The sequence below is a fragment of the Homalodisca vitripennis genome, chromosome 5 (assembly GCF_021130785.1).
Source record: "Homalodisca vitripennis isolate AUS2020 chromosome 5, UT_GWSS_2.1, whole genome shotgun sequence".
NCBI classification, from domain to species: domain Eukaryota; kingdom Metazoa; phylum Arthropoda; class Insecta; order Hemiptera; family Cicadellidae; genus Homalodisca; species Homalodisca vitripennis.
In genome coordinates, this window is record NC_060211.1 from 73,301,668 (window position 1) to 73,445,846 (window position 144,179).

At 33.9% G+C, this 144,179-nt stretch overlaps 1 protein-coding gene and 1 long non-coding RNA gene across 2 annotated transcripts in view; one reads left to right on the forward strand and one right to left on the reverse strand.

Moving 5' to 3' along the window:
- Positions 1–13,314: 13,314 nt before the first annotated feature.
- Positions 13,315–112,551, reverse strand: LOC124362365 (runt-related transcription factor 1-like). Its single transcript, XM_046816802.1, has 5 exons — positions 111,828–112,551; positions 84,142–84,255; positions 67,148–67,327; positions 15,690–15,821; positions 13,315–15,166 (listed from the first exon to the last, which is right to left on the reverse strand). The coding sequence occupies exons 1-5, from the start codon at positions 112,252–112,254 to the stop codon at positions 14,631–14,633; spliced, it is 1,389 nt and encodes a 462-aa protein (XP_046672758.1). The 5' UTR covers positions 112,255–112,551; the 3' UTR covers positions 13,315–14,630.
- Positions 112,552–139,295: 26,744 nt separating this feature from the next.
- The window catches only part of LOC124363866, a 12,035-nt gene continuing 7,151 nt past the window's right edge, over positions 139,296–144,179 (forward strand). Inside the window, exon 1 of the long non-coding RNA XR_006922561.1 lies at positions 139,296–139,498. This is a non-coding gene — a long non-coding RNA (uncharacterized LOC124363866). The remainder of the gene's footprint in view (positions 139,499–144,179) is intronic.

Consider the following 144,179-nt stretch of genomic DNA (forward strand, 5'->3'; position numbering starts at 1 on the left):
ATCCATAATACGGGCAATTAATTCATCACGAGAATTCACACTTTTGTCTTGTATACAATGTCTTTCATCCATCCCCAGATGCAATAATCCAATGGAGATAGATCTGGTGATCTTGGTGGCCAAGGGTGAGGCCCTCCACGACCAATCCAGTGTCCAGGAAATTGATGATTTAGTAAGCAGAAACGGCACGTGAAAAGTGGGGAGGTGCTCCGTCATGCTGGAAGTACACAATTTTTGTCTGAGATGTAAAGGAACATTCTCTAACAGCTGCGGCAACTCTTCTTGAAGGAAATCAATCAGGAAATCAATCTTGAAGGTCCAATCAGCCGATTGTGCAAAAGGGCCACACCAGACATTGACGCTAAATCGGTGTTGAAAGAGTTCTGTTCCACTACCTCATGTGGATTTTCTTCTGCCCATGAGTGTTCATTGTGCAAGTTATTGACACCATCCCGAGTGAATTGTGCCTCATCCGTAAACAAAATACGCTTGTAGAGTTGATTATTAATATTCAAAAAGTTGCAATACTCCAAGCGAAGCGGACCATCCCCTAGCTGTAGATGTTGAACCTTTTGTTTATGAAACGGATAAAATTTGTTTCGATTAAGTGACCTCCACACCGTTGACTGCGAAACTCCTATCCGCCTAGAAATTACGTCGTGTACTTACACCTGGACTGCGATGAACAGCATTAATAACAATATCATCATCAAGTTGGACAGCTCGTTCATAATTGGTTCTAGTACTTGGTAGTGATCCTGTTTCCCGAAGAGTACGAAAAGTTCCTGAAATTGTTTTGGTATCTGGAATCCTCCTATTAGGGTAACGTAGTTCATATTCTTCTACAGCAGCTCTAGCATTACCATTACAGTAACCCAAAATAAAAACCATATCAGCGTATTACTCTGATGTAAATAAGTAAGGCATTTTTTCGCTGAATAAACAATCGAATTATAACTCACAGAAATATTGCATTTTAATAACACGATTCACAGAACCCGATCTCCTGCTGTAGCTTGCAAAACACCACTAATACACAGTTCTAACGTAACAGTACAGAATACCATTGTTGATCAGCTGTTATTCGTGCGTTACCAACTTAGAAATTAATAAAACAAAAAACTGCATTTCGATGATTAGTAAACAATAATGGGAAAATGTTTGCTTCATTTATTTTCGTACATTTGATGTAAATTTTTAATTAAAAAAATACAACGTAATAAAACATGATATTTTTATTTACAAAACAAATTTATATTTAACAGTTAATCTTGTTTTCTCAATTTATCTCATCATTAAGGAACAAACATTTTGTTTTTGTTTTATTTTAACTAAAATACCGTACGGTATTTCTTTACAGCTAGTAATGTAAATTATACTGAATAAAATCGATTTTTTGGTACTTATTTCTGTTTTTATTTTAGACTTTGATTATATCAATTTTCTCAGAATTAAATTTTCTACAATTATTGTTTGTTGATTTTATGTATTTATTACTAATTTAACAAAGTTATTGTACATCAAACTTAAAAAAACATTTTTTTCGTGCCCCAATTTTTTGCATTTAACCCTGAATCCCTCAAAAAATACTACAGATACAGTTCTGAAACCTAACTTTATTAGCTTTATCAGGTAAAAATACATAAGAATCCACGATATTTCAATACTTAATTAACCTTTCCAAAAGTTCAGTATGGCTTTATTTTACTCTTTACCCAGGAATTCAGGCGAAATCTTTCGCTAGCTGTAACTCGCTAACGAAGCGTTTTCGGACCTATGTTTATATAACATTTTTTCATTATTTTTACTAGTACAATGTGCTGTAGAAGTGGGGGGAGAACTTCATGAATCACCCTGTATATATATATATATATATATATATATATATATATATATATATATACTCTACTGTCCCCTCGTACACTACAAAACTCTCCAGTCCCCTCGTACCCATCCGTATTCCACTCTCTGCTCGAACTTAACGAAACTCACAAGTCTCCTCGTATCCATCGATACTCACGTCTCGTCGTACCCATTGATACTCACGTCTCGTCGTACCCATCGATACTCACGTCTCCTCGAACCCATTGATACACCCTCGCTTAATATTAGATTGTATTCTTGCATTGTATTGACCCGCACAGCGCTGAACACTGTCAAGATATTCTTGTGTACTGAGGCTAGTTTCTCGCGTCGCGCCGCACGGTAGCGGGCCGAGTGCGCGGGAGCACCGAACTACAGGGACGTCAGGTCACTTGAGAGGCGCGGGCGCCTAATCTCCGAGATTACCAGCTATTGATGTCCCAGCCGCCATTCCCGTAATGGATGTAATTACCCTGCACCGGCCAGCTCAGCCGCCTGTCGCCACTCAACTGGCGATGCGTTTACGGAAGCGATTTCACCCGAAACTCGTCTGGAGAGGTGTCCGCCATTTTAAATTTTAAACAATTTTTTCCTCGTACACTCTGTTTGAGTAATTTATCAAACGTTAATTTCAGAGCCATTTAAAGTCGTGAAGTAATAGTTAGTGAGGTTTCTGTACTCCGTTTCACGGAACTATAAAAAATCCGGTTGACGTGAATCGTGTAAATTACAATAACTAGGTTTAGCTTTGAATAAAGGGGTGAATCCGATTGAACTTAATAAAAAATGAAATTAGATAGGCCTAATTCACTGTAAAAAACCAAATTGGTGTATATAAAATACTTGATGGATTATGGGAGGAGTATTATCCCCCTCATTCCCACTGAAATTCATTCGTAGTTACGCTACTGATATTAGGTTTGTTTCAAAATGAGTGCAAATAGATTAAACAAGACGCTACCACCTGACAGTAAATAATCGAGTAGGTATAATGTGTGTGTTTATATACTGACTATAATTATTCAAGGAAATAATTAATTACAATATAGAATTATAATGTACAATATGACATCTAACGGTAGGATTAAAACGTTTATCGCGAAGACTCCGCTTTCGACAAACACTCGCAACATTTAAACACTCTTGCAATTAGGAAAAACTATAAAATTGAAATAATAAAGCCATGTTTTCGTATTTTAAAATAATTGCAGCTATTTTTAATCTTAATGCATAGAAAGAAGTGAAACGCAATGTTTCAAGATGTACATGATCTCTTCTTCAGCTGTAAAATCTTTATCTCTAGGTTTTAGAAACGTTAGTTTCTCTTGTATAAGACATGAAATACATAAAGATGACAAGTATATAATCCAGTATTCCTTAAATAATTAATTATCAGTAATAAGGTATACCACTACGCTAACTCTTGCCAACAGTCACAGCCAAAATGCTACTGATGTTTAGACGTATACAGTTTTCGAACAATTTTACGATACTATTTTATCTTCATCTCAGTTTACGTAAAATTAGTTTAGAAAGTGAGTCGTTGGAAGCTATTTTCATCTTTTGTTCATTTGGTGGTAAAATGAAGAACATTGAAGAAAAGTGTGAAACTTTTGGTTACTTTTTCTAAACGCTCTTATCGTTTAATGTATTAATGATCACTAATATGGACCTCATTTAAATTATCCTATGATGGCTTGATATACGGGAATTAATATATGTACGCTTCTTTTAGGAGAGGAACGTGTACATGGTATTTCAAAAGAAGAAATAGTATTCAATCGATTTGTAGGTCAGCCAATGACGATTCTAAATAGCACAACATGATTCTGGTTGAAGGTGCTTAGTTTTGAGCAATGGATAATTGTTAACAAGCCATAAAACCGCTATTCTAGATTTATATTGTACGCACTACTGTTACAAAACTAGAATTTAACGAAATTTACTAGAATAAATTCATAATATCAATAAATTGCATGCTATAAAAGATTGGCTGTTATAATCGTTGTGGTTGAAAATAATTTAAAATATTTAAAATAAATACTTTTTAAATCCAGACATTTGTGTTTCCAATTTATAGCCGATATTGTTATCATACAATCTTAATATTTATCAAAACTGCTAGTTTTGTTAAAATATTAGAATCGTAGGTTTTTAGAATGTAAAAAGTAATAAGTACTTTATTTAAAACAATATGTGTGCTCGATTTTAAAGGACACCCGGTTAACATGAAAAGTACTTATGCCAAATACTATATAAATGAAAATATTATAAATTTTTGATAATAAAGCATGTCTACACCTCTTTTAGTACAACATTGAGTGTTGATATAAATAAGTAATTTAATACCGACAACCAACCAACAAGCTAATTCCTACATAAAATGAAATTTTAAGAAGTTTTGTTCGCACATAATGAACATTACAATAAATTAATACCTCAGTTTTTTTAATGACGAGGTGGAGGAAAAGTGTATATATAGCCATATTATTTTGGTTGAGGAGCACCACTGTCATTGATTGGAATGTTCTGATTTGAATGTGAACTATTGTTATTAACATTGTGTTTCAAGTTGTTGACCGTTTAGCTAGTGAACGTTAAAATAAACATGTAGCGCTTAATGGCATGTGACATTTTTGTCTATTTACTTTCAGCTAAAAAATAACATCTAATAATTTGTAAACATTTACGTTACAACAAGATGGAATTGTCTCTCATTCAACACCCTTAACCAGAACTTCACCTGTAAGTGGGAAGGGCTGTTTTCTTTAACAGATATTGTTACGTTTACAGATATAGTTACTATAAATTTATCAAATATTGGTGAAAAATCAAACGCTTTTTTTTAGAAAAGGAAACTTTAGAAAATTGAACAATATTTTACATCATAAGTGAATATTAATAAACAAAAAAAGTTCTAATTAAATGTTGTAATTTTAGTTTGCGCACATAATATCTATTTAATTTTTCAACAATGAACGTTTCCGGTCAAAAATAATAACATCTGAAGGATTCAAAATGATGTTTTTAGTGACCTAACACACACACTTAATCTTGAAAATTGACAGTGAGTTCTTGTATAATGTTAAAAAAAGAAACCTCATGTTTTTTAATTTTAAATGGGAAACGTTCAAGACAATATACTACTGTTGCGATTTTGCTCAAATTTAAAAGACAATTTTTCAATTTTCTTATAGTGAAAACAATTCCTGGACGGAAATGATAATTTTAAAAAGACTTGGTTTCTTAAAGGTGCAGAAAATATTTTGGTTGACTGATATATGACCTAATTATAATTAACAAACAGGTAATACTTCTTTAACAGTTGTTTTACATGATATTTCTTTACTTTTTACTTTAGTATGTTGTCATCAATACCAAGTTTCCCTTTGTTTTATTGGCATAGAAGTAAAAATTAAAAATGTCATAAATTTAATACAGTTTATTAGAACTAAAATAGCTTTGTATGTTTACGAGAAGATATAATAGAAGAATTATATATATAATTTTACTGTCAACATTTAGTCACTATAAATATTTAATATTTTAACACAATAAACATGAGATTTTTCTCTAACCGTGGTAAAGTTAATATGAAAAATTGTATAGCTTTTAATTTATTCTTGTTCTAAACGGTCAAACCAATGTAGCTATGACAGCTACTATCCTTGTTAGGATGAACAATGCACATATCAATCATATAATTACTTATACCAAGACATGAATTTATCTGCAATCTTCTATAGCATAAAATAATTTATCAATTAAACATATTATACTTTTTTTACTCTGGCAGAAAACTATTATCACAACCTAGTATTTATACAGCACACATATCATCTTACCCTTGTTTTGCTTCTTTGTATAAAAGCCAGTTGTACTGTCGCCCATTTTGACATAGCATGTGTAATGGACGGTACCTATGCTTCACTATTTTACAACCGTACTTTTAGTCGCAATATGAGTTTTCACTTTTAGACCCACGCAAAAATTACACGTAGACAGCTGGGACTGAGAGTGTGAAACTGCTTCTGTACATCCATTCATTCCAAATATTAACTTTTAAAGCATTTTAAATTTAAAATACGCAAAATATTAAAAGCTAAGAATAAATCTAAAGCAAAAGGCCATGAAGATGGACGCCCTACCATCTCAGAGAGTTCTTAAACTCAGAATTGGTAAATATTCCTTTATCCTTTATATTCCTTTAACACCACAATTTTCAAAATAAATAACTTTTAACTGGGAATTCATTTAAAAAGGTATTGGGAAGGAAAAGTGTGTAAAGAGAAAGTTATAGTTTACAGTTTTGAGAATCTTTTATTTTCGAAGAATACATACGTTTCGTTGTATTTACAAAAACGTTTTCTAGTAAGTAAACAGATTTTACATCTCATGTCTTATGTACAGACTTATATTTAAAACAATATCGGACAATAAATTATTATTTTCACATTTAAACATAATATTTACATTAATGTACATTTATTAAAGTCCTCGCTGTAAAGCAGTGAGAAGGAAAACTACGCGTGTTTAAATGTTTGAAACTTTTTAAACACTAATCTTGGAAGTTTAAAATTTGTTACAAGCAAAACATACATGGCATATACAAAACATTAACAAAACTATGCATTATAAAACTTCATGGCATAAGGTATAAAACAATATAAAAGAGTTGAGTTGTTGATATTACTCTTATTTATCAAGACCAAACAAAGTCGGTATGTTTATTTCATAAGAGGATTGCAAATTGTCAATTGCATAGAATGTTGAGTATTACCTGTCACATTTTAAAACACAATAACAAGTAGTGTAATTAAAAATATAAATACATTGTAATTGCAGTCTCTTCTAACAAAACAGATTCTAAACACAACCTGGAATGATCAATAAAGAAACAGTTTTGCTGGGATTCCTCGTGACTTTCTGACATGCTTCAAAAATTAGATTTATAATTTTGTATTTATTTTATAATTTAAACTACGATAAATAAATGTTTTTAAATATAAGGAACTCATTACTTGCCTTATGAACGATAAGTAATCACTCCAAATTGGGTTTCTTCCACTATTTGGAATATAAATTACGAGTTTATATAATCGTAATATTACCTATTTCCCATCCTACCACTATTTCAGCATATGCATATTGATGGGCAATACTCAAGGTACTGCTGGACAAGTATTACTTATGCATCTCCAGCATCACTGATCAGAGCTCTCAGTTAAGTTGTATAATAGATGTACCCAGCATGGTGGAGCATCCAAGCATTACTGGACCATCAATAATTAGCGATCAATTATGTGCATGTCGGAGCGGAGACGTAAGGGGTGAGGGTCCCGAGGGACCGAGGCGACGTCCCGGGGGCGTCTTAGGCGGTGGTAATGCCGTCGCATATCCGTCCAACCTCCTAGATCATCTTCTACGTTGTGATTTAATCGGGGTACCATAAGGAACAGTTTTCGGACCGTTGTTATTGCTATGAATTTTAAAATACATTAAAGCGTGGGTTGAATGTCTACTAAATACATTTCAAGCTCATATAGACAATTACTTAAACTAGTAAAACAAAGAATAACAGTTTTTTGAATTTGTGATCGTAATTTTCGTAAGTTCATTTGGTTAAAATGTTTAATTTTACCACATTAACTTTCTTTGGTTTTTCCATATTTGTACTTCTAAAATAAAACCAACACAAACTATAACTGTCATTAACAAATTAGCGTTGTATTGCACTTTTTCAAATATATAAACAAAACAATATACAAAAAAATAAACACCAACTAACAAGTTGTTTGAAATCAATTATAATAATTGAAAGACGAACATCTGCTTAAGATGAAAAAGACTTGTCAGGGTGTCAGCAGTAGCCTAATGCTGCACTTATAATCACACTGGTTATATTCAGAACCGTAAACAGCTATGGTGCGTCCCGGACAAAAGAATCAGCTGGGTTCAGCAATTACATGTTCCATGGACAAACTGTGTAAAATTAGTTTTTATTGTCAAAATGGACATTTTTTCATTTTATGATCATATTTCGTTTATTTTGCGTATAACCGTACCTTTTATTTTTTTATAATGGAAGTCATAATTCTAAAACTGTTCCGAAGACTTAAATGGGCATTTTGTTATGAAGGTTTTTTGTTACGTAATGTAACAGAGTAAGAGTTTTGCGAAATTTCAACTCGATTCTTCGAACCATTGTAGATTTATTGCATTAGCCTACCAAATCAAACGTCTGAAGAATTTGTATTGCTAGTACAGGAATATCTTATATAACAATTATATATTATAAACAATCTGAAGTTAAAACATAATTAAGCTAAGTTAAAAGGAAATTAATTTTATCGCTGATTCATATAATTCACGGATTATCAAACTAAAAAAATATTTGGAGCGATTTTCATTCGTGTTACTGCTGTCTCGCAACAAAATACGAACATACGACTCGTCGCACGTCCAGCTAGGATACGCTTATGTTTCACCGTGTGTTAGTGATCTTCAATGTCGCTGGGGAGTCGCATTGCCGAATGAATTGTTCCCCACATAGGACAGGCCATCGCTGACCACGTCAGTAGTCGCACCAGAGCCTGAAGAACATTCTTCTTTACTCTCTTTTTTACCCTCCCTTTCCTTACGTTCTCCTCAAAGACTTATCAATACTTTTCATAGGCGTAATTTGGGGGTGGCAAGGGGTGGCAGTTGCCACCCCAGGAATTGTGGAGCCCGGTATTTTGCCACCCCAGAATTTTGAAGTAAATGTCTAAATAATTTACATATAACTTACTTAAAACTGGAAAATACAAGTCTACCAATAGGGAACCTTTTAACTTTATCAATTCTCCATTAATTTTGCTTAGTTTAGCACAGAAAGATAGCAACGTCTTTTAAAAACTTGTAAATCATAAACTTAAAATGAAATATTGGTGTAGTAGAATTTACGAAATGAAATAAGGAACATTAAATGCGTGAAGAGCGAGAATGAGCAATGTAGGCTGCTTCTCGTCTGCCGTCTGGAAACGGCAACTCTGTAATACACAGTTGGCGAGGGAGATTTGGCAACAGGGCACCTGTTGTAGTATATTGTCTTTACAGCTAGAAGCAGACAACGTCTGTCGTGTCGCCTGCCTACTTTAACCTTACTCCTCAGTAGATGTATTCGATTAGTGCAGTTGCAGTACGATGTGAATTACATTTCAAGTGAACCGTCGTATGATTGCATGGACTAAGAGATGGTAAGTTTAGTTCAGTTATTTCTTATTTCGTAGGTTAAAACTTAGGTGTTGGTCAGTTTCTGGAGTTTCCCCATCTTTGTTTACATCCAACTAGGCCTAATGCTGAAAAATAGAAAATCTTTTTACTGACTAGATTTCAATAAATGGCCCCCAAAAAACATAACCTCAACTTCTAACTTTTATTAGTTCTGCCAGTTAGTTCTGCATTGTTACGGTTATGGTTTTTAGTTGTTTAAACATTTTATAGGTGTAATTGGTTGGTATAGGAGAAGTTTTTGCATATATAAGGGAAGTAGCTTGTTTTATAGTTACGGTATGGAATACTAGGTTTATTTTTGTTTGTTTGGCCACCTAAATGCTTTTACCGATGTCATTTAACCTCACATTTAACGCAACACACTACTTTAAACCTATATATGTAAAAATAAACAAACGATACCATCCAATCACCTGAAATTAAGTAATTTCAGCTTATACCTCTAATTAGGTTATGTTACTGTCATTTTAATAACTCCCGCCTTCCTGTGTTTTGACAGCTGTTTTTGCAATGCCGTGGCTGTCAGGCTGCAGACGTTTGTGTCGAAGAGCCAATGACTAAAAAAGGTCATACAAAATAATTAGTAAACATCCAGATCTTTTATGGTCTTGCAATTATTTAAAATACATGTTTTACAATCAACTCGTAGAGTAAGGCACTAAATGAAACTTTTATCTTTAGGCAAAAAAAGATTATGTGTAATATAAAATACCAGATTAATAGCAAATTTTAAACTATTTCGAAACCTGGTAATGTAGGCAGACTTGGGTTTTCGTGTACGCCTACAGCTTCTTAAGTACAGTTTACAGTATGCAAATAAAAAAGTATGACTGTTTTACTCATTGGCTGTTAGGCTGTGTTTATTCCGATACAAATTTTACACAAAATTTCCCAAAATTACAAAACAAAACTTTGGTAGATAAATCAAAATAAAGTAAAAATGAAGAATAATGGTTTTCCTTAAAAACACGTTTTTGAGATATCTACCATTTTTGTTTTATTAAACTTTTTATTTATATCTCGAGAATGTTTTGACCGATTTAACTCAAACTTGGCATGGTTTTTATCTAATACAATATCCATATTCAGAAGAATTACCAATTTAATTCAATCATTAGTTTCAAAATGATTGCCATTTAAAATTTCTTAACCTAAATTGTATGAAAACCATAAACTTGAAGTCAAATGTCAGGGCATCTTTTTTGTTGCCCTTTCAATCCCCTATCAAATGGTTACGATGTCAAAACAAAGAGATGAGAAATAGTGTCACACACAATAGCGCCCAAAATCAAAAAAAATTGTGCCAAAGCCTATGCATGTTATATTAGACTTGTATTAATTTTAGGTTTAGGACTCTGTGTTCTAGTAGCATTTTGCCATTATTTAAATGTTCTTTTGCTATTCTTAATGGGGGTTTTTTTCAGGCTCAGAAGAACAAAAAAGGGCCAGAGTTCGTTGCTGTCCTACTTTAGCTCAGGCCCAGCAAACAAAAAAGAAACGGTTAGAAGATGAACTACCAGAAGGAGTTGTTTTGGAACATGAACCAGAACCGGCTGTAGTAGACGTTTTAGATTCGTCATCGGCTCAGTTAACAACCACAACTACAAATGAAGATACCACAACTACTCTACAGATGAAGTGCAGAGTCCTAGCTGTTCCTCTAGTTCATCTGACCAATTTGACAATCACTGTAATTAATAAACGTGATCCTGCTCATGGCCCAGGTTTGGCTAAGGCGTTTTTTAGGGAAGGCTCATTCCAACCACGAGAATTAAATTTCCCTAAAACGGATGGTAGGAAATTTAGGCCAGAGTGGTATAAACTGTATCCTTGGCTGGAATACAGTCCTCTAACTGACAAAGCGTTCTGTTTTGCCTGCCGTTCGTTTTACAGCCAGAAGAAAAAAATGCAGAAAATGTATTTACACTCAGTGGGTTTTCCAAATGGAAGAAAGCTGTAAAAAGTATTTGAGAATCATGAAAAGAGTAACTCGCATCGAAGTAGTAACACTAAACTCAGTTCTTTAAGAGAAGCCGACAAAAGTGGCACTGTTATTGAAAAAGTAAATCAAAAGTATTCAGAAGAAGTACAAAGAAAACAGATTGTACTTAGAGGCTTTGTGTGAATCCCTGATATTTTGTGGGAGACAAATCTATTGCTCTAAGAGGTCATGACGAATCTACAGATTCAAAAAAACAGAGGAAACTTTTTGGAGCTGATGAGGCTTCGTATCCAAAGATAATAGTTTAGTAAACAAATTCTTTGTAGAGCATCGCAAAAATTTTCAATATACTTCAGCGACTTTCCAGAATGAGCTTCTGTCCATAATTGGGGAACAAATTAAGTTGCACATTGCCAAAGAAGTTAAAGATGCAAATGTTTTTGCCAATTATAGCTGATGAGACCCAAGACATAGCAAAGCCACGAGCAAGTAGCTATTGTCTTGAGAGACATGTTAATGATAAACTAGAAGTTCATGAGTCGTTTGTGGGGTTTTACCGTGCTAGAAGAACTGATGGCGATACACTGGCAAATGTTACTTAAGGACGTTTTTGATTTCACTGGACTTGAATATTAAACATCTGCGTGCTCAGTGCTATGATGGTGGCTTCGAACATGAGGGGGTCCCTACAAAGGAGTGGCAGCTAGAATTATACAAGAAGCCCCCATGGCAATGTACATTCACTGCAATGCACATATATTGAACTTGTGCATTGTAAGCTGTTGCACAAGCGTGAATTCAATAAGAAACACCTTCTTTGTGCTTCAAAGTCTTTACAACTTCATTGAGAAATCAACTAAAAGACATGCTGTTTTGAAAACATTCAAAAAAGTGCAAAAAAGCTTTAGTGGTGGAACAGCAACATTGAAGTCTTTGAGTGATACCAGATGGGCTTGCCGTGTCGAAGCAGTGCGTTCTTTGTTAGATAATTTTGATGCCACTCTTACGACACTACGAGAGATTTCTGAAACAGACCCTGACAGTGGTGGACAAGCCAATGCTTTGTTGAAAAATATGGAGGACTTCAACTTTGTATTTGACCTTCTATTACTCAGGAGAGTTCTAACACAATGTGACATACTGTCAAAGACCCTTCAGTCAAGCAGTGTGACCTATGAAGTTGTGAAATCTGTAAAAAACAGCACACTTGAAGTTTTGCAATCCTTCAGAACAGATGAGTTTTTCACCAAGTTGTTCAATCACTGCACAGAAATTGCTGACACGTGCGGGTTTAGAGCTGCCGAGTTGCCAAGAAAGGGCAAAATTCCCTCAAAAATCGGGAGGGGTGGGAGTAAAGCTCCATTTGAATCTGTACAACAGTACTACAAAGTTTCAATTCCTCTGGCCAGTTATTGATATCCTAAGCGAGGAGATAGAGGCCAGGCTTCAAGAAAACAACCTAGATGTACTTAACCACTTAAGCAAGAGTTCTAGGTGGAAGTGATATAGACACAGCAGTGTACAGTATGTGTGTAAATACTATAGTTTAGACTATGACATTCTTCTGTCTGAACTAAACTGTTTTAACAGAAACGGAGGAATCAAGAAGCAAAAGTATCCAAGAAAGAGCTGACGTTTTTGTACAAACATCTTTGAAAAAGTGTGTTCCTATGCTTTTTCTTTTGAACTTTTTTCGTTTGTACAATACAATTCCAATGAACTCGCGGCATCGTGCGATTTCAGATGCTTACGGCGGTTAAAGACATATACTAGAAACTCTATTGGCCAGGAGAGGTTGTCTTCGTTAGCCCTTTTGGCTATTGAAAGGAGTGTAGAAATAGACATTTCAAAAGTAATTGATGACTTCAATTCAAAGCCAGAAGAGAAGGCTTCATTTTGTTTAAAAACTAACTTGTGGATGCAGTCTTGGTTACATAGAATAAAGTGAAATTTGTTTGATCATGTTTACTTGATTTTTCCTTTTATAAAAAAACAAACGGGCTGGGCACACATAAAATTAAAATTGGGCACACTTTTGAGTTGTGTGTGAACAATAATTACCTCACTTGTGGACCTTGTGGTTTTAGTTAATAACTCAATTCATTAAAAATTATTGTTTTAGGCTAAGTTGTTAGCAGTAAAATTTTTGTAAAAATAGCTTGAAAAAAGCTTAAAATACTAACAAATTTAAAGCCAGTTTCTTACAATTTTCCGGGGGAGGGCCCGGACCCCCCCTCCACCTGGGGGGTATTCCATACCCCCCAGTAGATCTTGCCACCCCAGTTAAAAAGCTGAAATGACGCCCATGATACTTTTTAAGGCTTTAAAGCAATTGAATATCACAATTAAACAGTCGAGCAATTTTATGTGTTAAAAATGTAGGGTTAATTATATATCTCTCTCAATAGATTGAGTGGTCCCGCTCGTAGAAGCAGAGCCACCTAATTGGCATGTAGAGGGTTGGTGAAATGAGGTTCGGCCCGGGCCCCCTGTAAATCCGGGCCACGGAAAAAATATCCGAGAAAAACCAGTACTACCGCCCTGGTTATATTTAAGATGCAAGTTTAAAATCACTCCAAATCGTATATACGAGTTATGAGTAAAAGCTAAAAATCTTTAGTTTGTTATTACTACAGAAAAGTTTAAATTCCAACTGTCTGTTTCATCAGCTCCAAACAAATTTTAAAATGTGTTTTTCAACCACTCACCAAGAGAAATTTTTATTCATTACCTATGACATGACAATTTCAAATTATGGATAAGTCAATAGTAATAGGCAAATACTATGATATGTCCAGGCTTGTGCGGCATTGTGTTCATTTAATCGTTCTGACAACGGGAAACTTAAGTTTAAATTAAATTTTCCTGGCTTAGCACTTATCTACTCTAATATGTATAGAAATATTTTAAATTAACAAGATTGAAGTTGACATCACATTTGAAACGCTCACACAGATTATTCTATATTTTACATCGAAATCTTCAACGCATTAAATTACATATATCACAAATCGTAAAATAGTCGAACGTACATAGGATGACGTATTATTACAGTATTTACAAGACAACGTGTTTAAAATTAAACAAATATTACTACAAGTCTACGAAGATTCCCTTGGAGGGAATTTCTAATTGTCCGTACAAGGTGGGAAGTTCGGAAAAACATTTCGGTGGTAACTTTAGTCGTACACTAAAATAACATCCACTCTTTAAATAAAGTTAATTGATATGTGAAAAATCAAGTCGACTTTGCTTTCTACAGACTTCTGCTGTCTTTTGGTAGAGAGTAGTTGAGCCTTTCTATCTCTTCGAATCTCGGAGTCTCTTTCATCGAATGCTTTTTACGTTCTTAGAATTTTCATTGGACAATTAGTTGAGCTGATCAATGGAATGTAGTTTTGAGTCAAGAATCGTCCAGGTCTGGGATGTCATAAAGATACCCGCACTGGAGTGCTGAATTTGCTAAACCGTATCGATCTCGAAAACTCTTGAATTTTGTGCTATAACTAACAACATCAAGTTCTCGTGTTGAACTGTCCTCTGCTGTGGTTTAATAGGGCCTCCACACGGAAGGGTCGTTTTGTTGCCGGTTGACGTCTTCGCTGGGCAGCTGGTTGTGCTGAAGGATGCCGATCTCGATGGCCCTAGAGCCGCCACTGCTGATGGTCAGGTTGTTACCGACGAGTGTGGAGAGGTCTTCGTTGTATTCGGACCGCGCCGCCGCGCTCTCGTTGTGATGGAGGTGTAGGTGTATCTGGTTCTGGTTGACGGTGGAGTACAGTGAAGGGTGGTAGAACATGACGGGGGGCGGCGGTGGGGGCGGGTGGTATCCCTGGGTGGCCGGTGCGGGGGACGCGCTGTTGTAGTAATTGTAGTTCTGGGGCGCGGGGGCGGTGCAGGAGCCCCCCCAGTAGCCCCCGGCCCCCGAATACCCGGAGTCGTACCGGTGGGTGGCGGGTTGTAGCGCGGTCACTGTGCCGCCCCCGCCGCCTCCGCCGCCCCCACATTCCAGTGTATCTGGGCTGGAACTCTTCAGGTTGAACATGGAATAATCCACGTGTGAGCTGACTGGAGTGTCTGGCAGAACTGGAACATTCAAATCTTGTTAGTAACTCTAAAGAAATAAAACCAAACAAGTAGATATCATCCGAAGGACAGTTTTTAAGGGTTTTCTTAGATCAACCTCTAAAAATAGTATTCTGGATATTCAACAAACAAACTAGGTGACCCTACAAGATTGAATGAATTTATCATATCTAAAGGTAATCATATCAAAATTCAGATACGTAAATTAATACGTAATTGGAACGGATTTAGAAATGTCAATTTATCCATAAATACATAATACAAAGTACATTGTAAAAGAAAAGTGTTTGATTAAGACGCGAGAATAAACAATATTGTCACTCACAATAAGTTAAAAACATTACAATTAGATGAATTTGAAAGTTGTTCTTCCAATTTAGGATTAAGTAACAACGTCATTCAATTTTGTAGTTATGATTTACATTCGAATCTTTTAAGTAGATTTATGATAAAAAGTGGCAACAAGAAATGAAATTTGATAATGAGAAAGAGTCATCTCCTGACTTGGAGCAGCCGAACTTACCTGTTGGTAAGTGAGAAGACATGGATGGCTCGATGGGTGTGAGCTCGGAGGAGTAGCCGGTGGCAGGGTATCCAGAGCCAGGAGAATATCCGGTGTTGTAGCTAGAGGGCCATTCCATTCCTGCGCTACTTTCTGGAACAAGGAGAATTCTTATTCAAACTGAAGTATTTTTGAGTTTCGAACTATCTCAGCAAGGAGTCCCAGGATTTATTTTACAGCCAAATGTTGTATTATCCAGACATTACTTCGAAAGTGGCACCTAATTGTAGTGGGTTGAAGATAGTCCAACACGCTGTGGGGGAAAACTGTAGAGCATTTTAAATACATAGTAATATAGGAATATTATTAATATTTTAATGTGTGATTTGACTTAATCTAGGATTAATATTATGATTATTAATAAGTTTAATTTGATGAACGGAGTTGTTCGGCTAATTAGCTTTTTGTATTAATCTTTGTTAATTCCGACGCATTTAAAAAAGCGTAACATAGCTTTGATTATGTTACATTTGTAAAAGGAAATATACAGTAAAGAGAAAAATATGTTACATTTGTATATTTTTATGTTAGCATATGGCACATATTCCGTCACGATTTAAAATATAAAAATATATCCAAATGGATTTTAATCAATTGAACCATAATTTTTTTTACATTTATTTACTGTATGTATTACGAACGGATTCAATCAGTCCAATTAGTTTCCAAATAATTTATTTTCAAAATCATCCAACGAGTGATAAATACATACATGTTAATTTTTTTTTATCTTTCACAGTGTTCTATGTTCTAGGTGTAAACGGCAGTATTACTTTTGAAATTTCCAAAGTTATTTGAACAGCATCAGTATCTCATTTCATCAAAAGTACCATTTCAACATTTAAATGAAAAAGAAAGAATGAAAGGACAGATCCGAGAATAGCAAAACCGTCTAATCCCGCCTAGATATTAGCGGCTAGCGGTCGACTGCAATTATGACGTGTCCAACCGGTGACGAATAAAGAGCAATCAGTGCACTGCCCATCACGTGACCGCAGCGCAGAGCATGACGGGGCAGACTTTTTGGCGGGAGCAATACTATAAGTGCGCGGGAAACAACGGCGCGGTGGACCGAGCCGAGCAATTAGCAGTAATAACGCGGTAATAGACCAGGTGTGAATAAGTTAAAGGGAATCAAAGCGGCCGGTGTCATACTCGTAGTCGTGTGTCATCGTTAGTACAACTGCGGCTTAACCCGCGTGCCTTTCGTCCGTTTGTGTCATGAATTTGTAGTGAGCTTGTGTGCCGCGTTGGGTTGGTTGTTTAGAACGAGAGCTTGTGCGGTGTGCGATAGCCGGAATAACGAATTGGTCAAATCAGAGTCGGTGTTAGAAGGGTTTATGGCACGATTTTATCAAGTCTATTATTTTTTAAATTTACATAGGGATTGAACTAATATAGCCTACACAACTCGAGTCTTTCGTTAATTTAGGTTTTATAATAATTTAAATCTTATTGTACTTGTAATTATAAATTTGCAGCCTATACTTGTTTTATATAGAAATAATATGTAATATGTAGAACTGAAAATATAGGTCATAGGAACTAGAGAAGAAAACGATACTAATGGGACTGAGTTTTTGAAATCAGGAGTAACATTTTTTGAAATGGACTGACATCTTAGCGTAATACTTTGTTGTAACAGCTAATTACATAGTAATTAGAGATAATAATATTTGATTGGAGACATTCAGTTCAGTGTTACCAAACCGTTTCCCCCTTTTTTATATGACTATTCTCACTATTTTTCATTAACGGCACTGAAAGTGCAAAACATTTATTAGATTATTATCCTGAAAAATTTTACAATTTATATTTTTAAATAGTTGATATTTTATAACCTAATTCTTTTTTTCTTACAATTACATTTGATGATACAGCATGTAGACATGTTATCGAAAGTATCCATTGGTATAAAAATTGAAAATAAAATAGTTTGCTCTTCACAGGCCTGGCAAGTTTCGTTTGTTTGTTACATACGTTTGATTGTTTATTTGTTTGCATTAAGCTTTTTTCTCCTCAATGTTCGTATGCTTTTGATGATTGCAATTGAAATTTAAATAATTTTTTTAACTATTTTTAACTTTATTTGTTAGACTTTGCACCATTTTTAAAACTGGTATGTTATTAACTCTACAATAAATATGGTTTGAAAAATCCTAATAAATCTATAGATTTCTAATAATAAACATTATTAGAACATTATTATTTTTTTATTTTTTATTTATTTTTTTTTTAGTTGGCTGTATAAACATTAGGCATCAACAGTTTTTGTTGATAAAAACGGTACTTTCTTTAAGGAAGTAACAAAAATAAGAAATATTTAAGGTACTTAGATAATTTCAGAGCACTTTTATTTAAAGAACAATCCCACAACAATCCATTCACCTACACATATGGGTTAAGTGGTGTTTACGATTACCAAAGAGGTGTTTGGAATTGGGTACGGACCGTTTTCCCTTTAAAAAGTATAGTGCAATCAATTAAAAATGCAGTTGACTGAAAAAAAAACGTCTTGTAAAACGTTTGTAAGACATACAACAATTCAGCATTAGATGCGAATACAGAGCTACTATACCGCAGCAAGCGTGACTGAAGATCTACTACTACTAATACGTAGCAGCAAGCATGCTTGAATTCACAACCATCGTTAAATGGAGTCCAGTGACGCTGCGAGTCATTTGTATGGACCACCGGTCACTAGTGTAGAGGTCTGCAGACCTGTTAACGGACACGCAACCACCGCCTGTCGCATATAGTCGTATTAATTGGCTTGGCTCATCGTACGCTTCGTCCGCACCTTTCACTAGATAGATTCTCACAATGTTTGGGGTGCAACCTTCAGATCTACTACTACCAATACGTAGCAGCAAGTGCTTGAATTCACAACCATCGTTAAATCGAGTCCAGTCACGCTGTGAGTCTTTGTATGGATCCACGGGTCACTAGTGTAGAGGTCTGCAGACCTGTTAACGGACACGCAACCATCGTCTGCCGCAAATAGTCGTACTAATTGGCTTGGCTCATCGTACGCTTCGTCCGCACCTTTCACTAGATAGATTCTCACAATGTTTGGTGCAACCTTCAGATCTACTACTACTAATACGCAGCAGCAAGCATGCTTGAATTCACAACCATCGTTAAATCGAGTCCAGTGACGCTGTGAGTCTTTGTATGGATCACGGGTCACTAGTGTAGAGGTCTGCAGATCTGTTAACGGACACGCAACCATCGTCTGCCGCAAATAGTCGTACTAATTGGCTTGGCTGATCGTACGCTTCGTCCGCACCTTCCACCAGATTGATTCTCACTATGTTTGGTGCAACCTTCGAATCCGCTACGCAGATTTCAAGACAGTAAAGAACATTATGATACGATATAATTATAATACGATACCGTTTTAATTTGATAAAATTACTTATAGTTTTGGGTTTAAAATGTTGGCTTTGTTTTTGGACTAGCAAGTTTAACTTATATACTTCCACAGTCTATAATTAAAGTTAGAGAGCAATACATTTTTACCATAAACATCGTTGTTAACATTTATACTTATGTACAGTACACTCAGCATTACCCAGTATTATAGTTTCTAAACGTTCTAACTGTACTAAAATATTTAAAAAAATCCTATTTATGATTATTTAAAGTTGTATGTAATAAAACACAATTAAATTAAATGTAATAAATAAAAAGTAAAAAATTTTGTTTGGTCTTGATTCGAATCTATCATTTCTAACAAACAGCTAACATTTTAAACGAGCAGTTCAATCACTTTATAAATAAAAAGACTATGTGAATAAAAAATATTGAGATTAAGATAGGCAGAACCTTTGAAAGTATAATTCATTAATATTACAACGTTAAATTCTGTTGGACTCCCTCACAACGTAATGCACAAACAGAATATTATTTCTGTTGTTCACATAATGAAACCTTTTATATTAAAACTTGATAATGAACGCTGATTTTTTTCAATATTTAAATTAAAAAATCTATAGCTCATAATAGTTGCCGGGGATTAAGATGATCTTCCGTGATTAGACAGTATTATCGAGTGGCTAAACCAATCTCTACTTCATGACTGCTGGTTATAGGATTGTTCTTATTCAGGGAAAGGAGCAGCGAATTGATCCAAAGTTTCATATTTTGACAAATTAATGTTATACTATGTTGGAACTCTATTTACCCTTCAAAATTTTTCATCATCATGAAAAATGTAAGATCCTTGTAATGTTATCAAAGCCTTATAATCTACTTAATTTTGATGATGATACTGATTGGGATGACAATTTGTCATGTTACGACGATAGGCCAATTGAAAATTTCGATGTGATATTCAGATCACAAAGACCACCTTACTGGCCGATCATCCCAAATCACAGACCCTTTGTCAGAAAAACTGGTGTAGCTCGTTGTCCAACAAACGTTTTTGCTCGATGGGTCAGATGGATCACGGACACGGTGGTGTCCGGTGTCACCCCATCCTCTCCCCTTCACTTGGGGGCTAGGCCTGAGGAGATACTCCAGACATCGGAAATCTAAGGGTGTAATAAATCAAAATCAAAGGTGTAAGTTATTGACAAAGAAATATGCCGAGCCAGTCTGGATCATTTCGCTCAAAAATTTTAAATATGCATTTTCACGGTATATTACCTAAGATGAGTCCTTCTAAAGTTTTGTATATTTATTTACAATCCTTTATATTATCCAGTAAACAGTGATCTTTTAGATATAACGTTGCTCATGTAAGGGTCAAGATGTATTATCAGACTAGAGGCCCCAGAATAAGGGTTAGAAGACCTTTCCCCCGGCCGATAATGTTATAAAAATACAAAACTTCGTATATTCTCGAATTTAACGAACATATTTAATCACTCTGTCACTAACCCTTAAATGCCCTTAACTCCATTATTAGCAACTCAAGAACTCCCTTGTAGATCCTCCACTTATAGGGTTTATAAGGGTTTATGTTATATAACAACTCTTCATAGTTTGGAAAAAATGCTCTAGTACAGTTGAAAAGTTTAATTCGTAATTTTGGGGTACCTCCTTAGTTGGGCTATACAAAATTTTACGTAGATTTTGTATACAAAATCAGCCTATTGCAATTTTATTCATGGTAGCACTTACGGAAACCTTTCTACATGATATAACCGAATATAAAGTGTTTTGTAATACATATTATAGTAATGTTTCTTATATATGTTTTGCTGTAAGCAATTTTTTGTACCTTGTGCCGGGTTTCTAGATATCAATTACATGTAAATCCCATAAGAAATTTTCGATCACTAACAACTGGCGATAACGCCGACAAAATTCAAAATTGGTGAAAAACTTTTCTTATACGAGACGTAAATGTATCGACTAAACCCATTGGTTGGTAAGCTTGATATGCCATTAGGATCGAAAATGATGGTCGTTCAAATAAAAAAATAAATATTTAAAAAGTTGGTTTTTATTGGGCTATAGAAAAGTTGTGTGAGTCCGAAGATGTACTCATTGAGTACGAAAGGCCTCACAAAAATAAAAAAACTTTATGTAATTGGAGAGTTTGTTTGAATTAATATATAGAAAAGTTGTTTTAGTACAAAATTCTGTATATCTAAATTAAACTATATTCATATTTGAGCGGTCACAAAACCTACTGAGCAGGAATGACTATTTTGAAAACTACATGCGATTTGGTACACTAATGTTTGGAGTTTGGAGGGAAAAATCATTTTAATTGATTGTAAATACAGTTTATATTATATAAACGTAATAAATTACCGTAAATTTAATCCTACTTCTCGAATTTACCACTTGTTGTAAATATACTAAGCTTTGTCCGAAAATAGAGAGAAAATGTTATTTTAAGCTCCTCAAATCCTGAAGGAGCACTTTTGATATTGCGGAGAACATCTCAGTAATAAAGTTGCATTCCAACAACTCAATGTTTTAAATTTGAAGTGGATTTAAACATTTTTCTTAGAGAGCTTTTTCACATTTTTCAGAATATCTATAATAAGAATAGTTTAACACTCGCGATGAAATTTGTGTTCCTAGTAATATTGTTATGAGAGTATCACATCTATTAGCGTTCTATTTTTGACTTGTGTTGGTGGTATCCTAATATTGGAGAATTCACTGTGATTGCAGGTTCGCCAACTGCATTCCCTCCACAGCCAATTATCTCTCACCACTCGCCACTTCCCCGCACCGCCATGCTCACCGATTAATATTACGCAAACTGCTGTCGTTGGGTTTGACAGATATTCTACTTTGGTTTTGCAAAACGGAGAGAAGAAACTTTTTAAGTACGATCTTCAGCCTGGTTTTAGTGTTTTAAATTTGAAAGAGAAGAGGTGATTTATCATGCATTTCTGTAAGAACTGAGTAACATTATTTTAGTTCATTAACATGACCAGCTGTAATGGAACGACCTTGAGTTTTTCACATAGAATAACATTACCACATGCATTTTTATCCCCTCATTTTTTATCATAACATTATAAAAGACGTCTCATTAGAAATATATAATTAATACGCATCGCAAAAAATATGAAATATCTCAAACACCTAAAAAATATCGAAAAAAAGTCAAACGCATTTATAAAGCATCAATTATTTAAAAAGAGACATCCCCTATGATTCTACGTTTAAAACATAAAGTAGTACAAGTGCATGAGGTTTAACATAGTTTTTATACTGTTAAAATAAAAACGATTGCCAGTATTATCGGTTCTTAACATTAATTCGTAGGTGGATTTATTACATACTGTTTTGTTATAACAGTAAATTTAATATTATTTACATTTTATTTAACGCAGCTTCCAAAAATATTTAAACCTCATTTGTAACATATAATTTATTGATTTCAAATTTATAAATTAATTTTTTTAATCAAATTTCTAGTCAGTTGCATGCAAAACTATTTGGTTTAATCAACAACAAACATTTGGAAACAGTGCTATTTCGAATAATCTAAAAATGACATCCAAAATTTCATTTAATTGAGATCTTCAAAATGATTTTTACTGGACTCATGCTTAAAAAGTTGGTATTTCACATTTCTTATTTATAGAAGCAGCGGTTCACAATTTACAATTTTATGTACATAAAAGCTAGTACACCCGGTTCTAAAGTGCCCTAAAGGCTTAGTTGACAGTACCTTCAATGAACTTAGGAAATAATAAATATTTTATATGATTTTCTTTTTTTTAAAGTCACAATTTTTTTAAAATAAATACTTAATCTATTATGGATTATATTACTTAGAAATAAATATTTCAGTTAAATGAATAAAATAATTTTAGTGCCTTTCAGAGAACAGAATACTTAACGGTTGAGTAATTAGAGATTCAGGATTACTTACAAAATGTACCTCATGGATCCGCCGGGAAGTACAGTTACAGCTATACAGTGCATCCGAGAGATTGTGACATTAATTACATCTAACCCTTTTGAGACTTTGAGTCTTTTCTTTGTAATTATGCAAAATTATCCGCCATTTTGCTGCTGGTTAGCGGCGCGGCGCGGCTAGCGACGCGAGGCGGCTAGCTGCCCAATTCTGTCAGATACAGCCACTGTCATAGTGCGGCAATCAAGTTTCCACTTACAAATCCTCGAGTGGTTATTTAGATGAGGGACGGCAATTTTAGCGACGTCTTATTTCAGGACAACAGAAACAAACTAAAACGGGACTATATTAAATAACGGTAGATTATGTATATTGCAATTTGTTTGATGGGCTAACAGTTCTAGAATTAAAATAATTATGAAAGTATTTTATACATGTAAATGTACTGTCTCCTTGGCAGTATTTTTAATACATTAGAACGAAAAGAACTAGAATATTTTGCCTTAATGGTCGGCTGTTGTAAAAACGACCTTGATTTCCCCCCAAAAACAATTTTAACAGCTCGTAAATTTTTCACCCTTATTTTTGGTTGTAGCGTTATAGAAGATGTCTCATTTTTAAAATATAATTAATACTAATCCAAACGCGTAAAAGTGTATACCCTTTAAATGAGTAAACTAAGTAGGGCCTACAAAATGTTTTTCTCAAACATTTTTTTTTTGAAATTTTCGGAATGACATATAAAGATATAAAAAATATAAAGAAGCATTTGGATAGATATTAATTACATCTTTAGAATGAGACATCTCCAATAAGAGGAATAATAAGGTCATAAAAGGTGCTAGAGGTTTATTAGTTTTCTTAAGGGACAATTACCGTTCTAACAATACAATTGCAATAGGATGATTTTTATTTATGACATTTATTTGGTTTACTCTAAATATCTTTACAGTTACTTTTTTACTAATTTGACTGATATATTCAAAAATACAAAAAAAAATATTCACTAACACTAGTAAACGAAATAGGATTTCCCAGACATAAATCAATGAAAAAATACAGGTTAGTTTTCACCTGAAGAAGAGATCAGATTGCAGATCTCGAAACGTACTGTTACTGATTTTTTTATATCCCTGAACGAAAATATCCGGAAGAATCCTATTTCCTCATCAACCATTCCATTGTCAAAACAAACTTAAAGCACTAAAACTCATTCAAAATTAACACCTTTTCAATGACATTTACGAGTATCAACTTCAAACAACGAGGTAAATATGTTATAAGAAACCATTTGCAGGCAAATATTCGGCATCTTTTTAAAATAGTATTTTATTTTAAGAAGAATATATCTCAAAGGATTTATTATTTTATTTTATTACATTATGTTTTGTTTCTCTTCAACACTCCTCGTATTCATAATTAAAAAAGTGGAAATAAACAAAAGAAGAGATTAAAATCACAATCAGTAATTCCACTACACAAAATATAAAGCAATTAATCCAACATAACCGGAGTCAATAATACAGTGTCATGCCTTGCAGCTAGTATCGAATAAATCATTTCTAATTAATCAGCGTAATGTCAAATAAATAAATGTGAGAACGTCCCTGGTATAATTAACGATATAAAACTAAACTCACGTGTCTGCCCACTGTCCCGTAATCATCGGCAAGTTTTAATGACGTCACGCTGTAATAAGCCGATATTATTCGTCACCATTCGTCCCTGCGATAAATAATGGCGCTAGATGAGTTTTAGCGGAATATTATCAACGTATAGTCGCACATATTAAACTGTTCACTAATATCGCAGCCACTAGTTAGGCTGGGGCCATTCTCTCTTTATTCGCTTCTTTTTATTTTGTTGTAACACCATTACGTACATAAAAGTACAGTTTTAAGTCTCAGTAGTTATTTTAGTACTGACTATATGTACTGATATTTTCATGCCAAATACCAATCTGTACATTTATATCCAATTATAATTATCAACCAATCGGGCCATTTTCAAGACAACTAATCAAACTGTGACTTTTTGGTTCCTGCCTATCATAATGTATATATTTCTTGAAAATGAATACATTAGATAAGCCTCCGGCTATTGGTATACTCATATACAGGGTGTAAATTAATTCCTGATACACCTGGATCTATTCCAACGGATTTAGATATGTAAAACCTTCCCAGACTTATTAAATTACTTCTTTAGATTTTTTTGAAGGTAACAAACATTTCATTCCCCTTTTCTAACAGGGGTATAAGGAAGTAACTTTAACATTTGAAATTGCAACCCCTATCTTGAGACAAGTCATTTTAAAGGTATATTCTATGAAAACACAATGACAAGAAGAAAACATCTCTACGACGATCCTAGCAACAGTTATGGGCAAATAAACCCTTACATTGTACATTACATTATTGCCATGTAGACACCTCTTACCAAAACTATGCACACCAGAAACATTAGATACTGCGTACAGAAATAAGGAGGGCCTCTCAAAGTCTTACTAAAATGTTTCACGCATGCATTGTGTTGATGTCCGCAATACATTGGCATTGACCCTACAGATAAAAAAAATCTCAGGGGTATGTGTATTTTTGCGTTAATTGCCCATAAATCTCCTTTTGCAAATCTCAAATTTGGGTTTTAGCTTAACTGGCTTTGATGATTTTTACAAAGTTTTCCCACTTATACTTATCTTCCTGATTGGGGTTATAGTAACTATTAGAACAGTAACCGTAACTCCATAATCAAATTATAATACAGATTGAACTTTTGAGACATTTTGTTTATTTATTAAACTGCATGCTAAACAGGTTTCATGATCATTTCAGTTTACTTGTTTATAATTAAATTGCATGGATAGGATCATATTTAAGCAGCTCTTCGTATTCCGACGATGAACTATGGCTGGATTTTAAAACAAATAATTAAATTAGTACTCCTATAAAAATTACAAATTGTTAAAGTCTGTTAAAAAAGTCCCAGTTCAACGTTACATGTAATAAAAAGCATAACTTTTGCACTCTTAAAGTGTTGACCCTGAACCAAGACATAAACTGCATTAATGACCTTGAGGTATCAATTCCAAGAAATCCGTTTCGATTACCCTGCAACCCCAGTTGATGACAGATTAGGCGATAGTGCAGTTAGCCGTTATCAGTGGTGGTGCGGTAATCAGCTGATAACGTGACGGCTGGCGGTAGATCGCTGCACGGCGCTGTGAGCCCACCGCGGCTCAATCGCTCGCTACCTGTAATATGATCGCAATAATGATGGGGTGCACCATGAATGGAGCCGGCCGGTCGTGATTGTGAAATATCAGTCCATTATCAATGAGATCACATTCCTGTGCCCTCGGTGGCTCGGTGGAGGTGGAACTATCGCTATGAGAACTACGTCCGACAGTACTTTAGGTAATGAGCCGTTGTTGGGGTAATGGAACATGAGATGGTGCGTGGCCTCATTGCGACGGATGTCGGGCCAGATTGGATTTGATCCAGAAGCGGTTGATTTTAGATCCTGTCAGAGAAACGCGAGTGAAAGCCAGGATGATTGATCTGATTGGGCGGAGGGTTTGAAAATTTGGAAATTATAATTTGAAAGAGTTCTTCGATTTTTAGTATGAACACATTATTCGAATCAACCTATTAGAACGTTACAAATATTTTATAAAATGAATGAAAATATCAGTGCTAAATACTTTCCATGAAAAATGTAGTTGCTGTGAACTGATTAGTCGCTTAGTGTCGGTATCTAAACCTGGCGAAGGAATAAATAATGGACTAATCAAATAACGACACAATAAGTCAGAAGTAAGTTAAAGTAAGTTATAGCGTCATCTGGATAGGTACATGAACAATATTTGGTGTTGACAATGATTGAAAACAATAACAGTTAGTAAACAGTTTTAAGTTAAAACTGATGACTCAATTTGATCCGGAAATAATAAATGAAAAAATTCTCTAAATACAAAGAATAAAATTCAAATTATTCATAAGGAACCTCAACTTTACGCTAGAAGCTTATGTTCTACTAATCAAGCTTCGATTATCATCCTTTCACTATCGCTATAGGAAAAATTGAAATTTTCAGGTTGTAACTAAAGGACAGGTGGAAAGTTCACCAAGTTAAATAATAACAAACTACAGGAAAGCCTAGAGAGCTATTTAAATTCCACCAACAATGACGGAACCAATTAGATAAATCTACTATTTACATAGGTTGAGTTTCCAAGAGTTTTCTTCACTAAGACTAGCCTTACACAATCACAGAGAATACGTTGGGCGGACTTGGTTTTCTGGTTGCAGAGACAACGTCTTATATATGTATATATTACAGATTACAGTTACAAATCAGTTTGAAAATGATTAATTCCTAGGGAAGACCACTAATAAAAGAAAATTCATCATTTTACAGTCACTTATTGCCATTTTACAATTTACCATTGAGTTTTAAAAGAAAAAATCCAAAACTATTGCACTTTGGAAACGTGAACGACAATATTCACTCGCTTTTGTTTTTTCCCATACCAATTAATATATACATTGTCCAAAAATGGTTAAGTTCATAACAGTTAAAGAATTACCAGCAACTTAAAAAACTGTAAATACAGAACTGATAAAGAAACGAGAAAAGCGATAACGAGAAAGCATATTTTTGTGGAAAAGCTACGAAATAGATCCATTTTAAGTAATTTTACACCCATAAGTAGAATAAGTAAACGAAAAATATGTGAGATCCCCCCTTTAGTAGTTGATTCTGAGCATTATTCATGTGTAATACTTCCCCCCCCTTATTATTCATGTGACTCAGAGCCCCTTGGCGATAATTTGACACGATTATAACCGTGAATTTCTGAGATATCGCTAAGGAATGATTGATTCCCTCAATAATAGACCACTTTTGTTGTAAGCCACTCCCAACTCGCACAGCCTAAAATAATGTCTTAACCGGGAATAAAATTGCTTCGTTACTGATGCATATACAAAGGTAAAATTGGGGTTATACATTCAATATCTGATGAGAAATACATCAAAGAGTGCTTTAAAAAATGTAGATCTCGAACAGTCTTTGTTTGGCAGGCTCTTGAGCACAGAAGGGTACAGACGAGTATCGGCAAGGAGCAACCGGGTAACTGCTAAGAATGCGAGTCGAGGGGCCAGGTCAAGATCACTTTCAGGAGTAACTTTAGAGGGAAACCCGACAAGTGTTGACACCAGGTGGACAGCATCCTGTGCCGGGTAGGTGGTCCCTCGCCACTTCATCAACACTTCCTTCGTGCTCGCCCGGCCCCAGCCCACCCTAGCTAGCCCTTCAGACGTCAGATTTTGAATATAGTTCGGGGTCGCCAACATAACTTTAGTTTTAGCTCATTAAATTGCGATGACAAAGTTCAAAATATCAAGAGAATGTTTTGTTAATTAATCCAACAAATACACTTGATCGTTTTAACCGAACTTATCATCTTCAAGAAAGGAAAAATCACACAGCCGATCACATTGTTGATGAAGCGACACGTCACCTTCACGATCACTAGGAATTCCACACAATATTATTCTCCTGCATTTTGTCAATTTATAAATACTTTTAAAGTATATAACGTGACCTTTCTTGTAATTTGGCATTGCCCAATGCCCTTGTAAGCTATGCTGACAACTCAGCTTGTCGTATTAGAAGAACATACATATATTATTAGATTAGTTTTATCAAATCTTAGAATTATTGAAACTAGTCGATCTAAACTTTTGTAGCAGGGGAAATGTAATTTTTTCTGGGGGTATGAAAGACAGGATACAAAAATACATTAAAAGAACTTTTAACTCCAAACATATATAGGGAATAAATAACACTAGTTTATGAGCACAGAAATATGCACGTTTTAGTCATCTCGTACATTTTGTAAAAGGTGTGTAATTATAAAAAGATGCGAGATTCCAGAATAACTGTGAACAATGCTACTAATTATATTGTTTACTATGGCGTCTACTCAAGAAAAACGATCTTATTATTTCTTTACAATCAATATATTGTATTTTAAGAATTTATTTTTAGTTTTGCAGTTTTTTATGCAATTGTTGCTACTCACTCCATACCAGGATTCAGTTCAATTAAAAATTGGAGATTATAAGTTAACTCGGTTGCTTATTAATGATTTAACATACTTCACAACGTTTATAAAGCGCATGCTTGTTGGGTATACCATAAATTCAGAGGATAATTTTGACAATTTCTTCGGTTCATTGCGCTCGGCGTTAAGCCTCGTTAGGTTAATACTTATCATTCTTTACAACATACATTGTTACGGCTGGTTCCTATACCTCTTTTATTATTTAAAAAAAAATACAAAATAATCTAAATTTATTATTTTACTCACCAAATAACAGTAAAATTATCATTTGTGTAATGTTTAGACTGATAGTCGAAAGTTTAACCTTTTTAAGTAAATACGTGGGTATAGGTTTTAAACGTTCCTCCAACAAAGCTACCTTTTACATACTGTTTTTGAAGTCGCTAATAATATTAAATTGTAGTTTTATTGTTTACCCTTTCCTCTCTTCCTAGAAAGAATAAAAATATAGACCTGTTATTATTTGCTAATAAAACAATTAAATGTGAGTTTTCAATTTTTGTATTCCTCTGAGAGTGATATTTTTATTTTTGATATAATGTCCATGAGGCTCTTTACACCGCAACCCCCCCCCCCGCCCCAAAATCAGAATATTGTTATTTATTTGCTGGTTTAAAATTGCATGCTAATAATTTTTAAACTCTAAACTTTTCTTCTTACCTCGAAAGAAATAAAGAAATACAATTCTAGTTAAGTGACTGAATCGTTATACGTCCCAAAGTTCAATTAAAGGTACGTAGCACAAGGTGAAATCCATAATGGGTAGGATTGTAACAAAGAGAAAAGGAAGTATTGATAGTTCCCAATTAGTTCCTGAGACAAATGCGTCTCCGAGATGGATAAGTTTGACAGCTGCAGTGAAGGCGCGCGAGTCTGACAGATGGGGTCGATGATGGGACATTATGCGCGAGTTAGGTTGCGGCCAGAGGTGTTATGATGAATGGCGGGCGGGGATCCATCAACACCCACAGACAACGGACTTACCGGACCCGGGATTATGATGCGGGCTACGTCTCACGCGGTGCCGAGTCCGAGGTCTGAGGATTGACTCAGTAACATGGGAAATCCTGTGTTTCGGTAGCGGACAGGGCCAAGGCTACGGGTGATACATCAGGTTGCCAATCCCAGCAGAAAATTATCAGTTTTGGGTGTGGCTATTACAGGGCAGGGGGCATAGAATCAATCGCGAGCGCACTTTAGAAGATGCGTATACATCCACTTTATTATTTTAAGGTCTCTACATAAATCAGGAAATTTCCTTTAACCACTAAATCACAGGTGATTAACAACAATGACATTTTGCAGGTCAAAGTAATTTGAAGTTCAATGTTTACACCACCGTCACGGGTCGGTCCTTGAGTAAATGATGAAATATCTTAAAATAAACTTAAGTAAATAAAAAAATGTCTATGTGGTCTTATATAACGTAGATAAATCTGCAGTGTCTTATAATTTAACGACCCTAACACATAGCTGTATGTTGCTATTTTTCTGTAGCTGTATTATTTCAAGAAAAGTCATCGAGCTATGCCTAAAAAGTAATTCAAAATAGTGGAAGTTGAAAGATATTTATTTATGTTTCACAATTGGAGTTTTATAAGAAAATATTTTAAAACTATTACGGATTGGAGATTTTGGCAGCAAATATTGTATGGATACGAAATCCGTTGTGTTATTCTCACTTGCCTAAATCAGTATTAGATTTTTGGAAAAGCGTATGAACAAAAAGAAAATGGATTATTTGATATCTTGAAACTGAATCGACCGTCATTATGTCATACAACTTTATTGTTCTCATTTTAATAAGGTATTTGAAAGTATAACAACCAACTTGAACTGTTCTGTAAGTTTTCAAATACTTTTAAAATGAAAATAAGTACGGTACTTAGGTGTCAAAGGCAATGTATACTCATGCTATAGGCCTATGTATTTCCCGATCAGTGTACATTGCAAGTATGATAATATTTAAGCACCTAAATTACAACAACAAACAGTTCTCACACTTGAGCCCATTGTCATGCAGCCAACATACACCGGCTGCGAGGCCAGACTGACTCACCTCACGTCAGCGCTACAGCGGGGAAACCAGTGTCAGTTAGTTGTAGGCAGGTACTCAGGGTCAAGGTTGACCTGTTGCTATAAAAGTGATAATTGTTTCAGGATACTTGTCTTGCCGTATGATTTGTACTCACATCTGATGTAACATTTACTGTACTGTACAATCAGGTGGGTTTGTACGTTCTTGTGGAACCCTAAATCTTTCTATCATTATAGAGTCTTGGAAACCATAGTATTTTGTTAGCGACTGTTTGTATTACGCTGGAGGTCATTTAATTGATTATTTATTTTCTAATTGCGTTATTTACTATTTTTAACTATCTTTTTATTGTAGTTACGTAAAACAAAAACTCTTTCCCAAACTCATTATTAACTACTATTTTTCTTAGAATCCAAATTTTTCAATAAATATTTTTTATTCTTAAACAATTTAGACAGATTCTATATAAGCACGTTCGTCGTGTGGTTATGACAGGTTCTTCTAAGAATTCTATTGTTGCGTCTGCACTGTATGCTAGTAAAGTGCCACAAAGATGCCTCATAGTACAAAGAAGAATTCAAAACTTCTTTGGGGTTAAAAGGTAAAAGGGTACCAAAGTTGTAATAATGTGGAAAAAATTTTGGTAAAAACTTTTGTTACACGTTGTAGGGTACTTTGATACCACTTTGTTTCTGCTAATACTCATAGTACGATATTTAAATTTATTTTACATCCTGATGATATATTATATAAAAAATTATGTTTTTACTATTATCTTCTTATATTACATATTTTAACACATAAATAACAAAGGAACCTAGCTGATAAAGTGAACCTGTCCACAGCCGGCACCGTCACCTTTCGGTTACGCTTTTCACATTACTTGCGAAGGTTGTCAAATCATTTACAGTTTGAGTTAAAAATATAATTATAGCCCTTTAAGAAGAAAATAGATACAGTATTTGTTCATTGTATTAAGCATTGTGCCATGTAATTATTCATTTGGGCTCTCTGAAATCAGATATATTTTTTAAATTTTATTAACAGTCATACAATATTTTTATTTATTTTTTATTTTAAAAAGTCTTTGCAGATATAAGTAAAATTCCTACATATACTAAGGTAATCTTACTCTTGTCTTGAAGCAGTTTCCATTTGGGTTGATTACATAATTGCTCAAAATTACTAAATTATATTATTCGATTCCTCGTGGGGTGTAAAACAAATTATTTCCTACGTTTATCTACATAGAGGTTACCAGGGAATGGCTGTTACTATAAAATAAATACACCAATCAAAACTCGATTGGCCGCCTCACTAAAGATGCCAACTCAGTTCTCAGTGACTCATACTACTCCTATCTGTTCCATTGTGTTCTTGCTGACTGACACCTTTCTTCTGCTTTCATTGCTTTCCAGCCCTCTCTGTGTTAATATAAAGAGAACCAAGCCTGCCGATCATAAGTTGACATCAGATTTCAGAAAACTATGCTTTCAGCAGAACGAAAGCATATGGTTAATGTCACAGCGCTCATCTTACGATTTGCTATTGGTCAGCATTTATAACACGGGTTGATCAATTAGTGCATCAATAACATCACCCTATTTAATTTGTCTAGTAACAGAAATACACTAAATGTCACATACATTTATAACGTTTATATTACATAGAACCTCAAGTAAGGCAACACTTATTTAACATCTACTAATGTGAGAGGTGAAGTCTTTGTAGGTGTGAAAAGTGACGAAAATAGCATTTACACGCTATTTTTACAAATTAAATGGTTATTTTAAGCATTTAAGAGGACATGTAATTAGTTATTCGGATTGTTGCTTATTTGGTTATTTCTGGACTGGAATTCAGGTAAATGAGCAACACACTAAACAACACTAAACATGAACATAAACACAAAAATCTGTTTTTAATTAATGGGTTTAATTTACATGGTGAAAACGTTTGAAAGCCGAAGCCTAAAACCAGCGGGTTTGGGTTAGGTCCGGGTTTCCTACCCTGGTATGTCATGAAGTGTGCAAAACTACTTATTAGAATTTAAACAAACAATACTGAATAAAAATAGTTATGCTGATATAAAAAGAATACAATATAAACAGCGATATATATTCTATTTCTGCTACCTAAGTATGAAATGCAAGTAAATTATAGGTTTCACCAGGAGGGTTTACTTGTGGCTGGCCTACCCTAAAGTTAAATCTACACTGGGTATAACAAAAACCGACGTGTCACTGAAATCTCCCAGGGCAATCATTACGGACAGCAGAACTGCAATTATCGCTAACAGTAAATGTAGAGGATATTGGGGGTAAAAGGGTGGATGGATAGGTCAAGTAGGAGGATCATTGTTGGAGTGGGTGAAGCTTACTTTGTGTTAAAGGCTGTTGTCAGCCCAAACATGAGGAAGTAATATCTTTATCCATTTTGACGGGAGTAGGCTGGCACGGCTAGAATACCCTTCTTTTAACACCACATTACTGAGACATGATATCTCTACACGCCCAATGTTTTTATCCGTCCTGAATATCCTGTCACATCGGAAGCAACCGCAAAGGTCCTTTTAGGATCAAGTAGAATGAGGGATTTCCTCAGCTTCTTGTCCTACGTGAAAAAGATTGGGTTTTAAATTAATTTATACTTCAATACCTTGGTATATTTGTTAGTTTGTGAACGCAAGTAAATGTTAAGGCACTCTAGTCTCTGTTACTGTTGGAGATTGCTAGAATTTTCTTCATGTACGAAAAATAACACAAGAAAAATGTAGAAATGAAGCATACATTATCATAAATCATAAATGTTATTCTGATTCTTTAACAAATCACTAGTTTACATGTATGAAGTTTAAAACAATGTACTCAATGACGAAGTAAGTGATTTTTGTAATTGCTAAACAACACAGTTCCAAGAAAGTACTTACTATTCAATTACAACATACACTAAGCTATATTTGCATTTTGTCGATTTAAAAATACATAAAGGTAAATTCTAACAACAAAAAAGGTTATTCACGTCCGATTACGTGTGTAGTTATTGTATAAGATTGTATTAATGATAAAGATATCGTTATGGAATCCTGTGGGTATGAATGGCTTACGGGGGAAAAACTTACTCGTTAAGGAAATTCGCTTGAGTCAAGAGGAAAGGATGAAAGCAGTGAGAGCGGACAGGGAGAGCGGGTGGAGGAGGGGGGAGAGAGCTGCCGAGCGACCTTGCCGAGGATTGCTACCGGGTGTTAACATGACGGCGTGCAATTCCACCGTGTAATTGGCCCTCACTTTAGCTGATCCGGGGATTGTCGGCGAACACTCATTAAAGATAAATAAACAGATGCGAGTGAGTGGCGTGCGGTGGGCTCCGAGCCGCACATCAGATATACATCGGGCTCAGCGTCTGTCAGGCGTCAGCGCACTTCAAAACTGCAATTACACCGGACACATCTTCGTGCCAATCAGCTAACACGCTGGCCGGCCCCGGCAACCAATCGCTAATGTCTCATGGAATATGCAGCGGCGCTCGCTGATCGTATTCGTTGACGTCACGCTTTATTTGACACACCTGCATCTGCTAGATAGTTCACCTGAAAATCACCTTGGGAAAACGTAGAATCCATACTATTTTACTGTTCTCAGATCTAAGTATTTTTTATCAGTACTAAACTTGTAACAGACAACAGATTAGCAGAATTGAGGCAGACAAGTCAGTGCTCGGACTGCTATCTGCGGAGTCAGACGTCAGGTAGCCCATGTTACCAGTTCGGTGGCGCAGCCCTAGCGTCGGACCTCAGAAGTAGCTGAAATAATCCCCAAGACCTAACCACACCACCTTATAGATTATAGATAATTAGTCTCCTGTGTAAATCAAAGGTACTACCCATATCGTACTATAACATTTCTACTTCATATAATGACGTCCTCACAAAAATCCTTACTCCAAAAGGAGGGACGAATCTCAACGACGAAAAGAATTCAGTCCTAATTATTTGTGTTTAAAACATTCCTGGAAGTATTGCCATAAATCTCTAAGTCAGGCACTCAGTTTATGTGTAATTTTGAGACTACGTTTGCTTAAGATGCACACAACAAACGTGATCTACTGAGTTGTGGCAAACATTTATGATCTCAGACTGAGTAGTTCTTGGTTTGTTTAGGCCTCACGAGAATTACGCCGGGAATATCAGAACTGCAGGCGCTGATTGGTTCCGATAGTTCGTTATTCTATCCAAAGTGTGGGACAGGGGAGGATTAAATAGGATCAAGAGACTAATTTCCTCCGTTTCACTGTTTTTTTTTTTAAATTTTTCCTCACCTATTTATATTAGTGAGGGGGGCAAATCTTGGAGTAAAACGTGATTATAAGGCAAGAAACTTATTATTCTCGGTGTGAATTTCAAAAGCTAACCATAGATGTATGAAACCTAATATTTTCATTCCGTGATGAGATTACATTTTTTACACCTCCGGGCAAGTTTCGTAAGCAAAACCCTCGTCAACCTCATCACCCCGGCATCTCATGCATGAAATGATATCTGTGAAGAGGAATAATTGGGACGTAATAAAGAGGAAATGGACAAAAATTCTTTAATTCCCCGTTCCCCGCACCTTTCCGTATTTACCGTCATCAGTGTCCGAACAATTGAAATAGTTTGACGGACCGCAGGAGTACAAGTGGTGATGAGAGTTTCCGGCGGAGATCCGTCGATGGTGATGATGCGGTCGAGTCAATGAGCGCCCCTCAATGGAAGCAAGATTGGATACGGTGGTCGCCGCCATTTTGTTGCGATTCACAAAACGTTCGGTTGTGTCTTTATATGGGAGATTAATTAAGAGCGTTGTGTACATTACCTGTGGCTTCCGGTGCTGTTCATTCACCACGGACTACGGTCCCGCCCCTGACCGCAAGCAAGGGAGTGGGTTCATTCATTCATTCGTGATTGTCATCCGAGCGGACGTTTGGGCAATCAAATTAGAAAGTGACACCGACACCTTCGGTGCTGCTCGGCACAAAGAAGGTAATTTCTGACTGGGCGCAGAGTGTAATCTTATGTATAATAATAATGCAACAGAGAACGTGATTCGCTCGGAGAGTCGTTTTGGTGTGTGGAGATCTTCATCGGTGGAACTGTGATATTTGATTTTGTCATTTCAATTAATTTTAAAATATTGCAATGTCAAGAAAGGGTTGAAGATAAGCTTGAAGAAATCTGGAGAACATCGTGTATCAGCCAGTAACATTCTAATAAAATGAAAATATTTATTAAAAAGCAAACATACATCTAATTTAGTTTTAAATTTCTACGGAAGAGTTAAAATAAACTACATTGGACTATACTGAAGTGTCAAAACAAGCAATGGTAAAGTTTAAGTCACAATGGTATCACTGCCAGCGAAACAATACTAGGTGTAACATCCTAGTGAAGATTAACATTTAAGCTAATTAATGCTGTATTTGTTTATTTATAAGACAGTGGCGAGGACAGACTAAAATCAATAATTGTGTCAAAAGTACACACAAAAATAAAGTAAACAATATTTTGAAGTCTAGAACTCAATTCTAGTCCTTGATTGTAAAAGGGTAAAATTTTCTATTAGCGATGTTCCTAAATATTTCACTTTCTCTAAAGTAATATTATTTCATTTCGGTTCTGGCACAATAAATGAAGAAATAATGTGACCCAGCGGCATTCAACGAATGCAACGGAGCAGCCTGTGAAAGGAAACGGAAGGAAGTGTTTAGGGAGTGGAAACAATCGGTCAGTGCTCAGGTCTCGGCCGCGGACCTCCGCCTCAGCCTTCTGGCAGATTTTTGGGTCGCCTTCGTCACTTTGACTCACCGATAGGTTAGTCATCCTAGCGGCTCTGGGACAAGGCAATCATTGTTAGAACTGCTTGTTTGGTGTGCTGGAGGGGAGTGGCAATAGCCCAAACTAAACAGAAAATTTACACTTTTTAGCGTCTCTGCGGAAAGTGTCTACAACTAAAGAAAAAGAAATATAGAATAAAGAGGGATAAAGAATTTGAAACGAGAAAATTCGGTTTAATAAATATTTTGTTTGAAACTGTCATGGCAGTTGAATATTGACCAAGAAAACTGTATAACGCTTGAACAAAGAATACATACAAATTTACTATAACCTGTAATACTTCTGAAGACTTCAAGGGTTTTTGGAAGTTTTTGATTGAAAAATATTCAAAAGGAAATAAAGGATTCGAAACTGAATGCAACTGACAAAGCCTTGTGATATGTAACACCAATGGATCACAGAAAGTGATACAATATACCATGGCATCTTAGATGTCGAAAGGCCTAGTGTAGTAAAATTAAAATTATTGGACAATTATTGTGAGTTGTATTTTATAGAAAATAATAGCAAACACTTTTTCAATAAGAAGAATTCCTCCTTCAATGAAATTTCAATTCAATAAATTATTAAGTTAACAAACAAAAGGAAGAAATTTAGAGCAGAAGAAAAGACAGTGGTTGAAACAATTAAATAGTGTCAGACGAAGAAACGTTTTACTATGCTTCTTCACACATCACAGAAGTAGGATTAGGAAAGTATGAAACCGTAATTTGAGGACTTCGAAACTATCAAAGTAGCCTACACGTCGATTCTCGGAGGGAATAGGTCGAAGTGTGGTGACGCAGTCCTCGGACTCGGCTCTGTGGGGATCTCCCATTGACACACGTCACTGCCGTGATCCGCGCCAGACACGGCGGTAATATTGGTAATTACATGTTGTAGGCATACGGCAATATCGTTCTCACTGTCCAAACTCCGTGATTCAGGGCGGAAAATCACGCTGTCATGTTTCCGACTATCCGAGAGTAGGATGAGAAGTTCCACCTTCTTTAAAGTGATCCAGCTGCTTCATATAAGATATTTTAAGGCTGATGAATCGGTTTCAGATTGGAATATTTTTTTAAATTTTACAGGCAATATTGATCCAGCCTTTTTAAAATACCAATTCTCTTCTTAGGTAATTTTATTATATATTTTTGGTCTCCAAGAAGTAAGGCATTTAAAAGACTATTTATAATCAATCACAAAGGAAAAGTATTGCAGATAATAATCGTTTCTGGCATAAAAGAAACATGTTTTTATTTATGAAACATTTAATGTTCGTAAGAAAAAAGTTTATAAATCATGTTATTTAAAAATTTATATGATTAAAAATACACAATTCCCTTTAGATATAAATGAATAAAAATGTGTCATTCACTGAAGTCATAATTCAAGCACATACTATACATTTATTTACTATACATTACTGCATATATTTCACATATTTATTTTCAGATGATTTTCTTTTTGTCTTATTAAAAATTCCCTAAATTTCTTACTTAAATGTGTGTAATTCCCCGTAAAGTAATCAATAAACGGTTTCCACTATTTTATTCCCATGAGTTAAACAGAGCTCAGTGTACATCACCCATTCTGTCCTTATTATTTGCTGTTTATATCCTTCGATTTTTAAAATAGGTAATTACCATACTCTGATAGTAAGTAAAAAATATAAATGAACTCTTACTTTTTTCGTTGCTAACAGTATGAAAAGGTTCTATGAGGTCTAGTATGAACTGAAATTGAGTTAATTTTGTCAAAACTCCATGAGTTGATATACTTACTTTGTAGACATGTTATTGTTGTATAGATTAAGTAAAACAATAATCTATACTCCATATCCAATTACTTTATAGAGATGTTTAATAAACCAAATGTAAAGTTTGAAATAGAAAGTTTACACATAAATAAAATACAAATAACAAATGATATTAGAGATTTCTACAATATTTCAGAATAAAATAAAAATACATTAAGGAAGATCACAGGTAAAATGAATAACGTTTACAAAAAGATAACTCATTCAAGTTTGAATTTACACCATTTTAAAAATAATTGTGAACTAGATTTCACTTGAGTGTCTTATCAAAAGTGGGGTTTAAAAGATTTAAATTGGCAATAAGCCAAATAGCAATTAAAAAAATCATTTGCTTGTTTGACAGGATGTGAATATTGGATATTAAACAGGCAAAATACTGCACTGATGTAGAATAATATATATAATAATACTATTTTTACAAACGAAATAAAATCGGGAATAAATTTTCCAGAAATAGTTATTTATTATGATAATAAACTTAGATATCAGTGGATGCAAGCAATAAAAAGAATCATTCATATCATTATATTGAGGAAATCTATGGCAATGCTGTCAATAAATAACTCGCAGTTCTTCTACTAAGAGCCAAATCATTGTTACTGGTTAGTAAATTTATGTGCAAAAATTATGGTTGGCCCGACCTAAAGCCATTAATGTCACTAACACTTAATCAGCGGAGACCACCCACCTGGTCGAAGCTGTTATTCGATATTCTATTAAATTATGCTTTGAACTTACTTTTTAATACCATAGATAGCCTATTGATAATGTCATGATTACTATTGTAACATAGGTTGCAATAGCGTGGACCACTGGTAAGAAAGAAGTATGTACGAGTATTTTCATTGCTCAAAACTGAGTACGTGTATGTGGCAGAATCTTCATTCAAAATCTTGTAAATTTTTTAATTAATGCAATTTTTGTTATGCTTTTCTTTTCCGGGAATTTCGAAACCTAAATTTACTTTTATTTATGGAGCCATAATAGTTTGCAAGTAGTGCTCTAGATGCGTGCGAAGTGGAATTGGAAGAAAGTTACAGGGAGTAAAAAAGCTAAGAACAGTTTTTCTAAACTGTGAGGGAAGCTAATTTACGCTTATATACGATTTAAACTAGTGTATACTGTATAATACAATGTAAAATATACATACCAACAATTAAATGTCAATAATTAGTGAGAATTTATTTTCCGTGAGTACATTTTAAAATGAGATTCTATTATCTTTGCTTAGCTAAATTTCAATTCGATGAATATAAAAAAGCTCTTGAAATCGCTTCTTAATCTAGTCTAAGCTGGAAGCACGAGTTTAAACCTTTTGGCTGGTGTGACGTTTTTTTCGTTTTATGCCTTTGGGCAAAAGTGTTCTTTACAGAGGAACCTTTTTCAACAATGTTTATACCATTTTCGTTTTCGTAACGTAGACATTCAATACTTTAAATTGCTACAGAGAAGACCGTTTGTGAAAAAATAGTTACAGTTCACATGCAGCATAGAGAGGGTAAAGTAATCTACTATAAAGGATTGAAAAGTACAATTCTAGCATTAAGATTTTGATTTTTGATAAAGCGCAAATTGAGTAGAAACCGGCACGAGTGATGCAAGTAAACACTCCGATTTTCCAACAAAAAAAACGTTATTTGCAGAACGTCACTTATAAGAAGCAATGTGCATTCTTGGAGATTAGGCTGCCAGTTAGCCTATCCTAAGGAGAATGGAATAAAGAATAGATTTTTCCTACCCTGTGTTATTTCCTTCTTTTCCATTCAGTGGATCTACTAAAAGTACCTCTTCATCACATCATAACTTATATTCCCAGTACTTTGGAAATCATTATACATAAACGTTTTTAATGATGTCCACAGCAATTTTTGAAAGAAAATTTCTTCCAACATTAATAAATCGTTCTTTTCTAATCATTTAATCAATCGAAATAAGCTTCTAATGACATTTATAAAGGCCGAATACAGCCACCATCAGAAAATTAGACTATTTTAGAGTTCGATCTAATAACACTGTAACAGTAAGAAATTAAGATTAATTGCATAAAATAAAAATTACAAATGTGTCCTTGTGTCCTTGAACTAGACTGAAAAGCCAACTGCACAAAGGTCCATGACACCCAAATAGGTTTCACCCCCACTTTTTCAGTTTTCGCGAAATCCACCTGTTGGAAATAACTTTTTTCAAATTTTCAGACGTGAGCTTTACTGACTGCCTGGTATATTCAATAGATTCAGAGCAACAAGTTAGGTTTAGGGCCAACATCAACACTTTCAAGCGCGGCGAGAGCTGAGTGAGAGAGTAAGAGATGGATTGAGACATATCCGAGGCGTGCGTCTCGCGGCTATTGTCTCCATCTGATTATCTCTATGTCTGCTCATTCATCAAGTCCTCGTGTTCAGTTCGTACTCTCACGCCTGTTGCTGTCTCTCTCTTCTCAATGAGAACGACACAATGAGAAACGGTTACTTTTCCATCGCCAGTAACGCAAAAGTCGTTACAGGAATATTCGTTACGAAGAATTTCTGCGCTCGTGGATTAGACCGGATATTTGTACCAAGGTGTATAGAAATTTTACAGCAGGACCTTAATCATAATTTATCATGCTTGTTAGATGTACACCTGGCGACTAATAATGATAATTTTGTTGAAAAATAAGGTTCAAAATTTATTAAAAATGGGTATTCTTACCAAACCTCGTAAGTGTTAAATCGTATCGAAATTGAGTTATCACAGTGTGTTGGAGTTTCTTTCAGTAAAACACAATTAATATTCAGGAAACAATATATCAGAAGGAACAATTCTAAAAGGTAAAATAAATTAATATATTTAAATTATAGATTAAAAAAATAAACTATTCCATTTCGTAAGTGAAAACAGGGTAATCAATCTGACTAAAATTCCATTAGATGCATGCAAAACTCAAACCTTATCTAAAAACACATACAATATTGTATGGCTCTCTCAGGCATTTATGATAAGGCGCTGTATAATTTTGTAACGTTATAAGCATTCTCTCGATGGTTTTTCATTCATGGCCATCAGTCGAAGGTGGCACTAAAGGTATTGAAATAGAAACGATCGAAAATTTACAATACTATCAAAACTTAATTAATCAATCATACAGTTTTTATCTTGCGTTATTACTGTTTCATTAAATATCACAAACAAATTTTAAAATTTTTGGACGTGTGAGACATGCACGTTGATTTTGTTCCTAGAGACGTTTGTTGAGGATTCCCACAATAACAAAAAACAGTAACAAACTATAATATACAAATATTATATAGTAACAACAGTAATATCTAGTATAAACATACTGGACTCAAGATTGGCATAAGTAATCACTCTCGTGATCCGGAATGAACACATCACACGATTTTTCAGACTGTGCAATATTTCAAACAGCTGAGTTGACATATATCAGTCATAAAATAAAGAACAAAAATATCCCATCCAAGAACATTAGGCCTATATCAAAGTAAAATTTAAATGTACAAAAACACTCTTGTGTTTTTCTGATTTCCTGAACGCATTACTGGTTATTTCGAAATTAAATGACCACAGTAAGTTTCTAAAAACTGTAAGTTGTATTAAAACTGCCATTAATTTATATTCAGGTAGAATACCTTAGAATAATAACACATTTTAAATTCGTCTATTGAAAAACATGTTTAGTTTTAGGAAAAATATATACAATAGTGCTATACCTTTCAATAAAATTGACTTTTTACATGAATATAATCGTTGAGTCACAATTAATTTAATACTATAATTACAGCAGAGTAGTAACACACCAGTTAAGTTTGATGAGAAACTTAATGTAACAAAATTGTTATGTATTAAAATATTTACTGTTACTAATTTACTGTTATTATACAAATTATTTATTTTGTACATTGATAAGATCGTTATTGCTATAGCCTACCTGTATAATTACTGGGAGGAAAACCTGTTTGATTGATAGTCTCGCAACAACAGTGCAAGAAAATAAACCATAACATTTCCGTACGACAAAAAAACCACACTTAACTCTCTATTTAAAATTCATGTAGATCCATTCATGCGTTTGAAATTTGTTAAGTTAATCTTAGTAACTTTAATTCAAAGAGAGCATTTAATGTAATGGAAAATTACAGAAAACAATAAGAATTAATTTCTTTAATGTTATTGTTTACTGAATACGTATATTTCCCATTCTCAGCATTTCTATTTGTTTTAATATTGCTATAAATGCATTTAATTTAAAATTTTAGCATATATTTCCAAATGTTACTTCAAAAATAATTACAAAATAATATAGAATGGGAAATAAAAACATTACATTAAGAATTTGACTATTGACCATAATCATTAATAAAAAAACTCATTGACTAAACTATATTTCATTATATTTTATCCGTTTGTGTATGTTTATAAACATCATTGATTTCTAAATTTCGTGTTTATTGGCTGAACGTTAACCGAGGAGGTTTGGAGAGAAAATTCATTTCAGTCTGTTTGTCCATTCAACTGTCTTATCTGCTTAATGTAAAAAACGAACTAATTTGAAATTTTGCATGAAGATCTCTATGGAGGTAGTATTGATGCTGCATCTCACTCCACTGTATTTAGTAAACATTGTTATAAGAAGTGTGTCTTGTAGATAATCATGAAGATGGAAACTAGGAACTCGCAGAGTAAATATAACTATAAACAAACGAATCCAATCGCATGACATTTTAACTTGAAACATAACAAGTGTAGCTATAAACTTGAAATTTTGTATGCAGCCTTAGCACAGTACGTGTGCGTTCTCTAACCATGCAGATATAAATTTCCTATATGTCCTTAGAAGGAATTGGCAAACCGCAGTCAACAAGGGCATGAATAGATTAACGGTTTAACATAGATTCCGAACCACACATGTATTGTGAAGACTCTACAAATAAACCACCATCTCCGCTCCACACAGTCTAGAGATAGAGTTGACACACAGGTGCAGATGCAGGCACAATGAAGGGGTTGCAGTTGTTTGCTCCAGCCAGCATCGGTCGCAGTCGTCCCGAGTCTACCGAGCCTCTGCTACAACAACCGCACTCCCCTGCACCGGCACAGGCACCGCACCGCACTAACTCTGTACACAAATACGCACTAATGGTTCTGCTTCTATTGTACCCCAGTCTATGGTCACTGGTCAGCCTTTAGCTCTGTCCATCTCGCTTTACTGTCTTTGATGACAATCAGAAGAGCTACTGTGTGTACTTCATCGATCGAGAACTGTCTAACAATGCTATTCGCAAAACTGATGCAATTAAAGGTCACCAGATCACCAGTATATTTTCGATTTATTAATTAAAACAGTATCGCCTTGGATTTAATAAAAACAGACTACTTATATTACTTGATAATATTTGTTTGATTATTTTTTAATTTGGCTCATGAAGTTAATAACCTGGTGCTCTCTGACAGTTATATTTCTATCTCTGATAGTTGGGAACGGTATATACTGACTAGCCCACTTTAAATTATAAAATTCATACAGCTCTCGTATAACTTTGAATTCCTAAAAAGTGTTAATTTAGTGAATGCTATTTGTTTTTTGCAACATTATACAACTGACTAGCTACTTTACATTATAATAAAACTTTGAGTTCTTTAACAAACTTTTAGCTTCTATTTTGATTTTGAAAATGAATATACGTATTCCTCTTATCATTAATTCTTTATTGTTTGCTGGGATCTATTGTAATATTCAATTTTGGTTTTCTCATTATCGTGGTCATTGACTATGCGTTACAGTTTTATGAACTTCTGTGGATGCATTGTTCCACTTGAACTTAGTTGTTTTGTGGTATTTTATCGAATATAATTTAACCCTTCATTTGACCCAATAGCACTTTATTCTGTTAAAAAATGACTATAAGTTCAACGATAAATTCACCAGAATTACTCGTTTGATTACACTCAGGGCTGAAAAGATATAACTGAAACTACTCGCATTACAATAGTTTCGATACGAGACGCAGACTGTTCTAATTCAATCATAGGATATAAATCGTAGTTTGAATATTCCTGGCAGAGGACACACTTTAATTGAGTCCTCAGGATTTTTAAATTCTGAGTCATTGGTGATAAAATCTTCTGATCAGCCGTCCTAATTTGCTGAATTGATTATATAACCTGTTCTTCAGACAGTTGCATAAATCCAGCGACTGAGTCAGCGCTGTTGGCAGGATACGGCACAAAGCCGACAACGATAGTAGTAAATTAAGGAGTCGGCTGTGATAGCGACCGGCGTCACCGCCAGATGATAACATCCCTGACTCTTTCTTTCGTGGAAAATTTTCCATAACTGGCAAGTCATCGTCTGCAATAAATAATACTCTCATGAGCATTCATTTAGATGATTGGTGACGTGAGATACTCTTAAAAATTATCCACTCCAAAGACTCTTACAGTAATATGGCCGGTCGTCATCTACTACCAGAAACCTAAATCTGAGTTTAAATTGGCTACTAAATACCACGTGTGGAACGGGATTCGAAACTTAGTTCCAGGGTTATAAGTCGAGACGTTAGTCACTTACTAATTACCCACGATGCTTACTACTGGCCTTCCAGTAAACCTGCGCTGGGTAGAACAAAACCGATGTGTCACTTTGATCTGGGTAACCCTATGGATGTCCAGGAACTGCACATCAGTAACAGAAAATGTCGCAAATCTTGGTTTTTAAAAGTTCCTTGTCTTCACTGTACATCACTATTACTTGCATGTTTGTACTATAGGTTTAGAAATTAAAACGTCAGCTAAAATATTAATTTCTCTTAGTAAAACTTACTTTAAGACATATATTTATCGGTTGTCCATATGCTTGTTGAGGGTTAAAACCAACAATTCCTCGAGGAGAAAAAATCACTATGAATTTTTGAGATAAACTCAAACAACAGACTGTGTCAAGTTTATTTAATCCACAAACCTCGCGTTTACCGAGTGCCCCGGGCTCTAGGCCGCCTTCGCGACGGAGGAGATCCTCACGCGACGGTACGTGTGATTGGGGGGTGTGTTTCCACTTGGCCCGGGTCCCCTACGCCTGCCGCTCATTAACCAGAGGATGGCCCTCATTACAGACATGCGCCCGTCCTTCTTCTGCAGCCTGTAATCTAATAAGCGGCGGCTTCCTTTGGTAAATCCTTCAATTGTCAGGTAAATTTACGCCCTGTAGATTGCTTTGATGGATACCCTTGTCCATTTTTTACCTCCTATTTCGATTACTAAAGCTCCTGTTTGTGTCAAGGATTACTCTGGATTTATGTTATTCGGCCCGCAATTACAAAACTAGAGATAGAGTCTTAAATGTCTAGTTTGAGACCACACTGCTACATATTTGAAATGGACCTTTGACAAATTGTAATTCAAGTCAGTTTTGAGTAGTGTAGGTTTATAATTTAGCGACATTTTAAACTCGTTTTGAAAAATGTATTCAAATGTTTGTAAAACTCTCATCTCAATATAGGATTACGGAATAATTAGGGGATTTTACGTAGTATTAAAAAAATTTTGCCAATAAAAGTTAACAGCCAATTAAGGTCAGTGTTTTCTTTTTACGGTCTTGACGGTGTTAAAAAGGAAATTTTACTGTAAACATAAACTTTCGGAAGTAATACAAGCAGAACAAAATTAAAATTCTAAATAGAAAGTAAAATATCATACAAACATAAGAGTGCTCTATAAATTCTGTAAAGAGTGATCGAAAATACAGTATTATGGGATATCAAACATTAGTAGAAGATTTTGGGTCATTTTTTGGGTCACCAGAAAATGGAAATTTACTCATACAGTAAATAAACAGATAACAAATCGGGAAGACCTTGGATTTCCACATAAGACATTCACAAAGGATGCTCTTGGCATGTTTTCGAAAAACATTTAAACGTTTCTGGTAACTCGGGGTAGAGAAGATGTGGGCTGCAAGCTTCTGCTGCAGTGCCACGGTAGCTCTATGTCTGGTAACGAGGACAGAAGCCCGGAGGCACGTCGGCCCCAGGAAAACTGCTCTCATCACTCCTGCCAGCCGTGCAGAACGTGGCCAGCCTTCCACGCTGCCGACCCGTTTTTATTCTCTATAAGATACACATCACTGATCATTCAATATGGAATGGCATTCGACAATGGATGTGCCCTCTCTACGTGTAACCTACAGTGTACCGTAATACTCATCACAAATACTTCTGGGGGTTTTCAGGCATTCGCTTCATTGCAGTTCTTGAGAATTCCAAACAAACCATTCCTTATCACTCCCCTTCAGGCGGGCAAGAGTTACGTTTTTCAGAATTCTTATGATTAATAGTTGGTTATTAATCACCTACGTGAGTATAATTATAATAATTATATAGTTCTCTGAAAACATCTGAATGCACTTGACTTATCAATACAATGGATAATACTTTCTGTAATGGAACCGAGAAATATTCAGAAGTTTCTTTATTTCATTTTGGTTCATTCAAGTCGAAAAGAGACCAATTCACAATCTTCCAGGTTAGTAATTCAATCTGTTGAGAGCGTACTAAATAATTCAAAAGGACGTTCAAGTAAGTATAAAAGAAAAACATTAAGGAAAAATCGTACACTTCATAAGATATGTGGTGGCTTGTGAGGTGCTGCCTCGTCTGAACAAGACCATCACTAACAGTGATAGAGTTAGGAAGGGTCTGTTTCAACTACGTGACGAGTGAAGACCTAGGATTGTGTGGGTGAAAGATGAGATCGCTATGGAAAATACAGTACAAGTGCACTAAGTAATGACCTACGTTCAACAGACTCGGTGCAGGAATGTAATCCTGGAACCTACCTTTTCGAAAGTGATTTGTCTGGACGTGAGAAAGGTTTGAAGGGAGCAATTTAGTTTCCATTTGGCTTCAATCAGGCAGTAGGCCCGGCCCTGCTCAGCAAAGTAGCGCACTCCTGTTATCGGCGGTCTATCATTACTGCGAGCCCCCTCCGTCCGCAGACACTCCTCTGGCAAACCTCAGCTTCTGTCTTCCTATCACTTATGAGCGCAGACCGTCCCATTGGCACCTCACTGGCTGCTTCTACTCTACTCTAGTAAACCTCAGCTTCTGTCCTCCTATCACTTATGGGCGCAGACCGTCCCATTGGCACCTCACAGGCTGCTTCTACTCTACCCTAGTAAACCTCAGCTTATGTCTACCTATCACTTATGGACCCAGTCCGTCCCATTGGCACCTCACTGGCTGCTTCTACCCTACTCTAGTAAACCTTAGCTTCTGTATTCCTATCACTTATGGACCCAGTCCGTCCCATTGGCACCTCACTGGCTGCTTGTACTCTACTCTAGTAAACCTCAGCTTCTGTCTTGCTATCACTTATGGACCCAGTCCGTCCCATTGGCACCTCACAGGCTGCTTCTACTCTACTCTAGTAAACCTTAGCTTCTGTCTTCTTATCACTTATGGGCACAGACCGTCCCTTTGGCACCTCACAGGCTGCTTTTACTCAACTCTAGTAAACCTCAGCCCTCAGCTTATGTCTTTCTGTTACTTATTGACTCGGGCTGTCCCATTGGCACCTCACAGGCTGCTTCTACTCTACTCTAGTAAACCTCAGCTTCTGTCCTCCTATCACTTATGGGCGCAGACCGTCCCATTGGCACCTCACAGGCTGCTTCTACTCTACCCTAGTAAACCTCAGCTTATGTCTTCCTATCACTTATGGACCCAGTCCGTCCCATTGGCACCTCACTGGCTGCTTCTACCCTACTCTAGTAAACCTTAGCTTCTGTATTCCTATCACTTATGGACCCAGTCCGTCCCATTGGCACCTCACTGGCTGCTTGTACTCTACTCTAGTAAACCTCAGCTTCTGTCTTGCTATCACTTATGGACCCAGTCCGTCCCATTGGCACCTCACAGGCTGCTTCTACTCTACTCTAGTAAACCTTAGCTTCTGTCTTCTTATCACTTATGGGCACAGACCGTCCCTTTGGCACCTCACAGGCTGCTTTTACTCAACTCTAGTAAACCTCAGCCCTCAGCTTATGTCTTTCTGTTACTTATTGACTCGGGCTGTCCCATTGGCACCTCACAGGCTGCTTCTACTCTACTCTAGTAAACCTCAGCTTCTGTCTTCCTGTTACTTATTGACTCGGGCCGCCCCATTTTCACCTCACATGCTGCTTCTACTCTGTTCTAGCGAATCTTAACTTCTATCTGACTTATGGACTCAGACTGTTCTATTGGCACCTTGCAGGCTGCTCCTAATCTGCTATGACAAAACTTAACGTCTTCTGTCTTTATTGTTTCACTGTCTCGCAGGCTGCTCTTTCAAAATATGTTTCTTTCTTCCGTAAGAATAATAGCTACGGGATAAAGCCTATAAGTTGATGCCCCATATATTCTGTCGTACCTGAGCTTTGTTTAATCCTACCACTGATAATATTACCAATGATTATTCAAGTCACTTTGTAAGCTACACACCAGTTTCTGCGTTGATGGGACAGTTCTTTTATAGCTTCCATTAAATGATTTTATGACCAACTTTAAGTGGATGGATTTTCCAGCTTAGATGTAATTGCTATTGCCTTATTTATTATTACGAAGTCATGTAATCACACAACATTTTCAGGTTAGATTATTTAGAATTCCATCAAATTTATATATTTCTGAAAAAAATCCTCGTTACATTCCAAAGAAACACCAAATCTAGAGGTGTATGTTTAAAGTTTTCACACTGAGCAGTTGCCCTACGAGCCGTTAATGACGAATCGTCTTAGAACTAATGATGCGGCCGGATGGGCAGGATGTGTGAAATTACAGGCGATCGCAATCCGCCGGTGATTTCTCATCAGCGAATAACAACACGGTGAGATTTATGTATCGGTGAGCCGGAAGCTGGGTCAATCAGGGATCTGATGGTTGATTACAATAGTATTGGGTGTAAGTGGTAGGTGCCACTGTCAAACGAGCGGGCCAGCGTACGTGTCTGACTGGCCCGGCTTCGGTGCCGAAGCGGCGAGGCTGCGCCCGACAAACTCATTACGGCCTCTGACAGACCATTAGAACCGGGAGCCGTGGCCTTTCTGTACTTGCCAATTATTGCCCGGATCGGATTGTCAGTTTTCGGACTACAGTAGCTGGGACTGAAGAAGTGATCACAGTGCCAGTACGATGTGGCCTCTCGGTACTCGCCAATTATTGCCCGGATCGGATTGTCAGTTTTCGGACTACAGTAGCTGGGACTGAAGAAGTGATCACTGTGCCAGTACGATGTGGCCTCTCGGTACTCGCCAATTATTGCCCGGATCGGATTGTCAGTTTTCGGACTACAGTAGCTGGGACTGAAGAAGTGATCACAGTGCCAGTACGATGTGGCCTCTCTCGGTACTCGCCAATTATTGCCCGGATCGGATTGTCAGTTTTCAGACTGTAGGTGGCTGGGACTGAGGAAGCGATCACAGTTACCAGTTGATGTGGCCTCTCGGTACTCGCCAATTATTGCCCGGATCGGATTGTCAGTTTTCGGACTACAGTAGCTGGACTGAAGAAGTGATCACTGTGCCAGTACAGCCAATTATTGCCCGGATCGGATCAGTTTTCGGCCTCTCGGTACTCGCCAATTATTGCCCGGATCGGATTGTCAGTTTTCGGACTACAGTAGCTGGGACTGAAGAAGTGATCACTGTGCCAGTACGATGTGGCCTCTCGGTACTCGCCAATTATTGCCCGGATCGGATTGTCAGTTTTCGGACTACAGTAGCTGGGACTGAAGAAGTGATCACTGTGCCAGTACGATGTGGCCTCTCGGTACTCGCCAATTATTGCCCGGATCGGATTGTCAGTTTTCGGACTACAGTAGCTGGGACTGAAGAAGTGATCGCAGTTGCCAGTACGATCTTCGCCAATTTCGTTCATTGATGAGAACCTGACCACTATTCTTCTCAAATATTGGATTCTACTGGAAGTGGTTACGGGAATTATTATTGAAACAATTCTTGTCCAGGGTTAAACCAAATTCTTAACGGGATACTGAGACTATGTATTAAAATATTTCCCTGAGGTACCTATTCAACCAAATATGTACTAATATTGAGTACCAGGTCAGTGTTGACTTTTTTTATTTAAAACTTAGGAGTATGTAATCTATTATATATTTAAAATTAACTCACCTAATAACTAAGAGTTAAGAATGTCCCAGAATAATTAACTGTTAAGAATAAACCGAGATAATTAAATAAACAAACGAGAGATACATTTAGTATTTTATCATATGTTATATCATTGACTACAATTATTTTAAATTTTGAGAACTACAACAAATATATTTTAAATTCTAGACCTTTTGTCAAAATGAATTTGGCATGTTAACCATAATACTTTGTTGATTTTTTAATTTTTCGTGTAAGTTTAATGACAAAAAATTGTCTATGCAGCAGTTTATAATTATTTGTCAAATTTGTTTCTTAGCCTTAAAGTGTTTCTTGTTCACCCTTCTTGTCCATCCTTATTCTCCCAATCTTAAGACAAATTCTAATAAAATTCTAAACATTTTACTCTTTCTGATTTATGCCTTGAGAAAATCTATACAGTATACTTATCATACGCTTCATCTCTACTCAGTTTATTATTTTTTAAAGAAATAAAATATTTGATGTGCTGTTCTCTTCTGGTATCTGAAAACCTATGAGCAAAGTTGGTCGATGTAGGCAAGGGAAGTTAGCCGGGTTTAATTAGTATTTAGAATAAACTTAGTTAGTTTATTCTTGTATTTTTATTCATTAATATCGTAGTTACTGAAACAGGCAGGATGTAATTCTTTTGTTCATCAGAATATACCTAAACAAAACATGGTATGCGGATGGCTGGTGACTGTTCATGCATAAATTTCCCATTTCTTATTTCTCACGGTTTTTGTTTTGAATTTCACAATTTATTATTTAAAAATATATTGATACACTATTACATATTTGTAGTACAATTCAAATTAATCTTATTGCACTTAGCAATTGTGGACCAGATGAAAAAAATGAGGACAATTCTTCATCTTCTTTTTCTGAATGGGTGCTGGAGAAACTGGGCAGATCTCGTTTGTAGTCTAGGTGTCTCTGATGTAGAATAGATGCAGGATTGGCTTTAAACGTCTTTGTAGCCAACGCTTTTTGGATTTCTTCACACAGATGTGAACTCCAGATTCCAGGAGTCAAGTATGTGACAGTGTCGGATTTCAGATGGAGTACTGAGTGGAAAATCAAATGGAGTTAAACTCAAAATTCGCATATAGCCTAACAGGTGAAACTTACTACTTTTCAGGTGCAGAATGTGTTCCTGTGTTTAAAGGACGCAACGCTATGCGTTGCAAGCACTCATTTGAGTATATACGCGAGTTTTCTACATATAAATAAGTTTATACTATTGCATTGATGTCAGTTGTAAGTTAAATGTATACAATTTCAAGTTACTAGCTCTTCACAAAGCAAGTTTAAAATTAATTTAATCGATAATAAACATACTTAACAGACAAGAAACCGAGTTGAGACGTTCGCTTTAGACCTATCCTTCATGGGATTGACAACCCATTTTAACCAGAAATCTCAGTAAACAATTGACAGTAAGAAATGGAGGGCATATGTGCTATTTAGCCTGTTCTAGAGACAAAATTGCAAGTTAAGTAAAAAATATTCAGGCTTTATGTAAAACCGATTCATAAAAGCGATGAATTCACCACATGTGTTATTGACTACTAGAAAATTTACTAAGTCCAGCCTTCAAAGAATACTCTGTTTGTGAATTTTATTATTCTGCGTTTTCCAAGTTGCCATCATGGTTACTCATAAGATAAAAATAAATATTTTAGAATTCTATTTTTTTTTCTTACTTAACAATACATATATTTATATTATTATTGCATTATCATTCATATATGGGTCATGTTCAAAATATGAAGTCTCTAAGTCTTCACGAAGTAGGTTTAAAACCGATTAAAAAATGTGTGCATAAAAGACACGTAAATAAGAAAGCAAACAACTTTTCATGTTCTAAAACATATTACGTTTGAATATACAATTAGTTAAAAATCAAAAAGTAATATCAAATAAAAATATAAACTCCAGTAATATTACTGGTGTCGGTATTCATAACTACTAGAGTCTGAGGATTGCTAGTATTTCGGTACATGTACCTATTATAGCTAATTGACAGTGTAACTCTATTAGTATGTCTGTGCAGTGTTTAGGTATAATACGGTCTATACAAACTTGAATCAACCCTTCCCACCATAGCTACGTTACGTGTAGAAACAGCCCTATTTGGGTCTGCTAACCAACACTATACACCAGCCAGTGTGTTACATCCACAATATACAATGTAACTAAATTAAATACTCACTATTATAATAATAATTTTTCTTAAGTGTCGAGGACATTTTTAGGGAGCCTTTGTACAGACGCATTCTTGACTCAACTACGTTGTTTAAATTCACGATTGCAGAAGTTTAAAAAGGCAGTACGTCCCTTGGTCCAAAATTTATAACACTCTTTCAACGATGATTCTTATTTATATTTCATCTTATACACATGTGCCTGATTGGACCAGCACTGATTTGTTGCTTCTGACATTTCTTTGTACTCACATTGTTTCATGCTATCCATATCTCCTATCTTCTTCGTTCGAGCAAGTTCTTCCAGTCCTTTTCCCTATTTTCCTCTGACTAACTTTCCAGTAAAAATTCTTTTGCCTGAACTTGTTTATATTTGTAACGTCAGTTTCTATTACCCAGCCACTTTCAGTCCTACTTTTGTTGCATTAATCCATTTAATTGTTTTCGTTTTCACCTTATTTAAAATTTTATAGAACTATAATTCGCTTTGTTAACCTATAGTGATGTACTCGTAAAAGTTGTCATTCCTTACCCATGTTAGAATTTAATCCAGGGTATTTTTTACTTCCATATTACATCCAATTATATACCCATAATTTTTTCCATCTCTTGTGGTTCGATATAGGAGTTTTTAACGCTCTTCCTTTTTTTTAACTTGTTCTAGGTCAAATTTATTGTATAGAACCAGTCTTAGTTCCGTAAAGACATTATAGTTTAATTCTGTTACAGTGTCTTAATTTTGCATATTTTCATAGGGAATTATTAAATTATAAATGTTTTGTGCTAGTCTAACCGTGGCTATTTTTGGACTCAGAGCCTAACTTTTCAAATCCCGATACTTATATAGTTTTTGAATATATTGAAATTTTTGTATTTTATAGTAAAATAGTTTACTAATCTTGAATAGCCATTATAACCGGTTTAGATTTATATTTGACATTGTGGTATTTACAATAAGGATTGTTTAATTGCTATTGTTCGCATAAAATAAAAAAAAAAATGTTAAATATACAAAGTTTATCACTCTTAGCACTTTATTAAGTTAGTTTTATTATATCCGGAAAGTTATTTAATTTCACTATTTTCTGTTTCTGTTTCTAATAGTTTACCCGCAACTACACAGAGCCATTTCTATTAATAGAATATCTTCAATGGTGTTACCATAGCTGTCTTTTAAACTCACTACAAAATCATACGTAAATTTGTCTGTTGACGATGTCAACACTTAGGCTACTTTGAGATTCAATTATTCATGTACATAGGCTATATAGGATACATCTTAGGTTATAATTTATACAAATTATAATAAATTATGATATGTGTGGTACAATAATACAGTCATAACGAACGGTTAGATATTATTTCCAATATAAGTGAGGTGAATCCCACTAAAGCTAAAATTGAGGTGTATCTTAAAGACGATGTAAAATTCCTGTAAAATTTTTTATATTACAAGGTAGGAGTACGCCACAACTTGTGTCGCGTAACAGACTTCCCTGACGTTCAGTGAAAAATTCCAAATCTATAGCCCATTTCATTAATGACAGATAGAAACATAGGTAAACATTAAGTTTCATGGGATATGAGAATTTACAGTTGAAGTCTTTCTCGAAATATATTGCCACATGATACAGTCATATTTATGTTCATTAAGGTGGGTTACATAGCAGTTAAAATAAAAACCATCTTTACGCCAAGTCCCCAGGGCATTGCTGGACTACAGTCCCTAGGCGGTCCTTCAGTCATCTAGACTTACCGTCCATCCTCTAGACTCCGCCGACCACGTACAACTTTTTCATTGTTCACCAATTTGTTATCTCCTTGACTCCATTAACTACACTTTAACACTGTTCCATTCTCTCCCAGCACCAAGTGTATGCTGAACTACACTAATGCTTTGCTCTCCAGCAGTCATTGGGACATTTGTTTCAGAAGCTGCTCTGAAGGGAACCACCCCGTCTTCCACGGTTCAGTTCAGTTCAGTCAGTTGCCATCATGATGGTTAAAGCTTTATGTAAATTGTAATATTTTAATATATTGGTTTAATAAAATAATATAATTAATAATCTGAATTAATAATTAAGTTAAGTTGTTCTTTTAGCACGTTTTTAACCCTTTATTCAAGCTGTTTTTATTTTACTTCATATTAATTGATGTATTGGCTTATTAGTTTGTGGACTGCTTCAGGCAATGTTGTGGTCTGTTTGTGAAGTTAAGAAGAGTGTGGTGATATCAAAAAGGAAGTGTTTATGATTAGGACTAAGATTAGGGTTAGCTATGTTGGAGATTGAATGAGGAGTTTAGTCTGATCAGAAGCCAGTCACAAAGTGGTCTGTATAATCATTGCGGTGTATTACATTTTATTACAAATCCTGCTACAGAAGCTAAAGTTTAATTCAAATTTAGCGAGCTGTCTCTAAAAAAATATAGGACATAAATTCGACTACAATAAAATCAAGTTTAATACTACAAAAAATGTGTAATTGGTGTAACAGAATCTATGCATTCCTAATTTGTAGAAATAGGCTTCCTTAAACGCATCCTCCGATTAGAATATATTATAGCAGTATTAAAGGAAAGAAGTTATTTTGAAATAACTATGAATAAAAAACAGCAGTGGTTTGTCCTAAATTAGTTAAGTCTGTAAACAAACAACTTTAACACTTTCATTAATGCAAGTAAAATTTGTTCAGTGCTCAGTAGGTAAGACCGCAAATTTTCTATACATTGTTAGAACGTGACACACTGGGTTATGTCAAATTGGTTCCGGTCCACTATTGGTGTTTGTGTGAAGAGAATTTATTGCATAATGAAGATAAATGTTTAGTTTGGTAGCTATTTCAATTACATAGTCACAGCCCTCAAAGGTACCTTCCTTAGAGACAGGAGCAATGAAAAATTATTACTTCACAAGGAATATAAATATTTGCAGTAATAATTTATGGCAATTATGGTAACCAAAACTACTGAAGATAATTTGAATGTATATGAATATTTCAAGGAATGTATTTTAGCTTACTATATGTATTATATAAGGAAATGTTATTATTCTAATGAAATAAGACTAAATAATATGAAATATTTATATAAAACATGTCAATACCTTGCCTGTTGCCGTTTTTTCCCAAAGTACTACTTTAATACCGATTAATATTTTTTAACATTTTCTTCAAGGGGTATGGGTATGTATTGATCCTTACATAGTATAAATTGTAGCTCAAGTAATATTGATCATTAATTTACACTTACTTACCATTTATAGTGAAATTACGCTTCATTGGTTTAAAAAATATTATATCTTTCTTGTATCAAGCTCTAAATATCTAAGAAAGAAATAATAAATATTATATCTAAAGTAGTGTAGGAAATGATTAGAATAGTAGAAAGACCGCTGACAGTGCAGTGTCAGCATCTGCGTGTGCTGGAAGACAGTCTAGGTCAACCCGTAGACTCAAACCTAGACTGTTAGATGATCCTTGTAGGTCTATTATTATCTGTAGCTTTTCCCCAATTCTGTAAATGATGTAGATAATTTTATCTTTTAATAAGAAGTGTCTGCCTGCTTCAGGTCTTACAGAATTTTAATACTTTCTAAATTGAAAAGTAAAATAAACAATGTTTTTTTATGCTTTAAACTTTGGTGTCATAAATTTCTTTCTTTTCCTGAATCATCTGGTTTGGATGTGGCATCTATTGTTATTACATTCTCCTTTCCGACGCGTTAAAAATATGAAATTTAAAAGCAATAAAAACTGTAAGCAGAGGTTTGTTTTAAATCGGCAATGCTCGTAATATTTACTTAAGTTTGTTTCAAACCTAATAATGTTAGCCAATACAAACATATTTCAATTGTTATTTTGACTTTTAAAAATTACATCTCATGATTTCCTAGTAATACTAGAATGTACTGTCTTCCATAAAAATAAAGCGGTAGATCTGGTTTGTGGATATTACGCGTGAACACTTAGTAAGTAGAGCATTGAATTTCATTGGTCAGAAACTTTCAATACCTATATGCATGTTTGATCTTTATACGAGATCTCGTACAATGTACAACGCTGTATTCAAACCAGTTTGTGTTACTTTTAACAAAACGGTAGCTAAATAGTGCAACATACGGTTCACATGGCTTCCCCCTAAACGGATTTCTTAGTACTCCATGAAAGTGCACTCTTTCAAAGAAACAAAAATAAAAAATATTTGTTGAAATTGCAAAAGAATTAGCCGAAACAAAATTTAATATGACTTAAGATGAATGAGTAACTTCCTTTTTGGAGTTTTTAGAAGTGAAATCACAATATCTATTACTGATAGGATGAAAACGCATATATTGATTTATTGTACTTCTTGTTTAAAATTCCTAATGCATGTTGATTGTTTACATGCCCATTTCAGGTTATAATTTACTAAAATTAATTTATAGGCATGGTAACACCCTATTAATAAATTGTAAATGTTATGAAAGTTTCTTATCATATAAAAATTTGCTGTCAAAACACAGTACCACATAGCATTAAAATATCTGTCGAATTTTTAAGATAAATTTTGAACTGCAATAAGCGATTCTTAATTTAATTGCTATACCTAAGTAGACCCTAGTCAAATTCTAACGGAATTTCAGATGAGCTTAAAATTTTAATAGAATACTTGTAACGTTTCCTGTACAACTAAAAACCTCCAAGAGTGAGGAGTAAAGAATTTTTAATTATATAATTCAAAATAGAAAATTAATTTATAACCCCACTCAGACCTTTCGTAGTCGCTTTACCGTGGTTTGAAATCTTTTTCAGATATAAAAACATTGAAAATCGTAAATAAATTATTTCCAACAATCCTCAATTTATGTCAGCTAGTCTTTACCTTTAAAACCTGTAAAGATAATAGTATTAATAAATTAGTTACTGTAGTAATAGTTCGTTCCACGTTAATGCTGTTAAATGTTCAAATTAATGTTTTCTTTACTATCTCAGAAATCGAGCGTGAGACTTCTCGGCTAAAGAGTCTTTCATGAGGGCTATGGTGGAAGTTCTTTTGCGGTTACATTGATTGCAGCTTCTTTCAAATAATAGTACATGTAACCTTCTTGAATTAGAAAGGACAACATATTAGTTAAATATAATGGACCCATTTGATGAATTCAGACGATTTTTAACGATGATGGAGCAATGAAAAAGAAATATTCGATCTTTTCTTTTCTCCTGTTATACATTTCTATTCATTTTCACAATGTCAACCAAAGGTGAAAGACGGTTGCCGCAAGGTTTAAGGCGCCAGATTTTTGAGTTCGTAGTAGCCTTTAGAAAATGGACATAGAGGGGCTAAAGAAGATCGGCTTCTTCCTTGTTGTTTTAGGTGTACATGACGTGTGTCCACCACTATGGATCGGACCGACCAGACCCGGTGTTGCGCAGTGCAGGGACTGTACCGGAGACCCGGCGGCGGCGGCGGCACAGCAAGCCGGTAGCTGAAGACACCATCATCATCGCACGCTCACGTACCGCGATGGCAATTTGAAAACGAGAAGTGAAACAAAAGAAGGCAGCCAGCGAGTAGAGCGGGAGCGGACTGTGAGATTGTCCAACAAGGTGATGGGCCGCTTCAGCGCCATCTTCACACCTTGGCACCTGTAATTATCTCCCTGGATGTTCCCACGGCGTGCCTTACTGCTACTGGTTCCTCCTCCCCCTCCCCCACCCGAGCCGACTAATTACAATCTTCCTTGTAATCATTCCTACCTACTACATTACGAAGATGAACAATTTATGGCAATTCTGGAAGTTAAATACTTCTAGCATCCGGTTTTGTTCGTTTTTAATTTCTACGCCGCGTTGTCCTGTCCCCACGAGATAGCCGGGGTCTGCGAGATGTCCTGGGAACTCGAGCTCTTGGTCTAGTACATCATCTTTGTTTGACCACTTTGATTCTAGGGTGGCGTCGGAAATTATGAAATATTGAGTCTATATAGGTGAAAAAAGGCAAGGAGGTGGATACACTGGATATTTTGATTATAACTACGGGTGGTTTGTATATACTTATTACAGTGCTTTAAAGATGAGAAACAAAATTGTATGAAAGTTTAAAAAATGCTATGTTAATTTCAAAGCTGGTCAGAGTAGGCCTAATAATAACGTTTTTGCCAATATGGAACCTACCTGCAATTCGTATAAATGTTTTGCTAAATTATAAATTGTTGAGATTACAGTATTAGAACTGTAGATCTGTTCGTCTTACTAGATCGTAAATTAGAGCTATGGTTCAAAACAATTAACCCACCTCAGTAAAGAATACATTAAAAATTATTTCAATTATCACAGTTAGGTTACAATAAAATATAATAAGCAAGATTTACTTGTGCAATAAATACAGTCACCTACTTGCCAACCTCGTCGTGGCGAGGCTATCTTCTCGCTTTCATTACAATATGTTTTACTTTTTTTGACTTACTGATATACATGGCACCGTTTCAAAAAAAAAAAACTTAGTTCAGCTGTTTGTGACTATTATATCAAACATAGATGAATATATCATAACATAGATAATCATGGAACATAGCTGATAACGGTATATTATGACAGAATGCATATATGAAAATATTAATAACAAGTTATTGATAGTGGATCTAGTTGGAAAATAACAATGTACTACTCTATACTCTAATATCAGCAAAACTAAAATTACTAACAATGTAGACTTAATACAACAACATATATGTGTGTGTGAGAGGAAAACTCTAACAACAACAATAAAAACATAGACTTATATGGCAACCAAAATATTACCAAAGAAAACAGCCCCGGCATAAGTAAATTGATTATGCTGTAAGAAAGGAACTAAATGTAAATAATATAACAATATTATAAATACAACAATAATAAAAACTATTTGCACAAAGCGGATGTCGTGCACAATAACAAGATCAACAAAGATTACTATAACAAGTCACTTAATAGCGATATGACAACACTGCAACATTCTTCTTAAAAAAACTTCCATGGATGAGCCAAAGAAATCAATGGCAGAACATAACTCATTTCCAGTCCCATTAACCTTGAGATGGTGCAGCAGTACTGGTAGATTGGCCGAAAGTGGCGCCTGTCGAGCATTACGAGGGACGTGGAAGTCGATTGGGTGGAGTATCTCTGGGCAGTCAATCAGGCCGTTTAGAAGCTTGAACAGAAATGCTGTGTCCATCATAGTTCTCAAGGCTAGGAAGCCGCAACAGAAGCTGCATCGCCTGAAGGTCAACATCCATATATTGGCCTCACACCGACCATTCTGCAGAACCTCCACTGCACTTCATCAAAAGAAGAGATCTGTCTCTCCTGATAGAGAGTGACCAAACCACTGAAGAGAACTCCAAAATGGGTCGGACAAGAGACACATAGAGAGTCCTGAATGAGGACAAGGAGAAGCCCTGTCGACCAGTCTGACTAACTAGCTCAGGTGTTCTCGTGGCCTTGTTTATTATGTTGAAATGTGCACGCCAAAGTCTAAAGTGGACTTAAGAAGCAATCAAAGATCACGAATACCATCGATCGTATGCAGAGAAGCGCCCAAAGCATATAGTTAAAATGGAGACATTCTATAGTTCTTACTTAAAGGTTGGTAAAAAATATTTTTTTACACATGTTTACGATACTTTTTTTATATAAGAGACGGTATCAATTTAATTTTTACACAATGGAATTGTAAACAAACAAGAAGAATCCAGAACAGGTTTAAAACCAAAACATATGAATACAGTTCATTTAAGAAGTGAAGAAGTAATGATAAAGTAATATTAGGTCCACTTTGAGGCAAAGACGCCGAATAATGGTTTGTTTTTAAGTAAATAATGACCGCAAAATTAAAGTACCCATTTTTAGTTAGTCATTTATTGTGACGTGATAATTCCACATGTTATATTGTACTATTCCAGTATATTCAAATAGTTATTTATTTACATAATTTTACAAATAAGATAAACAACACAGTATTCTTTTCGTTCTTTAAGAATACAGTTTTAGAATTTAGAATTATATTAAAAGAAATGTTTGATTTCAAATTAGCGGTTGCGTATTTTAGCTATAAATTGCTAACAAAACAACAATATGCTAACAAAGGAAACTGGAGTGCGTAATTGGTTTATTACCATTCGTGATAATGAATATTGGTGCGTAAGATATATTAATAAATTAAAGTAAAAAATAACATACATAGTATTAATGGTTAATATCATTCATAGTGTGAATGTTTAATGATGGTATTTCATTACGTATAAAAGATAGTTTTTGTTTTCTCTTGTTTTAAATTGATTTTATCACAGTCTTTTCCGACACTGTGACATATTTATATGGTATAATGGGAAATTTCTGTTTCGTTTATATCATATGATAAAAAAAACTTTCTTACCTTACTCTTAATGTAGGTACCCCAGAACCACAACCGTGCCAAGATAATTCCTACATTAAGATTCCTCAATGCCCTATACACTCCCCCATTCAATGGACCGACGCCACAAACCGATTGTAATAACTTGCGGGTTGATTTACCCGGGTCGACTGACCAACACAGAAGTACGTGTTGAAAAAGTGAAAGCTCTCGACTCGGTCATTGCAACGACAACAGTTGGTATTGCAGTTGCGTCAGCTGGGAACAATATCAGCTGATACATCTGCAACTCTAACACTGTGTAAGTGATTGTGTAAGTGTATATGGAGAACATAACCTAACACTCGCCTAGATCGGCCAATGTGAGAGAGAAGCAATGCACCATGGTAACTGGCCATGTGATGTGATGGGACATGGGAGCGAAGACGACATTCGCCATCCTTGGATGTATGTCGCTGTTAAATGAGCCAACAATCGGTTTTCCATTTTCTGACCGCACACGTGCAGTCTTTCGTCACCAAATGGATCTTACAAATACACAGAAGGCGCATAATGGCACGATTTAAACTCGAAGAACAATGAAATGTTGCCCAATGGAACAAAAAATTGAAAGATCTGTCCAGAAAAATATTTAATTTATTCAAGGATTAAAAGTAAAAAAAGTAAAGCAAGTGTTGTGGCATAAATTAGCTCTTAAAATGATAACAACTGAAAAGTATTTACATGATATTGTTGCTACTACTGTTTTGAAGTTCTTAAAAACGAAGGGGTTTCTCGGTATCTTAAAGGCAATTTTAAATGTTTATTACTAATTTTTATCGCGTTTCCAAATTATAAACTAGTAACTATAAAAAATACAATTTTATACTTCGTAATATATACAATAAAGGGGTTTGATGTTTAATTTTTCACACGAAAATATTTCTATTTTCTTTTATTTGTTATTTTATTTTGATGACAGCAGGTCTCCTTACTTTAAATGTTCTGAATTTACTATTTCTAGTCTTTATTACTGAATATTCGTTATACAAATAAACGTGAATTGAAATTGTTTGCTATGGTTAACATTTTAATTCATTAAGTATGTAGTAATTTCTTTAATTAATTTAAGAAAATTCCAAATCTCTCTTCACTGTATGTTTACTTGGCGTTGATTTACTTACAGGTAGCAACGGAATAGTGACACTGGGATTTCCCGCATAATTTAAGACAATTTTATAAAAAAATATTCAAGAACACTTTTGAATGTGTAATAATTAATTAATGAGACAATTAATGTCATTTTAAATACTCATAACATATTTCTTATGGGATAAAGCATAAAAACATTGGTTTTGATTTTCAAAACATTGTTTGAGTATACATGAATGAAGCGAACTTGTGTTGTTAGTTGTTACAATCAACAAGTTGTAAGATGACATATTATAAAATCGGTGTGATCATTTATGACAAGATGTAAAATTGTTGTTCATAAGTCATCATATCATAATCATAAAGACAAAGTTAGCACAACATTTAGTGATTAAATTTTCATTAATAAAAATAAAAAGTTATAAATTAGATTATTTACATTGGAAAACAAACAGTGTTTTATTCATTAGTTATTAATTTCTTTTAGTGTCTCAGATTCAGTACACTAACTCAGAATAAAGAATAATAAATTGAATCATTTCCTTAAATAGTTCTAAAAAACTAAGTAAAAGAAGTTAATTAAATAAAAATTAGTGAACCACATTACAATAATAAATAAAAGTAAAATTCAGAACCATAAGTTAGAAACATTATCAGAGCTTCCAGTGTCGACTCTGTTCTCAAGTCCCAAAACAAACAGGCTGATTTCCGGTGAAGTTTGCACAACTAATTCCATAAATCGGGGTTGACAGACGGTGCCCGTGTTTAATTGAAAGTAGAGGTTGGAAAGATAAGCAAGAAGTGTGCGGTGCGCACCGCCGGTGGCGCCGTTGTCGCCTGCAACTTCTGCACCGAAAAGTCAGTTTGATATTAATTGCACGAGGGCAGGGGGTGGGGCCCAACCCTCCCAATTAGGGCTAACACTCGCCGATAGTGTAATTATATAGCGCGATGTGCAATCAGAGCTACCGCATAGCATCATTACTGGACGGCATAGCGGCATAGTCGCAGAAAACTGGCAACAGTGGCAACATGGCCGGCTGCATCCAATATACAGGCACAACTCCGACCATCATGACCACTAATTATCACTGGTCATATCGGAGCCGTCCATAAAGTAGGCTATCTTCTAGGAAACTGTAAATGTGGTATCGCTCCTGCTTAAATATAACAGCGCAACTTTCACCCTCTCTCCAAATCTGATTGAAATTAATTTAGGAAATTAGTTACATCTACCTTTTTATCGCTAAAAAAAACATTCTTATATTACAAATGAAGATTTTTCCATGTTTTATTAAATATTTTAAATTAAAATGTTTCAGTAAAAACACAAGATTTAACCTGAAGTTATCTGGACACTTGATGAGAATTTTGTTACAAAAATAGAAAAAATATAAAAAATCATGAAATTAAATATAGTACCTTATGCAAGACAATAATAAGTACAGATCAAGAACAAATTGATAAATTATTAACTTACATGTGACAGGTTAAAACTAAGCATTTTGATACAGCTTCAAACCGTAAAAATGAACACAAGTAACTTAATTTATTTTATAAGTAGTACAGCTAAAGAATATACTACTGCGATTTTAGTTCTAAACAGTTTTATTTAAGAGTGGTTCTTATGAAAATATTCTAAACACTTTAATTTCAAATTTGAGGCTGATCTTAAACATTACTAAGCAATGTAATTTGAGCATAAACTTCCTTAACAAAAGGCATTATTAAATCAGGAGAGCCGTTATTCATTCTCAAAACATTGCGCATTAAATTGATTGGTTTAAACAGATACAAACATTTAAAGGATATTTTGCAGATTTTTAAAGAGAGAAGGAATGGATACAAAATCAAAATGTAAAACTATCCGAAACCTAAAACCGAAAGCTTGAGTTTAGACAGTGAGAACCAATATTTTTTTTAAATTAAATGTAGGTGTTTGAATTAATAATGTTTGTTTCCAAATATATTTTAAAAATACATTTAAGTCATAAATAAAAAAGACACGAAGTAATTTTATTACAAACTATTTTATTTTGAACCATTTTTGTATTGGAATGATCGGTATGTGGCTTGGTACGTTTAGTTACGCTTAGGTAAATTTTGATTGTTGACAGTACCACAAAACTTTTCTGAAAGACGTTTGATGCGTTTCAGTAATAAGCTTTTAAATAGATTATTTTGATTCATAATAGTCCATTTACTGTGCACGGCCAATCGGTTTTTGTGACATACGTTATTTCTGAAGTCCACATTAACACTGTGATAAAATAAAAATAAAAGCATATTTTAAACAGCACTCTTAGTTCTGGCATCCTTCTTTGGTCCTCTCATCCTGCTATAATGTAACCCGGCGTACTCCACACAGTTATTGAATTTTTTATATTTAATACGATGGAATAAAATCAATGGTGAGGTTCCCATATTAATATAACATGAAAATACAATACATAGACATGATTATGAAAATGTGGACTGCTGATTTAGTTTCACATCGACATTAAAATATTTGTATTCCACCACTCCTTAATACTACTAATATTAAATATGTGTTTAAACATAAATAATTTGTTATTGAAAGCTTATGCTACACCCAAGGAAATAACATTTTGATATTAAAATTCTCACAGCAGAATGTAAACTCCGATTAACGGTCTAACGAAGTCGTTCTTGTAATTACTGATTTTAACTGGCTCAATTTTAAGAGCGCTTATGTTTCTGAGTGGCGTGTCCTGGATGCTAAATAACGCTTGTTTGTCCCGTCGTTTTTATGAACTGGCCAGCAGGCCAGAACCCGGCAACGGTAGGGTTGGGACGGGGTGACGTCACACTGTGAGGGAGAGGGGGAGGGGCAAGGCTGTCCAAGACAGGCCGTGACGTCACTTGATTACGCGCACAACTCGTGCCCAATTAATTAATAACAATGTCACCTGCAGACAGCACGACTACGACTTGGTAATCAGGAGCCCTGCGGACCCCGCAATGTCCACTGACAGTCCGGGGAGGCGCGGTGTACGTCCGGGGGGTGGTGGTAACCAGGTGTCGAGTGGCATTCATTGACGGGGAGCTAAATACATTTCATTCCGGAAAAAGTAATATATCTATTTCTAAACAATTTGAGTTTGACGAATTACATTTTTTTAATACTAAACAATGTTTTTTTGTAACAGCCTTTACAGGTATTAAAGGTAGATAGAATAAAATGGAAGATTTGTAATTAATCCACGAGGACTGAAAAGATGTGAAACAACATTTTAGGACATCTTATAATGACGCGTGAAAAGATACAATTTAAACTACAGTAAAATATATCTGCAGCAATAATACATGTAGTTAACACCTTCATTGCGGCCTCATACTGGGTCAGGCCAACTATACTCGTCGCTCTTCAGCGCCGTAAGACGTCTGCCGCAGACAACATGGTATGATGTAAATTTTTATTCAGTATGTAAATGAAAAATTACTAGAGGTAATGACACGTCTGCTATTTATTCTTGAAGTTTATCTCTTTAAGACAAATTTATCGAAAATAATGTCATACACTCAGATTATAATTAATTAACAAATATAGTATCTTACGTTAATATAAAGACATGTTATCCTCTTCAGTTTTATTATATGGTGTAGTGTAAAATTCAAACATTTATCTCAAATATGGCTACAAAATTGCCAACAAACTCGTGACGACTTTAAAAACCTGTAATTATTTATGGAGTTTCACAAAGATTTCTATAATAATTGGCAATTTATTACAAAACCATCAATGTTTGCAAAGTGGTATGAAAATTTCAGTTAGGATACCCAGTTTGTAACCAACCCACCAACGGATTCAAGATCCCTAAATATGATTTTAGTTACGTTTGTATATTTGCGTTTTCATACATTTTTGAAAGTGAAGTGTGACTGATAGCTGTGTAATAGTTTGAATTGTCATGTGCTTTTTCAGAATTGTAGGACAGGCAAACCACGTGTTCTATATATTTTGCCAACAATTGCATTCGGTAAAAATATTTGTTTTGCAAACAGATACATTTTTGTCATAAGTGAAAACTTTATTTCGATTACCGTTAGTTCCTCTAATACGTTGGTTAAGTACATAGTAGTAATCTTTTGAAAAAAAAAAAAAATTAGATTTCAGTTCAATTAAATAACATGTTTTCAGAAAAAACTAAATAGTGTTTTACTCGTGGATGTTTTATTAGTGCTTTCCCTCAATATACAATACTGGTACTGTCAGAATTTGTCACTATTTTAATAATAAACCAGTATTTTCTTGTCTATAAAAAAATACCAGAGTACTTCCACAGTTAATAACGTATTTGATCAGGAAACTATAAAGAAAGAGTATCACGGGGTAAGTGCACATACCTGATGGTAGCGGCGTTGTCTGGCCGGCACCCAGCTTGAACCCCGCGTTGTTGTTATTGTTGTTGTTGCTGTGATTGTTGTTGTTGAGGCCCTCACTCTTGACCCGTTGCCGGTAATCGCTGAGTTCTCGCAGGTGGCTGCCGAACGGCGACGTCTCCAGGTACGGTCTCTGGCCCAAACCTATTGCACGGAATGGTTGAGATTTATCTGCGAGTGAACCGCTACATTAGATCTACTGTCACATCCACTAAATAAGGCGGCGAGGGAAAGTGCACTGCAGCCACCATGTATGAGATAAAGCGGTGTAAGGTCGACAACAGTTAACTTACACATGCTCCAACAGTTGGTATGTGCTCTTCAGCTAGCAACTAGTGTTACTTTGTAATACATAAACACTCAGGATTTTTTATGATAGTAACATCTAGAAATTACAATGGACACAAGACAACAACAAAATGTCCTAGGATCACGTTTAATATCGCCTCGTCACGCGCCTGTTTGTGCTTTCCTTCAAATATTCATAAAGCAGTTAAAGTTATGGTGCTACAATTTGGCATACAGATATGCTATAACTTTATAGTTTAGGAAATGACGACCATTTTAAAATGTTTTGCGGTATGTTACAACAATTTACAATTGCGGGAAAAACTCTCATAGTGATAAAAACTATCTCAAGCAAGACAAAACTTTTCGTGTTTGATCTTATACGATAGGGCTTTAAATAACGGAGAAACCCCATTATTACTGTTGGAAAAAAGTAAACAATATTAATAATTCGGTTAAAGATGGGTATACGAAAGCAGTAACATTAAATTACTCTGTTACTTATAATTTTATCCAGTTTTTGTGAAATTCAGTTCATCAATTTTAACAGCCACAACTTTTTAGAAAAAAGACAAAAATATTTTATAGCTGTAAGTTAAGTTATTGTAGAATGCCTATTGATTTAGGTAGACATTGCAAAATGGAACATTTAAAGTTCGAACCTCTCAGAGTCTTTCGTGTGGTCTTTTTCGGGGGCAGACCGTAGCTAAACAAGTGACATAAAACACAATCGTAGGAAAGCCTTTCTTATTTTGAGTCTACTATAGTTTTTTAAGTGTAGGTCTATATGTATTTGCACAGCTCTATAAGGGCTGTATTATGCGAACCTTTCCTTCAAAATATTATGGTCAGACAACATTGCACTTTTCCTCCCGCGTTACTTAATTTTTGCGACGACAGGTACAGAGCGGTCGAGAGTATGATTAACTCAACATTTCTCTACGAAAAATGACCAAAATATTTGTATTTTTAAACTAAAATCACGTGGTTCAATCAACATCATAACACATGTATACGTTTGAAAACACGATTAATAATTTGTAATATTTGATGATTATATTTGCACTTGTTAAACTGAACAACGCCTGAATAATACACTTTTTCCGTTAAGTATAAAAGAATGACAGAAATATATATCCGTCACACCGTTACCTCACACTGCATCCACCGCACTGTATATAATATTACTCTATCTTAACCATAAACCTTACTCAAACTAAGATAAAAAATAAAATGTCAATGAGGAGTTGAGTACAGAAAAAATTATTTATACATATTTATTAAGTAAATTAATAAAATGGACATCTATATTCAAATAGCAGTCCACAAAATGAATGAACTTAAAAATCCAACATAATATTTTTATTGACATCCATATATAAAAACAGCAGGAGTATAAGGTTTTGAATTTTTTTAATATAAGGTAATTTATTCCAACTCATATTTATTGGAATCGCCTTTTTGGTGCTTTTATAAATGGTCAGTATGACAATAAGTTGTTTTTTAGAATAACATTAAGAGTCTCCCTGTAAAAATAAATTATGCTTTTTTCCCAAAAATACAAAGCACACCACTTTTAAACACTCTCTGTACTATAATATTACAAATTAACATCTGCCTTAGAGTTCTTACATATGGATCAAAAGAAAGAATAAATATGATGAAATATGTAATGAATAATTTATTATATTACATTATTTCCCCATTGCAAAGGTGACATGAACAATATTTACAGTATTAAAGGAAGTAATTCACGGGCAACTGAATTGTCAGTATTGATAGAATGTGATAAAATTTGTAATTTTCAAAAGTTCCTTAATCCTCCTCCTTTGTTCAACACCTCTTTCTCCACATGTGGTCAATAAATGTACCGGTCTTTACAATACAAGGAGCAGTGAACGCCGCCGGCCACACCACATTGGCGCGTAGCATGCATGCTTTGCTGAGGTTGCACGAAATATATAGCTCAAGTCTATAGCTCATTTCATTACGCTACATGTCACTATGCATTGTGATGTCAAAATGTTATAACTGTACACGTAAGTTTGTAAGTTTGCTTACACGTTTATTTATTCTGCGATTTTCTCGTTGCCATCATGGGTTACCCATAAGACCAATGAAAAAAGTTCAGTAACACTTAGCCAAGTCCCACGAGTGATTATATGACCGAATTTTATGTTATTTATATAGAAGGGTAGCTTCATGCAACGTAGACTTCTAGAATAGACATAACATACGTTTAGAAGTCAGTAAATTCTCAAGGTATCGTGCGGACAGACTGGCAGAAATTAAACTTTTTGACACTCAGCAAGTGAACTGTGAATCCAAAAGTTGCAGATCGAACTTTAAAATGTTTGTTTGTATTAAGTATGAGTATGCACATTTTTTATTATATCTTGTGATAATTTTAAAGTATTTTTTCATATGCGGTGGTGAAACTAATAATTTAATTTAAACTGTTTTAACGAGAACGGTCTGTAAATATGATTGGAGATAAACAGTAAAAATAGGTTTGAAATAAAACTTGTAGGCCACAATTTAACCTTTTTAATAATATACGTCAAACTAAAATTTGCATAGGTCGTATAAAAATAAGTTTCTCGGCTTGATGCCGTGGGTGGAGCAGCGTTTAAATACAAGTACTTAGTAAAGCAATAAGACGATACGAGCTTTTATTCAGAGCCTGTTCCCTGATGATACCGGGTGGCTTTCCACTATCTATCTACCACCTTTTTTGTAACCACCATATTTGAAACTGGCAAACGGGAGAAAAAGATACGTCCAAGAAGTATTGGTGGCTAATTTAATACTAAAATAAAACAATATAGTATACGGAATGTGAAGAAAAAGTAGGGAAACTTGTGTCTGTTATGTAAACCACCCGATTTTTTCGAGAGAACTTCTTGATCTGTGGTCTACAGATCTTTGATCCACAGCGACCATATCTTTGCAGCCTTTGTCTAGAACCAGGCATACACAGATGTGGAAGCTTAGCAGATACCATTACTGTTTTTGGTAGTCTGGAAGTTCCCAGACACGGTTGGAGATATAAACACGGCTTCATCTTCTTACTGTTCCAAATCGTCGTAGATTGTTTTTCTAAAGTTATGTATAATTCATCAAAATAAAAGTTTGTTCTAAATGTTTTTAAGGTATAATTTCTGTTAAGGAACACATTGGATTGTAATTTTGAAGTATATGACTCGATAATTATATGTACTTGCATTGAAAACACACCAGATCTTTTCAAAAAACGTCTTTGACAAGTTATACGATGATCAAATGGGAATTTTGATCTGACTTATTCTCATACTGACTTTGTTCCGAGAAAATCCTTATTTGACCAAATAGTTGAATTGCATGTCTGGGCCTCATACGTTTTTTTAGAAATTAGAATTTTTGAGATTATTTTTCATTTCCATCACTTTAAAAGTAATGTGTAAGTGTGTGTGTGTGTGTGTGTGTGTGTGTGTGTGTGTGTGTGTGTGTGTGTGTGTGTGTGTGTGTGTGTGTGTGTGTGTGTGTGTGTGTGTGTGTGTGTGTGTGTGTGCGCGTGTGTGTGCGGGAGTCTCACTTAAATACTACACTCAAATATTCAATCATTACCTACTGGCTTTTCACCGTAGTGTATGCGTAAGGCTGCGGCTCTCTTAACTGAGAGGTCACGGCTTCGATTCACAGAGGGTAAATTTAATTTTTTAAACGAGTTTGCGTTGTTTTCCTTTTGAAAATGTTTAGTATAACTGATCATAACGCCACACGAGTAGAGAAATCTTGTAAAAAGAATAAATGTAGTAAATAGAGTACATACAAATCACTATCGTCATTGTTCAGTAATCACATTCACTCATGAAAGAAGTTTTCTTGACCACCAACTTAGATTGAAATTATAATTGAAAAATCTGTGCTCTATAAATCGGTCGTTGTAGATAAAGACGCTTGAATGGAAGATTTCATAATGAGTGGTAAACAAAACTGAGAGGAACAGCGATACAAAGGCACGCAAATGCCCGACTGGTTGAGTTAAACCAGACAACCGATCAGTTGCTAATTATTGACCTTACCTTGTCAGTAATGATTGCAAGGGAACTGATGTTTGATTGCTTTGAGGCACTCAGGACCAAAGACTGGACAGTAACAGTGGCAAACGTCATTGGCATTGATGACTCGGTCATTACACGAGACTGCTACTGCCTTCTGACACAAGATATTGGCTGCCTCCTTGATTGGCGGGGCACGTCTCCCAGCTTTAATATGACTATGTGATCGGAGGTGGTGTTATTGCATCATGGTTAGGGCTGCAGAGATCTTATCGCAGTGGCAATGTGTTCTCTCATTTGATGAACCGATTTGGTCTAATCGGTGGAGTGTTTAGTATAATTGAATGATATCATTCCAAAAGTTACATAATTGGTGTCATTACGTGTATTTCTACATTAGCATTAATTGGTTTGAAGGTTTTCATCACACGCGAATAAAACATCGTTTTCATAAGTTTATCGTATCAAACAACTTCGATATTTCACAAGCTGAGCATATTTTGATATCTATAATATCTACTAATATCTTAATGCATTTGAATTATTTTATTCAAGAAAAAATCAATTATATTAACGCACATGGGGTAATGAAAATACTTGCTTTTATGTTAAATTTAAATTAAAGTACGCTTTAAAAACGAATTAACAGTAGAATCCAAAGATATAATATAGATTCAATTAATTTTATATTCTATGGGAACCACATATATAAATTTGGGGAATGTTCAATGCTGAGAAGATCGTGCCCCCATAAATGTATCGATGTTAGTGTAATTTGTGTGCGTCTCTCTATTTTTTTCCAATTTTAATTTAAGATCAAGCGTGTTTGGTAATAGTACTACAATTGCAAATGTAAGTTTACTTACGCGCGCGCTCTCTTACACGCACACAAACAAAATGGATCTATTATTTTTGTAAACCATTACTTTTGGTATTAGGTACTTTACCAAAAAGCACCTACTAATTTAGTTTGCTTTAGGTTAGTTGTTTTAATATGAAAATTTATTTGAGTAGGTAGCAAGACTCTTAGTGCATTTACATGAACTGTATATCTATCAATGGGCTTACATGAAGTTGGCGTTTTCTTGACTTTTGCGTGAATCAACGCCAGTACACAATTTAACTATAGGAATTCCTTCATATTAAGAATTTAAATGTCTGATGAAGAGATGGAACTGTAGTTTCAAAATACACTTATTAATTTTTTTACACATGTAAAATGTCGAAGATGAACAAATATATCTTTAAAAATAAAATCGATACAAGTAATTTTTTTAAGATGGTTGTCAATAATCTCTTATTTCTGATAAATATATTCTTTTATATTTTCCAACTATCATACAGAGTCTACTGAGAGGAAGTAACTGGACCTAATAATGAGCTGCGCGTAAGTTAACGCAATTTTACAAAATAAATAAAGGTCCTGTTGCCCACATTTTATTCTGTTTTGGACTTAATCTTTTCGATTTTGAAATCGGAATTGGAAGGTCAGATGGGAACAGTTATTGTTATAAATATCAAACTACGGTTAAATATCCGTCACCGCAGACGGGGCTCGAAATGTGGTGACATTGGCAGACCTGGAATGCCGTAGACTAGCGGATGTTCCGCTTTCTGCCTGAGGCCGTGCTACTCGCTGTGACGGCGGGGTCCTCCTCTTGACTGCGAGCCTCACACTCCGTGTAGCACAGCCTTTGCTACTTTACTACGGAAACAATTAATGGGAGAGGTAGTGACGGTCGTGCATCATTCGTCCCCGGTGTAATGACTATTGTAGACAACAAACACTGAGGTTCTCCACCGGCCTTCAATCCGACAGTACCCTTGTACGGAAGGAACGTAGCAGCAGAAACGATGAGTTGTGTTACTCTTATAGTGCCAACTTGACGGATAGTTAAACTTTTTAATTTTTGACAAATTTACTTAGTTGTCTGAATCAATATTTTAATTTCTCTAAAAAGCATATAAGGAAAGTATAACAACTCTGTAACAACGTGATCAATTCTAAATGTTGATTTAATGTGAAATTTGTATAATAACACTGTATATAGCAGGGGTTATTTGTTTTTGGATTTTGGCTTTGACCCATACGTACATATTATTTTCAGCAATGCCTTTCTCAAGAGTATATTCAAGATTACATAAATACTGGAATACATTGGAAAAAATAACATATATCTATGTATAAATTAAAATGTATTTAATGTAAGGGGCTTTAATCTTATTCTACTTATTGAAATCACATTATTTTAATTGACAACCGTGGCACGACACACTTCGTGAAGCTTGGTGGCAAATACTTTGGAACCCTATTATCTGTACTACTAGAAACATAATAGCCAATCAGCTTTTGTTCAGTACAACTTTAATTAGAAAAATAAGATTTGAGTTGCAATTTTTTAAGTATCTGAAAAAGTCAATGAAACCAGGTTTACAAGGGAGCCGAAAGCTCGATTTTTGTTTGTTTGTTTAGTGTTATGTAAAATCAGGGGATAAATTAAAGTAACGGTTGGTGTAAATTTCAATATGCTACAAAAAACAAAAAAATATGAATATTTCTAAATTTTACATTTGTATTATTAGGAATAAATTTTTTAATTTTGCCTTAGTAGTAATTTAGTACTGCGAGTCCAACTTACGACATTTTGACCTCAGTGTGGAGATATTTCTGTTACTGAAAGGGAAGTTTCATCATCTCTTGACTGAAGTTGGCTCTCCACAACGAGGCCAGAGTTTACGAGTATAAATGAAAACAGTCCAAAAATTGAAAATAAATTGTCTCCCCATATTTTCCATTAGTGTTATATTTTCCTTCGTGTCCTTTATAAAATTCAGTTCATCAATGTGGAAAAGATGCTGCAGAGTAGCGGAAAATTAGAATACTTTGCAGGAGCAACGAATAGGAAGCGTCAAGCAATACAATCCTAAAAACAATTTAAATAATGACTCCGGGTCGAAAAGTCGTCTCGTCCGGATGACATTTGCTCGTTAGTTCGCCAAATTGTTGTACGAACTTTCCCCGCTCTCGAACACTTCCGGCAGCGTTGTCCAGGACGGCTAAGCGCTGATATCGCGGGGTAATGGAAGTCGTGAGCCTGAGACGGGCGGTCCGTATATCTGGTGAAACAGCCACTCCTTCATTAGATCAGCCACCGCGCACCGCTCGCTCTCATCGCCTCGCAGCTACTGATGATGGACAGATTTGTAATTCGAATTATTTGAGTGTACTTCAGTTATTTTATGAGCTGGAAGTCAGTTTGTGGTCCATTAACATGATTTCGGACTCACATATTGGAATTAGGATGTAGAACTCTATAGCACTCTTTTTAAAATCAGCCAAACTTTGTTCAGAGTATACAATAAAATTGTCTTTTAAAATATTTGCAGCATGGGTAAAACACTTTCTGAACTTACATACATTATACCGTATGAGTGTATTTTGTGAATATTTTTACGTTTTATTAGAATGATCGCACCAGAAAAGAGACATTTTCTGTAACATACTGACAATAGCAAAAACATCTTTTATATAAAGGTAAGTGTACTAAAACAGTATAATGCGCTAGGAGTTGGGCGAAAATACACGAAAACTATACGACTCTACTTGTGAATCAGAAACTACCTACACTGCCTATTACAGAGATAACAAGTGTAATAGTGAAGGCAGTGGTTGCGCCGGGAGCAAGCGTGAAGTCTGTCAGTAAACCGCTAGAACACGTAGTTTACTGACATTCTAAATCGTGACAATTGTGAGTAGTTACACGTTTATACTACTAAGTTTACAAATACAATATAATGCGTTAGGAATTGGAGGAAACGAAACTAAAAGTTTACCCTCCTAACAGACAGAGGGACAGCACCAACGTAGAGGGCCAACCCGAAGTTGCCAGCGAACTGCTAGCACAAACAAGGCAATATGGCTCTTGACGGGTTTTTTCAATAAGCTACGTCAATTGTGAATCAAAAAATTATAAAGCTGATGAGAAAAGTTTTAATACCAAGGGTGCAGAAAGCCGATGTGAAGATTATGAATACCAGGGTACAAAAAGCGGACGAGAATAGTATGAATACCAAGGGCACAGAAAGCCGATGAGAAGATTATGAATATCAGAGGTACAGAAAGCATCCAACATTGACCCGAACTTGTGGTGTACATATCTTATAATTATGAACTACAATAGAAATGACAAGTTAAGGTAAAACCCTAAAACAATTTAGCTGCCAAATCTTCACAATTGAAATTTAAATGCTTGTACTGCCGTATGAAAACTACAATTGCTTGACAGTATCAATAACATACAACATAACATACTTCAGATTAAAAAAGGTTTTAATTTATTTAAATATAGAAATAAGCTATACAGAGGAATATAATTACGATAGTATATTATCTTAAGGACTATATTTAAAATATTATTAATTAAGGCATATATTTAATCCCTCGTTGAGTAAAACCACCCTGCCACCAAATACTCCTTCAATTTCAGATTCAATTCCGATTTGGTGAAGACACACTTTAGACTATCAGGAAGCATCTAAATTCCTGTTACCCACATTATGAGGCAGTCAAAGCCGACTGATGCTGTATATGTCGGATGTTCACACGTTAACGGTTGCCCGGATGTTGCGCTCAAGAAGGATAGAAGAAAATTGTTCCCTCCTCCCTTAGTGTTCCCGTGTACCGCTGGCTCATCAATGACTGTAAAGTAAGTGTGCAAATAATGGTACCTTTATACAAAACTTCGCAAAATTGATAGAAACCCTGTCAATTGAAACAACAAATAGGGCTGAAAAGAGTGATCTAGCCAAATCGGCTGGTGTTACACATGTGGTTGTAATGGCTTAGTATGGCCTGGTACACTATGTGCCTGCACTCACCGGCTCGCTCTGTTTACCCTTTCCTCTCCCTCTTTGCTCATATTTACTCTTAATTACTTTATGACCAGAGTTTCCAGTTACATGACAGCTTTTCATCCGCCAACAGTATTTGTTTGGAACACAAACAGAACTAAGCCTTATAAATGAAGATAATGGATTTGGAATATGTCGTTAGTGTGCATAAAAATCCGTCCTTGCTAAACCGAACCCATTAATCTGTGCCAGTGAGCCGCTTAACGGCGCTTACAATCCGATTCTGTGCCATAAAACCGTCCGAGGGAGCAAGCTTTCATTTTGATGATATGACCTACCGTTGTTAAAATTTGAATTCAGTCAACCACCCTAATGATTGTCTTTACTGCGAAAGCCCTAATGGTAGGATTCAACGTATTCAACACTTATTAGAGTGGTATTATGCAAATAACCCAAATGTTACTATGGTTGTAACATGAAAGGTTAATATAATGCGATCTTATTCACATTTCAAAACACTTTATCCAAATTTAGGGCAGCATCAAAAATATCAAAACATATCCTGCTGTAAGGAACCAATGAATGTTTCTTTTTGGCAACCATTAAAAGCACATATTTGTTCTTCAAAACGGTAAAAATGAATCAAACCTATGTACCAGATGTATGGATCAAAACGACTAAATTCAATTAATCGCTGGTTTTTCGAAGACAAATGATAAAAATGTTTTAATGTCTTGAAAAGGTATTTTGAATCCTTTTGTAACTCTTCCCATCAACCAATTTTCGGAGTTGACTAACTTAGCAAATGTAATTAATCTGACATAAAACTAATTTGGGTTTTAATATTTAAAAAGCTTTTTCGAAATTTATAATCGCATTTGAGTAAAGTAAAAAGTTCACTGTTACTCCTCTTTCCCCAAAATGAAGCAACAGTTCAAAAAATTTGTATTAAACCTGAAAAACGTAGTAAACCACAACTGTCAATGTACTATCTTTCAATAAACTACGGAACTTGTCATAACTAATTTCAAAAAATTGCAAAGAATGGAGGAAGCTGGTATGGCATATGGGAGATAGTCCATCTAAATGTGAGTACCCACAATAACCAAGACGTGGGACAAGAAGGTAAAGTCAGTAGGTGAAGATGTGGTTTGTTGTGTGGTCAATATTGTACCCCCTCCCCCTCTACCACTACTGTGGCATGTCACGTGGTTAGAGAATAGACTTGCAGTTTTTGAGTTACTCAAGTTAGTTTATTTGGTTATTATAACAGTAAAACCCATCAGTAATAATAGTTTTCTGTACACATTCTAATAATTGTATTTTAGTAAGTTTCATTCTAAAGACGAATACTTTTCGTACTTCAGAAACAATATTTTGAAATTCAGTTTCTTTGGTGTTAAACTGTGCAGAGAATTATTTTTTAATGATTAAACATTGATTGAAAATCTTCGCATTTTAAACAATGGTTCTTGATTTATTGCATAGTAGAAATTGTGTTTCATAATATTTGAAGTAACGTTGTATATTATAGAGTTTGTGAGCTAAATCATTAATTAATTATTTTCAAATTTACGGAATACTTATATTTGAAATATATAATTTTGTTTCTTATTTATGCTGTAATATTTCATTATGGTATAAAAATAAATATCGTATGTGTACAATATAAAAAGTATATACCCTTACGTAATTCTTAGGCCCCCCTTAGTCACTGTAATCGTTACATCATGGGATACGTTTAGGACACATGGCAAAAAAACTCTAATAAACCATGTTATAGAATTTGAAGCCAAAAGTAAATTATGTAAAACATAAATATGATGTAAATTTAAAGCAAAAATTTAATTTTTGCTTATATTGGAATTTTATACTCATAAAAAATTTAATCAAATAATTATAATAACTATGAGTTAAACTAATTTTTCGGCCGTTGCCAAAATGGAGAATACTTTTTCACTTTTGATTCAATGTGGGGGGTGGGGGGTGGGATAACAGGGAATTTTACGTTTGGCTTTTACTCTACATTGACTATACATTTCACAAACCTTGTAGAGTCTTTTAAAACCAAATCCGTTTAATGTCAACATAAATTACGTTAGCTAAGTTAGCCCACTCAGATGGGACAAATTAGAAAAAATTCAAAACACCTCTTCAAGATATTAAAGCATTTTGAACAATTTATCCACGAAGAAATCTACGATAAATCGAATTTTGTAATTTTATCCCATGAACAAGGTGTCTAATAGTAACCTTTAGGTAACAATTTTAGCATTGTTAAAGAAATAATATGTGTTTTTAGTGGTAGCAAGTTTTATATTTTCTCAAAGGGAAACATTCATTGGTAACATAATGCAGGACACGTCTTGCATGTTCTTGCTCTAAATATTATCATAGAGTGCCTAGATGCCTAGAATGGTAACATCTGCTAATTTCACAAACTCTTTCTATGTCGCGAATTTTCTCTATATAATAATACCTTCCCATATAAGGGATGTACAAGTTTATTTAGTTTATACAAAAATCTGATCACCGCCTGGCTGTTAGAGGTAGCTTATTACACAGAGCTGCTAATCTGCCATGAGTATGTTGAATGTGTCAAATCGCTGACAGATACTATCCACACTAGCACCGTGCTAGAGCTGGTCTTCCCTCGTCTATGCGAGTATTAAAGTATCTGCAAAGCCAAACTTTTTCACCCCATAAATTATTATAACAAATTTTAATTGAATATATTTTGAAGTGACATTTTTAGGCTATGTAAAATTAATATAATTCCGGTGTTTTATTATTTAGAATTTTGTATATTGTGTTTTATAAACTTGTTTTTATATTTTAATATATTTTTGATTTAATTATTTTCATATAGTAACTGGTCTAAAATCCTTTAAACCTAAAAAAAGGAAGAAACGTATTTCTACAGGGCTAGTCAATTACGGCAATTGATGTAATTATGAGTGGTTACTATTATTATGTTGCAGTCTTAGTTTAAGGTTTTTAATTTAACCAATACTGTACATACATTTCTAAATTTATTTATATAATTTTTCAGTTGCTAAGACTTTTTTCTTTCTCTCTCTTTATGTATGATGTAGTAAGCGCACGATGTTTTAATAGAACCCAGAGTACCACGTACATGGATTCGTCCCATGTGGCTCTTATTGTTATTGTATTTGTGATTATAAAGAAATAAATATTTCCGGATTCTGAAATAGATGATTTGCTTCTTTCTATCATCCTTTTAAGCAATACTGTCTTTATAACGTTCCCGATTAGTTAGATTATAGGTTTAGGCTGAAAACTTGTGACAGAGGTGGATCGAACGTCTGGCGACCCAATTAGAACCTAAGAGCAGAGCGAGTCCCGTGCGTGCCTCGGACAATAGCTCTACCGCGGGCCAGGCGGTTTTGTACAAATTGATATTCTAATTCAATAATGATCCTAAACAGGGAGTATTAGCTCAGGACATGCGAGCTTGTCAGACATATGCCTGGCACCTTGCTTCCGCCATACCGCTATTATAATTATAATTATAGTTATTTGTCCATTATGCTCCAAATAGATGGAAAAGCATATACACTCTCTTCACTATGAATGTTTGTCAGTTCTGTGCCATTATTAGTTTCATATATCCGTATTTAAAGTAATGAATTACACATAAAACGTTATTTGAAACGTTATTAGCTGAGCGTCAGCGAAGCCCTTGTGGAAGCTGGCAAAACAACATTTCTGTCTCTACGCACGATATCTCGAAAAAAAAAAACTAACCTATAGACTTGAATTTTACTTGAAGCTTCATATACGTTAGTAAGCCTGACATCTCAAGAATGGTGCAAGCTGAAGATTTGAAATTTTGATGCAATTTCAGCGAAACCAGTTACGAGACATATGGTTTAGTTTACCCAGACCATTTTGTGTACAGACGAAGTGTAAAAAAAGTTAATAGTGAAAAAGAGCTACACCGTTTAATTTTAGGTGTTTGATAGTTTAAATATGTAAATGATTGGTAACAATATATCAGACTAGCTTGGTGTTTATTAAATCATGTAATTTGTGGAGTTTTAATTTGTTTTTCCTACTTCTACTTTATTATACATTTACTTCTTAGTCATTTAATTTTTTTTTAATTAAGTGGACTATCGTTAGTTAGGTGGGATAGTATGTCATATTATTATTATTATTATTATTTTATTTAAGGTACGTCTGTACCTAAATACTTTACTTTGATATACTAAGCAGGTTATTGTCTTCTTTTTACATGCTTTTATTAATACTCGTGTAACTCGTGTGTATTATTAAAAACTAATTTATAAATGTATAATTTACCGTTATAAATATTAGAAACTAATGTAAGATATTAATATATTTTAAAATTTATATTTATAAATATGTACTTACAATTTAAATTAAAGAACATATATAATTATGTAAACTAATCCAAATTTCATTTACATATTGTGGTGACAGTTTATGCAAACCCTTTTCGGAGGCAGTTGATTATTTAATTAATAAATTCATTTTCCCTCTACAACCAGATTTACAATTTTGCTGCTCGCTGTTTATTGTGATTGAATTAGAAGGATAGTGATAATATCGCGTAGGCTGAACTGAGTAGTGAGAGTAAATTATACAAACGATACTATTTATCTGTTATATTATTTACTACCTATACATTAAATTTACTAATAAATTTTTACTTAAAATTAAATTTTGTAAAAGTGCTTTACTCTTTCTTATTTGTTATCTTGTTGATTGTAAATGTTAACATGTTTTGTGAATATGGATAGACCGTTGATAAATCAATATATAAATAAACGATGAGCACGAAATACAAATAAATACGGACCTATTAATATTTAGTTACCCCTTCATACCTAAACAGTGGAAACACAACGGATGTACGTATTCTACCCTAATTCTATTATATAGTACTACATGTTAGTTAGTTATCGTACAGAGTTGTAGCATCTAAAACCATAGTTATGTGGTTTAAAGTTTATAGATTGTTTTTTTCTGGTTTCTGTATCTGTAACTCTTATATTTTACGAATAGTTTAACACAAAGACACTAATTCAATCAGTCGAATATTCATGGGAGTGGTAGATTTATATTTTTTAGTTTCAGCGAATCCCAAGGCCGACACAAAGACCCTGTGACATATGTGAACGGTTTAGCGTAATACGGATATCGTAATATTGTATTAGCCGTGATTAATTTTAACCGTAAATGAAGTGATTCGACAAGAAACACCTTTCTACTTTTTTAAACTATTTTAATTGGAATATCATAACACCGTTATAATACAGAAGCCGAGAGTCATTTTACATAGTACTAACACATCCTGGTTTTCTTGAAATCGATTGAGGAATTCCCCTAAGAAATAACTCTATCGTCAGCCGCGCTAGTATTGATGGAGGTCGAAATGGGAAGATACCAAAAGAGCTAAAACATTTTTTTCTCCAGATAATATATTTTCTAGATTTACAATTTTAAAACAATGATTAAGACACGTAATTACGTAAATAGTGTGAAATCAGCTACTCAAATACAATGGCGACTATAGTTATCTGAAAATGATGCAACTATTATGTTTTATTCTATAGATATATAGTGAGATAAATATTTTTGATTTATATTTCAAATAATTTTTATACCCTCCCATTTGTATCTTTGCCAAAACTAGCGTGGAATGTTTTCTTTTTTTAGCAAAAATTCCCTCTTTGGATTTCGTAAAAAAACACGTTATATGCTTACAAAGCGTAAATTAGCTCTTAGCTCATATACCATTATGCATTAATCTGTTGCAATATTCAGCCTGCGTGATTGATTCACACATCTAATTTAAGAATGTATAGGTATCAGATCTATACGTGAATACGCTTCCCAAAGTGTGCCACCTTATGTAAAATTTGCTATATAAAACTATTGAAATTAAATAATTATTCGTTCGGCTTTCAGATCAAGTTAAGAAGAAGATAAAAGCAGATCTTCATGAACCTGTCCTCATGAACCACTAAAAGGTAACTAGTGTAAAGGAAATGTTTCATCATATATCATGCATTTTTTCGTAGTCTTCCAGACATCCTAATATGTAATTTCTTTCCTAAACGTTTAGAAATTTGATGAAAATGTACGAAAATTAAGTTTTTTATGTATAAGCGTTTGTTTTTTTTAAGGTCGAAAAATATATAACACTATAACTTAATCCGTTAGCAGTGTGAACTTCCAAATAATTGTAAAGTCAGATAAATACCAAACAAAGTGAAGTTATAGTACATACATATTTTTATTCAATTTATAGAACGTAATTTGTAGAATAAATTGTTTGTGTATACAATTCACTTAACTTTTCATTGAAATTTTGTGTCCACATACAATTCACTTAACATTATTCATTGAAATTATTGGTTATTGGTGCACATTATAAAGCACCATGGTGCTTTTTGACGCTTAAAATAATTTTAAAACGCGTTTTATTTATATTTTGTCCTGGTGCAGTGCAGAATCGTCACCTTGTGATATCAGACTTGCATTTTACAGTAACGGTAGAAAAAAAAAAACATTAACTTTCTATTTTGTTAATTTATCATCCGTTTTACTTCCATTGCTGTTTTACCAATGTACGTTAGCTATTTTTTTAATTTAGTACACATACCACGTTCAAATACATTTGTTTTACGCAAAGACACTTATTATTTTGTTATTTATTTTTAAGCTTAGTTCAAAGTTGCAAATCGAATGTCAATATTTGTTATTAAGAACTCGACAGGGTATTCTTAAAATTGTGTCGTTGTGTGCCTAAACGTGCAGTAACTTTTAGTAAAAGGAACCTCCAAGAAAGAAGAAGTATTTATATTGATTTTATGGATAAACTTGATGTCAAAGAGAAATCAAAAACTAAATAAACACTTTTGTATTGAAATAAGCACATGTCATATGAGATGTTAACTTGTGGTACACATGTTGTGAAGTGACTTTGGGAAGTCTTTCTTTACGTTTTGTCAACCTATTCGATATCTCATTGTATCGGTTTATTTGTATATTTTATGTCACTTTGATATACTATATATAAACGAATTTATTTCTCTGTATATATGTTTTTACGTTGTGACAGTAAACAACAATTAACCTAATTTGTACCTGTCGACCAACATTTAACATAAGATTACGCTACTGTCCCCTTCACTGAAAACGCCACTTACTCTAAAACAGTTGTGAAACAGGTTTACTTCTGCAACAAAGTAAAGACGTCGCATGCAACCGTTACGTGGTCGACCAACAGGGTAATTTGCAATTTATACTTTTTAGAACGCAATCAAAGAAGCCACTTGACGAAAAATTGAGCTAAGTACATTAGATTTACGTAAGAGAAAAAGACGGAAAGAAAGCTGGTGTCGCCAATGGGACAATTTGGTCTCAATAAGCAAGCGCAGAGCGGCGCACAGGCTGGCCGAACACCTTTCACTAAATTGAAGAGACGTAATTTTGCTTGCGAGAAGAGAGAAGATGAAGTAGTGAGGAACTACTACTCTCCACGGTAGCTGTCGGGAAGTTCACACGGACCACTTTTAGAACGTGCCACACGGGGTGATCTAGTAGGAGTCTAGGAGTGTTATATATTTTTTGGCCATCGCGTCATACAAGACGACGATTAGTACAGATTTCCAAGTCTTTTCAAAACAAATGTTAAAATTTACCCTTCACATTAATACTCAACCGATAGTACCCGTGTGAAGTATTGAAAGAGCGAGTAACTTAACCTAGCTGTTAGATACTCACTGGTCTTGGACCTGGGTTCCCGGGGGCCGTCCACGGTCACCTTGATGGCTTTGGTGTAGGTGGCGATTTGGGGCGGGTTCGAGGACACGGTGATTGTTATACTGAAGCTCTTTCCTGAAACACAACAATATTTTGTCAATGTCAGTTTTAGTCCACTGTGTATCATCTTTTTGTAAAAAAATAGTATATAATATATTGTGTTTCACAATTTAATTATTTGTGAAATCGAAAAAGAAATTTTCCCATAAATAAATGGGTTGTCAGCTGCATTGGTTTTGATAGAGGTAGGAAATGGCAGACATTATTAAAATTACTTATGGTAAAATGTAACCCACTAATAATTATATATACACAGTTAAAAATATATGTATTAACGTTAGTCATATGTACATAATATTTATTTCAGACAGGTACTCTGTGTTTTCCTCGTTAGCCGACGATAATTTAACTTTTATTTAAGTGGCTTACGTTTGGTTTTACGAGTAAGCAATCGTATAAAATAACTGTGAATAATTTTAAACAGTTTATCAATCAATAGGCCACTTTTAATCTGGGCATTTCCTTCTGTTTTTATCAAATCAAAACTACCATGATTAACGATTAATCTCTCCCTTAAAAAGCATTTCTCCATTCATAATAACTAGGCTGTGTATTTAAACAATTGGTTCTCACCTAATGGCATCTATTTTCGTGAGGGCATTCCAAAGTTTATAATTCATAACAACGTCCTTATCTATGGATGCCTTTACATTAAAACACAATTTTTAAGTACTTACTTCAAGATGAAGGGATTCCAAAATACACTGCCAATCTTTCTATGAAAAGATCATGATCATCATTGCTCTATAAATAATCAAACACAATGCTCTTATACATCAGAGTTAGAAGGAAAGCTTAACCAGTACTTAACACGTAGAGTGCATGGGAATCTATGTGAAATATAACACTTAAGGCATATTAATTTTTACAATATATTTATTTTATTAATAGGCTAAATTTAATTTTATGTAACCATCTTGAATTAATGAAAGACACAATCGTTGTTTTAATTGTTTGTATTATAAAAAAAGTATACATGAATAAATACTTCCGCTTTTATAATATCGGCTAAAACATTACATACATTATACATTACATACAACTATACATTTAATATAATTAAATATAAATGCAGTAAAAAATTTTAAATAGTAATTAAATTAAAACATATTTAGCACATAATATCTTATGAAAGACATAAACTCAAGTTCGTATGTCTACCCAAACCGAACATTACCGACGCACGTTCAAGACCAAATTTTACTTTTTAGAATATTAATTTGTCGAAGCTAAAGCCTTTTAACTCAAATACTATGGGCTCTGATAATGCTATATTTGTACCTGAACGCGTAGCTGAATATTTACTGTGTAATACACAAAAAAAATATGACCAGGTAGTTTGCATTTCGGTGAAGCTGAATAAATTTGCACGTTATTATATAAACATAGATTTTTTCAATCAAAAACGTCTGAGAACGCATTAGTGCTTTATTAATAACAGAGGAAACTCCAGCGTGATTCGAGTGGTGAAGCACGCTTTCCACCCTTCAATATTACAGAGCCATAATCTAAAAACCATCTTACATTGAGAACCTAAAAACATAAATCTGTAAAATCCAATCCAATAATTTCAGTCGGCTTTACGTCTAAGTTAACCACTTCCAAATTGGATTAGCTAATTTTCCGTCTATGTAATATATTATAATAAATATTTTATAAGAATATGAATTATTGATTAAACCTTAAAGATGAACAATAAACCCACCTAAGATTAACTGTATATCACACTTCCATCAAACACAGGCAAAGTGTTGAATACAAAACAGGACACTATAAAACTGCAAAACAATGTCGATTCTCATATACTCGATTTAAAGTAATAGGTTAGGAAGTAACGCAAGTATCAATGTAATTTTTGCAAAACAGATGCCAGATGGTATATTGTACAGATTTAAACAAAATTTAGCTACTTTGGATATCGTTTTAAACTGAACTATTGCTGTACCCAATCAATAGATTCAGATTCAAAAATTTCAGACCAATCTGATGATTGGTGTAGAAGTTTGATTTAACGAATTTTATTTTGAACACATGTTAGAGTAAAAAATCGTAGGCAGTGAGCTGATTTACTGTTTTAATAGGATACGGAATCCGCGTGAATAAGGTTTCTACCCGTGCAACAAGAAAACACGAAAGTGTCTCATCAAAATAACAGGCTGATCAAAAAGTTAATCAGCTATAACATGTTATCTTCCAAATCCACTAAGCGTGCCAAGGGCGGCCTTGGGCTACACGCAGGTCCGAGACAAGCGAGGTCAGATTGGGAGAGACATTACGGTAGATCCAGCAGCATCAACGGGAGGAACAAAAAAGGTGCTAAAACTGGACAGTCTGTGTAATAGGGCGTTTTACCTCATCGTTGACGTCAAAACCACGAGTGGGAGGTGACTGATCACTGCTCATCGGATTGGCTTACACCCACACTTTAAATTATAACGCATAGTCTAACTGTCCACAATCCTCTCTACTGCAGAACGCAAATATTGACAAGGCATGAGTTGAGTACGGCAGACCACATAATTATTGCTTAACAGTCTTCGCTGAAGTTTCATGCAACATTATAACTCGAGATGTCCTGCGTACAGATAGACAATGAGGCTAAAATAAACTTTGCCAGTTACACCTTAGTTATTACAGAGGTTAAATTTCACATTGAATAGAATTCTGGTTTACAGACTAATATTACTTTCTCTTCAGTCTTTTTTTTGGCCAACTAAACTTGTAAACAACACAAGATAAATTATAAAAGATTATTTTCATCTTTAGCATTACTGGTCTTGGGAACACTTTGAAACAAGGTCAGTTTTCTATTACAGACGGTTTTAATATAAGTTCAAAGAAGCAAGTATGCTCATAGACTTTAACAAGTTAACAAATTTATTTACAAAATGACTGTATATTTAATTACTGAAACATATATAATGAATATCTTATGGAGAAAAATAACTGAATACAGCTGAGAACGTAATCTTATTAATTTTATTTCAGTAAATAAGCTTGAAATTGGATTTTGTCTGTAAGAAAAACATAAAATATTGTAACTAAATTATACTGCATTAAAAAGGCCAAAATATGAACACCAACATTTAAAAAAGTAACTACAAAATCAAAAAATGCTGTTCCAACAAATCTTATAGCGGCTATGGGAAAAAAGTTCAGGGACAGGATATAACATTTAAAAAAACCATTCTATGACCAAATTCCATATCGACTCCAAATTCCATGGGTCGATATGCATCACCATCAAATCCATTCTTGGATATGTACAAATAGAAATCAACGTGAAGTCTAGAGATGATATCGATCTTGAGATATAAGAAGGATAGTTAGATTACATTAATGTTCAGCCAATTCTCACAAAGGGACTTCAGGAAGCCCATTCAGGAAACTCAATGTTAGCTATGCATAAATTATGTTATATGAAATTTCAAGTCCATAACTCAATTCGTTCTAGGATATCCGGCGGCACACAGGCAAATAGACAAACAGGGAGACAGACAGAACATATATTTTGCCCTAACTCTCAGTGATTGCGAAACAAACTATTCAGTTTCAAACTTATGTCTCAGTTAATTCTTGTGATATCAGTCTGAGTCCTCCTGAGCTTTGTTAACGCTGTCAAATTCAATAGAGAAGAATTCTACCTTGTCTATTTATGCAAATAAACTGATGCACTGCACTATGGACGGGCCTGAAAAAAAAAAACGCAACGAAAGTTTGAACAACCAATCCAGCAAAGTAACGTTACTATTTATGTTACTATAGCGCATGTTAAATTGTCATTTAATCGTAATAAATTTGTTTAAAATTCTTTTCTTAGATTTTCTTGCTTCCATCTTGGTTACACTTAAGACTAATATGAAAATGTTCGTTAACGCTCGGCCAACTCTCATGGAGTAACATAAACCATCATCGATCTTCATTATGCCTATATAGAGATGAAGCTTCATACAAACCTTAAATTGTAAGTCGGTTCCTTCTCGAGTATTACAGATGTACAGACAGATTTGTTTAGTCTCTGGAGTGATACGATTAGCTAACGCTCAGCCAATGAAAAGTTGTGAAGAATCAAGTAAAAAATTAGTAAATTTTTCCTAAGATATCCAATTCACGATAACAAAATTTCCGGCCCATGATTTTTATTCAATAAATATTGAGCTCAGATAAGTTATCACCTTAACCACTGATCAACAAATCTAATTTTAATACTACATTTGGTTAAATAATTAAAGGATTTCTTAAAATGAATATATAATTTGCGTTTTAGTAGTATAGTACTAAAATCATTATTACATAAAATGTTCTCTTCATCCCCATTTCATACTGTAGTTAAGAACAGTTGTACAATATTTGTGTTTCAGTAGTATCATTAACGCTATGAAATATTAAGATCACTTCTCATTGCATTTATGTAACTAAGAACAGCTCTAAATTTGTGTTTTAGTAGAATTATAAACACTATAACATAAAATTCGCTCTTCATCCCTTTGCATTATTGTAAATAAGAACAGCTGTACATTTGGGTTTTCATTACTATAATAAATTCTATATCATAAAATGCTTTCTTCATCCCATTGAAATACTGTTCCTAAGAGCAGTTGTACATTTGTGTTTTAGTAGTGTCATAAACACCATAACATAAAATTCTCTCTTCATCCCTTTGCATTATTGTAAATAAGAACAGCTGTACATTTGGGTTTTCATTACTATAATAAATTCTATATCATAAAATGCTTTCTTCATCCCATTGAAATACTGTTCCTAAGAGCAGTTGTACATTTGTGTTTTAGTAGTGTCATAAACACCATAACATAAAATACTCTATTCATCCCATTGCATTACTGCACCTAAGAACAGTACATTTGTGTTTTAGTTGTATCAAAAATACTATAACATAAACTGCTCTCTCCATCTCATTTGCATTAGTGTAACTAGGAACTCGTCCTGTAAACTTAATAACAATTAATTCTACAACAAATAAGTTGACAAACGTATGTTTTTACGGACGCGAGTAACAAACAGAATGCTGGGGGCGGGTTGCAAATTACAGTATCGTCGACTGTGTCCCTGTGATTTGGGCAATTTACGTACAAACTGTACACATCTAACAGCTGTATCATCCAAAATATTGAATCGCACATTCAAAGTAATTAAAATCCAAATTACTATATTTAAATTGTAAGTTTTCAAACGTAGTACCATTTTACATTTAATACATGTTTTTAAGCAGATAATCTAGAAAATATTATTTGTAAAATGCAAAAAGTATTAGAGACGAAAGTTTAAAAAATCAAGTTAAAACAAAAATTGATATTAAGGAGGAGATTTAAAAAACCCATCATCTAGAATTTTGTATAGAAAAAATTGCAGTTTGCGTATTTTGGAATAATTGTTAGTGTTTATTTTAAATTTGAAGGTTTGGGTCAGAAATGCAAATAAACGATAAGGTTTGAATGTATTAATTCTTTATATTCAAAGAAAGATTGTTTTACCAATACGCTATGAGTAATAAGATATGAAGTAAAGGTAATGTTGTTAGAGTAAGCAATAAACTTCTTGATGACCACCTTAACAAAATAAACATAAATCGTTAATGTAGTTTGGTAACATGTTTTAATATTTCCGAAAAAGCAATATAATATGTAAAATACGAAGTACGAAATAAATTCAACAGGCAAAACGTGTAAAAAAATCCTCCAACGAACTATTAAAACTCGATAATCACAATCAAATGTATAGAATTGAGAATGTAGGAAATGGGTTGACTGACCGTATGCAGAATTTCACAGACAGGATTTAATCATTCGTAATCGTTATCTGAAGTGTATAGCTTTAGACCGTGCGGCAACTCCTTTCCCAAATGAGAGTTCCCAAATGCAAACTATAAATTAACTATGATTTTTTTCTCAGGAGGTATTCTTGTAAACTTCAAGCTTGTAGCACACAGTTCGCTTTGTTATACTATGAACGCAAGACCAACTAAACTGCAGTACAGACTTCACTTACGCTCAGCAAAAATAAAAAAAAAAATATGAAAAGTATATCCAAGCAGTGTATAAACTTTCAATTCTTACCACAAAACACAGAAAGGTGTAAGATTTGAAAAAAGTCGTGTATTTAATGGACAGTGGTTTTTAATAAACTTTCCGCTAGATCAAGTTTACTCACATCTATTTAAACAATTTAATCTTGAAACCCATTTTTATAGAAAACTTCCAAAATTATTTTCAAAACATGTAAACATAAAGAATGGTTGCAAAGTCCATTTACGAATTGAACTCTAAATGATTCGGCGACCGGTGTGTGAAAAGTACAGCGGCTGATTTTTGTTTAGCCAAACCGCTTGATGTTATGGCACCACTATATTATGTGGTCTGGTGTTTTGTGGTTTAGTGCATTACATTTTTGTAGCGATTAATCTGGCTGGTTTCCCAACCACGGCCAATAACACCAATCGGGGCTGGAAATCTTTAAATAAATATATAGAATATTACATAGACGTATCTCGTACATTCCTGTGAAATGTAATAACGCAAATGTAAGTAAAACTTTTTATCACAGAACACGCATTTGAGAAGTACCATTTAAAAGGTTAAGTTTATTGAAACCAAATAAATATAGGTATATATACATATATATATACACACAAAAATATATATATATATATTTCACTGCATATATATACATGTGTTCTATGTATTTAAAACTAATAAGATTGTTTCTTTACTATAGAGACAGATATAATAGTTTTATAACTAATATGTTAAATAATACAAGCGTGCGATGAAATATCATAGGAGACGCAGATTAACTCTATCTTAAACAAATTGTTTACTATACGACACATAAAATGTATTTAATATATTTTCACATCAATTAAAAGTATGTAATTCAGTGCCTACATGTTTTGGTTTTAAATAAAAAGAAAGCACAAAGATTTTAAAATACAAAATACGATTGGAAGTATTTACAGTGAATATTTTAGTGGGTTATGTCATATACAATCCAAAAACTTGCAAATACTTTTGATTTGTATGTAGTATAAAACAACACCGATATATATTATCAGTGTTGCTTGAATATACATAAATAATATTATAATCAAAAATAAATTTTATACAAATTCAATTACATATTAAATGTACCCATCTTATTTAGTTTTAATCTTGTGGAAGACAATACAATGTTCTAAACAAAAAGTATACAAACTTTGAAAAAGGTATACACTTATTACCAACTTAGAACATATTAACATAATTATTCAACCTACTTTATATGTTTATTGTAAAATGTATTCATAAAAAGTTGTACTAAGTTATACGAATTTTTGAAATTTGTTAAATAAATATTTAAAATGTATAAAGTGTGTAAATTGAAAATGGTATAAGAAAGACAATGCTAAACATAATTGAATCACACTTAATAGTTCAAAATTCAATTGATTACGAAAATTTCTTTCTAGCAGTAGAACTTGTATAAAAGAGTTTCACAGCTAAGTAGTTAATTTACATGTTCAAGCAGACGGATTGAAACCTGGAAACCATCCACAGTAGGTGAGATTGGAGGTTTTACGTCCCTCTACGTCGTCGTGGCGGAGGTACTAGTGCCACCAGATCTACCTACTTGATCTCTATTAGCTCTAACTGATCTGAGTTATTTATATTTGGTTATTATAATAGATTTTAATTTATAAATTTTTGTCCATTTGCATGTTTCAATATCATACCTGGTAATCGAGGATTTAGTGAAAAATTACAAAAATGGTCTATTAAACTTCATTTATAGAAAACAAGTTTTTTAATTGAATAAACATTTTTAAATATATCTAATTTTACAAGACATAAATTGATTAATTAAATACAACTTTAACTACTGGACTCTTATCGATATTACGAGGTTCTGCTGACCCAATATCCTGGGATATTGAAGGCCATTATAAAGCTGAACTGTCTATCGAAATAAACAAATTTTTCAGGTGACCATGCTTTTTCAATATCTAAATGGTGTTGTTGGTTGCAATCTGTCAAAGTTTCCGAATATAAGATTAGATGCAGGAAGCTCATTTGTTGCACTTACTAAATTAAACAAGGACTGTCACTTGGTTACTGTACAGGCTTAGTTAAATAAATAAAAAGCGTTGATTTTGGATACGTGTTGATTATTTTACCGTTACACATTTGGCAAGTAAAAAATCATTTGGATCTTAACGTTCGGAACTCTTGTGGGCAGAAAACTATTGGCAGTTAGTTATCTGGGATTCGTCAATGGACGCATTTTTGAGAGTTTTCCGGGGCAAGAAGGTTCTCCACAAGTGGTTTTGACCATTTCAGTTGTAATGGATAAGATTGAAACAAGACTGTACTTATATGCCTATATAGATAAATATCAATTCACAAAAGAACATTATAATTACAAAAGTTTAATTTTATGAAACCGGGCGTTTTGATTTTTGAAGTAAATATATAAACAAGATTAATGGAGACAAAATTCCAAAATAACACGGATGATTATATTGAACGTTCGGTAAGTCTTCCTGAATAAGTGTATAGCCGTGAATCATTTTTATTGCGAAAATTGTCTCAACAAGATCAGATGATAATAGTTCTGAAATATATTTCTTATATTGTCAAATAATATTAAGTTGGGAAACCAGAATCTGTATTGAAATCACTTGTAAAAATTAACAAACAGCAATAATTATGTATTGGATGAATCCTTGGCCTATATTTTCCCAAAATATATAAGTAATTTTGTTATTATGATTGTATTACGCCAAAATGTAAAATCTATTATATACTAATGTAGTGGAAAACTGTATTTTATCTGCATATCGACATTACTACAAGTCATACTAAAATATTTGAATCTCCATTAAAAATTCCATTAGTGATAAATTTACATCTATTTAAGTAAATCTGATAATTAGACTGCATGGAATCTACAAGTCAAATCCCGCATTGAACTACACCCTGTAAAGGGTAAAGTAATGTTATTTCGTGACAAACCCTACTGCGCTGAACGATGTGCTGGGGGGGGGGGTTTAGGGGGTGATGTCGAACTGCCCGAGGGCGGACGAATGCACCGGGGATGCAGGATGCACTGTTGCATATTTCACGCGGCGACCGCACTCCATTGTTCGCGTATATTTTGCAATCGTTCCGCGGCCACGCAATATTTATGGGACACAGTCGGGCAGATTGCGTTTGTCCTATTTATCAGTCGGATCATCATCATCGTCATCATGATCATTCCGGCGATGAGAGGGCTTGAATTATGGACACCCTTAAATATGGACTACTGCGCGGTCGGTCCGTGTCCTCCGGGTGACAAAATTGGTTTCTGGTTACCTATTTATCTATTAACACTCGCTAAACTGCTTTCACATGCATGAACAGCTGTTTGTAATAATCAATACATTTATGAATTTACTTATTTTGTGTGCTTAAGATGTTTACGTTCTCGTGGCTGTTAGACATAACATTACGTTGAAAAGTTATTATCATTAATTTCGATATGTTGAAGATGGAGCTTATATTGGCTACTGTTAACTTAATTACATTTAAACACGTAAAACCAATATTTGATACTTTTATTAATTTTTTTATACTTTTATTTTTGTGAGGCCTTTCGATAGACAAGGCTATCTTCGTCAAAATTTTGTGATGTGTTTGACGAAGATAGCCTTGCTATCAAAAGGCTTCACAAAAATAATATTAAATATTGGTTTTACGTGTTTAAATGCAATTAAATTAATTTTTATGCCTCCAATATACTGAACGTAAATGATAAGATACTGAATGTGCATTTTTGAATGGAATATATAAAATAATGAAATGCACATTTTTGGTGAATTTCACTTTGTTTAACATTGCATTTTCGTAAATTTATAATCTGCAAACTGTGTTACCACATTGTGTTGTGGTAGGATCTAAGGCTTTGTTGTTTTAAATATACTTTTGCATCATTTAAACGCATCGATTGTATCGATTATAAAATACTTGGAAATATGGAATCATACCGTTAACATAATCACACCTATCAATGATTTCAGGTGAAAGATAATGTACTAAATCAGTTTAAACAATCATATTTTTTCAACTATAAAATAAAGTATACAAAATTTAGCTTTCGGGGATTACATTTTATGCTACCCTCTTGGCTTATTTACAGTTATATTGTTTTATTCAATTTACTAAAGCGGATTATTGTTTTATTACTTTACGTCAAACGTCATATATACATGTGAAAAGAAATTAAAATACTGTAATTTGAAAATAATTTAAGAGATGATAATATTCGGACAGATAACGTTTAAAAAAGACGGTAAACTATAGAAAAGTAATTCTTTTTTATTCTATTTAAAGTATAACATTTTTCTAGGTGGAGTTGGAGGTTATGGTCACGATAATACGAGTAGATAACCTATTTCATTACTGGCAAAACATATTTGTAGCTAACATTTCTATTAGTATAGCCTGGCGACTATTTTAAAACAAAGTTTTATAATGTTAAGCTTATTTCTATATGTACAAGTAATTGGCTGAGCTTTGGCGAACCCTATCACTCGTGGAGCTGGAAAAATGTCATTTATTTCTGTCTGCCTGTATGATATCTCGAAAATGAACTAACCTATACCTATTTATTTGAACATTGCTATAAAACCAAAGTAACTAAACAGAAATGTAAATGTACCATTCGGCAAAATATCTTGAAAAACAAATTTAATCTGCAAAGATTTATTTCTGCATGAAACTTTATTTCTACGTAGTAAAGAATGAGTTCTGTTATGGAGCATTCCAAGCCATGGGTTAGGTTGAGCGTCATTGATGTCAATCATTCAGTAGGATAACCCAATTTTTTTATGTTTGCCGGGGGGGTGTATAAATTTATTTTCTGTACGGTTATGTGTGTCTCTGTCTATGGGACATATAGAGAATGAATTGCGTTTGAAAGTCTGTATGCAACCTTAGGAAAGCCTGTTAAGCGATTCGTAGTGTGGCGTACCATTACTTTGTTTAGGACGGACAACCATCTTGTAATATTATAGACTTGATCTATCAATACATTTTGAAAATTTTAAAAATATCAGTATAGTTGAATTAAGTAACTTAATTAAAAACCCATCGGCGTTCTTTGTAAGTCTGGTTAAATGATTGGCACAAATGTCTGTATTTTTAAACATTATCAAAATTTTTTTATTTTAGGAAAATCGAAAAATGACTAAATTATTGTTGTACTTTTCCGAATTTAATTATGTTAAATTTGAAAAAAATTCGTCGATATAATTTGTTTTGAATAACAACCCAGTAAACATCCGCATAGCTCAAAATAAATGTACTTCAACATAGATTATTTTCAACAAATTATGATAATCAATAGTACGTGAAATGAACGGATAGGATCACCTGAGAGTTAATAACCAAAGAAGACAAACCCCCTTTGCTGAGGTTATGAAGGATATGTAATATGGATTTAATAATTATTGAAACTGTTTATATGAAATAATGAAATTACTTCATAGTATTATTTTCTAAACTGTTTATCAAAGACATAAAATCGACACAACGTCGAGTAACACGAGTGTAAGAATGGATTTGAATGAGTCAATAACTGGTAGGACTTTCCTGTTATGATTAATTATTCTTCTCGTGAAGTTTGAGCTTTATAGGCTGACATGTTTTTGTTATCAACACATAGAATGTTGATGTAAGAGAGATTTGGGTAACCGATCACTCATTCCTGTAGTACTAACACTGTACATTGAAATGAAAAGATAGAGGTCTCGAAACTCAGTGAACCAGAAACTATTAAGCAACCGGATACTAAAGGTAAGAAACAAAGTGATGGCTTGTCTGCGCATTACAGTTGTTATTTCAGTGGGTCTCAATTGAGCGTGAAAACAATTAGTGAGATTAATATTTCGTTACAATTCCGTCGGATCAGCTCAACAAAAGCCCAGGCTGGTTAAAATGTTACAATCGTAAACTGCAATCTTCCATCGCTTATATAAAAATAATGTACTTTCCTTATATGTCCTTCCTTATTTTCAAAGGTTCTTAAAGATCCCAAAAGCTAATAAAATTGATTAAGATTATCATTTTAATTAAGTTACAACTTCTCGTAAAGAAAAAGAAAGATTATGTATTACCTGTTCACTGGAAGAAAACCTGCTGATATAATATTGTATAATTTCTTAACCTGCCAAAAAGAAAAACTTTATTCTCCATATCTAATTAATCAACAGATTTATGGTACATTAATTCAATGTTCATACAAATCACGAGAGTTAACGTTTACAAGAGTTGAAAAAATAAAATGTAACTCATTACAAAATTGTTTAACATGCATATTAATGTAAAATAAATTTCAAATACATTTGAACCTCTCTAACTTTTTTGACTGTTATACATTTAAATTTTAATACTCAGTATTGCTTAAGTAAGTATACATTGTAATGTCATCAATCAAACAACCACAGGGGTTGAAATAGGGGTGCAATGCATATATTTTTAGTTTTAGTTTAGTTTATAACTATAATTAGTTTTTCAACCCTCCGACATCCTACAACTATGAAATTTGAAACACACGTGTTTATGCTCTCAGCAGAGAAATAACAGATTTTTCATGAACATCAACCAATAAAATAGTAGGTTATATATAAATGATGGCCGGAAGTAGACGCTTTTTTACTGCAATAGACTTTTACGACCAATTTATATTTTTTTTTCATCATTGACCTTTAATTTATCCACTATTTTTATGGTGATTTTATTTACATTTGAACAGCTCGTTAATTATAAGTAACTGTGAAAACTTCCTTCATGTAATGTTTAAATGTCCTACAGGCATGCGATACCTGATTCAAGTTCAGTGTTGTTTACAGATTAGTTAAATAGATATAACAGGTCAATAAACTCTGTAGGTGAATTTCTAGATTGTATGAAACAATGGAATGACGCATAAACGCTAGTGATTCATAGCTCGAGTCAAGGAGAGCAAGTATACCCAGAAGGCTATGGGCCGCTACTGCACTACATGGTCTGTTAGGTTCTAAATATGGTTGACACAAGTTGTAACAAGACTATATTGTATAGGAAAGAAAGTTCATATTGATTTGAAAGAAACTTGTATATTCTTTTTAAATTTTACTAAAAACACTTTAACAAACATTATTTATTATCAGTTGCAACTGGAGAGCCCCAAATCTAGGGGAAAAGGTAAATAAAACTCCTCTGATAAGATATAATTTTGCAAATATGTTTTGTGACAAATCTTGTATATTTTTGTTTTCAATATAAATTATTAAAATAAACTGGATATGTGTTTTGTGAATGATAAAAGGTTAGAAAACTTTTCTCAAAGAACCGAAATAGATACTAATGACAGTTTGCTTTCACAGAAACATTAATTCGGTACATAAGAAACAAAGGATTGTATGAAAAATTGAAAGAAGTTCATATTTTCACGTCAACTCACCAGGATTATGACATTGCCTTTATTGTTAGATCTTCACTGTGAAATTGTAAACGTGTATCGCCAAATGTTAAAAATCTGGTCTAGCATTCCTACATCGAGCAACTGGGTGTTTGGAGATTTGTAAATGCTAATAATAACATAGTTAATCTTATATGACAGTCCAGGGCATACCCATTCAACGAGCGATTTTGCAAAGGTTTCCGGTTGTTATTTACAACCTTGAACATAAACTTTCCTCAAAGTTTTTGGAGAATTTCTTTAATTCAGGGGTGTTTGTATTATTGTTGCTAGGAATAGTTTTATTGCAGTATATAATACCTGACGGCAGGAAACAACGTCGAAAGCCGCTCTACTGTCCGGAGCCTCCATTCCTCGCTTACGCAAGGCGGTCTATGATAGTTGTGAAATTAGTCAGTCTTCTGCCGTAACCTGCCAATATTGGAGCACACGTTTCCATGAAATTGTCGTTACGGAGTTTACGCAAAGGGAAACAGACTGCGCGCAGTGGAAAACTACTAGCCCAGTCCATGAAGAATATCTGTCGTGACTAATTCTGGGAAAATTGGATTTTTTCCCAGGTCGTAGCCCTATCAAATCCCCACTTTACTCCGTCAACCAGTTTGATTTGAATTGTAAATCTTTACTAAATTATTATTCATATATAGGTGATAGGTGATTATTAGACATATCGAGTCGATTACTGATTTATTCCTTAGTAAGTTTCATTTCAATGGTATTAAACATATTTTCCCAAATGATAAAACTTATGGTGTAAAATGTCACAAAACGAATACAATTAAGTTTTCTGTTGTTTCTAAATAGTTAGCATCGAGTATTATTCGCACTACTAAACATGCATACACGATAAAACCTTCACTCTAGATAACCACAATGCGAAATTGCATGATAAACTATCTTTTACTATGAACATTTCGCTTTATTTTTTTTCTTTCTTTACTCTATGACTTGCACCACAATAGGCCTGCACTCTAACACATAAGCAAATCTTATTAAATTCAAAATTACGTGGTATTTAAATTTTTCTCTGCGGGTAAAGGTATCTGGAGAATCACAGCACGTTCTGATACGACTAACACAACAAAATTGCAATTTTATAGTCCTTAATGACGAATATTATTTTATACATTATATCATTAGATGGACATCAATAAGTTTTATACATTGGTGATGCTCGTATCTGGAGGACAACATGTGTACGTTATGGACCTACAAGAAACAATGTATTAAAATTTTTGGTTGCTTAGCTACTCATCTTTCTAAGACTGACTTTGTCAATATACCAAGAGCACCATGTGAATAACACTCTATCCGGAATTGCAAAAAGGACTTCCACTTACAGAACCACTTCCCGCCATTTCTTACAGCATTCGCACACGTGTGTCTAAAACGAATAACTCTTTTTATGGCGCGACACTGGCAAAAAGCGAGCCAGCCGGGCCGTCCTTGATACGGAGCGAGCCCCTGCTGTAACGGTGGTACAGAGGTCACCAGCGTGGCACTCCGGGCCTGTCGGCGAGGCGCGGCGCCGCAGTAATCACTTAATGACACGTGTACGGAGTCGGGCATACTCTGACAATGTGCCCGGGCCCCAGACGCGAGGCTCACACATGGTCCACACATGGGGAGACCTTCCGGGCGCGCGATTTGACGACCTGACAGTGAGTGAGTGAGTAAGTGCAAAAACGTATATCAGGTGACTCACTCGCTGACCCCCTTCCGCTGACAGTGACTGTCACATGAGTCGCTGACGGCTCCCTCTGCACCGCCACAGAGAAAGTGCTGAAAAAGTTGCCCACCTGTCACAAGTAGGCAACTGAATTCTCAGGTTCACCTCACATTCGCGGTAGTATTAAATAACGGTATAAATTAATTAACATTTTGCTGTGATTTTTTGTTTGGTAATCCTAAAGGTTTCAAATGGTTTAAAAGGAATGTAGATAAATACCAAAAACATTTGATGCATCAAGCCTGCCTCGGAAGTAACCAACAATTTGCTCCTCATACCAGAATGTTCTCGAGGTAAATAACATAGTGTAAACATAACATATGTTCATATTTTCTGTATGCTTTTTCTTTAAATAACAAAGGTGTGAAAGGTTTGCTGTAGACATATCTATGTCTAAAGTGACATACATGCTTTTTTCAATTACTACAAAAATGTAATTATAGATTAAATAGAAATTTTAGTATTTCTCCAGAAAATAAAAATACTACTCTCTGGTTCATCATTAAATTTAAGAAAAAGGTCAACCATTAGTTATGTTACCTTTGCTATTCAACCAATCTTAGATCCTATAAATGGCACATTTTTCGACTAAGTTGCTACCTTCAATTGAATTTCATGTGGTTCCACAAAATTGGACTGAAGATGAATGAGAAAACTCATTTTTGTGATGTACATCAGTGGTGCGGTACGTTCTCCCAAATTGTCTAGAAAATATTAAATTTCCCTGCTAGAAACGTAAAATAGATGAGAAAGTAAGCACGACGGAAAACTACTTAATTCTTCTTTCTAAAATGTCCAAAGTTACAAACATAACTAAATACTAGTGGCTAAATGGCGTACCTTGATTGCAGGTTACTCCCCACGAGTGTTGTACAACTTTTTGGGTACATACTGAATTAAGGTTAAACTATTATGAATAACATGACGTACATTCTTTTTTGAATTTTCGGTTACATTGCCACTTACTATTTCCGGACGAGTCATACATTTCTTTGGGATGCTAGTAATCCTCTGCTATTATGTGTGTAGTTGTGAACGTTATAGCGGATTAGAGGACACACACTATTTGCTAAATCTAAATGCCCTAACAGATTTCCTTGAAATTTCGCCATCTTGAAACAGTAACGAAATGCTAGAAGACTTTACTTTACTGAGTCAAGAATATTTGCTATTTTTTCTAGATTACTTCATGCATTCACAGATATTTGGACTCAATTGCTAGTGTTGGTTAAGTGACTCTTAAAAAGAAATAATCTCTGATCGTCTTCTTGTTGGGTTGGTTGGAAACATTGTATTCTCCCACCTTCGCGAGTATGCATCAGGAGGTTTTAGAGTAATGGGGCGTAATTGGTATTTGACATTGTACCCAAGAATCTTCTACTGGTTAGATTTAGTGGTGTTTGGAGAAGAGAACATTAGTTCTTAACTATAGTTTGTGCTCTTTATGTTAGCTGGCAGTTTTTGTCATAATGCATGTATATATTCTTAGGCTTATAGGGCTGGTGCCATTAATACGTTTTAGTTAGACTGAAGGTAACTCTTCATATCAAGAACAAAGCATCTGAAGACTTTGTATTAATAACGTTTCAACGTAATTTAACGGAAAATTTTAGACGATAGTCGCTTTTAGTTTTTATGAACCCTCCTGTAATAATTTTGAATTTATTCTTCGTAAACATGGGTCAGAAATGCTTTGTTATTTCAGAAACCAATATAAATAACAGACTAAAATTTGTCCCAATTATTGATCTTGTAGTTTAAAATGAAGAGAAAATTAATATTTTATTATACAACGTTTCAAGATTGCAGAGGTTTGAAATTTTTTAAATTAATACAGTAAAAACTAATAAGGTTATGAATGTATTTAAAGAATGATAAAAGTTGCAAATATTACAATCTAAATATTTCAAAACCTAGATTATGGAAATCAGTCAGTAAATCATATAGGTATAGAATTTAAGTGTTGTCATACATAGTAACATGTTCATAATAAAAATTATAACGGCATTTATTTTATTTCTTCCGGCGTTCATATGCACAGCCTTTATTTGATAAAAGTGTCCGTCTGTCTCATCTGGAATAAAATTCATGAATTTCCATACTCTAAAGTTTTGTTACTGACTTAAGGTTAGGAGCAGTACTAAACAGGCTATAAATGCATAAATGTTACTTCAAAATAGTGAGATAAACCGATACAAAAGAATGTAAAAAACTTGAAATGTTAGATTTGTTTTATTAAGTAATTACTCCAACAGAGTAAGTTCATCACATGTGTTGGTAACTAAAAATGTGATACGACTAACATTCGTACAATAATCAGTTGGTTTACAGATTTGTCTTTTGCACTTTTCTCGTTGCCATCATTGTTACCCATAAAACCAACTATTAGAATTGATTTTTGACCTTTATTTTTGACATTTTAATCCAAAATTGTAAATAGAGTCCTCCCTTGAGGAAAAACCAATGAACTACTTTTCAAATCTCTAGGACCTCACTAACAAGAGGTATCACTGGTTTTGGATAACGAAAAGATTTTAAGAAGAACCTCTCAAAATAAACATATAATAACAAACATTACATGTTATTGTACTAACTGAGGGAGATGACGCTGTCACAACAAACCGATCAACATCTGTAGCTATTATTGTACTCGCAGAAACAAGCGGCAGCGACTCGGCGCACAGCAGATCGTGTTCTCCCCCGCCGCCGACGACAAGAACGACACGGCGATCAGATGGGCGGAACTAACCGCAGCGGCAAAGAAATGACCTTAGACGAGAGACAAAACAATCGCTGAAATGATATACAATAAGTAAAAGAAGTGTGACTTTGAAAACGTGTGTAAACACTTTAAGTAAATCATTATGTAATATAGTTGTTGTTCTCGAGCGAAATACATACCCCTTCCTGTACAGTTGGAAGAAGTACGTTTTATGTATGTTTGTCTTCTTGAAATATGAAATGAAAGAAGCATTGTTAGTGTTAATGTTTATTTTTACACTATTAATAAATTGGATGAGTAGTACTAAGTTGCTGCAATTAGCCTCCGATTGAATTAATAATGTTGATTTTTTTAAGCACTTTTTGTCATAGTTCTAAGATGTTGTTTCAGAAGAGAAGAAAATATGTTTATAGTTAAATGGAGAATAAGTGCTTAAGTAGTATTTAAGCGTATCTTGTAATTATTCTTACAGAAAAAAAACTGATAAATGTGTAAGATTTTTACTTTATTTTTTAACATATGAGGGTTGTGTACAAATGTAACATTTATTTTAAAAAGTCAATTCCTTTAGAAAATATTCCTTGTCATAAATATTATGCGATTTTCTTCTATTATACCTATACACTGGTATAATAAATTATTGCATAGGAGATAAACAAATTTCCAAATTTACATAATAATTTAAATCCTTGTACAGTGATCATGAGAAGATTTATATTTTTGTCTTCAGGGAAGTAAAAAATATAATGTACTGCAATAAAAACTCAGTTGATTAAAATGTATAACATCATTTCATGAGAAATACTAAGGTACGAATAGTTGTCATGTTAATACAATAGTCGATATGCATTTAATAGTTTCCGTTTCGTGTTTATTGCCATTAACTATTTAAAAAAAACACTTGGGGTATATGAAAGTGCATCAATTAAGATTATCGAAGTTAATAGTGACAATGAAAATAACCGAGCATTTTTTTCCGTAAGACACGTATAAATTGTCAACAATTCATATTATATCTGTCGTGACAAGTTCCTAACTTTAAATAATGGGTGTGAATAAAGTAAACTTTACCAGCAGAGTCTAAAGAAAGCCAAATTTCAGGAGCTGCTATTGTTATGATTTTATAGGTTACATATTTAGCCTAACGTTAACAGTCTAAATAATGTCTCTGAGCGATAGCGAATCCTATCAAGTGAGAAGTCCAGGTTTCATCTATGTCTCTCTGCTGTCTTTCCGCTCGACACTTCCAAACGTTCTGACCTATACAGCCAACATCGAGTTCGATAATTATACATGTCACTCCGTAGGATTTGGGTGAGCAATAGTGAATATTTTTATGTTGGTTTTACCTTCTTATGTGTAACCATAATGGCAACGAGAACATTGGATAATAAACTAACTTATAAATAAATTGAATACAGTAATATGACATTTTAACATGTGACGTAGAAAAACATACAGCTATAGACAACATTTAGCGTGCAACTCTGTTAGCAAATCTTGTTACGTGATACGTGGTGTGGCGTACTACTAGTTTGTAAATACGTAATTTAAGGTATATTTAATCTGTGTACCCTTCGAAGATATTTTTATTTTTAACCCATACGTAATAATATGCTAAAAATAAAGAAGTGAGGCTGCTGTGAAGTTTAAATTACCTAGTTCGAAGTAGATCAGCAGCCCTTTTCTTCGATTGCTAGAGTGTGGCAAGGCCCAGAAAGGACGTTAGTGGAGCGGGTCTGGATAGTTTGACAGCGCGAATCTGTTCAGGCGATAAACGGGCGTTATGGTACAGTTGGTTCTCTAGTGTTACAGAACAAGAGAATATTCAAGGTCTTCTCCCATCCGTTGGTGGTGGCAATATGGACGAAGGGTCCACTTTTAGTCACTGCACAAGTCAAGCGCGAATACAAGAATTTCAATGTCAAAGCAGGCCTTCAAAACTGTGTCTACCAAAAATAGATCCTTTTTGGACAGGATATATAGTGATCTTTCAATCTTTCAGTTACAAATTGGGATTCATTAAATTTAAAATTTAAAAGCTACGATTGCCACATAGCATTTTACGTCTATTTCTACATTTACTTACTGAAGTTATGCTTCGATTATAGTCAAGATAAATGATGAAAAGTAGATTACTTTCATTTACTTCTATTATATTTTGTCTTAATGAAGTCGTTAAGGATTTTTTTAAGGAACCCCGTGTAACAGACCGAACATTTGAAAATGAATGGAAGAAATTTATTTTTAATACAAATTAATATTTGCTATATTCCATTTATATGTCTACTTTGACCTAATTAGACCACAGACTAATGGTTTTTGGCTCATCTCGAACTTAAAGATTCCTAAAATTATTACATCAACACCGGTGTAAAGGTTTAATTTTGCGAGGAAACCGCTTAGTCTACTGTTCTACGATAATCCGTTCTCTCACAATAGATTCAAGACATACGATATAATACGAAACAACGCTCTTTATAAAACGTTATCAACATATCACCGTACCATTGACTCTTGCTTGCAAAATGCATAGGACAAATATATGAGTATCGATATTGTTGTAAAAATATCTATTTTGCAATAATTTATTAATAAAACCTCTTGCTTGAATAAATTTCTACAGTTTATTTGCTTTAGAATTAAAATGATATATAATTTTAATAGTCAATATATTATTATAAATTAATTTATATGTTACTAAATAACAAACTCTGCACTTTACTGGTTCGGTATTGAAAACTACAGTTTTGTTTTGATGTCGGAAGGGAATTTCCTATGAATGTTTAGCAACCTGAATTACTTATAGTTTAGTGTGTGAAAGTTTGCCAGCTTCTTCCACTTCAGATAAAAAATCGTTAGCGAAGTCTGACTCACACCAGCCAAAACATGTCTTTGTCCGCCCGTTGAATATCTCAAGTGCTAGAATGATTTAAATTAACACATTCATATATCACAACGTGTTGCTGCAGAAAGACTCAATTTGTTCGCATAAACTGGGAATAGCCCAGTATAGTTCTGTAGAAAGTGTCCATAAAATAGACACAATGTGAATTACAAAGTAATAAATGTAAGAACAATATCAGATTTATATATTTTGATTGCTCTTATGAGAAAACGACAATGTCGCGGAAAGGACTAAATACTACTCAACTAATACACTAAAACTACGTTAAGGACTAAAGGTATTAGTTTTATATGTTTTAACATTTTTCTTTTGATTATCATATGATTTTTTTAGTAACTTGTCAACATATGTAATAAAACTACCTTGTTGGATAGGTTAGTAGGACTTAAGTTACTTTTTGGCGGGTTCGTCGATACTTCGATGTATGGGCTTATTAAATATACTTATGTGTTTTTAAATAGTACAAAGATTTAGTACGCCGTACGGTTTCAAGATGTGTTTTAGTTTTGAAAAACAATGCACATTTCTTTAACTTTCACGTGCAAGAAACGTGATTTACAGGCGTTTTTAAGTTTCGGTGTAAAATATAAATGACAGTAAAATATAAAACTTGAGCGTATTGTTGAGAATAAATGACAAAACCTCAATATATTAAATAAAAGAAATTATACAATGAACGTAACAAATACTGTTACATATTTATTTATTCTTAGGTATTGTTTTCTAAAAAATACACAAAGAATAATGTTTTTTTGGAAACAACTAACTTTTTCCTAGCGAAATTAATTCAAGAGTTTTTATTTAAAACCCAGTTCTTAAATTAATTTCTTTACCGTATAATCATCTATTCTAATATTCTTCACTGCGAAAATATAGAACTCGTACAAGTATAAAATTAGTGTTTACAAAACTAAAATTAAAATTTATTAAACTTAATAATAATAAAATTTAACTTTCAGTAAGATTTAACTTAAACTAATTAACTGTTATAATAATTAAGGATAATATATTCTACACATCCTTAAAATGCCAAATACTCTTTATGTTGTTTGTAAAATTAAAGAAACTGGTCGAATAGTTTTTAAACCACAGATTTCTTTTCTCTACATTAGGCGAGATAGTCATAGGTACCAACTCACGGAAATTTCCCCGGCTTTATGTCACTATTTAAATAAACGTTAAGAATATATTGTTATAGTTTTGGGAATTAGACATCTGTTTTAATAATGGATAGTAACAAAAGATTAAATTCGTTGACTGCAATAAATTAATGTTAATTTTTCCCAAGACTTAACAAGATTATAATTTAATATTCTGTTCCGGATAACGTTATATAACACATAGAAATAGAGTTCTATATTTGTCTATATGTGTTTACTTATTTGTTTATTTACTTGCAGGATTATTTTGCATAAGATTCGGTCTTTAAATTGGATTCGAACACTTTTCCATTTTAAAATCTTAATGTGACTTATTTTTCTCTAAATGGTTCTGGAAAGACTATATCTAAAATAATAACGTGAATTCGTAACATGATTAAGCTGCATAACCAGTACATGTGTATTGTATACTACATGAACATGTTGTATAACACAATTAAATAACTGTAAGAATTTTCAAATTTATTCAACCACAGTTTGGGCATATTCGTAATCAGATATAGTTTTCAGAATTTACTGATAATTTTAAAAATATAACAAAGTTATGGTCTTTAGGTCAATCAAATCACAACTTTTTGGCCATTTTTACTACATGTATTTATGGAGTGTTTCACTACTATAGAAACATAAATGAGAGCAATTCTTGGACTCGCAATGGAATAATGCTTGGTTACTCTTTGTTGGATGTATTGTATATTACTTGCTATACATATGTTCTTAGAAATGCACTGAAATATTTTGATGTATAATTATTTAATGTTATATCATTATTGTATGTTATTTTATAAAAATAATTATCTTATTGTAATATACGAGTAATTGGTGGTACCTAAAAATCATAACTCCTTTTGGCAGTTATATTTCCAAATATTGTACCGAATTTAGCTACAATTGTCACAAAAAGTTATAAAAACATTAAAGTAGCCTAAAATGTAAAAAATTATTAGTTGCCTTTTTGTAAGAATGAAATTTAAACAATTTAAAAATGCTATATCAACATTTTTTATACTCACGTTTGAATGGGTTTATGTTGTACACAGTAGAAAAAAATGACTTTCTCTGCTATTATCTACGTTATACTAACAAAGTAAATACAGTATTTTTGTACATTGTAGCAAAGTAACTACTTTGATTAGATTACTTTGTGTTATTTATTATTTATTCATGTTATCTATCATGAACTAACGGCTAATTTACCTATTGCATTTTTGTATGATTTGTGGAATAGAGAGTGTATAGTTATCGATTAAAATATCTAATACATTACAAAATACTCTATGATAATATATACTTCCTATGCATTGATAAAAAGTTTATCTAAATTAACTGTATAATGTTCTAATCTATCTATACAAAATAATTGATTAACGATATCAATTGCATAACTGTTGTATTCTGCAAAGTTACTATTAGATTCAAAAACTCATAATAGCTCCTAGTAAAATAGTAATGTGTATACCTAAAGTTTCTCCTTATTAAATCCGCAAACTAAATTTTTCAGGCATTAATTCTCTTTTACATTTTCCTGGAATTAGCAATTTCAACCAACACTCAAAATTTAAACGTGTTCGTATTTAACAGTTAATTAACGAAAAACCACATTTAGGATAATATTAACACAATCTTAAATATAAAACTAATAATTTGATTGCCCCCTTTCTGAACATTACATTATTAATAATCTATAAAGTAAATAAACGAGTATGTTGTCATATATAATGAATCTGGTAACGATTCAAAAGACAGAAAATAAATATTTTTACAAATTTTTAGTGAACTGAAAATTTTTCTCCAAGATAAAACGATTTTTAAATATTAATGCACAAAAATAATTAATGCTAAATTTTGGTATTTAAAGCCAGTTTATTTACCTGTTCAAAATGGAATATTTTCCAAAGCTTCTCAAGAAAAAGTCATATCCAATAAAAATATTACAAATAACATATTTTATGAAGGAAATAATAGATGAATAAATTATATATATACATTATTTAGAAAAAATATGGTATTTAGAATTAATTTTAATACCGTTACACTATTATTGAATTCTTCCTTCAAATAAAAGAATCAGGTATTTATTGTACTAATTCTAGGCCTAACAGTTTTTAATATTAATATAAAACAATTTCTTATTGAGCCTTTATTAATCTCCTATTTACTAATAATCTGTGCCTTAAATACCCATACTCTAAAAATTATATATAAAATATTTAATACGTTTGTTTACTTGCGACAAGTTTTATATATATGTATATACTATATGTAATATATATTTGTGTGTATCTATATATATATATATATATATATATATATATATAATATATATATATATAATAGTTTTGAAATTATTGCATGCTACGTACGGTGAGCTAAAACATGAAAAAAGTTGGTCGCTTTTGAAAAACTACGTAATATCTTTTAGAAATTTAGAAATGCTTCAGACATTCGATAACGTAACATTACATGTATGTTTTATTTAAAATTTTTGCACACACAAACAACATTTGTCTTTTTTGATATTTTGCTGCAGTTTAAATCTGAGAGACTTGGATGCTATGTACATTACAGTCGTGTTTTTCAGGGAATGTTTAATTTCTGCCTCACACACCACAATAGCGAATTGAACTACGGACGAAGGCTATTAGTTCCTATACTAAATTTAGAATGACTGAGGGCAGATCTTTTACTACAATCATTAAAGAAGCTCCGACAATAAATGAGGCACAATCGTTCAGCTGGGAAGTATATTAGCTCAATTTAGATCAAAGCAGAATGCACTGATCGGGTGCAGTTTAAAAGAGGGTTTCAACCAATGACCAACAGAATGAAGAAAAATATGTATTATGTAGTTAATCGCAAACCAAATATATATATTTTTCAATGACATATAGAATATTATATAGTTATAAATAGTTTCGGAATAATAAAGTTGTAAGATAACCAACGCTCATTATGATACTGATTTTTACCATCGCTAATCGATTTTCTTAAGCCCTCGAATAAAATTACTGCATCTTCTACATTTCTAAAGAATATATTGCACTTGTAACTGAAAAGAAATTAATTTTATTAAGCATTCCTTCTTTCATATGTAGTTTTAGTGAAACACGCATAGATGATATATGGTTCAAGCTACAACACTTATGGAAAATGTTTTCAAAATCTATTTGTTCTAAACATATAGATTTTGTATTGCCAAGGTAAAAGTCCACCACACCACGTGTCACGTACAGGCCTCACTAGGGCTTCTTGCAAAACGCTAATATATAAAGCTAATATCTCTACATGTCCTGCGTATAGATAGATTGGCATGCAATCATGCAGAAAATAAATTTTTACATCCTCCCAGCAGACAAAAAATAAATTGTGTTAGCCTACTGAGACAACAGTACCGCTAAGCCTAATTCCTTGTTCCTGTGTTATACCTTTTATAACCTATAACAATGGCAAATGTCCGAAATCCTGTTATCCTTTTTATTTTCGGTTCAATTTATACATAAGTTATATAAATTAGTTATTAAATAAGTTATTTTAGCGCGATTTCAATACATGTGGACTCAGTGTTAGAGGGTTGGGTTGATAACCGAAGTGTCGCCGCTTCTATTCTGCCGCTAGAATATTATCCGGTACCTTTCTTCGTCTGATATGCTCGTACTTATGGTAACGCTTTTGAAACGGGCAAGAGTACAATTTTGCTTAGTACAAAAATCACTGGGACTAAACTTAGAACAGTCGTTAGGAATATTCCCTTTTCTGATGACTAATGCTTTCTATTAAACTATTTAATCTAATTTCTAATCACCAAATGCCCAACGTAACTAATTTTTGTGTATATAATAAATAAATGTTACAATATATTTATTGGTTTTCTTATGTATAAATTCGATGTTATTAAGATCTATTTGGCGTTTTTGCTATTAACGGTAGCCTATAACATGTTAACTCATCTCTTTTGATAAAATTGATAACGAGAACCTCCAACGTTTTTAGGTTTTTTACATTTAAGATTCATACAAATATTTTGAATATATAGGCTTTATCTTCTAAACAATCTAGTTGTACAACAAATTATTTTATGTCGCAAAAATTCTTTACATATGTTACAGATAATAGTAATTTTTTCAGAAACCCAAATATTATTATTTGTATTACTATATTCGAAAGATGATTGTCCCTCGTCCAACCAGTTATACACATTCTATGGATATTTTCGATCGAAAACGTATGTTATAACACTACTTCAGCACTGTTTTTTTTTCTGTTTTAACAAATGGCCGGCTTTTAACTCGTTCCGCAAAGCCTCAAGGTATATTGTACACTTTATTAGCACTTTGGTTTTCATTCAGTAAACGCTGTTACAATACACAAAATTTTACATACGCCTTTTAATGTTGTATAATTATGTGCCCATTTACGTAAACACTTCATATAAATTTTACTCAGAAAATCAACTAGAGCGTCTTAGTTTTGCTGGAAATTTTTACTGTTTTTATCAATATGAGACTCCGTTCTATAGCCTATAGCATTTAAATATTTTTGACATTAAAATAATACATGTTATATTGTTTCTTTCTTATTCAATGTACAATTTAATTAGAGTTGTATATAAGTCTTGATTTTATATAAACATATATTTTCTGACGTGATTTATTTTATTTGATTAGGCGAAGTACGATTGTAATTCTAATATAATGTAAAGAAATATTCTGCCTTTCAATTTATTTTTACTAAAATCGTGTACGTGTAAACGTACAATAAACCTTAAAACATAAATAAATAAAAAAAACTGTTGTACTAGTAGAACTTTTTGATGACATTTGAATATGCCTTTAAAATAGAAGAACGCTAAAACTACTATTTACTGCCCAACACAAAGATGATGTCTTCTTATGCATTTTGGAAAACATCTCAGGTGCAAGAGTATAGAGCATTTGCAGCGGGTACAGCGTCTCGTATGTGGCCTCAGATAAAATAAAAGCCAAGGAAAATAATGCGTCTTGCCGTCAAATTTTATAATGAATTTGAATTTAGATTTGCAGCAAATTAATGTCCTTATACAATTTTGGCAGCAAATTTTTGCGACTGGTAATGATCAAGAATTCAATAACAATAATCAATTGTCATTGTCAAATGTTTTATCAGCAGTTTGAAAGCGTCTTACATTAGACAAAGTTCAACATACTCCAATAAAATTACAGAACTATTAAATAAAGCAATAAAATCATTAAGGCTTATCTGGCGTACAGGGTGGTCAGCGGTGTGGTTCCCTAGGGAACTCCTTATCAAGCATTACATTATCGTGTTGATAAGGGGCGCGCTCACACGCACTCCACCGCAATTAGCCTTGATAACAATTCCTATTTACAAGTTTAGTTTACTACGTTGTTTTGGTTTCCTTGCTTTTTGATTAGCTGCTATGTTCAAGATAATACTCACCGCATGTTTTTTAAAGATAATTGAAACCTAACAATTTGAGAAAGTTTTATGTTTGACTTGTAAAATATAGAATTGATGTATTCATTGTTATGCTATCATTTTACCATATTTTTTAGTTTGTTACTAAAGGAAGTTTACCTCGTCCACTCCTCCCGACGAACCTTAGGTCGTTAAACTTGGCAACTTGTCCCTTCATGACTGCAGTACAGTTCCTCAACTCGGCGCAGAAGTTCTCGTCGTTCCCTGCACGCACGGTGACCAAAGTCCCGTCCATGACATCCCCCAGCGCCACCACCTTGAAGGCGACCGGAAGCGTCTTGTTGGACCTCCAGTGCGAAGGCAGTGCAGAGCACATGAAGTACGGACTCCCCGTCCTCACCAACTCCCCCGGGTGTTCCGCCTGGATCTCGCACCAGGCGCGCTCCGTCCACCACAGGTCGTGGTCACCCGCACACGCCTCCCCCGCGTCGGCCGACCTCCGCCCCCGTGGCTTCTTGCCCGCTCCCGTCCCCCCGTAGCCGTGGCCGCCCGATGGGTCTGAGGTCATGATCCCTGGCAGATGCATGGAGCTTCCAACCTCGCGCTCCTCTCACTGCTTCCACCGATGTCACTAAGTCTTCAGCAAGATCTCCACTAAAGTTTCACAGTCCTGTTTAACATTTCTAACACCTCATATGAAGACTTTTCCACCAATATGCTATAACGAAACTTTCAAATGACACACAATAAAGTTTTAAAATTGCACCAGAAATGTATGAACTGTCCCCCGGCACGGAAGTGTCGTGATCAGCTGATACCACTTGTTGCGACTCACGTCACGTGATTCCCGTACGCGCACACACCGCCTCTCCCGCTGCCTGTGAGATTCCGACTGCCGGCTCGGTTGCGGCTCTGCTCCCGTGGTCACCTCCCCCCCCGCCCCCGCCACTGGCTTACCGCCTCCTGTCATAATTTCATGGGCGATCTCTGCTGCTGCTCCCTCCCCCTGCTCTTTTCCTCATCGCGCTTCATTGCCTCTGATCTTACATCTTGCCCGATTGGCCCGGCTGTATCGCAGAACGCATGCGCGCACACCGGTGTGTTATTATTTTTTGTGAAGTGTTATTATGTTTTTCTCACACTATTCGAAAACAGTATCCATGTAGAAAATTGGTACCGGAAACCTGTCGTTGGTGAGGGCGAGCTAAAAAAACACCTAAATGTTTTTCGAAATCAAAAATATACAGAGAACTGTTCAGTTGTGGAGTTTCATTATTATGAAGTAACAAGTGACAGGAACAACAACAAATAACTCCTTCAAATTCCAAATCAAACCATTTCGTCTTTGGTATTGGAAATAAATATTAATGACTTCCGGCACTCGCTTACTTTAAACCATTAATTAACTTTGTCTTAAAATGTTAATTAAATGAAATAGGGTCTATTTTAATAATAAAGGTTTCTGTTCACCACACTTTCAAAATACTATTAGATATTTGAGCAGAGTAAATATGATTTTTAACTAAAACGAACCTAAATAATACGAAACATTGCTATGTGACCTATACTGATAGTTTTTGACATCTATGTAATATTATAGAGCGTAATTCTGAAAATTCTTAGTTGCGTTTTCGTGTTTTTAATAAAATAAATGTATGATAGCTAAAATAATTTAATAATTGCACAATTATAACATTCTTAATCTGGATTTGAGTTATTATTTTGTAAGTAAAGGTTCATGACTTCTTTTAAATCTACGTTTGTATGATCAATTTAACTTAAATGACAGGTTAAGTAAGTTAGTAAACTCCTGGTATTCCAATTTACATATTATATTCTGAAGCTTACCTGTAATATTTACTGTTTTATCACTCTGAAAAACTTCAATCCTAAGAAAAACAGTTACCCAATTCAATTTAGAACCAAAATTTAAAAACCACTCATTTCATTATTTTTTTACTTTAATTCACAAAAAAGTTAATTTTATATATTAAAACAAGACTTATATCAAGAATCAGTATACAATCCCTCTATTCTAGAGCCACAAATTTTGGAATAATAGAAGAGTATTAACAATGTACTGACTGTATATTAATAATAGGAAAAAAATGGACAGGACTATAAAGAGTTTTAGTTATTGTGCAAAGTGGCATTGTATGTTCCATGATTGTTCAATGTTCTTATTTAACCATAAGAGGAACCGTAAGCGATGTAGAAAGCAGATACTTACCGACACATGCATCGTCAATAGTCCTTAGGAATACTGCAAAGGAAGGCACAACGTGATAATGAGTTTCAAATTCTAGGCCTAAAGAATGAAGACTCATGTTATGTAATTTTGTTACTCTGGAAATAGCGGTTCAGTCAAACCATTTATGAGAGATGCCAAATCCTAGTTCACCTGTTCGGCTGTGTGTAATAAATGTTTATAGATGGGCCGGTACTAGAAAAATACCGATAAAAATAGCATAATTGTAGTCTCATATTTGACATCGATCCCAGTTTTATGACTAAGAATATAGAGAACACTAAATGACTTTTGTTTGTTACCGATATAGCAAATCTGGGCTTTAGAAGCGGCCTGGCAAACTTTTCAGACCATCCTTAGGTATGATAAAAAATGTAAGATATGAACATACACAAATTCTTTATACGACTACATAAATTGCGACTACGAGGTAAGATACAGACATAGGAAATAGAAACAGTATGCTAATTATTACTATAGAAACTGGTGTTAAATCAACGCCTGCTAACCATGTACAGAGTGTTAAGTTGCGACATTCAGTGTCTTATATAAAGCTTGTCTTAATGTTTGAAGCTAAGAAAAATATAATATGATGTAATAATAGTTTCATATTTTAAACCCTTTTGATGACCTTCCGTTTCGACCTATTATTTAGTATTCATTGCTTCCATTCTTTAAAGTGGCTGACGATCTATTAATTTCTTAGGAAACGTTTCTCTATCGATTTCAAGATGAACTAGGTTGTGTTCTTATACAATACAAATTGGCTCTTAGCTCCTGAACCACCATTTTAGAATAATTAGTGGAAAAATAAAATGCATGTAAGGTTCTTTCTTATAACCACGACATACAACATACGTTTTATCTTGACGTTAATAAACCCCACAGAAATTCAAATATTTCTTGCATATAGTAAAACTATTATAATCACTAACTAAGGATTTTTTTCCTTTTAACTGGGATTTCCAAAAGAAAAACAAAATGTGTTTTTTTTTTATTAAACCAATAAAACTTTTCATAAAATCTCTTCTTTTTAGTTATTACGGTATGAAAAAATTGTATGGCCACCACTGTGAAACCTGATATGATATTTTTCTGGAACTTTTTTAAAATCGGTATTCATTAGTCTACTCTACTTAGACTTAGACGGACTCTACTTTGTGGAACATTACTTACTTTTATTGACATGTCAAATCAAATTGTGCAGTTTGATAGAATAATTTGTAGAATCCTTGTATATACTGGTGTATAATTATGGTATGAGGGATTATGAGGGGTTCATTCTATATTTCAATGAGAAATGCTACTATACGCGCAAAATTTAAAATAAGGGATAGTACCTGAACCTCTGAGCGCCTCACCATGAACCATGAAATATGTACCTGATCGTAAGCCTACTTAAATAGGAAAAAACCATAGTGAACCATAAAATTAAATAATAAGTGCTTTAAATAAGTAGACTATGGACTTAGATTATAAAAATTGTGTGCGAAGCCGCGTGTAACAGCTATTATATTATAAATTTGAAATTACTTTATTTGTTTGTTACGCTTAAACTAATCAACCCTCTGTGCTGAGATTTTACACAGATATTCTTAGATTCCTCGGTTAGGATATAGACCTATTGTTATTGTTTTCGAAAATCCTTCTGGGCTACGCTCCACTGTTCTCTAAGGTAGCGTAAATCCCATCTTGTCCTCTAAAGTTGTAAAATATTAATTGAAAGGGCCTGGTAAATGTAATCAACTGTTATGTTTAAACATTTATTACGACAGGACAAACATACGTTTAGTTAATGTATGCACTATTTTCAATTTGTTTACATTAATAGTGTGAAAGCATAGAGTTGCCTAAGCTTAATAGTAACAGCACTTTTTATATAAAACTTTTGTGCAATTGCTGTTGAGCACAGAGTAAGTAAATATCCAGATAAGAATGTTAAAAAATTTGAGTAAAACTTTCAACTGTATATTTTAGTAACTATAAAGTATGTAGGCCTTCTATTTTTTCAGTACTGATATGCAGATATTAAAGACAAGGTTACTATCTAGCATGTATTATAAATTTAAAGAATGTTATAAGACTGGATATTTTTGACAGAATTATGCTTTTCGGATCTGTGTATGTATATACAGGGTGTTAATAAACTCCTGCACGGGCTTCCTACTTCCGTTAAAGTGTAATGTAAGATGTACATCAAGTAAAGTCTAAAGGACAGATTTCCTTCTGACTTCTTGACTACATTACACAAAAAGGTAGTTACTTCAAAAAGTAGATTTATAGGTGTAGTAATAATGTATAAAGTTTTATTGCTTTATAGGTAATTGTTCGAAAATTATCAAATCCGTGCGGGACTTTATTAACACTCTTTATTTTTTTCTTGATCAGGAAACAAGGCAAAATCAACTGTGGAAAAACAACTAAGACTGGAGTAAATTACAATGGCCATAAGTATACACCTTTTGAAACATTTTCTTAATCGTAGCAAGAAGGCAAACACTTAACATTGGCATCGGAAATATAATTCACTTTAACCAGAGTTTTCACACATATGCAAAGTGTACGAAATGTCGTGTGAAGTTGCGGGTAACTGAAGTGGAATCACAAAGCAAAACACCAGACACTGAATTCAATTTTTTTTATTACATGAAATCGTCGAAGGACATTGTGTCCATGTATCACTGCATCGTATCACATCATAAATGCTTTCACTAAGAAAGCTAAGAACATTGACTTTATAATTTTTTTCACAATGGCCTTGTGTTACTGAAACCATTGGAACTATTCAGTCAAATACATGTAATATTACATGCTATACAATGCACAGAAATTGCGGACGGAGTCGCAGGTGATGGCTATGATACTTTACATAGGACCTAATACTATACTATTATTATTTACATACATCGTTAACCTCGTAAGTATAATTTGGATTTTTTAAATAGTTTTTAATACAATTTTTTATGTATTTTGTGTATGTAACAATATTTATGCAGGGTTTAATAATACACAGCTCGTAATGAAGGGAGGTAAGCTTAATTTGAATAAACAAATTTATAAACGGAACTTAGTAAAAAAAAAATATATATATATATTTTTGAAGTTTCTTATTAATCGAATCGAAAAGGATAAAATTATTCCAAGTTTTGGACTACAGTAATTATTTCCAGGCATGTCTTGCGCTTCAGCCACTGGTGGAAGGACAAGATTGGCAGATCTGATCTTTCTGTCGCTTCTGAACAGTCTTGCGGACTCTCAACCTCTTCTATAGCTGGCTATAACCACTCAGATTCTAATCCTTGAGATTCCCAATTCCCTGTAGGGCAGTCCAATGCCTTGTCTTTTCTGATCTGGAACTAAATCTGCATGGAGTATTTTACGTGATACGACGCAATTAGTAACATCCTACACTTTTCTAGGAGTGTTCACTTCTGGCTGGTTTATACCTTCCAGTTGAACCTACACTAGGTACAGAAAAACCGCGTGCCCACTAAACTCTGGGCAACCTTATGGATGTTCAGGAGCGGCACATCACTAACCGCAAATTTCGAGGTTTTTCGATAGGTTTATTCTGCGGGAGATGACTGCTGGAGTTGGTGGGACTTGTGCAAGAAGTGTCAAAGGTTCTTGCTGGCCTAGACGTAAGGGCGTGCCAACCTCTGCCTGCTTTGACTGGAGAGACTGGTTCAGAGCTGGCTTCCTTTTTTCCGGAGAGGCATGACTAAGATGAACACCCTACATTCTTACTCATGGATCTTGGACAGGAGGCGGCCCTTCCCCTTAACCTTACCCATTCAGAATATCCTGTCACTCTGGAAGCAGCGCAAAGATCTTTTTAAGACTATGTGCAATTTCTACGCTTCTTGTCTCTGAAAATAAAAGAAACATCCTACGCATATTCTTATTTTTATCCTCCTTACTACAAATATTATATGTATCATTGTTTTATACTATATGTTGAGTATGTAGCTTTCTTTAAACATCGAGCTCAAATGTGCTTACAAAGTTGCTTGTGTATTATCACTATATTAATTGCGTTACTATGTAAGGCCGTCTTGCATAATTCTTAGGTTGTAAATAGTAGTTGTAACTTAGAAATAAACAAGAATCAATAATTGAGGGAGAGAATTTCCAAATAGTCTTAAAAAATACGTTTGCTACCGAAGGTTGCAGGAGAGTTGTGTAGTACGTGCCAGCAGTTACACACTGCACCACTTGGTAGTCAAAGTGTTAATATTACTGTAGTAGTCTCCACATATAAAACGCGAGAGATGGGATGCAACAACTGGGACTTCCGTTTTAATCCAGCATGCTTCACTGACTGCAGTCAAAAACATTTTTTGGGATCATACCTTCGAACCAAATTTTTTTTCTTACTGCATCCATGCTTATTAAATCCTGATACTTGGAGGTCTCATGAACGAGAGCCTAAGCACATAATGTGACTATAGTAGGAAGGGTTGACTCAAAGAATGTTTATTTCATCTTCTGTTTAGTGCAGCGTCTGAAATTTGACGCAGTCACAGACGTAACATCTAGAGTCAGTGTCCGTCTAAAGAGTTCCAAAGAACAGTCGAAACGAACTCAAATCGAACTCTGCGTCGTTTTGACACCAGAGACACATAGACTACAACAATTATAATCTAGATAAAGAGGTTTTTTTTTATTGTGAAATCAACATTCAGCACAAAATGCTGCACAAAATATAAGTTGAAATTGAGCTGAGGGTTTAAAAAGAAAGTTATATTTTTGCGTTTGATAAAGACCGTTTGGGAACAAGTCAAGGTAAGACTATTCACAATATCATTTTCAACATCACATCGTTCTAAAACTGACAGAAGGTAGTATTTCTGATTTATCACTCTGTATAAAAACAAACACACTCTGAGATGTTTCGCCAAGATGTTTCAGAAACTATCTGAATTTTACGCGCATTTCTTATGGACATTTTTGTTTCTTAAGAGTAGTCTCTAAGGGCGAATTTTAATACAATTCACCCCAATGACTTTTCAATATATTTTCAATAAATGAAAATCCCAAGCGATTGCTCAAATTAATAATGGAATTGTTGGAGGACACTTCAGTTTCGCACAGCATTTAACTTTGTTGCAAAATACAGAAACTTATGAAGCATACGTACACCTTGTATTTTTGACTGCTAATTATCATTAGCGTCATAAGTAAAAGTCATATAAAGTCTTATATATATATATAGTCATATATAGTCTCATATAAGGACTCGCTTGTACTTATCATCATCCCAGCTCAATCCATACCACTGCTCTAAAACTAAAGGTGTCGTTTATCCATTAAAAACTACATCATATAAAGAACAACGATATAGATTTATGTCTCTTTTTGTATATGAACACAATTTCTTCCACAACTGTTAAAGCGATTTCACCCATTTTTCTGAATTTACTGTGATCACGACCCCCTGAACTCAAACCCACCGCGATCCGAGAATTTATCTGTACTCGTAAATTTGTACGTGTACGTATAATGTAACGAGGGCCTATGAACACGATAACTGTCGTAGTTGTTAGCAGATCAAACCCAAACTTACAAAGGCTGTATTTGCGCATAGTTTGGGTGAGTTGGGTAGCCAGTCTCAACCAATAAACATTTCAAAAAGGCGGTCTTTCGCATTTGTGCAAAACTTTTAACTGCATCAGTTCAAAATATAGACCCACAATTACATATTTTTAAACAGTATTAGGTATGAATAAACAACATTTATTCTTGCAATTTTTTATATCTCTTACAGTTTTAAGATAGCGACCATTCCAAGTTTGGAAAAGGAATGATTATATTTAAAGTTACTGCGAATCTCAGAGCAAAATATACATCAGGTAATTTACAATAATTTTTCTTGTTACTTGTTAAAAAAATGTTTTTTGGATTTCCAGGTGACAGGTATTCAAAGTAAAACTATACAACACTGCGGATATAATAAATAAACACAATATTTTTTTTATTTGTTAATAATCCTGGCTAAACTTGGTAGAAAGGTAGTATTTACAAATAGCAAGAATAGTTTCTTTGCTAGTCTTAACCAATACAACATTTCAATATGGTGGGCGTTCTCAATAGTGCACAAATTTTAACTGAACTATTTCTCTATAAAGACCCAAAATAATAAATAATTATACGATAGTAACTAATTTTAAATCATTTTTATTCCTGAACTTTTACTATATCTCTTACAAGGTTACAAGAAGGCTGACGTTTGAACTTCGCAAACAAAATAAATATATATACAGTATATAAGTTATTATGTCGGGTGTTCTACATTTTATGCACACTGGAGGGATATTGGAAACTATAAGACATGTACCAAAGATTAATTAACAAATTTGTGAGTAGTAAAAAGAACCAAACATTTACGTGGTTAAGTTAATATTATTGGTTGCGTCGTTCACTCGTTGCGTTAACAAACTCGTCAAAATTTGCATACTGTTACAACTCTCTTATTAGTACTTATAATATAAGGTCTTTTACATGAAATCTGCATGAATTCTTTTCTAGTTTAAAAAAATCATAATGGAATTTCTTTCTTAAAGACCAGGAGCTGCAAATTTGGGATTCAAGTCAATATGTTATGCAACAACCCATTGTTCTTAATTAAGATATTTTACTGATTTGAAAAAATACCACATATGCTATAATTTTCTTGCGAGATCCTCAAATAATTTATATAATCCCGTTTTTTGTATGGTTGTTTGAAGAGATTATTTTATTCTACTATTCGGATGTTTGATGAAACAAACTGATTCACAAAATCGCCTGATACTTCACTGCACATAGATTTGGGGCCAGCTGTTTAATAAAAAGCCTAGATAACATCTGACTAGATCACTCTATAACTAAATAAACAACTTAATTAAACTTTAACAGATTGCATGTAAAAAGTTGCGTTAAAGGTACTATTAAGAGAGCTGTAACAGTTTGACATTTTTGACCAAACAGGTTTTTAGAGCGCAGCGAGTGAAAGACGGAACCAATAATTAACTCGAAAACATAAATTTGTTGATCTCCTTATTAAACAAAACTTTGTCCGTGTAATTTTTGCTGTATCTCTTATGGTTTTTAAGATTCTATCAATGTGCACAAGGTTTGGAACACCCAATATATTGTGGAGTAAAACCAAGAAGGAAGTGTTTTAAAATTATTAACTAACTGAGAAGGTCTCTTAAGGTTTTCTGATTGTGACGATACAAAATTTTGAGTAATGCATTGTTCCCTTGCAAAAATAGCGGTAAATAATTTAAATCCGCAATTTCTTGCCGATTAGAACTAAATTTGGTACCTATACAGTACTTATGAATTGCTTCAATATGTTTATTAGCTAGTTTTGAACAACAGAATGTTTAAAAATGGTGATAATTTGCATTTGTACAATATATTTTTATCCTTGATTTTTCATAGCGTAATGAAAACGTACACGTTTTATAATACGTTCAAGCAATTTCAGTTACGTTTATTCTTACAACTCGCTCACTCTTATGGTTTCAAGATGGTGGCTGTTCAAAAGTTTGAGAAATATAAAATTGAATACTAAGGAGGTTATAAGAAGATGTTAAAACGATTGTAGTTAAATAAAACTCACATTCTTACAAACATATGTTTATGCTTATGAAGAATTTTTCGGATTGATAAAGTTCCTAAGTACTTGATAGTTTTACAAGGTGAAACACGCCAACGTTAGGAATTATCGTCCCATCAGTGTTGTCCAAATTAACCGCCTCAACTGATAATGTACCTTCGGGTTGATATTTCGAGATCTACTTTTCTTCCGAATAAGCCGGAATACATATATTATCTTTTGATTACCCTGCCATGAGTTCAACTTATAAGGGCAATTATTTTTAAATTAATGTTGCTCAAAGGCAATAAGTAACTTACAATTGGAATATTTTGTAGATTACGATAACTGAATTGTTTAATTCATTGATCCCACGTACAAAAGGTAATTGTCTTACACATCACACGATGCTACCTATTCTAGAAGTGGAAAGCCAAAGTGCACTGTATCCGCAATCAACCTACTTATTCTTTACATCGACAGAGGAATATTAAAAAAATGTATCGTTAACTGAATAAGTTTTGGTAGAGGTCAAATTGGAAGGGTATTGAAAGGATTAACATTACGAAACAATAATGTATATTGGATTATATTTTTCTTAGCTTTATATTCTTAAAACTGAACGTTAGACGAATACGAATAATAGTTGTACAGTCGTCAGATATTTATATAAATAGGCTGAAAGAGGCCGGACTAGCTGACGCAAATGTAATATTAATACCCGCATTCGACAATTGGTTTTGTGTGTCAAGCTAAACAAATTTATTTTCTACGTTTAACTCTTATGGCACCCTTCTATTAGACCTCCGCCAAACTAGCTTAGCTAATGATTGATTTCATTCTTAGGTTATGTTTTTCCATAGATTTGAAGAAAAACTAGGTTGTGTAGGTATACAATAAAAACTTCAGCTCTTGGAATAACTGTGAATAGTGACCACGTTTAAAACGTAATAATATTCTTGATAATTGTAATGATTGAGAACTGAACAAATAAAGATTTAAATTCCAACCCGTAATATAGCAATGTAATTTGAAAGCTTTCTAGTACTCGTTTCTAGAACTGAAAGTCAATGAGATCCAATAACGAGATGATTAGAGTAGGTGACGACTCTGGGATGGAGACGGTACCGCAGATGAAAGCAAGGTGGCCGGGCCAGAGTGACCGCAGCTGGCGAGCTAGAGATGTCACGATAATCAACAACACTCGGTCGGGCACCACCTCACTGAGAGCTTGTAATGAAGCTCGGATCGACCCGTGTAGATCGATTCTTTCCGACCGCCAAGGACCGTCAAAGCTAATCCCATCAAAGAACTAGAGCTAATGACTGACCTCCCCCGTCCCACCCTCCCGGTCAAAGTCACCCGCCTTTACGTTCCCGCCAAATCTGTGTTTAATTACAATAGTACTGCACCGGGCCTACTTGTTGAGCTCGGCCGGCTTTAGATCGCCTCCCGCTCCCGCCACGCTCTCGGCCGGCTCGGGTCATTAAGAGAAGTCGCCATGCCTGACTAAGCTGGTTTCTCGTAATTAACTCGTACGTACGATTCACTTATTAAAGCTCAGGACCGATTTGTATGATCCTATGAAGGATATTAATGAGAAGTACTTGAACAATATACTTTACATTCCTTATTCAAGTTGGGGAAATAATCCTTAGGATCAATCCCATCAAGATTTTCCTACTGCAATATCTACCCTAGGCATTTCATGTTGACGGCAAATATGTAACAATGTCGTCTCAGACAGAATTTTGAATTGTATCCTTGGGAGTCAGTATCGTGAAAGTAAACCATACAGTGTTGTATTGTTATATTGTGTTGAAGATGGAGCTTGTATTGGCTACTTGTTAACTTATTTACATTCAAACATAAAAATGTGATATGTCTGACGAAGATAGCCTTGCTATCGAGAGACCTCACAAAAATGAAAGTTTTAAATATAGGTTTATGTTTATGTTTGTGAATGTAAATAAGTTAAACTACAGTGTACAATTTAAAGACCACTGAAACCTAACGAATATTTTAACATTGATCTTATGGGTAACCATGATGGAAACGAAAATGGTACTGCAGAATAAACACATACGTAAACTGATTGCATTCATATTTTGATCTGAGCATGTGTGTTATTTTTATACATAGAGTTGAACGAAAATAATGAAGTGGAAAATCAATGTTGAAAGTTGTGGACAAAATTTGATTTCCGTGCATTCTTGTGTTGTAGTACTCTCCTCTGTTCACCGGAACTTTTATTATTTGAACATTGCTATGAAACCTAACTTAACGACTACAAACTTAAATGTACCATGTCACAATATATCTCGAGAATCATTTCATCCATAGACTTTACATTTTCCATAAAACATATATAAGAATGTGTTATATGATGGTGCATGTTCATACATGGAATTTGGCTGAACATAATGTTGGTGTCAATTTATATTCTCTGTGATTTTCTGTCTGTATACCTCCCATCAGGGCAACTCGGTACGTAATAAAATAAGTTATAGAATAGAAACTTTCCACACCCTCAGCGAATTCTGTTACACGACACGTGGTGTAGTGTAGTTCTTTCTTGCAATTAGTGAAACGTATACTTCAAGCTAGGGTATTAAACCATTTATGCATATGTGAATTTTCAAGGGAATAGTGTAAATCATAGTGCTTCTCAGGCAGAATTCGCGAAAATTATATTTATACGTTTTTCAAGAAGTAAGATAAACTCTGTGAAAGAGTGTGCAGAATGAAAACATAACATGCGTACTTGGGTAACCAGATCAAAAAAAGTTACACGGCCTCCGTTTGGTCAGGGTAATTTTTAATTGCTATTTAATTTTGTTAATTATTAAAACAACTTCTACGGTCAAGAAAAATTAATAATAAGTATAGTACGTTAGTAATACACTTACGGCACTTCAATTTGTAAATAAACTACCATAAATAAATTATCAGTTTTGGCACTTTTGTAACAGAGTTGAGCACATATGAAACAACAGAACTGACAATAGGTTAATGTATTGTATCTAAATATAAAAATAAGATGGAGAACAGACTTTTAAAAGAAAATTTTACCTCTCTATGTTTTATCAATCCTCAACAAACAGTGCAGAAGTTACGGAAAACAAATAACCAAACAAAGTCTTTCAACAGTCACTTTGATGCTGAAAAAACTAAAAACTGCGCGGGCAGAGGCAATGGTAGCAGGAAGCGACGTTTATTTGACAAAAAACAACGGGCGCACGACCGTCAAACTCGGCCGCTGACAAAGCGCACGGATTACCCAGGTTTAGCGGCTAATTTAATCGAAGCAACTCTGGCAGTTTGTTTTCAATCAGAGTTCACTCTGACAATATTTTGTAGGGATTATTGAAAATATTATGAAGTGGATCGGCGGCGACCGCACGCCGTAATGGTTTCCGGAATAGCGAATGGGAGGAAAAACGGGTGGTGGGTGGGGTGTGAGGGGGTGGAGAGCAGTCACATTCATAGGATAATTGTTGGTACCAGACAACGTGTCACGTACTGCTCTGTCCCTTGTTACAGACCGAGCACGGACTTGCATCTATCCACCCTATCCGTATGTTTTATACTGCTATATGCAATAACGTGTCATAAATGTGCTATATATATATATATATATATATATATATATATATATATATATATATATATATATATACGAGCATATATGGCATATTTATTAATGAATTGAGATTTTTATTTTTTCACTTTAAGTTATCTGCGTATTAACATTGAAGAAAAATGTTCAATTCAATGATAAATTATAAATAACGCACTTTCCCAAGTGGTAATCGCATTTAAATGTAAAGTATAATAATATCAATTTTATAAGGTAAGTTTTACTCTTCCCAATGGTTATATATTTCTTAAATATCGACGATGAACCATCAAAGAGTAAATAAAACTCCCATTAAAATGAAAGTGCCATCATTCATTTGACGATTTGACATTTTAAATTCACCAAAATATCCTTGATTTCACTGTATTGAAAACATTGGTGGATTACACTTTATTTGGCATATAGGCCCCAAAACGATTTTCGAATGTATATCAGTGATCAAGATGATAATTTTGAAGACAATTAGCTTTCGTATACGAATCGAATTTTTTTATCTTAAATTACCAAAAACGTGTTTAGTAGTTTCTTAACATGTATTATAACAAAAACACGGTGCAAATATTGAGTGACGCTCCATAAGCCTTCGGCTTAGTTCGGCGTGGAATCTAAAGTCCACGTCTATTTCCAGTGATCCCTTAAAAGTCGGTGACGGATACGTTCATAACAAACTCCTTGCATCTTTCTGAAATAAGACACCTAAACAACAAAGGAGCACAGCTGTTTACCCAAAAGCTATCCAGTGTAATCTAGATTAAGAGGCATTCTTATTGTCCTAACATATGCATGTATATACACTCGTGAATGTGGATATGATATAAAATGATGTGTGATGCTTTGTATTCCACACATTCCGTACGCAATTGCTGCCTTTGTTGGTGGCTTTATTGTGTCTAAAACATTTAGAGCACTTTACCGTTAATGTTCGTTCTTCGCACTTAATCCCTAATACACAGAGATGCCATGTATTAATAAGATATTTTTGGTTCGTTTCATAAATGCTACATATTTTCTTCCAAACTTTCACTATTGCAATCACTTTTAGGTCACCAAACGCAAATTCTGGCTAGAGCCTTCATTCTTCCTGTATGTTTTAAACATTTTAGAACCCTATCAGATATCTCTGCAAAAGTCCCCCTTTTCCCCCTTTGAGCTTCCCCCCAACCTTTCTTTAAGTAACATTCAGCTAGTATATTGAAAAACTCAAATATCTGCAAAGCTCTTTAACGAAATGTAACAACAAATTTTATTTTGTTAACAATTAGTTTTACTACAAAATCTAGATAGTAGTTTCGTACAGTTACAATTAGCTAGAGAAATACTATCATGTAACAGTTCAATTAACAGTTTTAGAGAGGAAAATTGTATGATTAGTAGTTGTAGAGAATGATTTAAGCTATAAAACAATGTACAAATAAATCACATGAAGTAAGTAATAGCGAGCGTAGGCTGAAGTTTAACGGAGCTTAATCGAGCGCTGCTCGGTAAGTTAGCGAGTGTTGTGTCGTTAAAACGTTAAAAACTGTTAGAGTGGAAACTAATAACTATTTTTATTACAACAAATAAATTATAAATATCATTAAGTATTACTATGTAAGTAATAATACTAACCCCTAGGCCTTAAAGTAAAAGACTAAACCTCATACATCCACAACTATACATATATTTAATAATTCAAAAATGCCAGTTTTGGTCCGGGGGAATTTTATTGCTACCCAAAGAAGGACTTTTCATTATTCTTCACCTAACTGGACTGACTTACCAGTAGTCGGCAGTGTGGTATTTATTTTCATATTATTGGGAAATATTAATACAAAATTGAAGGTCTTTAATCTGCTTTACAACAAATGTCAATTAACAGAGGAACATCTGAATGACTATAAAGTACAGTTATTTTAAGTTTAAAGTGCAAATAGGTGAAAGTGACACATATTTATGTTAACCTTTCGGTATGGGGAAAAATTTAGCCTCTTGTCGCTCTTAGTCTGATCTTGTTTACTTAGTGATATTTCATAATATTGGATTACTTTAATCTGTTTACTGCTTATTCTATGTATTCCACAGTGTGTTTAGAGAGTTTTATAGCTTTTATTTTGGAAATAATTAAATTTTGGTGTGGAAATATTTATATGTGGGTTAGGAGGCAATTAAAGGACTTTTTAATAAAGTCTTGTAAAGAAAAGCTTAACAATCTAGTAATATGGTATACGTACTATTTATTGGTTAAAATAAACATCTCATATTATTGAAACTTTAGACTATCTACTTTGTAATAATTGATAAACGAAGAGTTACAATTCTCCAGTAATTTTATTTTTATACACGAGGCCTTTCAGCATCAAAGATGCCATCGTCAGGTGTGAAACAACAATTTGAATAATATAAATATTTAACATTTCAAATTAATTATCAGCTGAGTAAAGCTTAATGCAAGATTTGTTTAATTTGTTATAACTAATTATAAGGAAATTAAACAATCAGGTTTGAATACTGTCACAGTTCCGAGTCATGCAAATACTGATATTGTCAGAATAAATTTAGAACATATAAAATTTTTCAAATGATTTGTTGTAGGGCCAGATACTTATCTGCAGGTACTTCTTGTGAGCCTAAAACCTGAAGAAAACTAGTATTGTTCCTTGAGGATGCATGTGGGAAAACCCTTCCAGGTCTTGGTACAGCGCAAAGATATGAATTATGTAGCACAAAGATATTCAACATATCCTACTATTTGCCCTCGTTTTGATACTACTTCAGATATGTAGGGTGATGCTAAACGCAGAAGCTAAACGTTCAGCTGATCATTTGTAAAATGGGTGGCACCAACACGATTTATTTACAAGTGCAGTTTTACAAGTTTGGATAGAAAAGAAAATCAACCCACTGGAGTGGGAGGTATTAAATGAAAGATGTCTTTATTAGAGGCGAAGTTAGGACTATAAAACCCTCTCTATCACTTAACCTCGTATGAGTATTTGGGTTAAAATAATCAAATGTCAGAGTTTTGATTTGCTGTGCCTATTACCATGCTACTTGCCCCTTATGACCCTCTCTCTCCATTACCTTGTCCTCAGTTGGTTGTGGGAGTTACTGCAGTTACAGAAAATCAGAGTAAAATAACCATTGCAACAGGATGTTTTGTTTGAATATACCACAGGAAAATTTGAAAACTTACAGGACGAAAGTATTGTCTTAAACTACGTTAGACGATTTGAAATTTAGTCCCAATTTAGTACATTTGTAAATAATTATTTTCAAGATTATTTCAATATTTTTAAATCTAAAGAGAGAATTTATGAAAATTGTATAAGATTAGTAAACGCTAATTAAATTTTTTGGCATTTTGCAGTATTAAAGTGGAAATCGGATGATCCATGACGCCGTCATATGTTTTTCAGAGCTTATTAAGAAAGATCAAGGGTTTATGACGGCTGCAGGTAAGTCAGTCTAGTCAGGTAGCAAATAATTTAAACATATCAACAGTTGGTAACGTGTTACCGCTTGACGTGCAGCGCTCGAGCAAGTTCCGCAGCATTGTAGGAATACCTAAACTCCGGCTTTCGCTCGCTATTACTTACTTGGGCTTATTTATTTGTACATATTTTTATAGTTTAAAAAGTTCCATTCGATAAATTTTCCTATAATTCTACTAATTAAAATGTTAAATTGTAATATTTCTATAAATTATAGCTGTAAAACTAGAATTTAATTTAGAATAAGCCAATTTATTACAAACGTGTATTGTTAAGTGTAGGCTTATGAAAACTATAGGTATTAAAACTAATAGGTAACGAAATAAAAAAATATTTCTTTACGTTTATAGTGAGATAGCTTTTCAGACAATTGCGTGTTTCAGAATGATAACTAAAGGGCATTAAAAGAGGGTCAGTGAGAGAAAACAAAATGGGAAAAACCGGGAATTACGTAAAAATACATGTCTAATTATGTTTTACAATCTATGAAAAACGTACCTTGTAGTGTATTGTTTCCACTATTTACGAATTTGTGACCTTCGTTGCCTGGGCTACTTAGTGGTATGACTCCTCTTGAATAGAGAAAACTTGTAGTTAAAATAGAACTTGCTTTGTTAGCAACTGATCGATCAATCTGAGATAGTTCGAACAGACTTTGAACAATGGCTTCAAGAAGCTCAACAAAAACCATGACAGCATTATGTCTTTCAATGAACCTAGTTTCACATACACGAAATAATCTTGTTGTTTATACTCTGGAGGATAAGTGTTTATGTTTGTTTTTAATACATTACTTGCACGTGAATTGTTTCTAAACATATTACATACTTCAGGCAATGTCTCAAGGCAGTTATTGATGCTCCTGTTGTTCAAGGCAATTTGATAGTATAAGATTTAATTTGTGGCTAACACAGTGCACATATAATGCTCTTGGACGATCTTCTGTGATACGTGCCTGGACACCATTAAACTTCTCACTCCGTCATAACCTTTCCCTACAAGATTTTCCATTTTAAGTCCAAGACTCTGACATTACTTAAGAATTAGAGGTGAAATTTCCTCAGCACTCATATCAACAACTTTCACAAAACAAAAAAGTCCTCGTTAACATTGTTTTTTGAATCAATGAAACGAACACATAAAGACATTTGTTCAATGCTTGACACGTTCAGCATTTCCTCTCTGCTATTAAAGTAAATGCTCCAGCATTATTGGCATTTGTAACAACAGTTTCCTGGATTACGCTCGCACAAATTAATATCTACAATTTCATTCTGTAGAGTAGGACTAATGTAAATTGCATTTATAGGACTGTTGATTAAATACCCTCTTAGTTTCTCATCCCCTGCAATACCTCTAATCCTTAGAAGAGCCCTGAATTTCCCATATTTAGATTAGTGGGTTTATCTTATACAATCGGACCATAGGACTATGTTCATCGCCTCTCAAAGGCAACTCTTCCTCCCCACAAAAGATAGTTGTTTCGATTATAAGCTTAAGAGCATTTCTGGTTTCCTCAACGTGTTTTTTCCTCTCGACATCTATCTGAGAAATAACACTATGTGTTTGCATATTTATTCACTTTTGGGACCCATTCCCAACTGCCTCAAAATGCAACACAATAATTACATTTTAAGCACCATCGGCTGATTTAGAGTAAGCTAACCAGATAAATCGTTTCAACCAGTTTGTTTGGAATCGTAACTATTTTTGTACCTACTAATCTAGTAGGGAATACAAAGTTATCATTTGGTTCCTCTACTCCAAACAAATCTTTTCTGCGTAGCTCTTGCAGCTGTTTACTAGTAAACTTGAAGATTACAGCGAGTAGAAAACAGGCATTCGGGAATTGTACCAATATCATCATTTACTATTTTTGTATTTCTCGGAAAACTCGGCTTGAGTGGAGGACGATGAAGTGCATGGTGCTTCTACGTCTTCCACAGTTAGCTGTTGCAAAGTTGAATCACTATTTAAATTATTTAAAATATTTGCATTTTATTTTTCATATTTTATGAAAAACGCAATTGATATCATGTAATGTATGATATTGATATCATGTAATGATATGATTGATATCATTACATCGCTTTATTACGGAAAACTCTACAATGTGCACTATCATTGTATTAAAACTTCTTAATGCACTCTAATTTGTATTCTGGCAGAACAACTAACGAACTAACCAAACAAGAACTAATCAAACAACATGTAGAGAGCTACTGCACTACGATGCTACTGAGCTGTGAGAGAAGAATGAGCAAGCGCTAGTTGGAGACAAAGACTGACAAGGGTCAAACAATACATTGCGTTTGCAGTATGGCTGCTCCACTTCATACGCATCGCCTGCACACCCTGACGAAGGACTGTTGACCTGGACGGTCAAGGTTAGGGCTCGCCCGCTCGGATTTTAATGCGCAGTTCGTGTCGCCAAGCAAATACAGCTCGTAAAGGCAGTCATAATAAACAGAAGTCCGGCTTTAAGAGGCTGCATAGTAAAACGAGTTTAAGCTGATTTGGTGATAAAGCTAAAGCAAGAGCCATTATAGGAATACTGAATGATTTAAATATTAATAATATAGTTAGCTAAGAAAAGTAATTGAAAAAATTGAAAATTTTGGGAATGGGGGGTGTCCCTTGACCACCTGGCTACGTCCTGCCTTATCCTGCCTATCTGTCATTTCTGGTTTAAACGCATCATGAGGTAGTTTTGATACAGTTTGGTTCTGCTTAACTGATTCGGTCTCAACATACAAATTGGCAATAGTCGGGCAATTCTCATATTCACATTCACTGTTGTTCACTATTCGAACATTGCCTCAGTGGTGTTGAAGTTCCAGCAAATTATATTTGATGAAAGTTCACATTGATGTAATGGATAATAGGCTTTCCGAACATCTGAAACAAACTACGGTTTTTATTTATTCTTTTGACTAAATTATTTTGTCTATTCTATATTCGAAACTGTTCCTCAGCAGATACTGAGCCAATTGATCTCTAAATATTCTATTGTCTTCAAAAGGTATTCAAAAAGTAATAGTTAAATTATAAATGTATTCTGTTTCTTAATTCACAAAAATCGTACACTGCACTAAGAAAAACACATAATGAATACATTTCAAGTTCAATGTGTGAATCTCGTAATAATGAACACTGAAATAACATGTACCTTAAACATCTCCACCTCTATTCAAAATTATCACAGAAATCCATAATACTACATCATAAGTCCTCTCGCTAAGATTACTACGGACTTGGTACGTATTTCTCTACTCTGGACTAAAATAGTTCAAGTTTTGCTGAAATTGATTGAATATTGCTATTCATATAAATATTTAAAGATGTTACAAAGAAATGTGTGAATTTCATCGGTACTCGTGTTTAAAACTGTTTCATTCTCCGACTACAGGGCCCCATAACACTTTTTTAAACTTAAATTTCAATGATGCTGAATTGGATCTGGAGATTGGAATATCTCCTAGCGATCATCACTTATTTTTCAGGAGTCTAACTGCTAGTTGAAAATAAAATTCGAAGGAAATATTCAATACCCTTGTAAATATTGTAACATTGTAAATAAAACAAAACCTGAGTATCTATTTTTTTACATAAGCATTCTAATATAGTAATTATATCAATAATTTTATTTTATATTACGAGACTCGTACTTTCTAGAATAAGACTGGCTAAAGGAATTTTCCAAAGGAATGTTCCAGTATTAGTTCCAAACAAAACCGAATGTTCAAGTATGGCCGCACGTTGGGGTCCATTATATTCCCGACGTTAAAATAATGATATGAAACCCATTTAAGTGTAAAAAAATATTAACGCTTTATTGTTTGAAAAAGAAGTTAGATTTTACGAAGATACAAATCAATACAATGTTTACACAGGGTTTTAAATTCCTCTTCCCTTACTTTCTCCTCAATTCTTTAGATATCGACTACAGACTACTATTGATTGTTGTTGAGTAACAAGTACATCATTTTCATGAAGTTCTTATTTTAGGCCGTCATCTTGGATCGTCTGTATTGAAACTAGATGTACAGATAAGGTTTTTAAATTTTAAATAGGAAGGTGGTGTTGTGATAAAAGTATTAATATATTTTTGTCATTTAACACGATTCCATAATTGGTTTTTTAATATAAAAACAACGGATATCCGTTATTACGGTGTTCTTTATCGGTTATCCTTTTTACAAGTATTAATAACACCCCCTGTAAACAGCTTGTAAATAAAGCGTCTTCCCTTTTAAATTTTGAACGGCTGAATATTATAAAACGTCTTTTGTGGAACTGCCATATCATAAACTGGAGTTTTTTTTAGTCATTTAAAAACTACGCTCACGACACAAAATAAAACCGGGTATTGGTTTGAGATTGGACAACTGAAGCATTATAAGTAGGAAACCCCATGAGTAGCAACGCAAATTAAATTTTCAAATGAGACAAAACCAACGACACGAAGAAAAAGAAATCCGTTGTTTACATTAAAATTTATTTTCTGGCTTTGTAATAAAATTTTGAACACTACGGTAGCTAAAAAATCTACTTAACAGTAAAAGGCTTTTTCTGAAACTACAATTGATGCTCTAATTTAATGAGGAGGAGGGATGGAGCTGAAATTCTCGTATCAGAACTTATATCTATCATAGTTATGTCTCCTTATAATACAAATTCGATCTATGCTTAACCTTCCTGTAATATTAATACTTTAAAAATAATAAAGCCGAATTGCTTTTTTTCTCCTGCAAAAGTTCTAAACTGCTATAAAATAATAAAATATCATTAATGTAGGCAATGATTTATTTGTCTTTTCCTGGTTAAAACGTCCTCCATTATGTTCAGAGAAGTAGGATTTTGTTTTCTTGATGTCGTTGGGTTTTCTCATTAAGACCATTAATCAGAGGTGCGCTAATCCATGGGCCTTACCTTTTAAACTTTTACCAAATTTAATTTTTGAAAACTGATTTGTAAAACTAGATAATCATGAAATGTAATGTATGAGCTCAGAAAACTTATTTTTATTTACAATAATTATATCTCTGTACAGACTTTCTATTTAAAACTGTAAAGTGAATTTACAAGATATAATATCCTGGGGCGATATTTTCTTAAAAATTTCGAAAAATTACTTTTAAATCACTTGAATAGTTCTATCGGAGTCCTTTTCGTATGTACCTCATGTCACAGTTGTGCCCTAAGTTCCTTGATTGTTCCGCAGCACATACTTTCCAATTGCCCCAGTGCGGTCGACTCTCATAACTTACATCGCACGCTTGTCCGAAACCCGAAAAATATCTCATTATTGTAATTAAATTGTTCATATCATATTGTTAATTATTGTTGTAGCGATTTATACACTGTACGTTATCTACCTGTAGATGCTTTTTCACTTGCTGAGAGAATTTTCATACGAGTTTCTGCGTCTGATGAAACAATTCCTGTAATAGATTCCGTAGTAAATTTTAAACGGTAACCAATTTCCAATTATTGGAAATATTTAGGTTCAGTAAGTGCAGTGAAACGGATACGTCCACCCTTAACAGAGGGATGTTGTTTGAGATTGGTTTCCCAGCAGCCGCTGACCGCTCGGACCCATTCCCACGAGATATCCACTCCTCGTTCCCTAAGTGCCCATTTTATCTTCATGCGATATCTTAATAGCTAATTACTTCCCTCGTCGGCGGAAACAGTTCCCAGAATCTCTGAAAACCGCAGAGGGCCAAATCGTCAAGTAGCTTGCTGTTGATTATGAACATACTACTCCACAAATCTTTCTTATTTTTACAATCATGTGGGTTCCATTCAACACGCTTTACATGAATCTTAGAAATAGTTTCGAGCACTTTTTTACTCCATTATGTTAAGAGAATATAAATATTTTTTTATGAAATAGACATACTGTGCTTAAATAACAATTTTGAGTTTTTACAAACTTTATCTGAAAATTTAACGTACTTTTTTATTTGATACCTTCGTGCCCGATTTTTGTGTTTTTCTTTTTTACTTTTACAGAAAATGAAAATCATTTCTTTGTTATTTATATATTTTCTACAATACAAAGAAGTTTATTCACCAAAGACACTTACAGGCATGAATTATAACAATACTGCACGGAATGTTTCACTGCACATTCAATTTAAGAGTCTCCAGAGAGGAGTTCGTATCCTATAATATTATATATGCGAAAGTGCCTTTGATTGTTCGTTTTGTTTTCTCGTAAGCGATTGTACTGAAATTTTACATGGAGATTGTTACTGTTCCAGGGATGGATAAAGGCATATTCTTGTTTGAAAATTCCCTCTGGGCTAAGCCCCAGTGGCCTTTAAAAAGGCGAAAAATGCCACATTGGTCCTTAAAGCTAGATGTAATCAACTGTTCTGTGTAAATATTGCTTATTATTTTCAATTTGTTTACATTTTTAGTGAGTTGAAGACAGAATTAGTTTAAACACCGTTTGAGATTTCAGCGATTAGGTAAGAATTAGGTATTCAGCGATTAGGTATTTTATAATTCATCTGCGTTAGAAAATTCCACACAACATAAGATTGAAAATTGAAAATTGTTGGAATCAACTTTTGAAACAATCACATGCAAGTTCATTATTAACTGAACTATGTTCATTACGACTAATTTTATATTTTGCTGCCTTAAAATATTTTTTGAACTACGAAGAAAACAGGGTATTAACAGGCAACAGAAAAGATGTGTTTAAAATATCATTTTTAAACGCATCACATAAATGTCAAACAGATTAAATATTTTCTAAAATAAATATTTATCAAACTAAACATATAATTTGGGTACAATGTATTTATTATAAATAAAATACAATTTTCAAGTTTATGTCAACAGTATTAACTAGATGTTCATTCCAGTTTGGATCTAAGTGTAAATTAATTTTAAATTATTGAATTATATTAAATCAAATTTGAGTTGTTATTTTGATATGACAAAATATTAATTTTTACGATTACGTTTTCATAGTTACTCAATTAATCAATCAAATGACAGAATTTATGTTTTATCCGTAGCTTTATCGGCAAAATAGATAACGTTGATAGAAAGTACGAAGTCGTTTATGTGTGTTGCAAACATGTGTGGTCTAATCTGAATCCCTCTGGTATGCCTTGCGGTATTTCTACTGGTATTGAACGTTTTGTTTTGTTGTGTTGGATCAGTTCAAGTCTTATACTGGATATCCGTATGTCATTCGACGTATCCGCTTCTTGAAACTTATATTTCATTGAGATTTTCTTCTTGCTACTACACCAAACGTAATGAGATCAATGTGCCGCAAGACAAATTTTTGATTTGTGTAGACGTATTGAATAATATAAATTTGGAATTGTCCTTTTACATATATTTAATCTAAATCCATGCATAAATTTAGTATAGTTGGTTGTAACGTTACGATATATAGCTCAATGTAGCAGCTCCGGCGCTATGTGGTCACTGGTTAAGTGTGGATATTGGTCTTGTTAATGACTGGTGGTTAAGCTCTTCCACAATCTCCTGTAGCAATAATTACAAAAGATAAGGATCGATAATTTGTCAACGCCGAGAGTGAGAGGAGGGAGTTCAGAGTGGCCACAGTGGACCTTCCAAATACTTGCAAGTCTTCCTGTGCTCCGACTTTGTCATTCTTATTTTCAAAGGTTAGTACGTTAGGAATCTCCTTAAATATTTGTTCAACTTCAATTTCGATTGAATTATTTATAGACATAGAAAATAGTGAACAGCTGTTTTAAAATATTGATTGCGGTCAAGGGTGGAGCAACCATAATACTATAATGTCTTACTATAATAAATTTACTTTATATTTTAATTAATGCTCTCTTCGAATAGCAGAATACCTAGATAAACCTTTACATAAAAATACTTAAATTAGCCATAACAAAAATTGTATTGGTTTGTATTGCAGATTAAGAAGGGTACTTTCAATGTAGATGAAGACGTATACTAACAGTACAACAAATGATTGAAAATACGGAAAATACTTTGTTTAACAGTAAATTTGCGCTTAGTTCAGAAAATACAATGTTTATACCGTAAAATTTAAATACCCTATTTAAAATACTAGTTAAATTTAAAATTGAATATGGTTTTATAGCAATCACCCGGAATTACCGAGAATTTATTTCATTTATTCCGTTCATGGCCCTTAGAACTCAAAACCTTTATAACCCAAAATTTTTCATACTATTTTAGGTGACCATTCAATAATAAGATTCAATATTGTGATAAGTTTTAATCGACTATTTCCCAAGGAATACCCAAAGTGTCATGATTTTTCATTTATAGTTTAAGGTTTCAAAATAGCGAGTGAAAGTTTGGAAATGTATTGTTTATATCTAAGTTATTATGAATCGCAAAGCGATACGAAGTTATTTAGAATTCTCAGCTCGTTGTATTTTAATATTTTTTGTTCATAGTTGTTTTATAATATCTCGTAACGTTTCCAGATAGAATCAGTACACAGTTTTGTGTATTGATTGTATTGTACAACAACACTGCAGAAACGAAGGGGATAATTGTCATAATTTTGAATAGATTCGTACTAAAACTTAGTATAGAGGCAATATTTTGAATATATAATTACCCAGTCTTAACCAGTAATAAGATTCAAGATGGTGGCCATTCGCATCGGTGCAAAAGCCAAATACTTTCTGTTATACGCCCGAAGTGTATACAAAATAATCTTACAATACCTTTTATTCTTATACGTTTTTTGCTACCTCTTAAGATTCAAGATGGTGGCCATTCGCATCGGTGCAAAAGCCAAATACTTTCTGTTATACGCCCGAAGTGTATACAAAATAATCTTACAATACCTTTTATTCTTATACGTTTTTTGCTACCTCTTAAGATTTCCAGATGGCGGCCGTTTAAAGTATGCACAGGTATGGAAATGGTTGTATCTAAGTGATTAGGCATCGCATATAAAAACATACAAGTGTAATTCCCAGCTCATTTATAATAGTGTTTGTTATACGAGTTGTTTTATAGCTTGTAAGTCATACAGATAGTGTCGTACAATCATTCTGCGTAATTGCAAAGTTAAAGTTCAGAGAGTCATGCAAGCCAGCTTTAAAAGTCGGCAAACGTTGACTCTGCCAAGCATCTATATTCTAGTAACATGATTATATTGTATGTATAAATGTTCATTGATTGACCAATGGCTCAGACACACACTCGTACCGGACTAGAGGGAGGGAACTTACGGAATGCGAGACAGTACGGCGGTTTATCAACGCTTACCCTCGCAGGCTGGAATTTATTTGATCAACAGATTGCCAAATGATATAAACAAAATGCCCCGACTGCTTTTAATAATTGTTTGAGACGCTGTTTAGAGTTCTTCGTACCTTATAATAGGAACGAGTTTTTGGCAATAAACTGGGAGACCATATAATCATTAGAATAATGTGTTGTGTGTATGATTATGCACCTGAACAGCCACTCACCTATTTATAGGTGTCTCTGATGACGAAACATATAAAGGTTCGTTTTAAGCTTCTTCGTCACCGACTTTCTTTGATCTCTTCAGACGAGTATGACAGATTCCAGGAGCCAAGTCTGAGACATCGTCAGATACCAGACGCTGCAATAAAAAGGAACGTGAACTGGAGCTAAACTCAACATTCTAATTAGAATAATCCAGGATGTTATTGGGACTAGTTGTAGGTGACTGATTGGAAATGAACAAAATATAATTCTGTGTGAGAAAATTGTGGTATGGAAGTCCAAATTTTATGACGTTTGACATATAATTTTATTGTCGTTGCAAGAAGTAATTGACTATTGATTATAAATTATGAATAGTATACAACACTATTGCTAAAATAGTAGTAAACACTACTATCGTTGCAGTAATTTCTATCCGATTTAAACTATACTTAGTACTATGACAATCTAGCACTTATACATTACTTGAATACGTTTGTTTCCTAGTTTTAATCAATAAAATGTTTAAACATGGTGGCTAATCGCATTTTACCCTCCACATTTTTATCACGGATATTAAAACAACATAAATCAAAGGTGAAACGAGTTTTCAAGAAATTTCAAGCAAATTGTATTCGTAGTAATTTTATAATATTTCTGAAAATTTCAAGATGTAGGGTGTTAAAAATTTGGGAAGGAATTTCTATATATCTAGTTTTTGTTTTCGAATCCATCCTAGAAACAACAAGGCTCCTAGTTTTAGAAACCTCGGGTTAGTTTTAACAATGCGTGATGTTTGGTAATCAACAAGATTCCAAAACTGTACAAAAGTTTTAGAAGTATACATATACAATAAGTTTGAATCATTGTAAGTGAATATATTTTTCAAACATAATATTCTGATTGGTTGCAACTTAAATCAAGAACACATTTGTACATAAAAATTATATACTTACTAAAACTTTTTGTCTTGTACTGTGTAATTCAAGAAATGGAGTTATACATATTTAGTTTTATAAATCGAGATAACAGTTACATGTGAAATTTACCTTATTCAAAACATATCAACAAAATTGGTCTATACTAACTACACATAATCATAACCAACAAAAATTAAAACAATCTATAAATAATTATTAAACTATATTACTAACTACTTCTTTGACGTCTTTTCATTCATAATGATTGCTTTAATTACTATTATATTTATCAGCTGATAGAAATAATTCGCGAACATTTTACTTAGTTTAACAGCAGTTAATGAAACAAATAAAGCGATTTTTAAAGTCTCTAGTTAATGTAAAAGTAAATCAAGTTTATTTAAAAACACAAAAACTACCCCTTTATTTATTAGTGCGGTAAATTAAATCAATTTACTTTTAATGGTGGCTTTGGAATAGTGGAAGAAACAAATTCCTTTGGAGGTACTCAATCCAGGTAAGTGTCTAACAGACAAAAGTAATAAACATTATCCATATTTCTTTAATACCTTGGAAAAATATCCAGGTCTTTTTTTAACTAGTACTACAATTCCTGTCCCATTCCAATTTTTTCTCATTGTATGTACTCACAACAAATCTAAATTATATTTTGTAGAGGAAAAAGTCATAATTTACTGTAAACTATTTATTTATCTCAGAGAAGATGTAAGTAAAACATGAGTTCTGCAGAACCAAAAAAAACGTACATTATAACCGAAAATTACCTTTTTTCATTTTGTGTGAGTATTTTCCTCACGATCTCATAGGGATCTCTTCTTCACCAAATTCACAGTATTCTTCTTCAGGATTATCTTCATCACCAAAAAAAAGTCCTTGACAAAGAGATCATTTTAAGATATTATTTGGAAGGCCGAAATTCGGGAAGCAAAATAAATCGATTTTGTGTTCCTCCTTATTTTCCAATTCCAAAGTCTAACGTAAAAATGTCTTCCTCAACATACACTGTTGTCACAGAAAGGCTGCTGGTGAACAAATCCGATCGCCAAAGTCCCAATTATTATACTAGTTTAAGTATTTGTAGTGTCCTCTTTCCAATCAAATCAAGTGCAATCTGTCCCAATCTTGTTTAACAGTAATCTGTGGTTACTAAACATTTCAACGGATTGCTGAGTATTTTTTACTGCAGTTTACAATTAATATACATTTTACAGTGGTCTTGAACTCTTTCGATTCGACCGAATACTCGGTCAGATAGGATAATAAAAAGTCCAGAAACAGCTCTATTTCTGTAATATTTGGTAGTCCGGTGTTTACAAATTAATACTACCAACATTCTTACATTGTTTAAAGTGCGTTATTGTTGCCTCTTAACTGCCTGATATAATGCAATCAAGTCCTTTGGTTATAAAAAAAATCTTTCGATTCACCCTAATACTTGATCTGATAGCATCACAAAAAAAGGTTCATGGACAGTGAAAACTAGTTCTATTTCAGCAATATTTACTAGTGCTATGTTCAAAAATTAATGTTAATTATTAATATTAATAATTCATTAGTTAAATTAATTAATTGAAGTTAGTAAAAATTATAAAATAGTTTTACCGGGTCAGTCGAAAGAAATGGTGAGTTGCATCAGTTGAAATTCATTCTTACGAGATCTACATGTAATCCATATTTCGAAAGCCGGTCGAGATAAAAAATACTACGTGATAAACAGCTTACAAAATGTTATAAGCGTTCCAGAACCGTTTTATTTTTTCTAGGTTATTAAAATAAACAACGAACTGTGATTTTTTTATAGTTTAAACCACCGACATAATGTAAAGAAACAGGGTACCAAGCTGGCTGACAAACCCAATATAAAAGCAATTTTTTTTACGAAGTTTCAACTTTTTTCAACATTCTTATTACTGTATTTTGGTCTTGGTGACAGAAAAGTTCTTATGGGATTAAAATGTAATCAATATATCGAATATTCTTCGTGACCCCAAAAATTATTTTATTTGATCATATAAGTATTCCACATAACATTTTTCTTTTTTGTTCTTTTTTTAAAAAAACATAAATGACGGAATTTTTAATTTTAAAAAATTAAGCAGCCACCGTATTGGAACGATATAATGTACCAAGCTGGCCAACAAACGTAGTTGAGAAATTTACTAATTATATACTATTTTATAAATATCTAATGGTGTCTGTTTGTGTGTGTGTGTGTGTGTGTGTGTGTGTGTGTGTGTGTGTGTGTGTGTGTGTGTGTGTGTGTGTGTGTGTGTGTGTGTTTTTACTCAATGACGTAAAAACTACTGGATCGAGTGTACTTTTTTTTACATTTTAATTGTAAGTGTAATTTTACATTTACATTCCTAGGGTCCCAAGTTAACAAATAGGCATATTTGTATTTCGAAAATCCCTCCGTTCCACCGTTCTCTAATATAGCGAAGAAAATCCCGTCTTGGCCTTTAAAGATACATACACCAAACAAATATTTTTAACTGAAAGAGTTAAATGTAATCAACTGTTCTGTTTAAATATTGTTTTATGAAGGCAGAGCCATATGTTTAACCACTATTATCAATTTATTTACATTTATAGTGTGAAAGCATAGAGTAAGTTTATTAGTAATAACTTCTTATTTCAACCTTTTTTGCAACTGCTTTTGAGCACAGAATAAAAAAAAATATCTAAATATGAAAATTAATAAAAGTTTAGAAAAATATACTTTTAACTCTAGACTTTCTCAAATATTAGGTATGCAGTGCTTGGTCTGTACTGTAATGCAAATATCAAAGACAAATTTACCACTTATCAAACTTTTACTAAAAATATAAAGAATGTTATTAAACCCAAACTTAGTTGTCTTTTGATAGAAGCAGGTCTTTTATAACTGAGTATGTATATAGATTTTCTTTATCGGGGACACAAGACAAAATCAACTATGACACAACAAGTACTAAGAACGGAGTAAATTACATTATTATAAATATAACATTTGTGACATATTTTCTAATTCAACATTGGCGTAAGAAATGTAGTTCACTCGAACCATTACATATCTGTCAGCTCATATAGCTAGCTAAGGACTGAGGAGCTGGCGGCGGCGGCTCGGCGATTTGGAAGTCGTGATAGTGTAGCTACCCTCCAAGGAAGATGAAAAAGGCCTTTTTTATTGCAGCAATGGTCTTAACTTTGGAGATGAGGCATATTTAGGATTAGAAAGTAAGTTCTTTAATTTCGATCTGTGTAGTCGCTACCATTTCCCAAACGATAGTCCGCCCGGAGCGGGAAGACGTGGAATCAGACCCTCACTGGAAGTTACCCGGCGACCTACGCGACCGTGTGTGTGGTCGACTTGTCTTTACGGACAATAATAATAATAATACAATAATTTATTCACTCAAGTTATAATACAATTGAAGACGTCAAATTAAGAATAAATCTAAAAAATTTTACATGTCTTGTGTAAAGTCCTTCTCATAAAAGCCTTTTGTTACAAAATACTTTCTTAGAAGTCTTTTAAATGTTTAAGCACCTGTCTTATTATTTTTGTTTGGTGGCAGCTTATTATATATTTCAGTAAATATGAACTGTGGCTCTTTAAATAAAATGCAGTCGAATATTGCTGCATTCAGCCGCTGCGCATACCTCTTTGAATACGAGTGACAAGCCGCGCCGGCAGTAAACGGAGTGAGATTATTTCTGACTTTTGCCTCACCAGACCAGCCAACGTCGTTATGTTCAATTCTCTGTCGACAAGATTCCCTTCTGGTCATTTTCAACATTGCTTTCATGCACCATTTCTTTTTGTATTTTCAAAACTCTATGAAAATTTGTGTTGCTAGACATACCCTATACCTTAAAAGTTACTCCAAAAAAGTACACAAATGCTGCATACCTGAGCAAGGCGGCCGATAGCATAGCAGACTGGGCGGAGCGTTTTGCAGTGACATCTACATGAGATTCCCAGATGAGATGGTGCAGCCCAAGATATTTGGTTGAAGAAAAGTATGCAATGAGTTGTTGTTGTAAGTGAGTCCACTGCCTGGGAATATTTGACTGCTAGGTGTTTTAAGTATGGTGAAACGGATGAAGCCTGTCTTGGTTGGGTTGAGAACAAGGCCATTTTTGAGAAACCATTCATCAGAACAGCTACTGTTGGAAGCATCAACTGCTGCTGACGTAGAAGATTGTGATGTTTACAAAGTGCAGTCGTCGGCGTATGTGATAATCTCACTATAGTTTGGGATGATCATTTATATAGATAACAAACAGGATTGACCCCAAAATGGAGCCCTGTGGTACGTCGCACTCAGTGACTCCTTCCTTTGAATAGCGAATGCCAGTTTTTGTGGATATTTCTACGACTTGTTTTCTGTCTTTTAAAAAAGGAAAATAAAGTTCAATATCTTGAATACCATATGCTTCAAGTTTACCCAGCAGAACGTCATGTTTGACAAAATAAAATGCCTTGCTGAGATCGCAGGAGATGCCTACAGAGTGTAGTTTGTGGTCAAGAGAAGTTATAATGGAATTAATAAAATTAAGGATTGCAGAATAAGTTGATTTGCCTTTGAAGAACCCGTGTTTTTTTGGTATTGGTATTGTTTCATTGACAACATACCACAAAGCTTTGGACTTGTTGTCTGAAGTTATAGTTTTTTCATCGCAAAACTTAACTGTTGTATTCTTTACAAGACTATTATATTTAATCCTGTCATCATCAGCAACATTCTCAGGTACCAAATTCCTAGGAAGTGACTTAGACATTGAGACATTGATAACCTTTCTTACTTCCCTGCTTATCCAGTTTGAGCTAGTTATTTTTGCCTAAGATGGTTAATTCTGCTAACCACTGGAAGCACAAATTTATAAAAAGTGTTAAATATATTAATAACAATTTTACATTTTGTCATTCGCTATTTTACTGTTATTTATATCAAACTTGGAGTTTCTGAGTTTAATAGAGTTTTAAATTATTTCCGGTTGTTATCAGAAAAATATCGCTTTGTTATTGTTGTGGTATCAGGTATTAACTTTTAACGGGAATTAAGAAACTGTATTACAATCATGAGATCAGAAAAAACTGTTCTTATTACATACGACTTAATAACATTCTGTACGGGCAAGTTAGGTATTATATTGTCAAGTAGCACTATGAGAAATTATTCTAGTGAGTTCCT

Bases quoted from the DNA above. Each gene is read 5' to 3' on its own strand.
- LOC124362365 (XM_046816802.1), bottom strand. From the start codon at position 112,254: ATGCATCTGCCAGGGATCATGACCTCAGACCCATCGGGCGGCCACGGC. The intron at 84,256-111,827 runs GTAAACTTCCTT...GTTGTGTTTCAG, and splicing joins CGTCGGGAGGAGTGGACGAG to GAAAGAGCTTCAGTATAACA. The intron at 67,328-84,141 runs GTGAGTATCTAA...TCCGTGCAATAG, and splicing joins GGAACCCAGGTCCAAGACCA to GTTTGGGCCAGAGACCGTAC.